Source organism: Ceratotherium simum, chromosome 13, assembly GCF_057802395.1.
Source record: "Ceratotherium simum simum isolate JZ-2026a chromosome 13, ASM5780239v1, whole genome shotgun sequence".
In the NCBI taxonomy this organism is placed as follows: domain Eukaryota; kingdom Metazoa; phylum Chordata; class Mammalia; order Perissodactyla; family Rhinocerotidae; genus Ceratotherium; species Ceratotherium simum.
Genome location: NC_141912.1, coordinates 38749033 through 38870928, shown reverse-complemented (window position 1 = coordinate 38870928; position 121896 = coordinate 38749033). Strand labels below are relative to the sequence as shown.

The 121896-nt window shown below is 51.8% G+C and overlaps 1 protein-coding gene and 1 long non-coding RNA gene across 3 annotated transcripts; one reads left to right on the top strand and one right to left on the bottom strand.

Annotated features, from left to right (window-relative positions):
- The first annotated feature begins 294 nt into the window (after positions 1 to 294).
- Positions 295 to 65218, top strand: MDGA1 (MAM domain containing glycosylphosphatidylinositol anchor 1). Of its 2 annotated transcripts, XR_015554123.1 has the most exons (18): positions 295 to 579; positions 30220 to 30359; positions 34983 to 35157; positions 36899 to 37095; positions 37903 to 38035; positions 38274 to 38543; positions 40739 to 41068; positions 43914 to 44210; positions 45059 to 45343; positions 46983 to 47134; positions 47997 to 48174; positions 48420 to 48443; positions 49456 to 49608; positions 50419 to 50553; positions 58886 to 59016; positions 59240 to 59348; positions 60103 to 60819; positions 64160 to 65218. XR_015554123.1 is itself a non-coding variant. In XM_004424188.3 (17 exons), the coding sequence occupies exons 1-17, from the start codon at positions 513 to 515 to the stop codon at positions 60192 to 60194; spliced, it is 2868 nt and encodes a 955-aa protein (XP_004424245.1). In that variant the 5' UTR covers positions 295 to 512; the 3' UTR covers positions 60195 to 61322. The 2 variants fall into 2 exon arrangements, 1 of the variants encoding a protein (XP_004424245.1); XM_004424188.3 differs by lacking the exon at positions 64160 to 65218 and having other exon boundaries at positions 60103 to 61322.
- LOC147915697 (uncharacterized) lies at positions 3257 to 9438 on the bottom strand. The gene is made up of 4 exons (XR_015554124.1): positions 9320 to 9438; positions 5856 to 6036; positions 4885 to 4957; positions 3257 to 4256 (listed from the first exon to the last, which is right to left on the bottom strand). It is a non-coding gene; the product is annotated as an uncharacterized LOC147915697 (long non-coding RNA).
- Positions 65219 to 121896: the final 56678 nt, after the last annotated feature.

Sequence of the window (121896 nt, the reverse complement as noted above, 5' to 3'; positions counted from 1 at the left end):
GTTGAGCCCCCAGCACCCTCCGCAGGACTGGAGACAGCGGATTAACTCGAGCGGAGCCCCGGCCTCCCCGGCCCTGCTCCGCGGAGGGGCGTCCCCAGGGTGGGGAAATAAGTTTGCCAGTCTTCGGTGGCCTGTTGGATCGAAGCGCCGCCCCTGCCGTAGACGGGTCCCTGGCGCCCAGCACCACGAGCGGACAGCCCTGGGGACCCGGGGCGGTTCGGCCCCCGGGCTCCTCGGGCCGGGGCGCTGGCTGCTGCACCGGGCACGCCGAGGCACCCGGGGCAGGGCCAGCGCCCCCTGCGTCCCCACGCGGGCAGCGGCCCCGCCGGAGGAGAAACCCGGGTCGCAGCCGCCGCCTCCTCAGTCTCCTGGTTTCCATCGCCGCCGCCGCCCCCTCTGTCGCCGCTCGGGGAAGGGGGAGACGCAAGGGGCATCGCGGGGCCCTGGCGGATGCGCCCCCCGCCGCCTCTCGGGCTGCGCCGCCTCGCGGGGATGAAGCACCGGCCGTGAAGATGGAGGTGACCTGCCTTCTACTTCTGGTGCTGCTCCCCTTCCACTGCCGGGGACAAGGAGTCTACGGTAAGAGCCCGCTCCGGCTCCACGCCGGCTTAGCCCCGCGCGGAAACTTTGCAAGAGGCGCAAAGTGCGCGCTGCCGGGGTTTGGCGGGGACCCTGGCTCGGACTCTGGAGTGGATGCCCGGGTCCCCGCCCTTTTCAGGGCGCGAGGAGATTGAGCTAGCTGCTTCGGAGCACGGAGACGGGTCGTAGGGTTTGGCGTGAAGCCCGGGATGCCAGGGGGAGGTAACCACTTTGCTAAACCCTGCCAGGGGCAGGAGTGACTCCGCGAACCCTTGAGAGCACCCAGTCGGCTCCGGAGACTGACAGCCCTCCGGATCGGGGGCTGAGGAAGCGCCTTGCACCGAAACCTCGTCCTACCCTGACTCGGCCTCCGAGCGATGCATGATCCGGAGTTGCGCGCGGCTTGCGGGCAAGGTGGCTGCCAGCACCGCGGCCGGGCAGCGAGCTCGCCTTCCCGGCTCTCGCTGCGGCTTCGCTTGTTTTACTCGCTTCTTGACAGCTGGAGCGGATGCCAGCATCCCCTGGATAGGGCACCTAAAACGCCGGCATCCCTTTTCGGACCTCTCCTGAGCCGGTTCTTCCTGTCCCCGGTTCCTAGCTACAAAACCCCAGCCCCACCTTCCTTCTCCCTGCGCTCACACACAGACACATTCAGCCACCGTCCTCGGGAAACGCAAACACGGCACGCACCCATCGGGCGACGTGTCCAAACTCTGCCTCCCGCCACGCAGCTTTGCTCCCGCGTCCCCACGCCTCGCGCTCCAGCGACCAGGGGACTCTGGTTACCCCTTCTCCCTTCTCTCCCGCGGGTTTTCCCGGGGAAGGGTCCCAAGAGCAGGCATTATCCGTTCACGATCGCCCGGGCTCACCCCTCTCAGGGACCCTCCCTCCGAGTTCTAGCAGCCAATGCCTTGACCCCACAACGCTAAAAGTCAGTCTCCTGGCCCAGTGGCCTTTACTTTGCCTTTTCCTGATTGCAGGGTGGTCTGTGTAGGTCACTTTTTAATGATGTGTATCTGGGGTCGGGAGGATTCTCTTTCCCTCTTTGTTTGGGATAGAGGGCCTAATTATTCCCCTTTACATTAGAGAAGAGTTTGTTCTGTTGGAGGGGGGGCAAAGGCATTGTCCCCCCTGGCTGCCAGCCTCAGGTGCAGATGCTAAATGCACCTTCTGGGGGTGCCTGGCCTGTCTCCCCATGCTTTGCAAGAGGGAGAGTTGTCTAGGAGGTGACATGCCCCTGGCCCTACACAGTTAGCTGGCTTGGGCTTAATTTCCTGGGGAGGCTGGCCCAGGCATCTGGCCAAACTCTGCTTCTTAATTAGTTTGTGTGTCTCTTACTGCCTGGCCCTTTCCATAGGCCAGAAAAGGAGAGAAGGAGGAAGAATGCAGCAGGGCTTGAGGGAGGCTGGGCTGTGGGCAGGAGGCCACTGAGTGGGTCCCAGAGGCCGTGGCCTCCTCAGCGCAGATGAAGACACCAGGGGTTTGAGCTCTTCCTTCTTTCTCCTCAAGGTTTCCCTACAGCTTCACTGCCTCCTTAAGCGGTGGCCTAAGGAGGGACACTGCTGAGGCCTTACCTCCTCTACCACACCCCAGGGCTCTGGAGAGTGATGGAGCGCCCTCCCTGTCTGCTGCTGTCCTCACCCTGCCCCTCCCACCGAGTGTCCTTGGGCAGATCTGGCAAGCCCATCTCCTGGTCATCCCTCTCCTCTGTCCTCTCCAGCTTCTCCAACCTTCTCCAGGGCTGCGCGGGGTCCATCATGGGGAAGATCCTCTGAGCCTAGGCTGGAAACCCTGGCAATGAGGGCAGGGGTGGGGGATTGTGGCAGTGGTCTCTGGGGACCCTGACTTCAGAGTACTTTGGAGCCAGTATTTAGTCACTGGCTTATCTGCCCCCTTTTCTTGGTATTTTCTCCCCTCCCTCATGTGAGTGGGTCCTAGCTGCTCTCAGAGCAAATCAAGGTGAGCTGGGTGCACTGGGGCCAACCCCAGGCTCTTGGGTGACATTTTCTCCACCTGCCCTTTGAGACTGAGGCTCCAGGGAAGGCTAGGTCCTCAGGGGAGTTGCGAGGTAAGAAGGTCTTTATCGAGGTGGATGGAGAGAGAGGAAGATCTGGTATGAGGAAGAGGACGGCAAGAGGCTGCCGAGTTCCTTGTGATGCTAGAATACAGCAGATATTTGGCCAGATACAGCAGAAGGGAGAACCATTGTAGGACGCGATCTGGGTTAAGAAGTAATATGGAGAGCTAGTGCTTCTGCCCCCCAGTTTTCCTCTATACCCGAAGGAGACAAAGCAGCTTGAGAAAGAGTAGAGTGTAGGTGTGAGGGATGGTCACTCATGCCCATCATTGTACGCCAGCACCCAGCATGGTGCCTGGCACCCAGCAGGCACTTGGCAAATATTTGTTGCACAAATAAAGGGCCATGGTTGGGGGGAGGTTGAGGAAAAGCTTCTTGAAATTCTTTCTCCCCAAGAAGTCTTCTAGAATGGTTTCCAGCAGGGTAGTGGGGCACTCTTTGAGGGTCTCTGCTGAGGGAGAGTCATGGAGTCCTAGGCTGGCAGCCATAGGGGACCTCAGGGAGGAGAAGAGAGGAGAGGCTGGAAGCCCAGTGCTGCCCTGGCGGGTAGGAGGGAGGCAGAAGTTTTCCTCAAGGCACAAAAGAAACAAGCGTGCCCTGGGGAGGGAACCCCAGCCCCTTCCACTCTGCCCCCAGGCCTCTGTGGCTGAGAGAGGGGCCGACTGACATGGAAGCTGAATTGAGGAGAGGGAAGAAGAGGAGGATGTGGAGGGCAAACCCGACTGGATCTGGCCTGGACTGTGAGTCTCTGCTGAGGCTGGAGGGAGGCAGGTGCCCGGAGCCCTATGCCCGGCTTCCCTCTGAGGGTCCTCGTGCCGGCTCTGAGGTCCACTGTCTGCGGTAGGACTAGGGAGGTGCTCTCAGTCTGGCCAGGTGGCTTCGCTCTTCTTTGGGGCACAGATGCTACAGCAGCCGAGTACTAGACCAGATGGCCCATTTGGAGCTGGGCCTCTCTTCCCTCCCCACCTCCCAATCTCCTGGCCCAGTTTGTTGTGCTCTGGGGTGGATCCTGTAATCTTCTTTCTGGCAGGGCAGGGGGCTGGGCTGGCCCCCAAAAGCCTACTTCTGGGGCATATGCAGTAGCCAGGTGATGGAAGAGGGGCATCCTGCATGTGGATAGCATCAGAGAATACCCCTTCCTCCATCCTAGCTTCTTTTCCTTCTCTTATAGCTGCAGGACTTCCAGCCAGGGGCAGGTGGGTGGGACTCCTCTCCCTTACAGAAACACAACAAACCCCTGGATTATTTAATATGCAGGAGTGGGAATTGACATTATCCTTAAGACAGGTTGTTTGCAACTTACTGGTGGAAGTCAAAATATTTCACTAAAGGTGTCATCAGAAACTACTATCCTATGCTAATTTTTGTGGGAACATGAAGACAGATGTTGAATAATTTGACAAGAGCAACATAGCTTACAGAATTATCACCAACTCAGGTTTTTTTCCCTCCTCTGAGGAGTGCGGAGAAGGAATTTCAGGAATCGTGTCTCCTGGTGCCGTCCTCTGGGTGTTGATCTGGGTAGTAGGTACTCTTGGGATTTTTCACTAGAGTTTATACCCCATGCCTTGACACTGCCTGTCCATAGCTGACTCTCCCCCTGGTGAAGGAAAGCATCACATCAGAAACTCTGGTTCCCCTAGGACAAACAGAGGCTCCGGGGTTTCTAAATGCCCTCAAGAAGGTCCCTGCCTCTGTCCCTTCTTCCGTCTCAGTTATGGAAACTGCATGAGGGAGAGAGACCACCTTGTGTCCACAAATCCAGGCTGTTTTGTTTACTTGGCCAGCATTGTCTGCCCCTCCTCCCCAAATTGATGTTGGCCCCTGAGCCAGCCTGAGGGCTCCCCATGCCCGGTGTCAGGCTGGAGAGCCCCCTTAGGGTCAAGATCTGCATGATATCCCCTCCTACACTGCAGGCTGGGAATTTGAGCTTCCTGGCTGGGTGGGGGCTCTGGGGTGGGGGGAGTGGGGGTGGTTAGAGAGGATTTTATTAGCCAGGAAAGCACCCTTGAGGGGGCGGGCTGGGGGCATGCCGAGGGCCCAGTTGTAATTGGCCAGGCCTGGCGGTGAGCTGCTGGGGCCGAGGTGGCAAAGCCTCATTTAGAGCCTGGTATTAGCTCTGCTTTGCTGGAACATGGAGGGACGGGCGGGGGGCTCCGTAGGGAGATTGGAGGGAGCTAATCACAGCCGCCAAAGCCCGGCAAATGAATGATGCAGGAAATCAATACCTGGGGGCGGGAGTAGAAATCCGGCAGTGGTAGCAGTCCGGCTTCTCTGGCTGCCCAGGAGGCATGGGCAGGCCTGGGAGGAGTGATACAGAGGCTGGAGTGTGGAGGACCCTCCTGTACCCCACATGTTCTCCTCTTTTCCTTTCCCCAAGTCTGCCCCCCCCCCCCCCGCCTTTCATCTCCTTGTGGCTGGGCTCAGGGAAGGGACCTAGGAGGTGGGACCTTGGGCCTCTCAGTCGGAGAAGAGGCCTGCCCCGCCCCTGCCTGCCTCTGGACACCTGAGCCTGAGTAGGCCCCAGGTGCCAGGGTGTGTGCCTGGGGACCCTGCCCTGTGCAGCTGGCACTGTCACTCCAGATGTGGCCAGCAGGGGGAGGGCTTGGCCACCACATTGCTTCTTGCCTTTCCTAGGCTTCCTTGGCCTCCTGCCTCCCGCCTCCTGGTGGGATGAGAATTATTTTAATTCCTCAGCCTGGGCCCACAAGAGCTCCTTAGCACCTTCTGAAGCTCCAGGCCTCCCTCCAGCTACCAAGTATTCACCCCAGTGTCCCAGGGCATTCGCCTGTGGCCAAAGCCACAGTTCCTGCACCCTACGCCAGAGGAGAGCTCTATGGTGGGGCTCAGCTTGGTGGGCTCCTGCTCAGGTAGGGCTGTGTGCAGAGCACAGGGCTCCTGCCCTGGCAGAGCTGCCTCTTTGTGAACCTGGGGTGTGGCCCCTCTTCTGCATCTTCCTCCCGGTCGTTAGAAGACCCCGCTTTGCAGGCATGCTTCTGCCGATGGCAGGTATAGGTACTAAGGGGCCCCTGTTGCATTGAAGTGCTGACACGGGAGCAAGAGCGATGCTTAACTCAAAGGAATGATTCTTTTTTTTAAACAATGGAATCTTCCTTTTCCTCAAGTCTATGAGTAACATGTGCCTTTTGCAAAACAATCAGAGAATATGTGAAAGTATAAGGAAGAAAGTAAAACTCACTTGACATCCTGCCGTGCATTCGGTGATGGTTCTTTCAGGCATCTTTTCGTGCAAAGAGGAATGAACCTTTTAGTGAGAATCGATGGTTATAACAAGAATCCCTTATAGGTGTGTCAGTGCCACGTGCCTTACCAAGAATTTCATGCCTCTACCTCCTTCGATTCCCAAAACGTTCTGAGATCTATGCAGAAATAGAAGTATAATGATGTACACCTGAAATTTATCCAATGTTATAAACCAATGTTACTGCAATAAACAAAAAATTAATAAAATTAAAAAAAAAATCTGTACCATAAAAAAAAAACATTCTCAGAGGTCAGCACAGCCAGTCCTATTGTCCCCATTTAACAGATGAGGAAACCGAGGTTCCAAAAATGTAAGTGACCTGCTCTAGGTCACACAGCTGGTAAGAAGTGGCTCTGAGTCTCCATCTCAGTGGATCTTCTGATTTGGGGGTAGGACAGCAGTGTGGTGTCCCTCTCACCATTCATTAGGTATTTACTGAGTACCGCCATTGAGCAAGGCCCAATTCTAAGCATTGACAGGGCTCCTGAGATGCATAAGACAGCGGTTCTACCCTCAAGGAGAAGGGAAGGGGCATCACATACAAGGTGGTGGTTCCTGGAAGATCTTGATAAATGCCATGTGGCAAGGGAGATGAAGGGCTATGGGAATTCAAAAGGGGAGGAAATTACTTCCAAGGCCTTGTGGAGGACGAGGCATTTGAACTGGCCTTGAAAAATGGAAGTAAGGACTGAGAAGGACAGCCCAGGTGGGGGGCTCATTGTGGCAAAGGCACGGAGGCTAAAGAACCTGGGTGTGTAGCGGCCAGTGGTGAGTCTCTCAGCTGGGCTGAAAGGGAATTGGGGTAGTTAGAGTGGACAGTAAAGCAGTCAGAATAAAAATCGCTAATGTTTGCTGCCCGGGCTGAGATACGAATGCGCACTGTCTTCTTTAATCCTCACCACACTCCTTGAGAGAGTCATTTATGAGCCTGTTTTACCGATGAGGAAACTGAAGGCTCAGAAGCATGAAGTGACTTGTCCAAGTGGCAGAGCTGGGCTTTAACCTAGATCTGCTGATTGCAAAGCCTGTGCTTGTGGGCAGTAGGCTGGAATCCTCGGTTTGGGAGAAGCTGTTGGGAGGGTCTGGAGCAGGGAAATGGGGTGATGTGAGCCATATTTCTGGCCAGGTAGCCGTGCAGCTGTGTGTTTGGGGAGGTTAGGCTCAGGAGGAGGGATACTGGTCAGGAGGTCCTGCAGTTGTCCGAGGAAGTCGTAGTAAGAACGTCCTGCAGGGTGGTGGCTGTGAGAATGGACAGGAGGGAGTGGGTACAAGAATTGCAGTCACTCAACAAACATGTGAGTGAAGGCTCTGTGTGGTGCACTTGAGATATCTGGGGGGAGAAACAAGCTCTTGCTCTCTGAGAGTTTACATTCAAATTGAGGGAGACAGGCAGTAAACAAGTCAATGAATAAGTACATAATGCATCCTATGGTGATATGTTCTATGAAAAAGGGTAAAGCAGCTAAGGGGACAAAGAGTGGTGGACTGTGGTTCAAGTTCATATACAGTGTTTGGGGGGCCTCCTTGAGTAGGTGCTACCGGAGCAGAGGGAGGAGAAAGGAAGCCCAGTGGATATCTGCAGGAAGTGTATTCCAGGCAAGAGAATAGCCAGTGCAAAGGCCCAGGGGTAGGAGCATGCCTGGCCTGTTTAGCAACAACGAGGAGTCCACTATGGCTGGAACAGAGTGAGCGATGGGGAGGGGAGTAGGAGTTGGGGTTAGATAGTTAGTGGGACCAGATTGTTTGCAACCTTGAAGGCTGGGTGTAAGGACTTTGCCTTTTATTCTGAGTGAGGTGGGGAGCCATGGGAGGATTTTGAGCAGAGGAGGGACATGAACAGACACTTTTTAAAATAAAATCCCTCTGGCTGCCATGTAGAGAAGAGACTGTAGGGGGTTGGGTGTGGGGGAAGGGATTCAGTTAGAGGCTGTTGCAAAAGGCGAGAAATGAGACCGTATCATCATTAGGTCCTAAAAGTGCTTCAGGAAGAGCTCAGGCAAGGGGCAGGAGCTGGAAACGGCTCTGAGATTTGGCATTGGAGGGCTTGGCACACAAGGGCACCGAGGTAGAATAATGGCCACCGGACGTCAGACTGGTTTGGGGCAGTGGAGTGAAGGAGTTAAGAGCCTGGACTTCTGGATAAGAAACCTGGATCTGAACTCCAGCTCTGCCCTGCACCAGCTGCGAGGGCCGGAGAAGTTACATCTGCTTTCTAGGGCGTGGCTTCTCCGCTGTCAGATGGCATAGTGGTACCCACCCACCATGTTGGTTTGTGATAAGCATGCACTGAGACAGTGCCTGGGAAGCCCTGAGCACTGTGCCCCGTGCTCAGCAAGGCCTCAGTAAATAGTTCTATTTTAATGACCATGCCAGAGCAGTTTTGAACCTCATGGGATTCTGGTTTGGGGATGTCTGGGAGAGATGTTGAGGAGCAGGTGGACATGAGTGTTGGTGCTCAGGAGAGAGATCCGTTCTGAAGAGCTAGATTTGCACATCTGAATTTATGTGCACGGAACGATGTGAGTTGAAACCGTGAGGTGGAATAAAATTGCCGGGGAAGAGAGTAGAGAGAGAGGAGACTGGGCTGAGACCAGTGCCCTGGGGGTGGGAGGAGAAAGAGGAGACAGAGCAGGAGGCATCAGGCAGGTAGGAGGAGACCGGAGAGGGGACAGGGACCGGAAAGCCAGGGGAAGGGACAGAGTCCGTGGGCGGAAGGGCCGTCTGAGGTGGGGGAGGAGACGGAGCACGGGCCATCTGGGGCCTGGGAGGTTGGCGGGGAGGCAGCTGGAGCACAGAGCCGGGCTCCTCGGGATCCAGCAGGAGTCCCCTGGGGACTCTGTGAAAACGCAGCGTCTGATTCAGCGGGTCTGGGCTAGGCCCAGGTTCCGCATTTCTGACAAGCTCCCAGGGGATGCCGATGCTGCTGGCCCACGGGCCACTCTTTGAATAGCAAGGACATTCCGGAAAGAGGATGGGACTCAAAGGGGCAGACTCAGGGTGGAGGGCCCGGTGGGCAGCTTGCTGGCCCAGGCGCCTCACCTATCGGAGCCTCAGTTTCCCTGTCTGGAAGGCTCGTTCGGGCATGCTCACCTCTTGGGGTTGCGGAGAAGCCCGGGAGTGATAGCACTTGGTAAACTCTCTGACAAACCGCGGGGACTTTGTTTCACTGGAGCAGAGGGGGTGGCAGGCAGATGGCAGGGAGCCCCGGGTGTGGGTGGCATGTGGAAGCAGGAGGTGCAGGCTGCGCTTTTGAGAAACGTGGCAGCCAGGCAGGGCCAGGACAGCAGTCCCCCCACCCCAGGCCGGCTTTCTGCCCGTGGGAAGCTGGGGCCGCGAGGGGGGGGGGTGACCTCGGTGTGGGGGGTGGTGACTCGGGCCGGCGTGAGGGCGCTGCTTACCCAGCTTTGGAGATGCCACCCCAGGCTCTTCTTGGTTCCTTTCCAGTCCCAGAAACTCGGCGAGATAGACTTTGATTGTCTGGAGGGTTGGAAGCTGTGCAGAGAAGTGGTTCTCAGCCCATGTGGCATGTCTGAACCACCTGGAGAGCTTTGTCAACAACAGATGCCTGGCTCCGCCCCGGACCTCCTGATTCAGAAACTCTGCAGGTGGTATCAAGGCGGCTGTGCTCGTGAGACCTCTCCAGTTGATTCTCCAGCACAGCTGGTGTAGACAGTGCATCCGAATGAGTCAGGCCCAAATAGATGTCTTCTTCCCTTGGGCTTTCTGAGGGCATTTCTGGGGTTTTCCAGGTCACTGCCCAAGCTTTGTTTCAACCAAGCTCATGGGGACCCTGGGGTCTTTTAAAAAACGCACACATTGTTTTTTAAATTATGAGCAGGGAGACTTTCTCTTTTAGTAGTGCTAACTGGAAGGTCCAGATCAGGAGCCTGGGAGACTGGCCCCTCTCTCAGCTGCTAACCAGGGAATTTCCAGTCCTGAACCTGGAGAGACTGAAAGAAATTGCCCCCAAAATGCTGTTTTCATTGATTTCCAGTAGGTAAAACCGTTGCGTTTTTGAAATATGGCCCTTTTGTTTTTTCTCTTACCTGTTTGGTTTAGAATCAAATGAAAATTTCAGAGCTGGACTGCATTGTAGCAATTCGGTGTAAACCAAGCAAATATTTAATGAGAACCTGCTAAGCATCTGGAAGGATGGTGGGTGCTGTGGCCGCAGAGGTGAAGGGCGCCTGCCTCCAGAGACCTCGCAGTGGAATGATAGAATGCAGTCTCTTCCAACGCCTTCATTTCCAGATAGAGGCTCAGCTGGAGCGACTTGCCCAAGGCCCTCCAGTTAGCAGGTAGTGGAGGCCTGATTTGAACTTAAGCCTGCCCAATGCCGAGTCTAGTGCCTGCCCACTGCCCCAAGTGTGAGGTTCCTGACGGCGAGATCTGGCCATTTTTGTTCCCCAGCCTGTGCTGTGGAGGATGGTTTGGCGAATGGGAGCAGCATGAGGACCCCCCATTAGGAGTGAAGAGACACAGACCTGTCTACAGAGGCTCCAACAAATTAAAGTTGACTTTCTTAAGTCTCGAGGTAGACTGTCCCAGCCTGGTATGGCAGCTCCTTGGTCATTAGAGAAAGGTCATTTCTCCTTTTATCTTGTTGCTCTTCTCTCCTTAGATGGTGCTTCTCAAACTTGGCTGCATGTTAGAATTACCTGGAGAGTGTTTAAAAATCTTGATGCCTAGGTCTTACCTCATACCAATGAAATCAGAATGTCTGGGAGTGAGAACCAGGCATCAGCATTTTTTTTTTTAAAGATGCCCAGGTGATTCCAATGGGCAGCAAAGTTTGGGAACTCCTGCCTTGGAGCATTTTGGCTCAAAGTCACCAAAGGGCTGCTGGGGCTCAGCCATCACGCTACATTCCAGGCAGGAAGAAGGGAGGAACATTTAAAAAAGGCAGGCCTACCAGCTGAGTCAGCTTCCTTTAAAGAACTTTTCCAGAAGTCCCCTCCCCCCCCAATGACTGCTGCTTACATCTCATTGGCCATTCTTAGCTGCAAGGGAGGCTGAGAAATATAGTCTTTTATTTATTTTTTTATTATTTTTTTGTGTGTGTGAGGAAGATCAGCCCTGAGCTAACATCTGATGCCAATCCTCCTCTTTTTTTTCCTGAGGAAGACTGGCCCTGAGCTAACATCTGTGCTCATCTTCCTCTACTTTATATGGGACGCTGCCACAGCATGGCCTGACAAGTGGTGTGTCGGTGTGCGCCCGGGATCCGAACCGGCGAACCCTGGGCCGCCACAGCGGAGCACACGCACTTAACCGCTTGTGCCACCGGGCCGGCCCCGAAATATAGTCTTTTAGATGGGCACATTCTCACCTAAGAGAGTATCGGGGTTAGAAAGGAGAGGGGAATGGATATTGGGTAGGTAATGAGCAGTCCTTCCCACAAATCCCCACCTTGGGGTCAGATGGCATTTCTGAAGTGAGAAAGGATTTAGATGGATGTGGACACTGCTCTCCTTCCATTCACCCCACCCTGCCAGCCTAGCTCGGGTGGGGGGGAAGCTCTGGCTGCTCTGAAGATGCCCAGAAGAACCTCAGAGAAGATGGAGACCCAGAGCAGGGAAGAGACTTGCTTGGAGTCACCCAGACATTCATGGGAGGGGCCAGCTTCCCTCTGCCCGTGTTCTCCTTCCCTCCTCCCACCCCCACACACCATGCATACTTCCATGAGGTGGTTGATTTCCGTTGGTTGGTACCTCTCTCCTCTAGCAAGTGGCTCCTTTCAGTCCCAGCCACAGGAGAGCTCTGTGGACCTTCCTGATTTCTGGGAACAGAAACTGAGGGGCTGTGCTGAGCCATGGGCCAGAGAGTACTGCCGAGGTGACCTAACTCATCTTCTGCCTCTCGGCAGGCCCGCACCCACTGAGACCAGGTGACTCCCACTGCTGTTTGCTCGGTGTCTCTGGTCCTTCGTTGTTGGGAAGTTCTTCTCATTGTCTGACCTTATTTCAACTTGCTGTAACATAACCTCTTATCAGAAAGATTCAGGAGCTGAGGCCTCTGAGCTGAACTTGAGTATCTCCTTGGCCCTGAGACCTTCCCTGTGTGATTCTTCAGAAACTCTTAATGAAGGCACTTTTTCCCCATCTCTGAGAGGGATATTGGGAAGGTAGAGGTGGGGAGGGAGCTGAATCCTGGTGGCCTCATCTACCTGGGTTTGGTTCTGGCGTTCCAGTAAAGTGCAGGGGGACCTCAGGGAGGTCACTTTACCTTCCGGCAAAATACATAAGCCCACAAGGCAAGCCGAAGTTCCTTGTTGTGGCAAGATCTGGCTTGACTCTCCTTTCTGGAATAAGGCCCCAGGGTAGACAGAGAAGGCCATGAGATGGGGTGCAAGGGTGTGGCAAGGAGTAAGTTCAGCTGCCAGCCAGTGGTCTTAAGTGACCCAGAGGCAGATCTTTGAGATTCAGTGTAGGAAAAGACTGAGACCAGAGAAGATAAATGGCTTGTCAAGGTCACACAGCAATTAGGTGCCAAGGCTGAAATTAAAAGCCATCTCAAGGGACTCTACAGCTGGATCTTTCTCATTCTTCTACAACGTCTTGTGGGCTCAGGAGAAGCCAGGACATGTCTGCATGGTATTTATAAGCTCATTTTATGCCCACATCTCTATAATCCTCTCCTCACCCCTGTGAACCCTATTTCTTATTCCTGGGCCTCATTGCCTCCGGACTACGGGATCTGGGTCTCGCTGTGGGTCCAGGACTCCCAGTCAGATGTTAGAAGCCCTTAATGGAAATGTCTGGGAGGCCCCCCCTTGCGGATGGAGGAGGTTGCCACCAGTCTTCACCAGGTCCAGCATCTCTGTCACATTGCCTAAGTTCTGCCCTAGAGTTATCAACAAGTTGGCCTGCAGAAACATGGCCACTGTTTCTGGAAGGTTGCTCTGGGAATACCCAGCAGCCCTCAAGCCTTTTCCCAGTGGCCCATGTTGGTTGATCATATGAGCTGGATCTTGAAGTGTTGGGATTCAGGCACGGAGGTTTCCAGGGGAGTAATGGGTAGAGGTAGGGGAGTGAAGTAGGGTATTTGATGTGTGTGTGTGTGATTGTCAGGCCATACAAGGGCCCTGGGTTGTGGCCGTGTGGGCGATTTAATAGTGGACATTGTGACGATCAGAATTGGCTTGGACTCCCAGTCTTAGTTTGGGTTCCCCAGAAGAAGACCCTGAGATAAGGAGCCGAGGGCTGGTAGTTTATTTGGGAGGTGAGCCTGGGAAGCTCTGGTAGGGGAGTGGGGACCTGAGACAGGAAAGCAAATGGAACCAAGAAAAGGTGCATTGTCAAGCCAGTCACCACCATGCCACTGGGGACCTCTGGGACACTGTATAAAGCACACACGTCCGAGTTCTCCCACGTGGTGAGGGAGCTGGGGCATGTGTACCCCGGCTCCTGTCTGTTGTTGGTGGAGGGCTGCTCCTGGGGGTGTTAATTTCCTGGTAGCCCACTGCGCACATAGGCAGTGTGAGCTCCATAGCCAGAGGCAGCCTCTGCCGGAGAGAAGCAGGTGCTGGCCCGCGTGCACTGAAGTGGTTAGGGGAGGGGATGCGGGTGGGGGGCACCGACAGCCTGTACTACATCCTGCCTAAGCCATCAGTCTTGCTTTTTCAGATCCAGCCTGTTTGGTGAGCTCTTTGTTCTTAGGTCTTCTGGGCTGCACGTATAAGCCCGGATTCCAGGCTGAAAACTCTCCCCTGTGGCTATCAGACCCGTGAGCTGCTCATTTACTTCCTTGATTCTGTGACCAGAACCCCAGCAAGTCGATTTTCCCAAGACCTTCTTGATAGAATCCAGATTCTCCCTGAAAGATTGAGGGGGCCTCACATCTGGGGAGGGTGGAGTTGGGGGATCACTGAGGACAAATTCAGAGTCTCCAAGGTCCTTTGGACATTGCCACGAGAGGCACGATCAGTAGCTCCCCACCCACTGAATTCAAAACTAAGAAAGAAGAGGGGACAATCTCTGAGACTTCAAGATTGCCCCTTTTCTCCGCAGGCAGGATTCTGTGTGGATAATAAGGTTGATTGAATTCTGTCCACTTCCCCCTCCAGGAACCAAACCTCTCCCATGGGCCATGACGGGGCTGGCCTGCACCCCCCAAAACCTGGGCCTTACGGCAGATCAGAGCAGCACCTCCATCCTGTTGTGAATTTTTCTGTCTCTTCACTACCAGCTGCGACCTGAGATTAATTAACTAATTAATCAAATATTTATCGAGCACCTTCTGTGTGCCAGACACTGTTCTAGGTGCTGAGGATACAGCAGAGAGCAAAACAAGGAGATGATCTGGAGTCACAGACTTGTAGAGTGACAGAGCCGGGAGGGATCTTAGGGCAAATCTAATCATTTGAAGGAAAAGAAACCTGAGGCTGAGAGAGGGCGAGGGTGAGACAAGTCCTCGGGCCACACAGCAAATAGCGAGCCCAGCTTGGAATCATCGAAGGTCAGAGGTGATGGGCTTAGAGGTTATGTAGCCCTAACCGCTCACTTGTTAGAGGCAGAAACCAGTAGCCAGAGGCAAAGGGTCTTGCCAAGGTAGTGGCACTGCTGCCTGCAGTGAATGCACCCTTCTCTCCCACATCTATCTCCCAAGCCAGACCGGGGCTCTAATTTACCGAGGGGAGAGTGTATGCGTGTGTGTGTGAGAGTGTGTGTGTGTGTGTGTGTGTGTGTGTGTGGTTTGGTGTGAGCTAGGGCAGCAGGCAGGAGACATGAGTGGCTGATCAAGCCATCCCACCTCCCTCTGGGGCGTTCAGAGACTGCAGCGAGCTCTCCCCTCCCCTCCTGCCTCCCTTGCTCCCCCATACAGCCATGGGCCCTGGCATTGCCTGCTGGCACAGTGGCCGCAGGCGATGCCGGGAGGAGCTCGGTGCTGAGGGATGCCCTGATGTGTCTGAAGCACCAACACCTCTGTCTGGCTCACCCTTTTCGCTGTCTGGGGAGCTGAGGGAGCAGGGGCTGTGAGGCTGTCCAGGACGAGGGTGGGCTGCATCCCCCGCAGTCTCCTCCCCCTCATTCTGTTGTAGCTGGGGCAGGTGTAGAGAGTGGCTCCTTCAGGCTCCCCTGCAGAATTTAGAGTCAGGCTGAGGGGTGAGAGGAGGTGACTGGGTGGGGAGCCCTGGCTGCTGGTGGTTAGTGTGTGTATGCTTCTGTGTACTGAGAACCATTGGCATGAGATAAAGTGCTCTCACTGGTTACCTCGACAGGAGCTGAAATACATTCCCCCTGTTCTCTCTACCCTGTGCATGTGCACTTTATCTGTATTTTTTGTGGGCTTGCATGTGCTGAAGGTGTGTGTATGTGTGTGTGATGATGTTGCACACAAGAACATGTATATATGTGCAGGGGGCCGTGTGTGAATGTGTAGGGGGACTGCAGACCTCTTTGGGGGCTTCTCTGGGTCCACCTGTATCCCCTCTAGGCAGCCCCTAGCCGCCTTTGCCGTGGTTCCCAGGCAGGGGGTGGGGGAACAGGCATCCAGCACTCTGGGCTGTCGGCCTGGTGCTTATGTCCAGCCTGGGGTGTGGCTGCCCCCCACCCCTTCTAGGAGTCCTCAAGGAGGGGGCCAGGGCAGGCCGAGTCTGGCCTGGAGCTCCTGGCTAATTTTCCCGGCCTCCATCGATCCAGCAGCTTCTCCTGAGTCTATTAGAAGTCGGCGAGTGAAAATATCCCCCATTGCGAGCCCTGACCTGAGACAGGGAGGAATCCATAGCAATTTGTTCAAACAGAGGAAAGCGGTTCCCTCTGATTTGTATTCCAATTTATTCCAGGCAGGAAGGGGGTCAGAGTGGGGGGGGCGAACCCTGGCACGGCCAGAGCTGGGCCCAGGCCCGCCCCCTGCAGCCCCCCATGCCAGCCAGGGTGGCAGCTGGTGCTCCCCGTGGTTCCTGGGGGGGCCGAGGCCGGGAGGGTGGGCCCCAGCAGGGGGATGGGAAGAGAGGCCTGCCAGCCTTCCCAGCAGGCCCTGCTTGGCTGGAGAGCTCAGTTGTGGATTTGGTTTTCACAAAATACAAAGCCGCCGGCTTGGAGCCTCTCTCCCAGGCGCTGGGGCCTGTGCCAGGCGTGCGCTCACCCGCTGTGCCCGCGCCAGGGTGGGGGCTGGGCTGGGTGCATGGACACAGTGGCCCCAGCTGGGCTGAGTGGCAGGGGGGCCTATTCTTCTCCACAAGCCCTGCCCCCGCCGCCCCCCAGCCAGCCTAGCGGGAACAGAGCTGCTGAGGCTGAGAGGGGGGCTGGCACCTCCGAAGAGCTCCTGTGCAGGGTGGGGAGCCCCTCACCACGGGAACCCCGAGCGCATCTCCCTGACACAGTGCTCATGCTTCGTGCCTGGTCTGAGCAAACTGGGACTCACTGGTGTCCTAACCAGGATGTCTCTTTGGAGCACCTACAATAGTGGCAGCTCTGGCTGACATTTATTAAGTACCTACTATCTGCCCGGCACTGGGCTAGTGCTGCCAAGTACCCAGTCCTGGCAGGGTCCAGTCTTCCTCTCGTGCCTCAGTTTCCTCACCAGTGCTTCCCCCACCCTTCTGCATACATGTCACTGCCCTCGCCCATCTCTACTCAGTCTTTCTCACTTCCTCCTGGGAATCACTTCTCCCTTCTGCCCAAGAGTGGCCCTGGTGACTGAGGGTCTCAGGACTGACACTCCGGTAGCCCCCCCTTTTCCAGAGGGACCCTACAAACAGGCTAACTCTCTTCCTGGTCACTTCCTTTGGCCCCGCCTCAACCTCCCCTCCCCACCAGGGCGGGGCCTCTGCCGAGGTGGTGCCATGGCAACGGGAGAGGAGGATTCTGGGAAGGGTCAGCCAAGTGGTGCTGCAGCCTCGGCCTCTTTCCTTCCCCCCAGGGAGGGCAGTAACCGGAGAAGTTCTTCACACCGAGGTGTCAGCGACTAGCAGCTCTGAGGTCAGCTGTCGCACATGACTTGCCAGGCTCCATGACACCACCAAAGTCTAATTTCAGACGCAAGCAACTAAATATATCAAAGTCGATGAATAATCATCTCTCACTCAGGTGGGAGTGTAGGGAGGCAGTGTGGCCTGAAGGAGCAGAGGCTTCTGAAACAGATCTGGGTTCAAGTTCTGCCTCAGCCACTCTGGCTGTGTGACCTGGGCACGTTATGCTCTGTGCCTCAGTTTCCCCACACACAAGATGGCGGTAATATAGCATCTTCCTCGGGGGGGGGGGGGGGGGGGCTGTGCTGAAGAGGAAATGGGGAACTCGTGAAAAGCCCTTCTTAGCCCAGTGCCCGGCACGTGGGCAGTAAATGACTGCAGCTGCTCAGAGGAGGCCCTGGTGAGTGACTGATTCCAGCACCTGGGCCTGGCTTAGGAAGCTGATGAGTCACAGAGGCTGCCACCAGGGAGGTGGCATGTGTGGCTCTGTGTTCATGTGACACATTACTGGGGGAGAAAGGGAGCGAACCCGAGACCCTGGCTCAGGAGAAAGCGTGACAGAATTCCAGCCCTCCTCCCGTTTTCCTCTTGCGGAAGTTAATAGCAAGTACATTCCCTTTGAGCTACTTTATAGATTGGGAGACAGGTGTGTTTGCACCTAGCCGGTTACTGCCACCCACATCACTGCCCGTTCCCCACCTCGCTTTCCTCTCAAGAGGCAGCCCCCCTCCTCCGCAATCCTCAGCCCCTAGGAGCCTCCTAATGGCAGTGACTTTTCTGTCCCCGGCTGTGACTGAACTCTGGTCTGATTGGCCTCCCCCATCCCCAAGTCCTTCACTTTTCTCCCCAGCCTACTGGGTTTCAAGTCATTTACAAGTCGTTCAGAGGCTCAGCGTTATAATCAGATCCTACGGTGCATGCCACTTATGTGGCTTCTAAAATTTTAGCCAGAAAAGGAGAGAACCCCTTCAATGATGGAGGAAAAAAATAATGAGACTACTTAAGCGGGGGGTGGGGGGGGCAGGTATTGCATTTCCCGATTTATAAATATGCCTGACGCTAAAGAAAATATGTTCCCAAACTTTATGCTTCCTGAATTGACTCTTGAAAAAAAAGATTGTTCATCCCTTTCAGAGATTTAATGTGCTTTCCCTCCCAGGGGTGTTCGCCTTTTGAAAGGGACAGAGAAGGAGAATGAACAAGTGACTGTTTAATATGCCGAGTGCTGATGAGTGTTATGAAGAACACACAGAGCAGGGAAAGGGATTGAGAGTGATGGGGGTGGGAGTGGGCAGCTGTCGTAGGGTGGTCGGGGAAGGCCTCTCTCGGAAGAGAGCTGAAGGAAGTGATGGAGTGAGCTCTGGAAATCTGGGGAAGAACAATCCAGCAGAGGGAGCTGCATGTGCAAAGGCCCTGAGGTGGGAATGGGCTTGGCCTGCTTGAAGAACAACAAAGAGAGCAGCGTGGCTGCAGTGGGGAGAAGGGCAGTAGACTATAAGGTGAGGATGGGAGCAGATGACAGAGGGCATGGCAGGCTATTGAAAAAGTGTTGGGAGGGAGCCATGATAGAGTTTTGAGCAGGGAAGGGATGGGATCTGACTTAGTGTTGTCAAGGGATCCCTCTGGCTTCTTGTGGAGAACAGATTGTACCAGGCAAGGGAGGAAGCAGGGTACACCTATCAGGAGGCTGTGGTAATAATCCAGGCAGGACACGGTAATGGTGGCTAAGACTAGGGTGGTATTGCAGGAGTTGGATTCAGGATCAGTTTCTAAGGTCAAGCTGAGAGGGCTCGCTGGTGGACTGGGTGTAGGGTGTGGGAGAAGGAGAGGAATCAGAGAGGACTCCCAGGTTTCCGGCTGACACTTAGTCAGCAGGGGACATCAGCAGGCTCTCAGGCCTTGGGGGCTGGGGGGCAGTAAGTGCTGTCCTTCTTGGGTCAATGGATGTGGAGAGAGGCATAAGCTAATCAGGCCCTTACGTCTCCCTGGTTTTTAAACCTCAGAGCTAATCCTGCGCCCTCCCCCTGAGCTGGGGTGAAGGACTGGCCTGGAGACACTAGGCAGAGGTGGCTTTAAGAGGTTTCAAGCGGTCAGGTTGTGGCACTCATAATTCCACCCCACAGCCGGGTGGGATGATGCCAGGACTGCACAGTGGCCTGGGGTAGGGGGACCGGAGTGCTGCCAGTGGTGGTAGGGTCTCTAGAAACACTGTCCTTCTCTCCCCTGCCCTTCTGTCCTGGGGTCTAAGGCCCTACCCGCTCTCAAGCTGCAAGATTGATTTTGCTCTCAGGGTTGTTATTGTTATTATTATCCACTTAAACAACTTCATAGGAAGAAAAAGGAACCCAATGACCATCAAACATTAACCATTCATTCTAAATTCCCTGCCCATACCTGTCAATATATTTTTACATAGGAGGAAACAGTGGTCCGTTCTGCTTTCTCGGCCGACTTTATCTCCTACACACGTCTCCCAGTATTGACTGAGCCCTCAGACCTGTCACTTTAATGGCCGCAGGCCACCCCCTGCATCGATGCACTGGAGTTTGGTTACCATTTCTCCATTGCGGGGCGTTTGGGCAGGCGCCAATTTCCCCTTCTTCTAAATGGCCCTGCCGTGAATATCCTATGTGAATTACTTTCTTCTTTTAAATTATTTCCTTGGGGCCTATTCCCCAAAGTGAGATTGCCTAATAGGTCATAGCATGGGAACAGTTTTATGGTTCTCATTTCGCACTGCCGGGTTGTGCCACAAAAAGTTGGAGCCAGCCTTGCGTGTAGCCCAGCTACAATGGCTTTTATCATTTTAATTTATTTTTACTGGTTTAATAGGTGCGTATGGCCTGCTTCTTAGCTTCCAATTTTCACTTCCTGAAGCCATATTTGGGTCTTTCAGCACCTAATAGGAACTGATCTGTGCAGAACTTTACAGTTTACGCTTTCTAAGTCATCTCATTTAATAAGACACGATGAGCCTAATCTCATTGGCGTCTGTTTTATATGGTGAAATGGGGGTTAGTCAAGTTCAGTGCTGTAGTGGAGCTTCCAACCAGTTCTTGCAGGTTTGCTTGGAAAGGACACCCCTCACCTGCCACCATCCTGTTCTTTCTGAGGGCCCAGGTCCCCAGATGCCCATTTCAGCCCATATGCAGTGCCTCAGCCCTGTTGTCTCCCCTCAGCTCCCACAGCCAGCCTGGGCCAGGCCCCAAGCTGTGCCCTCTGCTCCCGGTTGGGTCTTAGCTCTGTGGGGCTTGGAGGAAGCCACTGGGCTTTTGGGTCAGGTGGGGCCTTGGGGGTTCTTTGCTTTAGCAAAGCCTCTGCCCCCTCCATTCCGTGGCCCAGGACTGGCCCAGACTCCACGTTCTGGGTTGGGGGCCTGCACCTGGCAGTGTATCTCTGGTTCCACCCAGGATGTGTCCCATCCCTAGTGTTAGTCACTGGAGCCTCAGGCTCCTAGGGACAGGGTCACTCAGGGGGCTGTCAGGCTCCACATTGGAAGCTGCAACTCTCAGCCTAGGGGGACTTTTTCATGGTGAACACACCCTGCGGTATGAGTTTGGTTTTATTCCACGCCTTTCTAACCATACTTCTAGAGTATCTACTAGGCAGCATGCGCTAGTGGTGGATTGGTGGATCCCATTCCATTCTTATTGTATTTAACATTCACAATAGGGAGCACTCTCATGCCCACTTTACAGTCAGGAAACTGAGACTCTATTCTAAAGGGTTAAATAATTTGTCCCGGGCCACACAGAGTTACTGCAACAGCCTGGACGAGAACCCCATGCCCAGGGCTGTGTCTACTCCAGCCCTGCTCCTCCCCTGGGCTTGGGTTGATAGGTATGCTTTGGCAGGTGGGGGCCTGGTCATATCTAGTCTGGGCTGCTGAAGCAGCCCAGGACCAAGTGAACTGCAGTGATGGGGTCCCCAGGACTGGCAGAGCTTAGTGGGGCTGGATAGCTGGGACCCAGGCAGGAGAATTTTATGTGAGTAAACCCGTGTCCGTGGGACAGGCAGGCTCAGGTCCTGGATTCCAGAAGCTGTTCTCTGCCCTGGTGAGTGGCAGCCTCTCTCTCCTATCATCATCCTGTATGTTCTCTTGGGGAGATCTTTCCTTCCAGTGATTACCTCCTTCAGCCCGCCTTGATGTTCTGGTCTCTCGGGATTACAGCTCTTGGCATCTCCCCAAAGTGGACCTCCTCATTCACTTTCACATTTCCCTCCTGTGAGCCCTCGGAAGAGGTTCCCAAAGGGTCCTGGGCTGTATTATCAAGTGGAAAAGGAACTGAAATTTATTGGGCACCTACTAGATACTAGTCATTGTGCTGTGTACCCAATGTGCATGATCCCATTTAATCCTCACAACCCAGAAGTTATTTCCACTGGCCTGAGATGTAATATGATCCCCATTTTGCAGATGAAGAAACTGAGGCTTCAAGAGGTTAAAAGACTTGCCCAAGGTCACATAGTCATAAGGTGCGAGAGCCCTACCTCCTGCGCCTCATACCACACCCTCTGGGCAGCCCCCAATCTTGCGTTTACAGCTTCCGATCAAGCAGTGCCTGACTCGAGGCAGGTGCCTTTCTGCTCTCTTCCCTGAGTGTCCTGCCTACACTGGTTAGAGCTGCCCCAAGTCCCCTTGTTGTTGAGAGTTTTGATCCTGGTGTTCTGGGGCCTGCCAGGGAGAAAGGCCCTTTATAGTTTCCCCCAGGGGACCTTAGTCCTCATTTAGAGGGCTTTCCCAGTGGCCTGGCCCAACATCCCGGAGTTCCACAAGCAGTGTGCAGATTAAACTTCCATTGATACACAGACAGTGAAGATTCTAAGAACATAACCTGGTACTCCCAGAACCTGAGTGCCTTCTGATGAGGCCAGGATGTGGATGCAGTGGTGCCAAACATTCCAGGGACGGGGGCACGGAAGATCTGGCCACCTCTTTCAGCAGAGGAGAGTTGTCAAGAGTGCCAGGCTCTGCCAGAAGTGTCAGGCTCTGCAAACAGTACCAGATCCTGCAAACAGTATCAGCTCCTGCAGACGGTACCAGGCCTTGCACTCAGGAGCAGGCTCTCAAGCAGTATCGGGCCCCGCATCTGACTGTGTGAGCAGAACCTGTTTTTATGCCCAGTTGTGGTGATAGGGTGGCAGGCTGTGCCCTGATCCTTTCAGCTGTGGCAGCTCGCCATATTCAGTGACAGCACCTTGTCCTTGGAGGTCAGAGATACATACACTGGGGTTGCGGAGAGGTTTTGCAGCCAAAGGAGAGGTTGGCTGAATATAGGTTTGGTTTTGATGAGCAAACATGACCTTGCGGTGGAGAGCAGACTCTAATGTGGTCTGTAGCAAGGCCAGGGCAGAGGTTCTTTGTTGAGGAGGGCTATGCCTTATTTGGCTGTGTGTCTCAGTGCTGAGGGTGGGCCTTTTACACAGTAGGTGCTCAGGAAATGTTACAGAACAAATCAATGAATCAATGGCACATTAACAGGCGATTGTGTGTGCCCTCTGAAGGGCTGGGAGGCCAGGGAGCGAGAGGGAGGATGGGAAGGGAATCAGCTTGGACGGGAGGTCTGATGACCTGACAGAATGACCAGAGGGGGACAGGGCAGAGTGTGTGGTGCTAACCCTCGAGACGACCAGCATGAAGGCGAGGCCAGAGGAGGTGGTGCGGGGTGGGTGGGACTGTTTCCCAGCACAGAATTGGAGCCTCCTCCAGACTCGGAGCCCTCCTGAGAAGGCACCTGGCCCACCCTCTGCTGGTGGGGAACAGAGGACAGGCTGCAGCCAGCTCCACAGGCAGCCCGGGCTGCAGGAGGGCAGGGCAAGCCCTGCTGCCGAGAGCACAGAGAGCAGGGGTAATTTCCCCGAGAGGTCCATGTTCAAATGGCCCATGGTCTGCAGGAGACTCGCAGCATCCCTGGCAGGAGGAGGCCCAGGCGGAGCCGGCCAGGCGCCTGCCCCGAGAGCCTCCTCCCAGATCCCGGACGCTATTCACTGAGCAGCTAATTAAAAGAGAAAAGCCTGTTAATATTTCAGCACTGTTAACTCCGGTAAATTATTAAGTGTCCATTTGCATTACGTGCATACAAGGATCAATAAACACGTGCATACCAGGAGCTGGGACGGGGAGGGAGGGATAGTTTCTCAGGATGCAGCACGGGACTGGCCCAACCAGCGACTTGGAAACTTATGTCCTGCACCCTGAGCCCCGAGTCCTCAGCACTGTGCCAGGCACTCAGGAACTGGAAATGCATGGGGCTCAGCACAAAACCCAGAGAGTCAGACGGACTCCAAACCAGCAGGGCGTCCTTGGGGAACTTACTAACCTTGCTAAGCCTCGGCTTCCTCATCTGACAAATGGGAACAATAATAGGCGTGTTATGAGCAATAATAATAGAGATAAAGCACTCAATACATGCTGGCACAGAGTAAATTGTTACTGTTATATTATGTATATATTTTTATGTTATTATATTATGTGGGTAGGAGGGAGACCTGAGACATAACTCTAGCTCATGGCAATCCCTCCCTGCTTCCTTTCTGCCTCTCAGCAGGCCTTTATAGGCATCATTCTTAACCCAGCTTTTGTAGACTGTATACTTCCCTAGTGCAGGACCTGGGTGCCGTAGCTCCCCGCACCCCCAACACCAAGCTCAGCACCTCACACTCATAAGGTTTGTTGAATGACTGTTCTGATGGAAGTCGGGACCAGGACACAGATCCAGATTCCATAGTGCCCGGCCCAGAACACTCAGTGATGCTTGTGGGAGGGGGTTAGGGTGGTGGGACTTGCTCTGCCCTCTGGTAACTGGGCAGATAGACCAACTTCAGGTGGGGAAGTCTGCAGCCCCCCTTCTCCTTTGCTCTCCTTGCCCTCCCCCACTCTGCTCTGTTTGGAAGTTCCCGCAGCCTGCAGACACATATGCTTTCCCTGAAGGAGTCAGAAACAAGAGGCAGGACAACAGCTCCCACTTGACTAGGACCTTTTTAAATGTGGAGTGGAAAGGAAAACTGATGGGGCTTTGAATTAAGCTTTTCCCTTCATTTTGCTGTCTGCCTGCGTTATTTGGCTCTGCGTCCTACTGTGGCATCTTTGTGCGTTTGACAGCACCCCCTACCCCTTGACTAGCAACTGGGGAGGAAATTCTCTTATGGGGAATGGGGGTCCTTGATGGAATTCCCCTTCTGGGTTCCAGTGGGAATTCTCTCCGGAAGCCCATTGGGTAAGTTGGAATTTGCCTTCACATGAGTCCTTGCGAGTTTGTGGCTTCCTCACTGGGCCTGCGGGGTGCTGGCAGTCCCCACCTCTACCTACAATTTGGGGTGTTCACTTTGTGGGGAAGAAGGGAGTGAGCTGCTAGGCCAGAAGCATTCTGCTGGGGACTCGCTATTTCTGCCTTAGCTGTCCTTATGATGCTGCCCTGTGGGGGACATCTCTCATGCCACTTGGCTATTCTCAGCCAAAGGGCTGGAGAGGGGCATGTCACCTGACTCCACAGCCGTTAGTTTTGTATTGAGCTTCAGATCAGCATTTCTGCACTTGTTTCACGCAGCACTTCTATCTCTCAAGATGTTAAGAAAGGGCTTCAGGGCCAAATACGTTTGAAAAACACTGGATTAAACCAAGTTACATGGGTATGTTGACTGCAGGACTTTTCCGAGCATTTGACAACATACTCTTGTGTGCAGAGACTCTCTGAGAAGGGGAGGAAGATGCAGCATCTTTGTTTTGCAGTGGACTATCGATCAACACTTTATGGCACACGGATTGGGAGACGCTGTTTTCCATGGGGGTTTGTTGATGGAGCTCGGGAGAGTGAAATAGGGAAAGTCTCATAGAACAGAGGCAGGGAAACATACTAGGTTCCCAAATCCTGTTCTCTTTTCTGTCCACCCGTGTGGTGTCAGCAGAGATGATCAGATCCAGTGGTGCCTCTTAAATTCCCAGGGAGCTTGTTACAAATACAGGCTCTGAGGCCCGCCCCCCGAGGAGTCAGGGCTGCTGGTTCCGCATGGGCCTGGGAATCTGCATTGCAGCAGGCTCCTCTGATGACACAAGGCAGAGGTGGAGGACTGGGACAGTGAACTGAGTTCTAAGCTAGCAGGTGGCAGGCCTGGGTTCGAGTCCCGGCTCTGCTACTGCCCTGTGTCAGTGAGTGACTTAGATGGGGCTTTTCCTCCTCCAGGCTTCAGGGTCCATCTCTGCCAAAGGAGGCTAACTAGGACTTGCCCTTTCTGCCTCTCAGAACTGAGGCGAGGAGCTTGGAAATACACAGTGGAACCCAGGAATGTATCGCCCTCACCATCTGTGGCAGGTGATGCTGGGGCCTTTCATGCAAAGGGCTCGCAGCCCCCGGGGAGGTGGGTTCCTGAGAGGAGTGCAGGATCATTTATAGAATCATACTGCCGGCTAACATGTTTAGGTTGCTTCCTGTGTACCAGACACTGTCTTAAACACTGTTCGTGAGTTTACTTATTTATTCCTCACAACAACCCCATTTTACCAATGAGAAAACTAAGCCTTAGGTAACTTGCCAAAAGTCACCACGTGACTTGCTGAGAGCTAAGTGTGCTGGTCTGGTAAGAGGGATGCTCAGAAAAGGGCCCCATCCTCTCCCCTGTTTTCCAGCTCCTCTGAAGCCCTGCACAGCCCTCAACATAAATTTTGAACATATTCATGAAACATCCCTATCAGTTTAATGCCTGGGATATAGAGGGGGCCACAGAGGGTGGTCTCCTGTCCCCATCTCTTGCTCCTATTTAATCATCTCAGGAGCTGTCGTTTATTGAGAGAGCACATACTATTTGGCCAGATGTTTTACATATATTGTATTAAACCCTCACACCAGTCCTGGGAGAAGGCAGTATCGTTCCCATTTTACAGATGAAGAGGCTGAGGCTCAGAGAGGTTAAGTAACTTGCCCAATGTCACCCAGCTAGTGGGTAGCAGAGCCAAGGATTAGTCCCAGATTGTCTGCTCTTTCCATCTCTCTAAAGCAGACCTCTCCTCTGCCCACTGTTCCTGGTCACGGCCCCTGCTTAGAGTCGTCTTAGCTCTTACCACACTCTGGAACTATCCCGTCCATGTCTGTTTCCTTGTTTGCTATCCGTGTCCCCACCAATGCTCTTTCAGAGCTGGCCCTTGTTTGCTTTTCACGGCAGCCTCTCCAGCACCCAGCACGGCGGCCAGCTCGAAGCATTTGTTGTTTGACAGACTGAATGAAGGGATTATGTCGTGGTGCCTCTTGACACAGGCCCCGGCTGGGTTGCCTCTGGAGTGAGAAGATGCTGCTGCTGGCAGTGCCTTCCTGGCGTGTGTGGAGTGGGCGGCTGAGGTTAGGAGGGACAGAGCCCTTTGGAGGCCTGTGACTTGCTGGGGTCTCTGTTGGTTCAGGGTCAGAAACACGGTTCCAGCCACTGCAGGAGTGAGCAGAGCAGGGGAGGCTGATCATGTTAACGAAACTCAAGGGAGGGTGATGGGGGAATTGAAATGCCACGGCCAAGGGGGCCTGGGGACTTTGCTACTAGCCAGCACTTGCTCCAGAAGGAAAATCTACATCTGGAAGAAGTCAGCCATGGGAAGCATCTCATCAAGTAGGAGTCAGAGTGAAGGGAGTGGGTAGTTGTAATGGTTACTGTCGTCACAGGAAACTGGATAACCCATGGGCAAGGTCATCAAAGAGGGGTGGATGATCTTTTTTTTAATTGAAGTGTAACTTAGATATGGTCAAATCTTTTTTTTTCTTTTTCGTGAGGAAGATCAGCCCTGAGCTAACATCCGTTGCCAATCCTCCTCTTTTTTGCTGAGGAAGATTGGCCCTAACATCCATGCTTATCTTCCTCTACTTTATATGGGACACTGCCACAGCATGGCTTGACAAGTGGTGTGTCAGTGCACGCCCGGGATCCGAACCTGCGAACCCCGGGGTCAGGGAAGGAGAGCGTGCGCATACTTAACCGCTACCCCACCGGGCCGGCCCCCAATGTGGTAAAATCTTAAGCAAATAACTAGATGCATTTTTACATGTATATCCACCCATATAACCACCACTCAGATTACTCCCCAGAAACTTCTCTTGTGCCCTCCACAGTAAACAATCCCCACCCCCACCCAACGGCAACCACTGTCTAGATCTCTGTTACTATAAGATTGGTTTTTCTAGTTTTGAATTTCAAATATATGAAATCATACCCTATTTACTCTTTTCTCTCTGAGTTCCTTGGCTCAAATTGTGCCTGTGAGATTCAGCAGTGTCGCTGTGTCTATCAGTAGTTCATTTTATTTATTTATTTTTTACTTCTGTGTAATATTCTGTTGTATGAATATACCAGAATTTATTTACCCGGGCTGCTCTTGGTGGACATGTGGGTTGTTTCTTGTTTTTAGCTATAACGAATAAAGCTGCTATGAATATTCTTGGACCTATTGTTTGGTTGTTATAGGCACCCATTTCTATTGGGTACATACCCAGGAGTGGAATTGCTGCGTCATGGGGTATACATGAGTAGGTGCTGCCAAAATGTCTTCCAAAGTGGTTCTATCATTTTAGAGTTGGATAGTCTTAATAGTTAATGTTATCAAAAGGAGTTGGATAATCTTAATGATGTCATCATCCATGACGCCCACTCACAGCCCCATCTCCATCAAGGAAATGCACCCGGCAGATGGCCAAAGGCCTTGTGTCTGCTGGCTGGGCCCCATCTTTTCTGGCCTCTGCTGGCTGGGTTCTCCAGCCAGCAGAACTCCAGAGTTCTCCAGCTCTTTTTCAATATTCCTTATCGGTCACCAAAGCTTCTGTCATTACAACACTGCCTAGCTACGGGCAAGCCACAGTGTCCAAGATTACAGCTTATCTTCCACTGGAGCCTGTTAAATCAACGTCTTCCTTGTTGAGAGGCACCCTAGGTCTCTTGCAGACATTCATGCGGCCTCTTGGTCTTATCAGCAACTGGCATGTACATCATGCATTGGTGGGTTGTTTCCTGATGAGATTTCCTGAGGACCTTGGCCACAGATAGCTATCTCTTTCACGTTATGGTGCTGTTCATGCATTTTCATCGCAGGGGTTGACAGTTTCAGACCTATTCCCCAGATTCCAGGGTGCGTCTTATATAGGGACTATGCGCTGATTACAAAATTCATAGAAAGTGTGAGTTGCAAAAGACCTCAGAGGTCATCTAATTCATTCCCCTCTTATAGGTGGGGAAACTGAGGCCCATGAGGTCTGACTTGCCCAAAGTCGCACAGCTTGTCTCCTGACAACTAGCCTAGGTTCATTCCTCCGTGGAAGCTACACAGGCAGGATGGACACTCAGACTCTGGGTTGGTGGCAGCTGCCACTGTTTGCAGAACCTGCTGCTGTTTGCAGAGACTCTCAGGGTTAAAAGCGGCCCATATCATTCCTAATTGCTGCCTCACCAGCTTCCTGACCTGCAGCCGGGCTGCCTCTGTGGACGAATCTCTGTCATTAGTTCATGACTGCCCCGTCAGTGTTGTCTGGAGAGACTCAGTTAAGGGGCTACCTGTGGCAACTGGGAACCTCGTTACAGTTCTACTAAGCACTTCTCATTGATCCGGGGTTATCGTCACATCCACCCTTGGGAGTTCTCACAGTTGGCAGCGTTCTCTCCATTTTAGACATGAGAAAATGAAGGTCCAAAGATCACTAGTGGTTTACCCCGGGTGATATACAATATAGGACTCTGCCCTGTCAACCTGCACGAAGCCTGCTTCAAATGCTGCATCTTTCATAGAGCCTTCTGTGATTCTTCCTCCAGCAGACAGAGCTGTCTCTCTCTTCTGACCTCCTAGGGCCTTCTATACCTCTCCTATGATACCCAGCAACTTCAACATGGGATATTCTTGTGAATTCATTCATTCGGCATTCACTGAGTGCCCGCTATATTCAAGGCCTTGTGCTGGGGATACCAAGATGGAGCTCGCGATCTGGTGGGCAGAAAGACAAGAATCTGAATTTGGTAGACACACAGATTGACGCTTTGTTGTTGCACCGGGGGAGCGATGGATACAGAAGGAGGGAGGGCACAGGTCAATCATGGGATGCTTCCTGGAGGAAGTTACACATTTTATGTACAGCTTTTATCCCACCTCCGTGCGTCTCTTTAGGGCAAAGACTCTATGTTTTCACCCCCTTGTGTCCCTCACGCCCTGGATTAGTTCTCCCATCTCTACTCTCTCCGCCCTCAGCTGTGAGCAGACAAGTGTGAACTTGGGGGCCTTGCCTTCCTCCCCAGAGCCTGAGCGTTGGTTGGCTGGAAGCTAGTTTGCCTTTAGGACAATGAGGCTAGACACTGAGGGAGGGGCTGTGAACTTTTCAAGTTCAGTCATTTTCCCTTTGGGTCCCCCAGCCATGTCCTAGCTCTGGTCCCCCAGCCTGGCCAGAGCCCAGCCCCGGGTACTCGGAGAGAGGTCAGTGGGGAGCCACAGTCTTTTGAGAGCTTCCAGGCCCCTGGTGAGAAATTTTGTCCGTCGGAGAAGAGGATGGCACAGGCTCAGGGAGCAATGAGGGACAAGTAACAGGCCTTTGGGTGAGGGGAATGTGCAGTCTGTGGGGTGGGGAGATATCTCAGTTAGGCTCTCTAAAAGCAGAGCCTGGGATGGTTGCAGGGGTGGGTGGGCTGCAGCTCAGACAAGTGAGAAAGTGCTTGCAGGAGAAACTGTAAGGGGCAGCAGCCGGGCAAAATGTGGTTCAGTTGACTTAGCCTCAGCCTGTTCCCAGGGGGCCTCTGGATCATGAACAGCAGCACAGTCATCCCTCCTTGGGGCAACGGGGCTGGGCGCTTGCACGATGTCCAGCAGTCACTGGGGTGTGTGTGTATTGGAAAGAGGGTGACCTTCTAGGCATTTCTGGCCCAGGAGGCTCCCACTGGCTAAGGGCACTTTCCTGGGAAGGTGAGCTCTGTGCACCTAGCAGCTAACACCCACAGCAGCTGGGGGATGGATGCACCTGCCAGACACGGGGAGCTAAGGTGGAGGCCCAGAGGTGGAGGACCAGCAGCCTCCACGACAGGGGACTGCTAAGACAATGATGCTCGCTGAGTGAGCTGCTAAGACAATGATGCTCGCTGAGTGATAACCAGTCTGTACAGATTACAAAGCCCCTCACACTCATCAGCTGATTGAAGAGCACAGATCTCTCACCAGGGGGGTGGGATGGGGAGAAACTGCCCCTTTCCTGGGTCCCTGACCCTTCCGCTCTGGCGTGGGGCCCTGGGATGATTCTTTCCTGAGCTCAAGGGGTCAGCCTCTGAGGAATGGCCTGCGCAGCCATTCCAGGGGTCTGGCTGACCCCTGCCCCACACACTCAGGAGGGAGCCTGCGGCCCGCTCTGGCCTTGATGCTTCTTGTCTAAATCTCCCCCTCTCCCGCAGCTCCAGCCCAGGCTCAGATCGTACATGCAGGCCAGGCGTGCGTTGTGAAGGAGGACAACATCAGCGAACGTGTCTACACCATCCGGGAGGGGGACATCCTCGTGCTGCAGTGCCTTGTCACCGGGCACCCTCGGCCCCAGGTAAGCCCCACCTGGCCTTGCGTGGGCCCCTCCTGCCTTTCCCCCTCACTCCCTGTCCTACTCTGGGATTGGAGCTTGAGAAGAGGCAGCAGGAGCTGGGACAAGGGGTGGACAGCGGCAAGTAAACAGAAGACAGGAGACCCGGGCTGGGGGAAGAGCTGGAAAATGAACTCGGTGGGGAAGGGCTGGAGGCTGTGGGCTTATTCACCTGAAAACATTGGCGGCTGAGGGGAAAAACTGAACATCGGTTGTTCAATTCCACTCCATTCCATGTATCTGTTGAGCAGACACTCCCTCAGATGCACCTTCGACCACCGTCTGAGGGTGGACCGTGTGCCATGCACTATGCTGGGTATTTTCTCCAATGTTTTCTCTTTGGATCCTCACAGCCCTGCTGGGAGGAAGGCATTAGGGCCTCCATTTTACAGCTGAGGAAATTGAGGCTCAGGAAGGTTGGGTGAACTCCCAAGGTCACACAGCTCTGAGGGTGGAAGCAGAATTTGAATGCAGGACCAGTGTTCTCTGTAGCTCAGCACGCTTCCTCCCAGTGTATCCGTCTTTGGTTGGGGCTCCAGGAGTTACCAAGAAAATCTAGTACAATCTCTACCTCAGGAGGCTTCAGGTAGGCAAGCCCCACACTCCCGAGGTTAAAAGACTCAAAGCAATTAGAAAGCAACAGAAGATGAGTCTCTGGAAGGGCCAGGTGACTTTGGTCCCAGACCAAGTGTATGGTTCAGGCAGGAAATCTTGGCGGTTATCACTGAGAGCTGAGGGGACGAGGCAGGAGGAGGTGGGCCACAGGGGTGGCTGGAATTTGCTGGTGAGCTGCTGTGACCTTTAAGAACAGCAGAAAAGGTTTCGATTGGTTCCTAGGAAAGACAGTGAAATGTGAAATCTCTTTTCCGGGGATAATTTTGGGAACAGGGACAGCTTTAATAGGTTTGGCCGTGAGACAAGCAGATGGACAAGGAAACCTCTAAAGACTCTTTCAACCTGAAACTATTATCACCACTTGCTGCTTCTCAAAGGCTTGTTTAGAAGGGAAAACAATGCTGCCAGTCTTCAGGTTGGCGTTTGTATCAGATGTGACTATTAGAATGGTCCTCCCTAACGCCAGGGAGGCAGCTGGGCCATCTCTCCCTAAGGCTGCACTGGCCAAGTGTGTGTCCCCTTGAGCATCGCATGTATGAGTCATTTGGGGCTGTGGCTATGTGTACACGCACCCATTTTTCTATTTCCATCCGTGGTTCCATTGTTCTTCCTGCTACCCAAGCTCAAACCTTTGGGCTCCTATTTGACTATGTCCCATCTCTTCCCCACTTCTAGCCAGCCTCTGAGGCCTTTCTTTTATGTCTCTTGCATGGATCTTCTCTTTCTATTCCTCATTACCCGTCTAGGTCAGACCTTCAGTCCTACCTCTGGGACCACTGCAGTAGATCTAACTGGCCTCCCATTCTCCCACATCTCCCCCTCCGATCCATTCCTGTACCCTGCTCCCGGAATCATCATCCTCAAACCGGCTACATCATATCACTCCCCCGCTCAGAAACTTTCGATGGTTCCCCATTACCTACCAGACCCAGTTCAAGCTCCTAGGGGTGGAACTGAAGATCTCCTGGCCCCATCTACCTTTCCCACCTGATCTCCCACTGCCGTCCTCCTCACATGCTGTACTTCAGTGGAATTTGCCCAGGTATACCCTGTTCATTCCTGCTTCAGCCACTGCTGCTCACCTCTCCTGAAGTGCCGTCTACCTCCTTTTTTGCTCATTTCATTACAACAAATATTTATTGAGCATTTGCTGTGTGCCAAGCACTGTGATGGGTCCTGAACATACAGCTACAGTTCCCGTTGTCATGGAGCATCCAGTCTAGTTGGGGAGCAGGGAAGTAGCATCTCATGGCCTACTTTGTGGTCGGGACAGAGGGCTGCGTGGGCATGGACTTCCCCTCTCCAAACAAATAGCAAGAGAAAGGGAATCTCGAGGGTCAAAATGAAGATGGCATCTCTAGTGATGGCCGTGAGCAGAAGTAGAAGAATCTGGTTCTTGGAGAGACGTGGACTGTACACTCATGTCAGGGTTAGTAGTATTAATACTCATACATAGGGGGTATGAGTTGAGGCCCCAAGTCCATGTATGGCTGGGAGCTGGAACTGGACTCTACCTAGAGCTGGATGCTTGACAAGGGTGGCACCATCCCTTAATGGGGACCAGAAGGTCCCACAGCCCAGAGTCACAGCAGAGAGCTGACTCTGCTTCATAGTGTGGGTACAAACAGAGTCACCTGAGTGAGCATAACCCTAAGCCTGTCTGTGTTTTGCACTATCCAAGTGGTGAGGAAACCCTAAGCCGAGAAACTAATGTAAAAACTGGTTGGAACCTGTGAACCCATGCATCTTGGGCATAGGCAACCATAAAGCTACACCACAGATAGGCTTGTTAGGGCCAAGCAGGACTTCTATGGAAGATAATTCCCACTGAATACAGGCCTGTGGAGTAGAATTTTAAAACACATTTAAAAATACAGTGCCAGGAGAGCCAGTCCATAGACCCAAATAATTGAAATTTTACGTCTGAGGAAACAGACATAATAGAGCAATCCTGAAAGGATCTTTAAAATAAATATATTTAAAATGTTAAAAACGTAATGGAAGGAATAGAATCCACAAGACAGGAGATTATACAACCTGATCAGTCAGGTATGGAAAAAAGCAAATACAAATCTTAGAAATAAAAATAATATAGTCTTTCGAAAAATTTGGCCTCAATACGCTAGAGATAGCTAAAGAGAAAATTAGTGAATTGGATGATAGGTCTGAGGAAATCAGCCACAATACAGTCTGGAGAAGATAGAGATGGAAAATGTGGAAAGAAAGTTGGGAGATGTGGAGGATAGAATGAGAAGCTACAACATAAACTCAGGCATTCTAGAAGGACAGACTAGAGAAAACTGAGAGGAGGCAATATTTAAAGAGATAAAGGCTGAGAATTTTGTAGAATTGAAGAAAGGTACGAACCCTTAGATGGATAAAACAAACCAAGTCCTAAGCAGTTTGTAAATAAACCCCATCTAGATAAATCATGGTAAAACTGCAAAATGTCAAGTACAAAATGAGAAAATATTTCCTTGGCCTTGTTCTCTGTCCAGAGCACCCTCTGATTTAAGTATGAATTGCCTGAAACTGCCTGTAGCCTTCCCCAAGTTTTGTAATCTCTAACTTCATGAGGGTAGAGTTGAGGGTGGGGAGGGGATGAAAATGAGTAACAGTAAGGCCTGCAGTGGCCCCTCCCTGCATGAGAAGGTTGCCCTTTCACCCCCTTCTCGCCAGCCTTGTTGTCTCTATGGCCTATGGCCTGACCTAGCCACCAGGATCAGGGGCCTTGTCCTGTCTCAGTAATAAGCAATCCTCCCCAACAGTAAGATGGAAGCTTCCCTACCCCATCCTCCAAAATTTTTGACTTAAAAATCTGGAGCTGATCTGTTTTTCTTAAACCTCTGGTACTTTGAGCAGTAGCGCCAGTTTCTGGTGTGATCCTTGATAGCTTCCCATAATCTAAGGCAATGTTAATAATAATAGAAGTTTGCTGAGTGACTAACATATCCCAGGAGCCACACTTAGGTGCTTTGCATACTTTGTTACCAAACCTCACGGTGACTCTGCAAAGTGGGTATTATGCTGTATAATAGTTAGAGTTATCTAGTGCTGCATATCAAATGCCCCAAAACTTAGAGGCTTAAAACAGTGAACGCTTATTGTCTCACAGTTCTGGTGGGTCAGGAATCTGGGAGCAGCTGGCGGGTTCTGACTCAGGGTCTCTCATCAGACTGCAGTCATTTAGAACTGACTGGGTATGGAGGATCCACTTCCAAGCTAACTCCTGTGGCTGTGGACCTGAGGCTTCCCTTCCTCCTCTGTGGGCCTCTCCATAGGGCTGCTCGTGACATGACAGCTGGCTTTCTTCAGAGCGAGCGATACAAGAAAGTAACCAAGATGGAAATCACAGTCTTTTATAACTTGATGTTGAAAGTGACAAACCATCACTCCCACCATACTGCATTGGTTACAGACCATCCCTGGTACAAAGTGGAAGGGGACTACAGAAAGGTGTGAATACCAGGAGGCTGGCTACCATGTAGACCTCTTTTACAGATGAGAAATCTGAAGCTGAGAGATGAGTAACCCACCCAGGGCCACTAAGCTAGTAAGTGGAATAACAGAACAATGTTCTCAAATTCATAATCTTCCAGGCACTAAGTATATACGCATTTAATCCTCCCAGTAGCCTTAGGAGGGGGGTAATATCTAGTTTACGGAGGAGGAAAGGAAGGCAGGAGAGGCTGGGTAACTCGACTGCAAATCCATGCTCCTAACCATTGCACTATACTGCCTTATTTAAAGCCGCCATCTGACCCCAGATTCCCCAGGCTCTTTCATTGAGGTGTCCTACCCCATCCATGCATTCCCACGAGTCTGTTTGGGTTAGTTTCCTAGGCCTGTGTATGCCCCACGTGCGCTCGCGAAAAACTATGGGGGCAGGAGGGGAGGGGCAGTTGCAGGGCCTTCAGCCCTGAGGCCCCTACCCTCTGCCGTGTCTGACTCCGACCCGCCCGGCCGGCCCAGGTGCGGTGGACCAAGACAGCAGGCAGCGCGTCTGACAAGTTCCAGGAGACGTCGGTGTTCAACGAGACGCTGCGCATCGAGCGCATCGCGCGCACGCAGGGCGGCCGCTACTACTGCAAGGCCGAGAACGGCGTGGGCGTGCCCGCCATCAAGTCCATCCGCGTGGACGTGCAGTGTGAGTCGGTGCTCTCCCGGGGCGGCCCCCGTGGGGGCTCGGGATGGGAAGAAGAGTGTGTGTGTGTGTGGGGGGGGGGTGGTGGAAAAGCAACACCTCTTTGGGGGAAAACAGTAGAGACCTCTCTTCGGAACTAGACAGGCAAGTCTGATGTTCCTCCGGTGTGTACCACCCGATGCCATTCACACATTCCCATCTGTAATCCCGCATGGACCTGGCAACATCCCTGTAAGGTGGTCAGGGAGGGCAGGACGGGTTGGGTTATACCCATTCCACAGATGAAGAAACCGAGGTACCCAGCGCTGTGACTTGCTCACCCATATAGGTCTCTTGGCTCTGGTCCAGCGCTCTTCCCACAGTTCCTCATGTCTCTGCTTTTGTCGCAGGGGCAGCTCTGAAACGTCCCTTCCCTACCACCTGCAGGACCAAGCACCCTCAGTCCTTGCTGCTGGTTGAGTGGGAAGCCCCCAGTCCCTACCTGCCCTCCATGACTATGCCCTGAACCCCAAGAGGTTATTTCCCTGCTTGCCACCCTGCTCTGTGCCCATCTAGGCTGACCTAGGTACCCAGAAGCTGTGGGGCCAGGCCCAGGGGCCTGTCTGGCGCCACCTTAATATCTACAATGAACTGTTAAATATGCTGCATGCCCCCTACGTGAGACCCGATAGAATGGTGAGCGATGGAACCCAGACCCTCTCTTCTGTCCACCATCAGCCACCCAGGGCCTGCCAAACTCTGGGGCTGAGGGTCATTTTAGAGTTATTGGTGCTGGAAGGGGCTGGCGGGCATGGCCTGAGCTTCACCAATGCCCCACCTGTACCCATGGTCTTGGATTGACTTCTATCCGAGTGAGCTTTGGAAGGACAGAATAATGGGATGTTGGAACGTCCGTTGTAGGATGTTAGAATGTGCATTGTTGGTGCCTTTGGTTCACAACCCTGGCTGCACATTGGAATGTCTAGGGGATCTTTAAAAAAGAATACTGATGCCTGGGTCGCACCTCCAGAGATTCTGATGTAATTGATTGGAAGTTGGCCCCCGACATGGGGATTTTTTTCTTAAACTTTTTTTATTGAGGATTAACCTACATCCAACAGAGTGTACTAATCTTAAATGTACACTCAGTGACTTCTTGCATATGTATGTGCACGTGTAAACACCATCCAGTTCAAGGGCATTTCCGGGACCCCAGAAAGTGCCCTCATGCCCCCTCCCAGTCAATAACCTCCTTGGAGGCGATCACTCTTCTGACACCGTCAGTGAGCTCTACCAGGCATCAGTATTAAAAAGAAAATCTCCATGTGATTCTGTTGTGCAAACAGGGGCGGGAACCACCAATCTATTCCAATTTACCAGTGATGAAACAGCCCCAGAGAGAGAAGGGACTTAGGCGGGTCACACCACAAATTCACAGCTAACCTGGGATTTGAGCCAGGGTTTCCTGACTGCCAGTCTGCAGTTGTTTCCTCTGTCCCATGAAAGGAGGGTGAAGATAGACACCCCCCATGCGGGTCCCTGGGGAGGGACAGCTGGGAAGCCATCAAGTCCAGTCCCCTGCTTCAAGCCTTCAAGCCCAGTCCCCTGCCTCTAATGGGTTGGTCAAACTTCAGGGCTGGGAGAGCATCTGGCTCTCTGGAAGCATCCCTCAGGGTGGCTTAACTTTCCCTGGGGGCTGCCGGGAGCCCAGGCCCCCCACCTTGGGGTCACTCAGCCCTGATCCATTGGGGCTGTGCCCTTGCAGACCTGGACGAGCCGGTGCTGACGGTGCACCAGACGGTGAGCGATGTCCGAGGCAACTTCTACCAGGAGAAGACGGTGTTCCTGCGCTGTACTGTCAACTCCAACCCGCCAGCCCGCTTCATCTGGAAGAGGGGCTCTGACACCCTGTCCCACAGCCAGGACAATGGGGTGGACATCTATGAACCCCTCTACACCCAGGTCAGGATGGGCAGCAGCTGGCCTGGCCACCTCATGGCTGCACTCTTCCTCCTGCACCCAACAAGGGAGGGGGGCGTGGGGACAGAGGCCTCACAACCTGGGGTTCCAGGGACTGCCCTGACTCCAACAATTCCGTTCTGACTTCAGAAATGTGTGTTCTAATTGCACACCTGGGGAAGGTGAAGTCGGGACAGAAAGGTCAGGGAGCAATGGTGAGGACAGGAGAGTCCCCAAGACAGCACGTCCTCCAGGAACATTGCTAGTTAGGAAAGGCACCCCCTAGGGGCAGGCACGTTATCCCTGCCCGCTGCTGGCTGGCAGAGTATTGGGAACCCAGGGGGAGGCATGGCAGGAGTTGGGGGCAGAGAGATGACTCTACTTCCCCTGGGTGCCCTATAGTCCCAGGACACGGTGATGAAGCCATCCTGCCAGGGAGGGCTTTCAGAGGTGGCTATCCTAGGTGGCTGTCAGAGCTCCACATGTGGCCATGGCCTGTGGGCCAGCCCCATGTTTGTCTGGGTTGTAAGACAGCAGGATTCTCTCCTTACCCTCCATTTCCCAGAGTGGGGAAACTGAGGCCTGGTCCTGGCCAGTGTGCACCAGGACAGCCTCAGACCCAGAGAAGCCTAGGGGATGGAGAGTACAGCATCCACCCCAGACTCAGGGTCCCTGGGGATAAGTGGTATGGAGGTGGGGAGAGATAGGAATTAAAATAGGAATTTGCTTTAGCCTGGTGCTGGGTGAGTGTGTGTGGGTCCCCTGGAGACCCAAGCAGGCCCCTCACTCCAGTGGTCCACTGCTGCCTAGGGGGAGACCAAGGTCCTGAAGCTGAAGAACCTGCGGCCCCAGGACTATGCCAGCTACACCTGCCAGGTGTCTGTACGCAATGTGTGTGGCATCCCGGACAAGGCTATCACCTTCCGGCTCACCAACACCACGGGTACAGGCACTTCCCCGCCCACACCCCTTGCCCGCCTGGGCTGACTCCCCGACCAGGCGGCACTACCCCACCCCACACAGGACTCTAGGCACATCACCGATAGTGCGTCCCCTCCTCCCCTCCGCCTGCTCCCTGCCTTGTCCCCTCCCTTCTCCCCCTAGTCCTTCCCGGACCCCATTTCCCCTACATCCAGCCCTGCCTCACAGTCCCCTAAGACCCCACCTCCTTGTCCTCTTAGCACCACCAGCCCTGAAGCTGTCTGTGAACGAAACTTTGGTGGTGAACCCTGGGGAGAATGTGACGGTGCAGTGTCTGCTGACAGGCGGTGATCCCCTACCCCAGCTGCAGTGGTCCCATGGGCCAGGCCCACTGCCCCTGGGTGCTCTGGCCCAGGGTGGCACCCTCAGCATCCCTTCAGTGCAGGCCCGCGACTCTGGCTACTACAACTGCACAGCCACCAACAATGTGGGCAACCCTGCCAAGAAGACCGTCAACCTGCTGGTGCGATGTATGTGCCTCCAGAGGGGTGGGAGGGAACTTGGAAGGCAGACAGGGTCCCTGTCCTCCAGGAACTACCAATGAAATGGGAAAAGGGCACTGGGCTTCCTTTTGGTAGGTGAGACATGCTGACGAGGCATGTTCAGGTACTTTGATTTCCCTGCAATTCAGGTGTCTGCCAGCAGATGGCGGAACTAAAATTTGTATAAAGTTATTTCCAATTTATAACCTACATTTCCAGATATAACCTCAACAATCCAAGAAGTAGGAAGGGCTGGTGTTGATTACCTACATTTTTTTTTTTTTTTAGATTAGGAAACTGAGGTTGCAAAAAGCTAAATGTGTTACATTCCAGTCTTCAAGAGACATTTCCTGGCTTTCTTCCTGTACAATGATTTCTAAGTGATTAACGGAATTAAAGTGAAAATAACACACATTTCCATGTACCTCATAAGTAAATCTTTATTAGCAAAGCATTTCAGGGAGTCTGAAGATAATTACTAAGTGTAAAAATGATAGAAAACTTGGAATCCGATTAAAGAAGTACAAACACTTTCCTTTTTCCTTACTAAACCTCAGCCTCACTTGTTACCATTAGCTGCTCAGTATGATCTTGACTTTGCTCCTCTGCTTTAAAGAGGAAACTTTAAATTCTTCTGCTTGTGCAGCTTTCGGTTGTTTGTTTATTTATTTATTTGTATATTTTTTTGGTGAGGAACATTGGCGCTAAGCTAACATCCATTGTCAATCTTCCTCTTTTCGCTGAGGAAAATTAGCCCTGAGCCAACATCTGTGCCCATCCTCCTCTGTTTTGCGTATGGGATGCTGCCACAGCATGGCTTAATGAGCAGTACATAGGTCAGCGCCTGGGATCCGAACCAGCGAACCCTAGGCCGCCGAAGTGGAGTGCACAAACTAACCACTACGCCACCGGGCTGGCCCCTGTTTGTTTATTTTTTAAAGATCCAGGCTTGTTTCCAGCTCTTTAGCACTTGAAAGTAAAGTACAGCTTCTGTCAAATTCAATTGAGAGTCTTCTGATGAAATGGACTCTCTTTTTTGTTCATTTCTCACCGACCATCTCTCTCTGGCTCTTCTCACAAAGGAAGCTAGGTCTCTATGACTTTTTACTTAATCAGAGCCAGAAAGACAGCAGCCAGATTGTTGTATCTGATGACTACTTTTTCCTTTGATGGTACTTTTCCCATCAGAAGGTGATTCTTCTCCACTTGATTTCATTTGGCCTGTAAAACCTGGGTTGATGAGATCGCAATTTACATCAAATACTTATGGTCACCTCTTAGGGTGACATACAGCCTGCTTTGCTCAGCCCAGTCCTGGTTTATGGCTGTGGTACTAGGGTCCTGTCCAATTAGTACAAAATATTAAGAATTCTATCTAAGTCTTGGCTTACGTCAGACAATATTCAGACTTTTAAAGAGGCCAGACCCTTTTCTTTCTAAACTCTTGTGTTTTTATGTAATTGGATGTAAAATGATTGTATTCGGCTTTTATTATAAAAATTGCACAAACTTGTTGCAAAGAGCCAAACAGCACAAAAGGGTAAAATGTGCAAATTAAAATTTTCCCCTAATTACCCTCAGCCCCATTCTCTAGATAGAAGCACTATTACATTCTGGTGCATCCTTCCGAAATTTGTATTTTGCAAATTCAAAGTTTAAAACAAGAATAAAGATAAAGCAGTGTAGTGGTTAAGAGTGTGGGCTCTGAGTCTGAATTCGAGGTTGGCTACTCCTTTGGGCAAGTTACTTAAACTGTCTGAGCCTCAGTTCCCTCCTTTGTAAAATGGGAACGATAAAGTGCCCACTCAAAGCTGTGGGATGGGTTAAATGAGTGACCTGTGTAAATTAGAACAGTGCCTCTCACAGAGTGTATCTTCAGTCAACAGTGGCTATAAGGATTACTAAACCCACTTTTCTACAGCAAGCTTCTTTGAACTTTTAAAAAAACATCTGTATGTCAATTATTTCTCAATAAAACTGAAAAAAAAAAAAAAAGGCATCTGAGCAAGCAGAACAATTTCCAAGCAAAGTCATGGTTTTCCTGGGGGTGGGGTGGGGAGTTGTAGCCCCCAACCTCCAGGAGGGCCAGTTCGAGGGGAGAAGCTGGATCTGGATGGGAGTGAGACATAGGCCCCTGGCTTTGGGCCAGCCCCAGCCACCCTTCCCTCCCCATCCACCCATAGCCATGAAGAACGCCACGTTCCAGATCACCCCAGATGTGATCAAAGAGAGTGAGAACATACAGCTGGGCCAGGACCTGAAGCTGTCGTGCCATGTGGATGCAGTGCCCCAGGAGAAGGTGACCTACCAGTGGTTCAAGAATGGCAAGCCAGCACGCATGTCCAAGAGGCTGCTGGTGACCAGAAACGACCCTGAGTTGCCCGCCGTCACGAGCAGCCTAGAGCTCATTGACCTGCATTTCAGCGACTATGGCACCTACCTGTGTGTGGCGTCCTTCCCAGGGGCACCAGTGCCTGACCTGAGCGTCGAGGTCAACATCTCCTCTGAGACAGGTGGGCAGCTGGAGGGGGATTGGGGAGGTGTGAGGGAGCTGGAGAGGCCCACAGAGGGGAGGTGCGGGCAGCAGCTAGGGAAAGGGAAGCCAGAGTGAGGACAACACCATTTGTTCATGCCATACACATTTATTGAGCACCTGTTATATACCAGGCACTGTGCTAGGCACTGGAGTAGAGTGGTGGGCAAAATAGGCTCTGCCCTCATTGAACCAAGTAGGAAGGCAAACATTTTCCAGAGAGTTTCACAAATAAATATATCACTGCAATCTGTGATACATGAGAGTCGGGATAGAGTTTCCTAAGATAGAACGTTGGATCTGCAATCAGACGGAGGGGCAGGATTTTACTAGGCAAAGGAGAGCAAGGGAGGGTGGAAGAGAAAGGCAGGCCAAGGAATCAGCATGCACAAAGGCACTGAGGCAGGAAAGTGCAGGGCCATTTGGAGAACTGAAGGAAGGAGAGTGTGGTTGGGAGGATGGAGTGAGATGAGAGTGGAGAGGTCACAGGGGCCAGATTATGCAGGGGATTTGGGTCTTTATTCCAATAACAATAAGTAACAATAATGAAATAATAATGGCTAACATTTATTGAGTGTTTACTATGTGTTCTGATGGTTTTTTGTTTATCTCATTTGCCTTCATGATTTACCTTATGGGGTAGATGGTTTATCTTCAGTTTTTAGAGATGAAGAAACTTAGGCTCAGAGTTTAGCTTACGGTTTAAGAAACTTACCTAAAGTAACACACGAATAAGTGGGGGAGCTGGGATTCGAACCCAGGCAGTCTGACTTCAGAGCTTGCTCTCAGCCACCACTGAAGGGTTTATACTTGGAGAATGGCAGGAGATTGGGGCGGATGACTTTGGAGAGGGTCCCTAGAATCTCATCTCCAGCCCCACCCCTTGCACTGAGGAGTTGGCTGACTTTGGCTAAGCCTCTTCAACCCTCCAGGCCTCAGTTTCCCCTCTGTGAGAGATTGAACCAGATGGCCTTGGAGGCCCCTCCCATCCTGACGTCTGCACAGGGAGAGACCAGGTGAAGCTGGAGGGGTCAGGAAAGCCTTCCAGAAGGAGACCGACCTGAGCTGAGCTTTGGGCGTGGACCAGGCCTCCAGACTCCACAAATCCGTTTTGCAAATCGCTGTGTGCCAGGCCCTGGGCGAGGAGCTGGGGACCTAGACACGAACGCCACAGCCCCATGCTCAGAGCTCCCTGCCTACACAGACCTGTTGGGGAAGGGGTGGGATACGGCAGGAAATGGAAGGGCAGACCTTAGAAGTAGGACACAGGAGCTAAAGGCGGGGTCTGCAGAGCATCCTGGGGACACGAGAGAAGGAGCAGCAGGCTGCGTGGGGACGCCAGGGAAGGCTCCTCAGAGGAGCCGTGCTCCGTGTGAGCATTTGCTAGGTGGGGGGAGACAGAAGGAGAGAAGAGACGGCGAGCCTACAAGGTGTATGAGACTTGGTGTGTCCAGGGAGTGTGTTCCTTACAAGTGAATCCCACAGTTGGGACACAGGATGGGAGAGGGAAGATGAGGCTGGGTGTGGCAGAGGCTGGAGCACGAGGGCCTTGTCTGCAGAGCCAAGGAGTTTGAGCTTTAACCTGAGGGCAGTGCAGCCTCAAAACAGGGGACACTTTAGCAGTGCAGGTGCAGAAGGGTTGGGAGCTGGGATGTTTCAGAAACAGGGAAATCAATGGGGCACAGGGCCATTTCCTACATTTGGCTCGTAGCCTTGAATGCCTAGGGAATGGAAGCTTTTTACGGGCCTCTGGAAATGGTTTAGACCTGGAAAAATAAGTTAATTGGCTCCAAAATACAAAGAGAAGACTGCAAAATGAAAGCCAATAAATGTGTAAGTGTCTACAGAGTATAAATTATGGTAACTAGATAACTGGACCTCAGCATGCCTCGTAGAGTTATTGACAATTTATATTTAATGTAGGACATTTTAATTTCTTTGATGTGATGTGGGATGGGACCCATGGAAATCTTTAAAAGACCCTCCATTTGGACGATGTGTTGAGTTGGATTAAGTCTGGCTGTGAATAACAGAAAATCCCTACATACTAGTGGCTTAAACAAGCTAGATGTGTATTTCTTCGTCATGTGAGTGAGCAGTCCAGGCGGGAATGGTGGCTCTGCTCTACCAAGTCCTCAGGGCCCCAGGCTCCATCTTGTCTTGCTAGTCCAGTAACTCCATCCTCGGCATGAGACCTACGCCCACCCTGGTGGTTCCAACTGCAGCCTGCAGGAAGGAGGAAGAGGGGCACACCTCTCCTTTTAAAAACCCTTGTTTCCCCACACATCCCATTGGCCAGAATTTAGTCATATGGCCACAGCTAGCCATAAGGCACCCTGGGAGACATAGTCTTTGTTCTGGCTGTGTGCCCGGCTAAAACCCAGATATTCTATTACTTTGGAAGAAAGGGTAAGGATGTTGGGGGACAGACTGGTGGTCTGTGATAACACTCCAGGAAACAGAAGATGGAGGCTTTAACTAGAGCAGGGCCAGTGGGCAGGAGAGAGGGGATTGAGAGAGGAGATACTTTGCCAAACTGTTTCAAAGGTGGAATCCCCAATACTTAATAAAGTGGGGCTAAGAGGAAAGAAGGAATAGGCCAGCACGACTTCGGCTCTCTGTCTGAGTTGGGAGACCCTGAAGTAGAGACCCAGGAGAGGATTGGGTGAGTTCTGCTTTGGAGGTACTGAGGGGTCTGCAGGATGTCTGGGATGGGGAAGGGAGGCTTGCACTAGGGGGAGAGAGACAGAAGCCCCAGAGCAGAGGTGGAGAGGGGGGGAGCTCTAACCCCGCTTCTCCCTCCCTTTTCTCTCCTCCCCCTGCAGTGCCGCCCACCATCAGCGTGCCCAAGGGCAGGGCCGTGGTGACCGTGCGCGAGGGCTCGCCCGCCGAGCTGCAGTGCGAGGTGCGCGGCAAGCCGCGGCCGCCGGTGCTCTGGTCCCGCGTGGACAAGGAGGCTGCGCTGCTGCCCTCGGGGCTGCCCCTGGAGGAGACCCCAGACGGCAAGCTGCGGCTGGAGCGCGTGAGCCGCGACATGAGTGGGACCTACCGCTGCCAGACGGCTCGCTATAATGGCTTTAACGTGCGCCCCCGCGAGGCCCAGGTGCAGCTGAACGTGCAGTGTGAGTCCCACCGCCCCACCCGGACTACCTTCCCAGCTGCCCCTCCCGGTTCCCAGGCTGGCCTGCCCCTCTTAACCGCTTTATTTACCCCAGTCCAACAAAACGCCTCCACCTACTGCTGATACCCCTAAATCCTCCTTGACACCCCCGTGCTCTAAGACACGGAGGTCTGTGACTCTTGTCGTACTTCCACCATCAAGTGTCCTCCCATCTTCATTCCCAGGGACCCAGTGAGCCAAGAAATAACTGGTTTTGACAGGTGGGAATGGGGATTTGAGGGAGGAAGGACGTTCAAGGGAACACACCGTGTCTGACAGTATAATGATAAGAGTTAACTCACCACGTGCCAAGCACTGTTCTAAAACATTTCAATGCACTAACTCATTTAACCCTCCACAGCGCTGTGAATAGTGTCTATTATTCCCCCGTTTTTACAAATAGGAAAACCGAGTCACAGAGAGGTTAAGTAACATGCGTCAGGTTTCACAGCTGGTTAGAGGCAGGGCTGGGATTTGAACCTAAGCCATCTAGCTCCAGGGATCATGCTCTAAACCCGACATTATGCTGCCTTTCATTACATGGGGGATGTAGGAACCATTTAAGTCGTGAGTGGAGGCCCAGTCTGGGAAGCATGGCTGGAGGGAGTGGCTGGAGGGGGTAGGTATCTACAGGTCCGAGAGAGATAAGCGTAGCTGTTGTAAGAGTGTGTTGCGAGTGTGTATCTGCCCTGAGACCCTTCCACGCTGGGGGGCGCGGGAGTAGGGACGAGTGCGTCGCCCCCCATGGGGCCGCTCCTCAGACCCCACTGAGTGAGGAGAGGCCCTGCTGACTGCCGCCCCCACCCCCAGTCCCGCCGGAGGTGGAGCCCAGCTCCCAGGATGTGCGCCAGGCGTTGGGTCGGCCCGTGCTCCTGCGCTGCTCGCTGCTCCGAGGCAGCCCCCAGCGCATCGCCTCTGCCGTGTGGCGCTTCAAAGGGCAGCTGCTGCCTCCGCCGCCCGCAGTCCCCGTCCCCGCCGAGGCCCCTGACCACTCCGAGCTGCGCCTCGACGCCGTTACCCGCGACAGCAGTGGCAGCTACGAGTGCAGCGTCTCCAACGACGTGGGCTCGGCGGCCTGCCTCTTCCAGGTCTCGGGTGAGCGTCCCCTCAGTCCAGCCCCACCCAACCACGCCCACCTGGGGCCAGGCTCCGCCCCAACTCCGGCCCTGCCCACTCCCGGCCTGGGCCCCGCCCCTTTCAAGCCCGCTTACACCAGTGTAGGCTCCTACCTCTCCAAGACCCGCCCATGCCTCCCGGGTCCAACTGTGACCTCCTCCTACAGCCGTGTCCCCTCCACTCAAGCCCACTCCAGGTCTAGGCCTTCCCCTTTCAAGGCCCGCCCACACCTGTCCTAAGCCCCGCCCCTTTTAGCTCAGCCCCCTTCCTGGCCTCTTGCAGCCCCGCCCCTTTCAAGCTCCTCCTTCACCAGGCCAGGCTTCTCCCCTCCAGTCCCGCGAGCACCAAGTGTGGGGCGTTCCCTTTAAGAGCCCACCCATACCACGCCTGTGCCCCGCCTACATTAGGCATTGGCTCCACCCCTTTCAGCCTCGTCCAATCCCAGATCTCCGCTTGCAGCTGGTCCCTTGGCAGGAATTGCTTCGCCCCCTCCGGCCCCGCCCATGCCAGGTTTAGACCCGCCCGCTCAAGCCCTGGGCACCGCCCCATCTCAGCCCCAGAGGCTGCAGATGGGGAATCCCCTCGTCTCGTGGCGGCGTGTCCAATGTGAGGGGCCTGAGCTGTAGCTTAGGCGAGAGAACACGCCCCTCGCCAGCTTCTCTGGAACGTCGTGGGTGATGCTGGGCCAGCCAGCACACATTTCCGGAGCTGTCACACTAGAGGTTCAGGCCCCTCCGTGCCCCATCTCTTCATGTCATTCTGGGTGGGCTCTTGGGGTTGCAGATGGGCATGGGTGGGTCAGAAAGGGGTGTAGGTCGGGATGAGGGCCGAGGGGAAGCGAGAGGGGCTGATGGATTGCCAAACCCCCCTCTCTCTTCCTGCCTTCGGGGAGAGTGAGTTCCCTGTCAAAGCTGGTGGCAGTGCCCCAGAGGAGAGCCCCAGGCTTGCTAGTCCCCCACTCCACCGTACCCCCAGCTCTCCCCACAGCGCCTGCCTGACTGGGGCACCTTTAGCTCTGGTTTGGATCTCCTGACTCAGCAGCAGGGGGCTAGGACCACAGGTCACTGGCCACCTCCTCAGCCCCTCCCCACCCCACCCAGCCCTACCAGCCAGAGGCCCCTGTGACATTTCCCACCTCCTTCCCCTCTTCCCTGTTCTCCCACACTTTCCCTGTCTACCCACCTTTTTGCCTCTCTCTATCCCTCTCTTCTCTCTTCTCTTCCTTCTACCTCAATATCCTGACCCTTTTCATGCCTTTTCCCCAATCCTCTTTCCCTGTGTCTTCTCTAATTTCCCTTCTCTGTGTCTTCCCAAATGTCCCTTTTCTCTTTCTTGTCCTTGTCCTTCCCTCTCCATTCTCACCAATGCCACCTCCTGGAATTCCCGATCTCCCTTTTCTCCATCTCCCATCTTCCCTCCTACCCTCCCATCATCCTCCCCATCTCCTCTTCTCCCACCATCTCCACTCCTCACAATATGCCCTTTCTCCTTGTCTCCCCATACCCTCTTTCTGTTCCACTCCATCCTCTTCTGCCTCCCTCTCCCGTGCCTCCTCTCTCTGTGTCTCTCCCCGTCCCCCACCCTCCACGGCCCCATGCTCCCCTCCCCACCCTCTCAGCCAAAGCCTACAGCCCGGAGTTTTACTTCGACACCCCCAACCCCACCCGCAGCCACAAGCTGTCCAAGAACTACTCCTACGTGCTGCAGTGGACCCAGAGGGAGCCTGATGCCGTCGACCCCGTGCTCAACTACAGACTCAGTGTCCGCCAGGTGGGCCAAGAGGGACAGGGGCCTGGGTGCAGGCTGACCCTGGGAATGCTTCTCAAGCCAGGGGAAGGAGTTGGGGACAGGGCTTGAACACATTGACTCTCTTATAAATAACTCTTCAGAGCCAGGGAGAAGGTGTTCTGGGACAGCAGCAGGAGCTAGGAGGCGCTAGGGACTTGTCCCTTCTGGACCCATGCTCTGGGCACAGCCCAAGGGTCTGCTGGGTTCATACAGGGAGATGGGGGCAGAGCCACTTATAAAGCATAGAATCTAATCTTGGGTCAGGAGCTGAAGGCCAGGGGTCAGTCTCATCCAACAGAGTTTCTAGAATGCAAGGCCAGAGCTGCTATGCTAGTCTCGTGTCCAGTCTGATTTTGTGGGGTTCTGCCCAGCCTAAGGGGCAGTTGGTGTGGAGGGTAAGAGTGTGCCTACGCCAGAATCCAGCTTTGTATGAGCTTGGACAAGCTACATCTGTTTGGCCTCAGTTTCCTTATTTGTAAAATGGGAGTAATTATACTCTATAGAGTATACCCCATAGAGTAATTATAAACCACCACTCATAGGGTGGTTATTCTGAGGCTTAAATGAGTTAATAATGGCAAGTCGCTTTAAACGGTGCCCAGCACACGTTACTTGTTCAGTATGTGCTGCTATCACTTACTATTGACAGCCCTGGGAGGGAGGCATGGAAGGGGTGATTGTCCAGTCTCACAGATGAGGAAACCGATGGCCAGGCTTCCTAGTCCTTTGCTCTTTCCGCTGCCCGATACTGACCACCCCCACCCCCAAGTCACACCAGGGTCTGGGCTGGTGCTCTGGTGGGGGCGTGGCCTGCTGGGCATCTGGGAACTCCCTATGTCTGCAGTTGAATCAGCACAACGCCGTGGTGAAGGCCATCCCAGTGCGGCGCGTGGAGAAGGGACAGCTGCTGGAGTACATCCTGACGGACCTCCGCGTGCCCCACAGCTACGAGGTCCGCCTCACGCCCTACACCACCTTCGGGGCTGGTGACATGGCCTCCCGCATCATCCACTACATGGAGCGTAGGTGGTGGTGGCAGTGGGAAGGGTGGGTCCCTCTCATGCCCAGGGAACCCCCTCCACCCTCCCCATGTGGTTCCTGAGCTTGGGGCTCCCCACTGTGCAGTGTCCTACCCTGTCACTGCAGCTCAGGCCCCTCTGGCTCCCAGTCCTGGCTCTGGGGACCCTGTCCCCTGGTCCCAAGGCTGGGCACCCTCTGCATAGTCCCATACCTTAGTTCTGACTGGTTTTCCTGCTTGCTTTCTCAGCCATCAACTCTCCCAACTTGTCAGGTGAGACACCCCCCGCCCCCAACTCCCCTTCCCTTTAGGGACACAAGGGCTCCTCTGGTGGGAGGAAGGGACCCCAAGAGATACCCAGAGAGAAAATGGGGTGGAGACCAGCAACTGGAAGGAGAAGCAGAAAGGAGCAGGGCTGGACTTGGAGATGTTTGCATCCAGGATTTATTTTGGGGCTTAAAGGCAGGGGACAGGGGTGGAGTAGGAGGGACATCTCTAACTCAGGGCCTTTCATCCTCACTCAGCACCATTCACTGTCCCCACAAGAAAAATGGAGGGGCCAGGCTAATCCACATCCCCTGTTCCCTGGGGCAGGGATCCTCAATCTGAGATCCATGGACCCCCCCCAAAGGATCTGTGTGTAGAATTCAGGGTCATGAACCTGGAACCTAGAAGGGCGTACAATTACTTCTTTATTTTCCCTAACTTCTAGTGGAAATTTAACATCTCCTTCAGTAATGAATGTCGGCAACTAACCACAGTAGTGTAATTGCTGCCCATGACTTTGTCATCAGGAGAAATCCGATGTTCTCATGTCACTTGAAGTTGTTGCAGCATCTCTAAATACCATTTACAGTCATTAGTATTTCAAAACTGTGGTAGTTGTTAGACCTAATACTAGATCTTGCGATTTTATTAGATAATAAAGAAGCCCACATTATTATATCACACATTTAAAAAAATATTTTGACAACTGTGTTTCAATATAATTGATTTCCTTTGTAACCCTGTGTATTTCATTTTATGCATCGAAAATCATTATTCTGAGAGGAGGTCCTTAACTTCACTAGATGCCAGAAGGGTCTGTGGCACAAAAATGGTTAAGTCCTGTTACAGGAACAGATTTGTCAGGGGCTCCACTGCCTGGTGTCTCAAACCCTGGAATCCTGGGCCCACTGCTTGGATGCTGGGGAGCTGCCTCAGGGGGAGCCAGGAGGGTGAAACAGAACTGGAGGGCCTGAGGAGGCTGACCTCTTTCTCACCCACACCCCCCACCCCAATGCAGACAACACCTGCCACTTTGAGGATGAGAAGATCTGTGGCTACACCCAGGATCTGACAGACAACTTTGACTGGACACGGCAGAATGCCCTTACCCAGAACCCCAAACGTTCTCCCAACACCGGTCCCCCCACTGACATCAGTGGCACCCCAGAGGGTGAGGACATGGCCTGCTGCTAGGAATGGAGGACTGCTTCAGGGAGGGGTCTAGCCCCAGGGAGCCCCAGTCTGAGGGGGAGACACAGCCCTGCCCTCAGGGAGCCCCAGTCTGAGGGGAGACACAGCCCTGCCCTCAGGGAGCCCCAGTCTGAGGGGAGACACAGCCCTGCCCTCAGGGAGCCCCAGTCTGAGGGGAGACACAGCCCTGCCCTCAGGCAGCCCCAGTCTGAGGGGAGACACAGCCCTGCCCTCAGGGAGCCCCAGTCTGAGGGGGAGACACAGCCCTGCCCTCAGGGAGCCCCAGTCTGAGGGGGAGACACAGCCCTGTCCTCAGGGGTCCCCAGTCAGAGGGGTAGACGGCCCTGCCCTCAGGGAGCCCCAGTCTGAGGGGAGACACAGCCCTGCCCTCAGGGGGCCACAGTCTGAGGGGAGACAGCCCCGCCCTCAGGGGACCCCAGTCTGAGGGGAGACACAGCCCTGCCCTCAGGGGGCCCCTGAGGGGAGACACAGCCCTGCCCTCAGGGAGCCCCAGTCTGAGGGGGAGATACAGCCCTGCCCTCAGGGAGCCCCAGTCTGAGGGGAGACAGCTCTGTCCTGAGAGGATCAGGAAGAAGAGGAACTGCAGTGGAGCTAAGGACTCATGCACACGGCCCGGACTCCTGTGCTGTGCGGCAGGGAGAACAGGGTGGGATGGGGTGAGGCGCCTGGGATTCAGACAGCTGAGGCTAAGGTAGAGAAGGAATCGGGTGGAAAGAGGCCTGGGTGGGGTGAAGAGGAGCCTGTTGGCACATCTCCCCCTTCCCTGCAGGCTACTACATGTTCATTGAGACGTCAAGGCCCCGGGAGCTGGGGGACCGTGCGCGGCTGGTGAGTCCCCTCTACAACGCCAGCGCCAAGTTCTACTGCGTCTCCTTCTTCTACCACATGTACGGGAAGCACATCGGTGAGTCGGGGGACCAGGTAGTCTGCCTGAGTGTGTGCTGGGGCTGGGAGGAGAGGGGTCTACAGGAGGCCGGGGGCTGGCACACGTGAGGCCTGGGCTTCCCAACTTGGCTGAGTCACAGATCCTTGTGGGGGGTGTGAACAGAATCTGGGCAAGGGGGGACGTCCCGAGGCAGCTTGTCTGTGGTTTTGGGATGATCAAAGCTTCCTGAGTCTGCAAAGAAAACAGCTCCAGCAGGATGAGATGGAAGTCTTTGGAGGGGATAAAGAAGATGGCTAAGAGGTTGCATGTATTGAGTGCCTGCCAGGTGCCAGGTGACATCCTGAGTGCTCTACATCTGTGGTCTCATTAACCCTCACAACCACCAGGTGAAGGATGTTACCATATAAATCAGAGAGGTTAAGCATTTGGCCAAGACCACACAGCAACCCAAGTCTGTCTGACTCTCCCAAGCCCTAAACACAGGGTTGGAAGGGTGCTGCTTTGTGAGCAGTGAGAGGAAGTCCTGCTTCCTGTGTGTGGGCATGACCCTAAGGAATGCCCTTTGGGAAGAGATGGCACTGGTAGGAGTGTTGCATGAATCAGTGAACTCATCAGGTCAGCCATCACTTCCAGAGCCCCTGCTCAGTGCCAGGCATGAGCTGCTGCAGTGAACAGGATGGACAAGTTCCCCGTCCTCGTGGCACCTACAGTCAAGTGGGAGAGACAGACATTCAGTAACTAATTGCAGCAAATAGGATTTAGTGACCACCGTGACACATGTCTGCAGCAGCAGGACAGGGCCGAGACAGCTGGTAACAGGGACCTGTTACCAGGGGTCAGCCCCCAGACCTGACCGACTCTGGGGGCCTGGTTATGGAAGACTCCAGTGAGGAAGTGACAATATTTTAAATTTTTATTTATTTATTTGTTTGTTTACATATTTATGGGAAAGGTAATGTGTTTTGCTAGGTCGACAGGTACAAAAGGTGCATAATGCAAGTCCCCCTCCATCCCAGTCCTGCTGCCACCTAGAGCCCCTCCACAGAGGCAAATTTCCAGAAAAACTTTATGCATATAGAAACCACTACATATATATTTTTTTTCTTTTTTTATTGTGAAATTTTTGTTGTACATTATTGTTTATCAGTCACCGTATAAGTGCATCCCTCCACCCCTTGTGCCCACCCCCACTCCCCTAGTTAGCCCCTGGTAACCGCTAAACAGTTCTATCTGTCCGTGTGTTGGTTTATCTTCCACATGTGAGTGAAAGCATGCACTGTTTGTCTTTCTCTTTCTGGCTTATTTCACTTAACATAATACCCTTCAGGTCCATCCATGTTGTTGCAAATGGGACAATTTTGTCTTTTTTTATGGCTGAGTAGTATTCCGTGGTATATATATACCACATCTTCTTTATCCAATCATCAGTCGAGGGACACTTGGGTTGCTTCCACATCTTGGCTATAGTGAATAATGCTGCGACGAACATAGGGGTGCATAAGCCTCTTTGGATTGTTGATTTCAGGTTTGTTGGGTAGATACCCACTAGTGGGATAGCTGGATCATGGGGTATTTCTATTTTTAATTTTTTGAGGAATCTCCATACTGTTTTCTGTAGAGGCTGCACCAGTTTGCATTCCCACCAGCAGTGGATTAAGGTTCCGATTTCTCCACAGCCTCTCCAGCATTTGTTGTTTTTTGTCTTGGTGATTATAGCTATTCTAACGGGTGTAAGATGATATCTTAGTGTGGTTTTGATTTGCATTTCCCTGATGATTAGTGATGTTGAGCATCTTTTCATGTGCCTATTGGCCATCTGTATATCTTCTTTGGAGAAGTGTCTGTTCATTTCCTCTGCCCATTTTTTGATTGGGTTGTTTGTTTTTTTGTTATTCAGTTGTGTGAGTTCTTTATATATTATGGAGATTAATCCCTTGTCAGATATATGGTTTGCAAATATTTTTTTCCACCTGGTGGGTTCCCTATTCATTTTGATCCTGGTTTCATTTGCCTTGTAGAAGTTCTTTAATCTGATGAAGTCCCACTTGTTTATTTTTTCTTTTGTTTCCCTTGTCTGAGTAGACATGGAATTCAAAAAGATCCCTTTATGGCTGATGACGAGTAGTGTACTACCTATATTTTCTTCCAGGAGTTTTATAGTTTCAGGTTTCACCTTCAGGTCTTTGATCCATTTTGAGTTAATTTTTGTGTATGGCAAAAGAAGATGGTCTACTTTCATTCTTTTGCAAGTGGCTGTCCAGTGTTCCCAGCACCATTTATTGAAGAGACTTTCCTTTCTCTACTGTATGTCCTTAGCTCCTTTGTCAAAGATTAGCTGCCCATAGATATGACGTTTTATTTCTGGGCTTTCAATTCTGTTCCATTGATCTGTGTGTCTGTTTTTGTACCAGTACCATGCTGTTTTTATTACTATCGCTTTGTAGTATGTTTTGAAGTCAGGGATTGTGATGCCTCCAGCCTTGTTCTTCTTTTTCAGGATTGCTTTAGCTATATGGGGTCTTTTGTTGCCCCATAGGAATGTTGGTATTCTTTGTTCTCTTTCTGTGAAGAATGTCCTTGGGATTCTGATTGGGATTGCATTGAATCTGTCGATTGCTTTAGGTAGTATGGACATTTTAACTATGTTTATTCTTCCAATCCAAGTGCATGGAATATTTTTCCATTTCTTTATGTCATCATTGATTTCACTCAATAATGTCTTATAGTTTTCATTGTATAGGTCTTTCACTTCCTGGGTTAAATTTACTCCTAGATAGTTTATTCTTTTTGTTGCAGTTGTAAATGGGATTGTCTTCTTGAGTTCTCTTTCTGTTAGTTCGTCATTGGTATATAGAAATGCAACTGATTTCTGTAAGTTGATTTTGTATCCTGCCATTTGGCTGTCGTTGTGGATTATTTCTAATAGTTTTCCAATGGATTCGTTAGGATTTTCTATATATAAGATCACGTCATCTGCAAACGGCAAGAGTTTCACTTCTTTGTTGCCTATTTCGATTCCTTTTATTCCTTTTTCTTGCCTAATTGCTCTGGCCAGAACCTCCAGTACTGTGTTGAATAAGAGTGGCGAGAGTGGGCACCCTTGTCTTGTCCCTATTTTCAGAGGATGGCTTTCAGTTTTTCCCCACTGAGTATGATGTTGGCTGTGGGTTTGTCATATATGGCCTTTATTATGTTAAGGTACTTTCCTTCTATACCCATTTTGTTGAGAGTTTTTATCATAAATGGATGTTGGATCTTGTCAAGTGCCTTCTCTGCATCTATTGAGATGATCATATGGGTTTTATTCCTCATTTTGTTAATGTGATGTATCACATTGATTGATTTGTGGATGTTGAACCATCCCTGTGTCCTGGTATAAATCCCACTTGGTCATGGTGTATGATCTTTTTAATGTGTTTCTGTATTCGGTTTGCCGATATTTTGTTGAGGATTTTTGCACCTATGTTCATCAGGGATATTGGTCTGTAGTTTTCCTTCTTAGAATTGTCTTTGCCTGGCTTTGGTATCAAGGTGATGTTGGCCTCGTAGAATGTGTTGGGAAGTGTTCCATCTTCCTCTATTTTTTGGAATAGTTTGAGAAGGATAGGTATTAAGTCTTCTTTGAATGTTTGGTAAAATTCTCCAGAGAAGCCATCTGGTCCTGGACTTTTATTTTTTGGGAGGTTTTTGATTACTGTTTCAATCTCTTTACTTGTGATTGGTCTATTCAGGTTCTCTATTTCTTCTTGATTCAGTTTTGGGAGGTTGTATGAGTCTAGAAATTTATCCATTTCTTCTAGATTGTCCAATTTGTTTGCATATAGTTTTTCATGGTATTCTCTTATAATCTTTTGTATTTCTGTGGTATCTGTTGTAATTTCTCCTTTTTCATTTCTAATTTTATTTATTTGAGCCTTCTCTCTTTTTTTCTTGGTGAGTTTGGCTAAGGGTTTGTCAATTTTGATTATCTTCTCAAAGAATCAGCTCTTTGTTTCATTGATCCTTTCTACTGTTTTTTTTTACTTCAATTTCATTTATTTCTGCTCTGATTTTTATTATTTCCCTCCTTCTGCTGACTTTAGGCTTTTTTTGTTCTTCTTTTTATCATTCTGTTAGGCGTAGTTTGAGATTGATTATTTGGGCTTTTTCTTGTTTGTTAAGGTGGGCCTGTATTGCTATGAGTTTCCCTCTCAGGACCGCTTTTGCTGCATCCCATATGAGTTGGTACGGTGTATTTTCATTTTCGTTTGTCTCCAGATATGCTTTGATTTATCCTTTAATTTCATCAATGATCCATTGGTTGTTTAGTAGCATGTTGTTGAGTCTCCACGGCTTTGTCACTTTCCTGGTTTTTTCCCTTGTACTTGATTTCTAACTTCATGGCGTTATGGTCTGAAAAGATGCTTGTTGTGATTTCAATCTTCTTAAATTTATATAAGCATGTATTGTTTCCCAACATATGGTCTATTCTTGAGAAGGTTCCACGCATGCTTGAGAAGAATGTGTAATCTGCTATGTTTGGATGGAGTGCTCTGTATATGTCTATTAAGTCCATCTCATCTAGTTTTTCGTTTAGGTCCATTATTTCCTTATTTATTTTCTGTCTGGATGATCTGTCCATTGATGAGAGTGGGGTGTTAAGATCCCCTCCTATTATTGTGTTGTTGTTAATATCTCCTTTTAGGTTTGTTAATAGTTGCTTTATGTACCTTGGTGCTCCTGTATTGGGTGCATATATATTTAAAAGTGATATGTCTTCTTGGTGGAGTGTCCCTTTTATCATTATATATTGCCCCTCCACTACATATATATTTTATTCCCCCCCATTTTACACACGCTGGTCTGTGCCTGGCTTTTCCCTCTGAATCGAATGTTTCGGTAATCATGCCTTATCAGGCCCCAGAGGCTTCATTGTTTTCCTCAGCTGCACAGCAGAGGAAGGGACTTTAAGCAAGAGTAGACCTAAAGGCCCATTATGGAGAGATCTCTGCAGCTTGAGTGATGGGTCAAGCTGAACTGACGAACTAGAATGGGGTGGGATGGAAGGTTCTGCATCCATTGGGGCCCCCCAGGCTATCCACACAGACCAGTTCGCCTGTGGCTGGGTCTGGACTTCATGAGAAGCTTCATGCCTGTGGGATAGGTGGGGTGGGTGACTAGGACTGCCTTGCCCAGCCCTCTCATTTCCATCAGGCTTCTCCAGCTGGAGTAACCAATTCAGACGGATTCTGGTTTACCCCAGCTTTTCCCACTATTAACACCAAAAGTCCCACATCCCAGGCAAACCAGGACAGTTGGTCACTTTATCCTCAGCTTAGGAGGGGCTCTGGGGACCCAGCTGGGTCCAGCAGAACCCTGGGAGATTAGGCCTTATGAGCTGGGATGCAGAGAAAGCCCTGAGGGAGCAGTCTGTGCTACAGAGTTTGCTCAATGTCCCCAGCGGGTAGAACAAACACCACTCAGTGAAAGCTTCCTGGAGGAGGCGGATTTGAATTCTACCTGAGGAAGACCCTGTTGGCATCAGATCTGCCCAGCACAGGAGTGGGCTATTCTGTCCCTGGACAAGAGGACTGTCTGGCAGGGATGCTGTGGGGGGGACCCCTGTCCCAGGTCATGTTACTCACCTGCTCTGTCCCCTTCCATCACCATCTTCTCCAGGCCTCGCATACCTGCCCCAGCCCTGCCTACTTCTCTGACCTCATTCTCTGCCACTCCCCCGCACCCCCTCCACTCCGCTTAGCTGGAGCACACTCTTTTCCTTAAAGACTGAGGCAGCTTCCTGCTTTAGAGGCCTTTGCTCATGATGTTCCCGTGGCCTGGAACGTTCTTCTCCTCCCCTCTTTCAGGTGTCCTCAGAGAGGCCCCTGACAGCCCCATCTAAAATACGCCTCTGTCTCTTGCCCTGCATTATTTTCTTTATAATGCTCATCACCAAGAGAGTCTAAGCTCCAGGCGGGCAGGGGTCTTTGTCTTATTCACGGATGTATCTCTAGTGCCTAGAACAGTCCCTGGCACCTAGCGGTGCTCAATTAGTTGAATGAATAATGAATGAATGATAGGGCGGTCTGGGCTTGATGAACCCTGAGGTAACTTCTCACCCCGAGATTCTATGAAAGTCCTTCTTCACTCCTGATGACAGTCATGGAAAGTTCTTTATTCAGCATTTAAATATTGAGAAGGGATAGGAATTTGACGGAGACTTTCCCTCAAGGAGTCAAATAGGGAGGGAAGATATGAATTCCTATAACTGCCACACTACAGAGCAGGGTGGTCTGGTCATGGGGAGCTGCAGTTTAAGGACTTGGAGTTCACAGTAAGGACAGAGGGGTCCCAGCACAAGCCTGGGAAGACTTCTTGGAGGAGGTGATGTTTCAGAGAGGCCTCGAAGCATGAAAAGGATTTGGCCAGGGGAGCATCTCAAGCAGGGGGAACAGCCTGAGCAAAAGCCCAGAGGCTGGAAAGCTGGAGTATGTCCAGGTTGGCTTTGGAGGTGGCGAGGAAGGTAGAGAAGAATGTAGTGAGCAGGCCCTCCCTTAAGGGAGGTTGAAGGTTCTGACCTTGGTGAAAGGCTGTCAGGAAGCAGGGGACATCTTGGAGCTGATGGGGGCAGAAATTCAATTTTTGTTTGAGCGGTGAAAGGTGGGGTTCCCTCATTAGAGTCCTTGGGGCAGGGTGGGAGAGGAGGAAGAAAAGCTATGGGGATTGAGGCTGGACCCCAGGGGGATCAGAACGGGGGAGGATTTCCAAGAGGAGGAAGAGAGAGAGAGGTCCCTTTGGGGTTGGTGGGGAGCCCGAAAGACATTGGGGCTTGGGCCCTGCCTAAGCCAATGTGGCACCTCCTGGCCCCCTGGGCATGGGTTGCAGCCCTCTCATGGCCCCATTGGCTGGTGAGGGTCCCCCACGTGCCTTTAACCTTTGGTGAGCGCCTCACCCAGGCCTGGGTCTACTGCTGGGGAGAGGGGTGTTTCTTGCTGTCTTGGTCCCTCCTCTCCCCTCCCCCCCGACTCCACCAGCTCTGGGCACCAGCTGTCCCCAGACTCTGTGTCTCGCTGACTCTCCTTGGTCCAAGCCAACTCCTTTCGTCTCAGGCAGGTAACATTTGGTGGCTCTCCCCCACCAGGGGTCTGTCTATCTGGTGTCACAGATGGTGTGGCTTTGTCTGTGGGCAGTGCCATGGGAATGCCAGCCACAAGGCGCAATCTAAGATTGATTCCCCTTCCCTCCAAGTCAGGTCTTTCACATCACCAGGGGCTCGAGGTGGGCTGGAAACACCGGGAGGGGGCATTGACATTGCCTGCGCCCTCCTAGCCAAGCCTGGATCCCCTCCTTCTCTCCCAGTACCCCTCAGCACCTCCCGAATTCCAGGCCCCTGTGGCTGTGGGCAGACAGGCTCAGCACCCACAGGCTAATACCTCCAGAATTTCACTTTTGCTACTTTTACCACAGCTATGTAGCACATATGCTGATATCCTTCTTTAAATTAACTCACTCTTTTTTTTTTCTTAGCTTTGTCCTAAGCATCAACATTAGAGAAATCGTGGGTTTGAAGGGCTAGTTTACTCACCTCTTAAAACATACATATAAATATTAACATTTTTTTATTGAGGTGTAATTGACATGCAACCTTATATTAGGTTCAAGTGTACAACATAATGGTTCGATATTTGTATATATTGCAAAATGATCACCACGATAAATTTAGTTAACATCCGTTACCATACATAGTTACAGAATTTTGTTTCTTGTGATGAAAACTCTCTTAGCAAATAACAGTATTATTAACTATAATCACCATGCTGTACATTACATCCCCAGGACTTATTTCTTTTATAACTGGAAGTTTGTACCTTTTGACTCCCGTCACTCATTTCGCTCACCCCCCACACCCTGAGTATTAAAAATTTAAAGTCTGTTCCTGTACCTCCAGAAATCACGTTCCAGGTACCACCAGGGGTATGCATTGTGCACTTTGGGAATCCTGCTCTGTGCTCAGACATAGGCCTCACTGCCCTGGGACAACTCCCTTGTTGTCCCTTCCCAGAGGGGGAAGGGTGGTGTGTGTGTGTGTTTGTGTGTGTGTCAGGGATAGGGGGATTAGCTGATTAGGAAGGAAGGGAAGAAATGAAAGAAAATTTGCAAATTGTCCTGATGAACTGAAGCCCTGCTGCTGTCCTCTCTCTTTCCCACGTTGAGGTCCCCCCTGGGATAATGGGACAATGAACCAGTCAGCGATGGGAGAAGGTCCCATCCAACGGGGACAGTGCTGTGGAGAGGGGGTGTTGGTGAATGTGGAAGGGTAAGGTGCCCTCGTCCAGACCTCACTGCCCCCCTGTCTTCACACTCACCACAGGCTCCCTCAACCTCCTGGTGCGGTCCCGGAACAAAGGGGCCCTGGACACACACGCCTGGTCCCTCAGTGGCAATAAGGGCAATGTGTGGCAGCAGGCCCATGTGCCCATCAACCCCGGCGGGCCCTTCCAGGTGAGTCCACTGGGCCCAGAGGCCCCTCCCAGGCTCCCCCAGCCCTTGGGCCGTCGCTCTGGCCAGGAGGCACTTAGGAAGACCCTGTGCTTGTTCCTGGGAGCCAAGGAGGAAAGCAGGCAGGGTATAGGGGTGCTTCCAGGAAGACTGAGGGGAAGGAGTAGGGGGCCTCTGGTGCAGAACCTCCCTAACCTCCGCTCCCTGCTCTCTGACTCCACCCCAGATTATTTTTGAGGGGGTTCGAGGCTCAGGCTACCTGGGGGATATCGCCATAGACGACGTCACACTGAAGAAGGGAGAGTGTCCCCGGAAGCAGATGGATCCCAATAAAGGTGCAAGACAGGAAGGGGGTGGGGAGCCGAATCTGGGGGGCCCTGTGGGTGGGCACCTGTCTGGGTCGGAGGAGGGCGTTTGTATCTGAATGGAGGTTCAGAGTGGCTGGGTGAGGTGATGCACGTGTTGGTGCCTTTGTGAACACTTGGACCCCACCCTGGCTCAGGCTGTGGGGCATGTGTAGGACAGTGAGAAGACCAGACCCTGCCCTCCTGAGAGCTTGCTGAGCTATTTACAGTACCAGAGCGCCCCCTGTGGCTGTGTCTGGGTAGGTCTCTGTGTGTTTGGGTCCAGAGGTGAATGTGTGCCCCACCCCGGGGCCAGGTGTTTGCAATAATAACAGCTTGAGTTTACTGGGCAATTATTATGTACCGGGCAAGGTACAAAACCCCATGTATGCGTGATCTCATTTAATCCTCACAGCAGTCTTCTGGGGCAGCTCTTACCATTAGACTCATTTTACAGATGAGGAAACCGAGGCCCACTGAGGTTAAATAAGTTGCTCCATGTCTTAGCTGCAGAGCCAGAATTTGGATCCTGGCAGGCTGAGTGAACCCCAACACCACACCACCTCACATCTGTGCTTATGAACATGTCTGTGTGCACTGAGGGCAGTGTCCACCTTCAGATGTCTGGGGAGGGGGCGGGTGCGGTAGAGTAGCAGGCCCTCCCACAGCCTGCCTGCCTGCTGTGCCCTGGCCCTGCTGGGCTGACCAGAGCCCTGGCCTGTCTCCCTTCTCTCTCCCTTCGCAGTGGTGGTGATGCCGGGCAGTGGAGCCCCCCGCCGGCCCTGCCCGCAGCTCTGGGGGCCCATGGCCATCTTCATCTTGGCGTTGCAGAGATGATGAGAGCTGCGTGGCCCCCCCACCCCGCCCCCGGCACACCAAAGTGTCCACATCGTACCAAAGACTGACCCCCGCCAGCCGGGGTGCCCAGGGGCAGGGCTGGCCCGCCAGGGAGGGGGCCTGCGTTGGCTGCGAGGATGAGCAGAGAACAAGGACAGAGGCCCGGCGCTGAGGCTCTGGAGACGGTTGTTCAACACATGCACACACTCACACACCCACACTCACACACACAGAGATATGCTAAAGCACAAGTTTCTATCCGACCTGCCAGCACCTTCTTTACTGCGGAGACAGGGGACTCGTCTGAATGGCATCCGCTACCCCAGGGACCTCGGCACCACGTAGGCCTTGTCCTGGCTGCACCTGTGGTGTGTTGCTGCCCTTCCCCGTCCCTAACTCAAGGCTCAGCTCTAGCCAGTGGCTTTACTTGAAGAAGCCAGAAGGGGAGCAGCCGTGGGAGCCCCACCCTTGGCCGGACTCTGGGACTCCCTGGGATAGGGGAGGCCAGAGTCAGAGGGGGCCAGATGGGACTTTGTGAGCTCTGTGAATGTCCCCGTGCAGGGGACGACGAGGGAGGTGAGCCACCTGCTGCATGCAACTCTGCTCCCAAGGCGAGGGCTGGAAGGTGAGACCCCAGGTCACCCAGACCTCTTCCTGGGATGTCATATTCCCCCCTCACTGTGCCCCTTCCGAGGGACCCAGCACAAGGTCTTGGGCCTGGGCAGTCTGAAGACTGCCACCTCCCCCCACCCCATCCCACCCCACTCCACCCCGCAAGCAGCTGGATTTCTGAGAGCACAGTCCCTGCCCTAGTCGGCTGGCCTCACCTCAGCCCTGGCTGCATCTCCGAGGAGCAGGGGAGTAGGGGCCGGGCGATGTTCTGGAGTGAGGCTTGACTTTGAGAGGGGCAGAGGAGAAGGCCTGCTTTCTGGATTTCACACCCCCATATCGGACACTGAATTTGGCAGTAGAGAGGAGCCTCCATTTCTTATATACTTGGCAGGAGGGGATGCCCTGGGTAGGAGGGGGTGTGTAAGGGGTGCCCTCCCCCCTCCACTGCACTCTCTAGTTGTCTGTTCCCTTCCCGCCCAGGGTCAGTGAAGGAGGAGGGGTTTGTAGAGCTGCGGGTGGGGGTGGGGCAGTTGCTGGTGCCCATGTGCCCTGGGAGCTGAGCCTCATGCCCGGAGCTGTGAAAGGGCTCCCTGTCCTTGGGTCCTGGGCTGGAGCCTGAGAGGGGCATGATGGGGTCTAGACCTCTCCTCCTCAACATCACCTCTGAGCCCCGCACCCAGCGGTCCATGGGAGAGAGAAGGCCCAGCCCCTCCCAGGATGAGTCTTCACGCATGTGTGCATGTGGCCGTGTGTCTGTGTGTGTGCATGCACATGTGTGCATGTGTGTGGGCTCGACTGTGTGTGTGTAGCACTATGGGTACATCTCTGGGCAGGAGTGTGTGCAAATATGAGTTTGCGTGTGCAATGATCCATACCTATCTGTGAGGCTGCTCTACACTTCCTCTCTGTGAGTACCTGTGTATGTCAACATGCGTGTCCGTCTTCATGAGTGACGTGAATGTGGGGTGCTGGCCAAATGTACCACTTCCAGCCCTATCCTGTAGTTCCAGGCTGCCTGCCACCGCCTGGATTTCCACCTTTTGTCCCCTATGGATGACAAGGAGCTCACAGATGACCCTATTGAAATGCAAGCACCTTTGGTGGGGGGTGTCACAGGGGTCCTCCTGGAGCATTTGGTGGGACAGCTGCAGAGAATAGGCAGCACTGCGATGCCAGGAGGCAGGCAGGGAACCAAAGCAAACGCCACCCATCTCAGCGCTCTGCCAGGCCTGCGTGATCATCACCACCAACAGCTGGTGGGCAGCCGGGCCAGGGCTGGAGCCGGGCCTCTGACACCCAACCAGCCTGGCTGCCTTCCTGGCCCAGCTAAGGCCTCTGTCCCAAATGAGTGGCTCCAGGTTCCCAGAGTATGCGTCCATCACGTCTGCCAGGCATTGTTCCTTAATTGTCCCATCTGTGCAGGGTCTGTTGCCCCAACTAGACTGTGAGCTCCTCCTCTGAGCCTTCCAACCCTCTCTCCTCCCCCTCCCCCGCCCCCACGCCCAGCACAGGTGGGCCTGTTATGGAAATGGCTCGGCGGGTTTTGCCCAGTGGAATGGATTATATAGTTAAGTGGTTCCCAGCCCTGGCTGCAGAGTAGGACCACAGAGGTTCCCTTAGAAAGCACTGATGCTTGGGTACCACCCCAGAGCTCCTGATTTAATTGGACTAGAGTGCAGCCTGGCAGGAGAAATGTTTAAAAGCGCCTCAGGAGAACCTGAGAGTGGGAACCACTGGCCTGTCGCCTGCTGGATGCTTCCTCTGTCCCCTCGCTGGGGTGGGTGCCTGAGATCCAGAGATGAGTAGCCCGGAGTGCTTCCTCCTTGGGGCTCCATGGCACCCTATGCCTACTGCCCTCAGATGACCTTTGAATACGTCTGTCCCCCACCCTGGCTGCTCCGTGATGGGGACCCCGTCTCTCCTGTTCACCTCCATATCTGCAGAGCCAGACAGAAAGGCGCTCAGCATATGTCCGCTGAGCTGAGCTGAACCGCACACACGCAGCCCCTGAGCTCCTGGTCTGTTTGGAGAGAGGCGACATGGTCACATGGACAAAGAGTGACAGGGAGCACTGCCGGGGAGAGGTCACAGTGGGCCAGGGGCAGCCCCAGTTTGAAGGAGGCTTGAGCTGGGCTAACACGGTGTGCCTGAGTGAGACGCTGAGGTCCTTGGTCCTCGTGTGCAGATGGGTGAGGTTGGTGCGCGTGCCTGTGTGTGCTGGCAGGTCTGCAGGGGATGTGGGTGTCAGTGTGTGCTAACACTAGCAGTGTGTGGTGTGAGCGCCTAGGGCTGTGCCAGTCTGTGTGTTTGTGTGTGTGTCAGGGGGTCTGTGAGGAATGAGTGTCTTTGTGTGTCCCTGGGTGATTTATGTGACAGTGTTTGTCTGTGTGTGCCTGTGAGTCAGCACCTCTGTGTCAGTGTCACCTGTGCCGTGTGTGTCTTTCTGTGCCAGTGGGTGTCAGCGTCTGTGTGTTGGTAGGTGGCCCACGAAGACCCCCAGCCCTGGGGAGACCAGGCTGGCTGGATCCAGTGCATCTCCCCAGTGGCAGTCTTGCCCTCTGGGTCAGGGTGGCTGAGGCATTTTGTGGCCTTAAAATGGGGAGTCTAGCCCTCAGGGTGTTGGGGTCCCTCCACCCCTGTCCCCTCCAGGTTGGTGTCTAGGGGAGAAAGGGACTCTGAGGGCCAGTGCTGTACAGGTAGGAGAGGGGGAATCTCAGCCTGGCTGTCCTTCCCCTGGGACCACAGCCAGTCACCCGGGGGGCGGAGCTAAGTCTGCAGAGCAAGCCCCTCCTCCCAGGATGCTCCTCCATCTTCACCCTCTCTGGGGTGGCCCTGACACCTCTGTCCCGTTCGTTCTGCTTTCTCCCTGTGCTCCGTGAACACCCCTGGCTTGGCTGTCAGTCCTGGGAAGGGCCTCAGAGGTCTGAACCCGTCACAGCATAAATGAGGAAGGTGAAGCCCCGGGGTGGGGGTGGGGACTGGCCTGAGGTCACACAGCCAGTGGGGTGGAGCCGGCCTTGGAAGCCAGGTACTACAGCCCTGGGGGTGTCACACTGCTGGTCACTGCCCCTGGGGTCTCCTGCCAGGCAGCAACGAGGAGCTGGATCAAACTGCCCTGCCTGTGGGTGCTGGTACAGATGTGACAGATGTTACTGGGGGCCCTGTACTGGGAGAGATACCATGTCCCTGCCCCCAAATTCTGGCCTCATCCCGGGCCATCACCCCTCCCACCCCAGATCAGGCCTGGCTGCCACGTGGAGGCTGCCTCTCTCTGCCCACACTGGCTGTAGCTGCTGTCCAGGCTCCCTGATAGAAGGGACTCTATTTTCCCCTTCCCTCCCCTGTCTTCACAGGAGCCTGGGCTGGGAATGGAGGTCGATGTGTCCTGATGTCCTCATCCTGTTGACTTCCCAGGACCCGGAGGGCCAGAGGGGGTGTGCAAATCCTTGTGTTTTCCTCTCCCTGGAAAGACAGCTCAAGGGACATATGGGGTATTTCAGGGTCTGTCCCCAGGAATGGGGTGGGGGAACCTGCTCTGGAGAGACCCTGTAGGGCCACTGGTTGAGGTTCTGGGTTCAGGGGAGCCCTCCTTGCTTCCAAAGGCAGGGTAGCACCCCCCTCTCTGTTGAGTCAGTGCTGTGTGTGTGTGTGTGAGGGGTGTGGTGTGAGAGTGTGTGTGTGAGGGTGTATGTGAGGGATGTGTGTGAAGGTGTAAGGGTGTGGTGTGTGAGGGTGTATATGTATGAGGGCGTGTGTGTGAGGTGTGTGCTGGGGCAGAAGGGCCACTCTTTCGTGGGGACCCCTGACCCTTAGAGCTGGAAGGGACCTGAGAGACCATCCAATGCAGTGCCCCCACAGTACAGGTGAGAAAGCTGAGGTCCAGAGAGATGGCACCTGCCAACGGCCCCCTCCTCCCCCTCATCTTGCCTGCGTTAATTTCCTGGGGGCCCTACTGGGAACGCCCTCCCTCCTGGCGCCTCCCCCCACTCCCAGCCGCCCACATAATCACCATCTCAGCCCAACTCTGCTGCCCCTCTGTCCCAGCAGTCTCCAGGCATCCTTCCTGCCCCAGGGTGGCCAGCTCACCGAGGCCTTTATCCCCAACCCAGGAGAGGGGCAGGGAAGGAGGGGACTGCTCCAGCCCGAGGCCTCAAAGACTTGGGAAAAAAGCCAACCCCCCATGCCCAGGCCCCCCCCCCCAAGGTAAAAGCACAACAGGAGACCCTCATTAACGGGTGAAAGGTATTGGGGTTGTTTTAGTCACATAACCCCGTCCTCACCCCTTTGCCTTGCTCTCTGTCTCCACCCCAGCCTCTGTCCCCACTTTGTCCCCTTCTCACCCCAAGCCCCCTAAATGTAACCTCTAGTCGCGGACACGGTTGTTTCAATCAATAAAGCTGCAGTGTTCTAGCGCTCTGGCTCTCGTGTGTGTCGGCGGTAGGTGGGCAGGCAGGCAGGCAGTGTGGGTGAGAGGCTGGGGGCTCCTCCCAGGTCCGTAGGGGAAGCCCTTCTTCTCTTCGGCACCTGCTGTCATGGATCCTGCTCTGCTGCCCAGACAGTGGGGAACCTATGACTTGGCCTCCAACCCAGTGAACTTGGGTGTCTTCATTCATTTGTTCCTTCAACAAATACTGGCCAAATACTGCCTTCGTGGAAGCTCCTGTTTGGTGGGGGAGATGGCCATGAAGCCAATAATGACGCTGGGAAATGTATCATTACAGATACAAGTAGGACCGCGAAGGAAAATTGGTGCTGTGAAAGAAGGTAAGAGGAGGTTCTTATTTGGGTTGGGGCTTCAGAGAAGATTCCTCTAAAGAAGAGATGTTTATGAGAGAGCTAAAGGATGATTGGAGTTAGGCTACTGGGGCCGAGGGAGTCTTCCAAGCAGAGGGAACAAAAAATGAAAAGTCTAGAGAGGTAAAAACAAAAACAAACTTAGAAGACTCAAGGATAAATAAGGACAAAGAAGAAGGAATAAAGTTGGTCAATCGCCCCTACCAACTTTGCCCTTTTCCTTCTTGGACCCAACCCCACCATCCCTCCTACATGCTCTTACTCTCCCCATGATCTGTGTTCCTATCCTGGCCCCACAAACCCCACTCTGCGCTCTGCTTGGGGCTGCCTCCCTTGTTCACCACCAGTTAGCTGCCCACTCACCCCAAAATCATTTTGTGCCAAATGTTCCCTTTTTTCCAGACCTCTCAGAGTCCTAGAATTTCAGAGCTGGGAGGTCCTTAAAGGTCACTCATTTCAACCATCTACTCCTATGTTTTCTTTAGGACAAATAGCTTGCCAAGATCATGGGGGCAGGCAGTGATGAGGAAAATTCACTCTCCCGTGAACGTTCTCGAAGTGACCCCAAATCAAGGGCATGGGTGTCACTGATATGAACTTCAGGAAGACCAGGCAAATGACAGGAAGAGAGTCTTTCATGTTACTTGGTTATGATGACTCTGGTAGTTAGAGCAGATAGTTTCAGTTCCGTGTTCGGGGGGGAAACTGAGGCTCAGAAAGGTGACAAGACCTCACTTTTTTTTTTTTTTTGTGAGGAAGATCAGCCCTGAGCTAACATCCACACCAATCCTCCTCTTTTTGCTGAGGAAGATTGGCCCTGGGCTAACATCTGTGCCCATCTTCCTCCACTTTATATGGGACGCCGCCACAGCATGGCTTGACAAGCGGTGAATCGGTGCGCGCCCGGGATCTGAATCCAGGCTGCCAGCAGTGGAGCGTGCGCACTTAACCGCCACGCCACGGGGCCGGCCCCAAGACCCCACTTGTATCAACTCACACCTTGGGTAACTTCTTGCTGCCACATGCAGGATTTCTATTCTAAGAGCTCGAGACCCGCCACTGCTTTGGGTTGGCTCACTGGGTACAAGGAAGAGAGACCCACTCAAGCTCACTCCAGTACAGGAGCATTGTTGTGAGGGAGACAGACACTCAGAAAGTTGAACACAGGAGCTGCAACAGGGATGGGTTTCTTGAGCCAAATAGGCATTCTGGATTCAGGTAGCTTTAGGAGTTGATGGCTGTTCACCTTGGCAGAGTAAAGATGGCCGCAAATCCTTTGTTATCCTGCCGATAGAGAGGGAGAATCTAATTCCCTTCCCCTTGAATCTGGATTGGTCTTAGTGACTTGTTTGGACAATCGAATGTGACATTCTGTGTTGAAGATGCCTTTCAGCTTCAGCTCAGGCCTCTTGGAACATTGTCTCTGGGCGCCCTGAACCACCATGTAGGATGCCCAACTCCACCGAGACTGACATGCTGGAGAGGCCGCGTGAGGAGCTGCAGTTGACTGTCCTAGCTGAGCCCAGCCTTCCAGCCATTCCCTCCAAAGCACCATACATGGGAGTGAAGCCACCTTGGACCTTCCAGACCAGCCCATCCACCAGCTGAATACCTCTGTCGATGCCACATGGAACTGAAGAATCGCCCAGCCAAGCTCTGCCCAAATTCCTGACCCACAAAATCATGGGATATAATAAAATAATTGTTTTGAGTCCCTGGGGTTGGGGGTAGTTTGTTACAATGGCAGTAGATAACCACCCCAGCATGATTCAGCCACTTTCCAGCATCTGCTTCTTTTTGCCCACGGGGTTCCTCTCCTGACTCATGGTGTCTGCTCCTTCATGACTTCAGCCTTCCAGGCTTATGACCACTCCAGCTCCCTCACAACCTTCCAGTGGCAGCTCCCAGCATTCACTGACTCAGCCTCTCTAGAGAAAGGGCCCATTGGACTGGTCCACCATTTTGTGCCCAGTCACACATACATCACTGGGCAACCTGTTGATTGGCTACCCTTGGGTCAGATGCCACGCCTGATCCAATCAGCTGGGTTGGAGGAAGGGGTCATGGATATAAAGCATGGCTGCCTGGGCCCACTTCAGAGGGGCAGGGGGCTGGCAGTCACCATAAACCTACCTCCTTGGCCTCCTCTAATGACCATCTATTCCCAGGGGCACAGTTGTGCAGTGTCTGCACCACGAAAGTGTCCCCCTCTAAGGGCAGGTCCCAATGTAAACCATACAAGTAGGTTAGGTAACCTACAGGAGCACAGTCTTATGTCACTCACCTATGATGACTCAGATATTTTTATTTTCATGTTTACAGATGAGGAAACCGAGGCTCAGAAAGGTGTTTGGTTACCCAAGCTCATAAAATTAGCAGGGGGAAGAAGCTGGAGGCAAATCTAGATGTTTGCTTTCTGGTGCAGTGTTTGTTCACGTCAGCCAGATCCTCTTCTCTTCTTCTCTTGTGGGATCATTCTGCTTTTCTCACCAGCTCACCCACAGGGGCTGGGACACGCAGGGCCCTTCCATGTGTGCGGCCCTCCACGTCAGATGGAAATTGTCCCTGATTCTGACTTTCTATTTCTAGCTGCCTGACCTTTTTGCATATGTCCTTTGTGGAAAGCTACTATAACACCTTTTTAGAAAGAGGTTGGGTATAAATAAATCCAAGAAAAAAGTCGAAACTCTTCTTGAAGTCACCCCAACCCCGGTGGAGGTATCATACCCTCCACACTGCTTCTCGAATCCCGGACTCCCAAATTCATCTTTCCCAGGGGTGCGGCCCCATCAGCGCCCAGCACGTCTCCTGCTCTAAGATCAACCTGGCAGGCCCCCGAATGCAAATCCTACCACTGAATCCATCACCCCATCTCTTTAGCAGTTTTGGTCTTTAAAAATGTTTTGAGCTTCCCATTTCTCTCAGGCCCCCTGAGGCCAGCCAAAGCTCAGTCAAGTGGACTTAGCACTTTGCAAGGCCTACACAGCATCTGCCTACACATGCTGCCCTAAGTAGAACCACACTCTCGGTGCCCCCAAACTCCCAGAACCATCCACCAATTCCCTCTCATCTGCGAGGCAGTGAGAAGTAGAGTAAAAAACATGAGTCAGAGAGGCTGAGTGCCAAATGTCCACACAGTGGGAGTCGGCTGCCATTTAGAGATGTCCACAATATATTGTTGCGAGAGAAAGGCAGATTAGAAAAGAGCATGCCCATTACTATCCCGTCTTTTTATATAAAAATATCCATGTGTATATGCGAGTGTGTGTATTTTTTTTAAGTCTAGAAGAATATTCACGGGGAGGTGAACAGGAGTTATCTCAGTGGTGAAATTTCAGAAGCTTCTGACTCACATCTTTAGACTTTTCTGTATTGTCTGAATATTTTTACATGAACATGTATTATTTTTAATAACCAGGAAAAAAAATCTATTTTCTTGAGAAAAGAAAAGCCAGAAGTCATCAAGGACTACAGATTAGAAATAAAGGTCACTTTCTGTTCTTAGCATTATTTTGATAACTATACATCACAAAGATTGGGAAAGGGCTTTGAACTTAGGCCTTGAAATCTTTTCCTGCTGATTTATTCAAATACAACTACTCAGACAATTGGGAGGAGAGGGAAAAGAATTGGGTTGTGTTGGCCACGGATGAGTAAGTGGGGGTGTCAAGCCAAGGTTGGAATGAGAGAATCCCTGGGGAAGAACACTACTTCCAGCAACAAACACTGACATTTGAGATACGCCCAAGACCTGTGCCTGTGTGAGTGTGTGCTAGTGTGCATGGGTGCTTGCACACGTGTGAGTGCGTGTGCGCACTCCCTTTGGGACACTGTGGCACTGGCAGCCCCTGTGCAGTGCTGGCGTCTCCCTTCCTCTTGTGTATGTAGGGCCATCTAAGGGGGCCTCACTCTGGCTAAGGTGAGTGTGTGAGCAGACACAGCCCTCGGTGAGGGGAGCGAGAGGGCAGGGCTGGCCTGTGCAGCCTCGGGAGGGCCTGGAGGGGAGGGGGCCAGAACTGCGGTTGGGCCCTTCCCAGACCCTCCTCCACCCAGCAAGCACAAAGCAACCTTGGAAACTCTTGGACCCTTGACTAGAAGCATCCAGACCTCTGCTGATCTCTGCTTCAAGATTAGGACAGAGAAAGCGTCCTGATTCCACTGGAGAGAGGGAGAGAGGGGTTAAGGGAGGTGGATAGAGACAGAGACAGAGCCCAGAGAGTGGAAAGAGCACTGTGAGGAGGGGCAGGGACACCTGGACCCAAATCCTGGCTCGTGACCTCAAATAAGCCAGCCCCATCCTGGCCTCAGTTTCCCTGTAAATCGGGGGAGGCGTGGGGAAGTTTGAACTTAAGGGTTCTTCCAGCTCTAGGATTGAATGAAATGAGGGCATGGGGTATCGCTAAGCAATGCAGAGAAAGGGGGCCCCACAGAAGGGTAAATGGAAATCCCTGACATAGCCCTGTTTCTGTTTGTGGGACTGAGTGTCTGTCTGTCTCTGTCCCCCTTCCCAACACTGGGGACCCCGTTACCCAGGCCTAGGTGGAAGCTAGTCAACCTGCTCCCCCTGCACACTCTCAGTCCCTGAACTGAGCCCCACCCCTGCCAAGAGGTGGGCAGGTGACAGGAACAGCAGCGAGATGGAGTCTTGGCGGGGTGCCTCACGGGGCGTGGGCACAGAGCAGGACCGCAGCGGCTGACCCCTGCAGACGAGGGGGCGGCGGGCGCAAGGCTCCCGGCTCCGTGCCCGGGGGCGGGCAGCGGGCTGCGCACCAGCAGCACTGGCTGGGGAGCTGAGGATGAGCGGGACCCGCAGGGGTCTGGCTGAGTCCGGAGGCAGAGGGTGGGGTGGATGTGAGGGTCACCGGAGGCTGAGCCAGAGACAGAGGAGGAAAGACAGACAGTCCGCAGGGAGGATGTCTGCAGGGTTGGGGGAGGCTGCAGGTAGACCTGGGTGTGGGGGCTGGCAGCTACTAGGATGGGGGAAAGTCCTGCACTCCATGGCTCCCCAGCGGCATCAGAAAAGCCCAGTCGAGCCTGGCTTTTCTACCCTGGTGGTGGGGGTGGCCCAATAAATGCAGAAGCTTCCCTGGAGATCACTGGCTAGCTCTGGACACCCTCTCTTGGAGTGAGGGGGGAGGTGGTGGAAGGTAGGGGCTACACCAGGCCTCAGAATTGTCCCTTCACCCTGGGTCCAGAGGTAGGGACAGGATGGGGTGCAGTGGGGTTGGAAAGTCCTCATTTGCCCTCCCCCTAAGCTGGGAATTTGAGGCCCTTTTCTTTGTCTGAAACTTGAGGAGTAGAGAAGATTCTGGATGGATCAGTCTCCCATCCCCCTACTCCCCACAGGACCCTACTCCCCTGGGGACTCTGGAGGGAGGCGTGTGCAGCATCCTGGTGACTTCTGGCTTGTGAAGTGGTGATAGTAGGGGTGGGGGATGGGAGTCCAGGTCTTGTCCCTCAGTCCACATCCTGAACCTCTGGTGAGCAGGCCTGGCTCTGAGGAAGTGGTGTCCCCTCCTCTGCTGGCCTTGGCGGCACCCTGCCTGCCCCAGGGCCTGCCTGGCACAGGGCCACACCTTTAGAGGCCTCCATACCTCTGTCTTCTTGCCTCTCTCACCTATCCGTCACCACGGGAACAGCCTCCAGGGCTGGCAGAGGTGTCTGTTGCCTCCAGACCTGAGCAGGGCCTGGCCCCTCCTGGCTGGTGAGAACTGAGTCAGGCTGGAGATGTTGCCAAGGGTTTCAAAGTTGAAGGGACCCTCTGGCCACCCCCTCCAATGGCCAGCCAGAGTCCTCCCTACACTATCCCCCCAGACCCACTTGAACTGTGCCAGTGACCAGGAGCTCAGCACTTTGCAGGCAGGTCACTCCCCACTGGCCAGCTATTGTCCCCTCCCAACCCTCTGCATCCTGTGTGATGGTTGGGAGAAGGCCGTGGCAGAACAGGGATGGGGGCCTTGTTCTCTCCCCAACATTCCAGCATGGGCTGGGGAACCCCAGGCTGCCCCGCGTGAGTCACTCCATAGAGGCCATGGCTCTGCCTTGAAAAACAGTGTAATGCCCAGTGGGATGGGCAGACACTGGGGTCCCGAAGTCTGGGTTCTGGCCCAGGCTCTGCCCTGGACTTTCTTTTGTTCCTGTGCCTGGGCTTCTATCTTCCCACCTGCAAGATGGAAGGAGTTTGGATTGAATGATTTCCTTAGGGCCCCAAAGCTCCGACTTCCGGTGTTCTGTGTTTTATTTGCTATTAGGGTGAAGGATTGGGCATAAGGAATCATCACTAGTAGCCAAAATTGCTTTTTGGGGGGGCCGCCCGGTAGCGCAAGTGGTTAAGTGCGCGCGCTCCACTGCGGCGGCCCGGGGTTCGCTGGTTCGGATCCCGGCTGCGCACCGACGCACCGCTTGTCAAGCCATGCTGTGGCAGTGTCCCATACAAAGTAGAGGAAGGCGGGCATGGATGTTAGCCCAGGGCCAGTCTTCCTCAGCAAAAAGAGGAGGATTGGCAGATGTTAGCTCAGGGCTGATCTTCCTCACAAAACAAACAAACAAACAAAACAAACAAACAAAAAAACCAAACAAAATTGCTTTTTGTTTGTATCTCTGGGCTAGCAGAGGACGGATTCCCTCAACACTCATTTAATCCGAGGGCCACTGCCCGCGTCTGGGACCCGGCACCCTTACCCGTCCCCACAGGCCCTGTCCAGGTTCTTAAGCTCGACTGAGCCCTGTTCTCTTTTCCAGGAATCGCATCCTCTCAGGCCAGGGTGGATTTCTCTTTCTTCTCTATTGCCGCGCCGCTCACCCCCGCCCAGCCTCTGGGTGCCCTATCCATCCTGGATCCATCCAGTCGGTTCTAAGCCGACTTTCCTCACCACTCACCCTCACTCCAGGAACTCTGACCTTCTTGCCTCTAAACCCCAGGAGAATCTCCATCCCTTTCCCTCCATTGTCTGCTTCTCCCTTCCTGGAACTTGACCCCGGGAGTTCCCCCAACTACTAAGGCTGGGGAGGACATAGTTGCCTTTTCACTATACAGTGTTTGTTCTTTCATTCACTCATCCATTCATTCACCCACTTAGTCACTGTGGCAGACGCTGTTGGTTACTGACGCTGTTGGTTACTAACACCACAGTCACTCTCTTCTTTTTGCCTTCTTCCCAGTACAGAGCTTGAAAAACTGAGGCACTCATTTCTCAGCCTCCCTTGCAGCTAGAGCTGGCCCACGTGACCTAGTTATGACCAATAAGATATAAGAGGAAATCTGCTGGGGGCTTTTGGGAAAGTTTTTCCTCCCTGTTGAAAGAAGGAAACTCAGGAGAATAATCCTATCTCACCTCCCTGGCCCTCGCCCTGCTTCCTACCCACGGGTATGATTGTGTGAGGCTGTGATGCCTGGAACAGTCGTAGCCATCTTATGACCATGAGGCACCAAGCCCAAGGATAAAAACCAACACCCGGAAGATGGTGGAGCAAAAAGGTAGAATGATGGGGCCACCCTGGTGGCGTAAGTGGTTAAGTGCACGTGATCCGCTGCAGTGGCCCAGGGTTTTCCAGTTCAGATCCCGGGCGTGCATCCATGCACTACTTGGCAAGCCATGCTGTGGCAGCGTCCCATATAAAGTGGAGGAAGATGGGCACAGATGTTAGCCCAGGGCCAGTCTTCCTCAGCAAAAAAAAAAAAAAAAAGAGGAGGATTGGCAGATGTTAGCACAGGGCTGATCTTCCTCACACACACACACACAAAAAGGTGGAATGAGCCTGGGGTCCTTGATAACTGTTGAGCTGTTGAATCATCCCTGAAATCACCCCCTCTAGATTTCTCATTAGGTAAATAAATGTCATAACAGTTAATGCTTTATAAATGAGGTATTTTTTTTGCTGTCACCATAACAGCGATAATTTAGACATCCACTCAATCGACCATTCACTTACTCATGATTTCAGTCATACATATTCCCCTTCTTGCTGTATTGATTAGGATAGAGGTTCAGATGCTCTAACAAAGACCCCTCATAACAGTGGCTAAATTAAATAGGAATTTATTTTTCTCTCACCTAACAGTCTGAGTGTAAGTAGTTAAGTGCTGGGATGGCAGCTCCAAGATATCAGGGACACAGGATCCTTCTAGCTTGTTGCTTCACCACCCCTGGGGTGTTCTCTTGTCCACATGCTCCAGGATGTCCCCACCACATCACATTTCAGCTGGAGGAAAGGGGGAAGGGCAAGAGAGGGCCTGGTTCTTTCTTGCTCTTTTTTGTTTGTTTGTTTTTTGGTGAGGAAGATTGGCCCTGAGCTACTGTCTGTGCCAATCTTCCTCTATTTTGTATGTGGGATGTCGCCACAGCATGGCTTGATGAGCGGTTTGTAGGCCAGCGCCTGGGATCCAAACCTGTGAACCCCGGGCCGCTAAAGTGGAATGCGCGAACTTAACCATTACACCACTGGGCCAGCCCCCTGATTCTCTCTTTTAAAGGTGTGATCTGGAAGTTACATATGTCACACTTTTGTTCACAGCTCATTGGCCAGAACTCAGTTATATGGCCACTCCCAGCTACAAAGGAGGCTGGGAAAGGCATTCTTAATTCTAGGTTGTTACTTGTTCAGCTATAAATTACAATTTTTTTGTTTACTATAAAAGAGAGTGAAGACAGACATGGGGTACAATCGGCAGTCTTACTGATTTTCTTCACTCATCAAACATGTATAAATACATACTTTGCAGAAAGCACTGTGCCAAGTGCCAAGGCCCCAGACTTTAGGCTGCTCATGGTCTAGTGGGAGAATAAGGCAAATCTAGACATTCAAATCCAAGAAGCCTTTGTGAGCACCTGCTTTGCCCAGACATGTATCCAAACGGAAAAGCAAAGAACTGCAGTGACATTCCATTTGGTGGGCCACGCGTCGGCCCACCCATCCCCTCATGTCCTCTACCTCTACTAAGCCCAGGGATGGGAAGAAGGGAGAACAGTGACAACGGCAAGAGAGAGCATGTCCCTCAGAACAAATCTTTGCTTAGAAAAATCCTTCTTAGGTTCTAAAGAGGATCTTGCCTGCTGAAACGTACAGTCTCTTTTTGTTCTTGGGTGTGATGGGCGCCAGTACCCGCATCTCCCCCGGGCCCCCTTCTGATGCCTCTGAAGAAAGGCTGTCAGTCTCCCACCCTCCGGGTAGCGAGGTGGCTCACTTCCTTTGGGAAGCAGAGAACCTGTGTGATGGTTCTCACCCCATGCCTGGCACACAGCGAGTATGCCACAGGAGTTTGATAGATGGATGAATGCGGAATCAAGGAGTGTGTGGTAGATTGTGTTTTCCAAAACAGCAATACTTCTGGTCCTGTGTTAGCTCTTCCAGGACCTAGCCACTCCTCATCAAAAGGTGTATCTATTTTCTCTCTTCTTGAAATCGGGCAGGTTTGTGACTGCATCTGCCAATAGAATGAGATACAGCTCTGCCTGGGTCTCTGTCTCTCTCTTTCCGGTTGCTCACCTTGGGCACCCATCTCCATGCTGGGCCACATGGACGGACCACATGTAGGTGTTCTGGAAGGCAGCCTTAGATGAGGTCTCAGCTGATAGCCAACACCAGCCCCCAGACACGTGAGTGAAGGAGCTTCAGATCTTTCAGCCCCCATCCTTCGAGCCACCCCAGCTGGTGCTGGGTGGAGTAGAGATGACCTATCCCCCCAAACCCTGCCTAAATTGAAGATTTGTGAGTAAAACAAATGCACTCACTGTTTTAAGCCACTCAGCTTTGAGGTGGTTTTCTATGCAGCAATAGATAACAGAACAGCATGGTAGAGTCTCAATGGCCGCAACTGCTTTGTATCTCCTCCCATCAAGAGATGGAGTCGATTGCCCAGCCCTGGAACCTGGGCTTTGCCCAGCACGACACAGCAGAGGGGATGTTGTGCAACTGCCAAGCCCAGGACTCCAGGGCCTTGCAACTTTCATCCTCCCTTCCTTGCTGCCCTGAGACTGCCGTGTGAAGGAGACGAGCTATCCTGCTGGACGCTGGAGACACGAGGTCCAGCTGACCCAGCACCGACCTCCAGACGTGAATGAGTTCATTTTAAACCATCCTGCCCCAGTCCAGCCCCTGATGCAGCCCCGGGAGGGAACCCAGCAAGAACCCAGCCCAAACTGCTGACCCCCAGGATTGGAAGTAAATAAAATGGTTCTTGTTTTAAGCCACTAAGTTTGTTGCTTGTTGATAGATAACTGATAATATCAGCTTCCTGTTTCTGAATCAACGTATTAACCCAGAGGTATTTGAGTGCCCAGTGCTGTGCCAGGTGTGGAGACAGGTATAGGGGACGAGATTCTTGGCCCCCAGGAGCTAACTGCCTAGGTGAATCTCAGGGAAAATCAGGTCTCACACCGGAAGAGATTGCTAGCTGACAACCCAAGTCCGTTCTCCCCTCTTCGTGGTGATGGGGTTGTAGCCTATAGCAGCACGTGGCAGCACAGCTGCCCTTGTTCTCAGCCTCCCTCGCATCAAGGTGTACCATGGGACTAAGTTCTCCCCAACGGGATGTGGCAGGAAGCGATGGAGGCCACTCCAGGCCCGAGTCTTGCAGGGCAGGGGGGCGCTAGGGGGATGGGAGGAGCCAGGGTCTCTGCACCGCCTTTCAGAGGAGAGCTGCTCACCGCCCTAGAACTCAGACTGTATGAGGAAGTTATAATCCTCTCATGTGCATTCTGGGTTCTCGCTTATGGGAGTTCAGTTTTTCCCTATTCAGCACAGCCGGCCTCTCCGGTGAGGCAGCCCACAGTGGCCCACATCGCGTCTCCGGACAGGAAGCTTGGGGCTGGGCTGGGAGTGGGGGGAGACAGCTAGTGTTCCTTCCTGCTAGAATGTAAGCTCCATGAGAGGAGGGACTTGTGTCCCTTGTTCTTTGTGTCCACACCTATGTCTGATCCAGTGCTGAAAACAGAGCATGACAGATAGAAGATGCTCATTAGTATGTATTTGTTGAATGGGTGAGTGATCCGGGGAAGAAGTAGTATTTCCTCATAATTCTGGGGGCTCCCTGAGGGCAGGGCTGTGTCTCCTCTCAGACTGGGGCTCCCTGAGGGTGGGGCTGTGTCTCCCCCTCAGACTGGGGCTCCCTGAGGGCAGGGCTGTGTCTCCCCCCTCAGACTGGGGCTCCCTGAGGGCAGGGCTGTGTCTCCCCCCCTCAGACTGGGGCTCCCTGAGGGCAGGGCTGTGTCTCCCCTCAGACTGGGGCTCCCTGAGGGTGGGGCTGTGTCTCCCCCTCAGATTGGGGCTCCCTGAGGGCAGGGCTGTGTCTCCCCTCAGACTGGGGCTCCCTGAGGGCAGGGCTGTGTCTCCCCCCTCAGACTGGGGCTCCCTGAGGGCAGGGCTGTGTCTCCCCTCAGACTGGGGCTCCTGAGGCAGGGCTCCCTGTTCTCTGTACTTTCTCAGGCCTAGAGCAGCTGAGACCAATGAGGGAAAAACTCTGGGGTCTCCCTCCCTGCCTCCCGGGCCCCTGTGATGAGGGCACTGACTGTGGCGGGGCACAGATGGCATCCTGTGATGGCAGAGGGTGCTCAAGCACCCTTGGAATGAAGTTTAGCCTCATTACAGCTCGTTTGAGAGAAGAGCCAATTAAGGAGGCAATTTTCCTTGAGCAGTCTGAAGAATGGAGTAAAACGATACCCAATCAGACAGGAAGCCAGCAGCCGTTCCCACCTCGGCTGGCTCCATGGAGGCCCCTGCCTGCCCCCTCCCTCCCAGAAGTCCCCCCAGCCACCTGGATGTGGCCAGTGGGTAGAAAGGGACAATCGCGTCCCTGAGGCCTCAGGGCTCCAGAGGTCTTCACACCCAGCACCTCCCCCATGCAACCCTCCACTAACTTCACACATGGTGGAGAAAACGCTCCCCGCTTCTAAGAGCCTCATGCTCATGGCATTGGGAAGTTCTTCTTGATCACTAATTGCCCTCTTCGAGGCTGCAGCTTCTTTCCACTATATCCTTTGTGACGAAGGAAAACAGGAAGCACCTTAGGAGAGTCTCAGAGGCCCCCTCACCTCCCCTTCTCTGTCTAGGAAGTCCTGTGCCTTCTGTCACCGGCAGACGGAGGAAGGATGGTTTCTTGGGAGTGCTGTGTTGGCCAAGACTGGATGGGGAGCAAACGACAGAAACTGCGCTTAAAGGGTTGGACCAAGGCAAAAAAAAAAAAAAAAAAAGGAAGGAGATATCTCTCATAATCACAGGAAGGGAGGGACAAGCAGTGGGAGATCCTTCGGGACGACTGGAACCCAGGACTCAAATGCTGCCACAACTTTCTCATGTTTTCCCTCTGGTCTCTATTCCTCTGCCTATTGACCGGAGTCTCTCAGACCCCCTCCTCCACACGTCAGGCACTATGGCTCGCTCCCGCCTGTCTCATAGCTTTTCCATCAGGAAGGAGCTGAACTTCTCCCAGCTCCAATTTGAAAAATCCCAGGGAAGAATTCTGATTGGTCCAGCTTTGAGCACAGGCTCACTCCTCAACTGATCATCTATGGCCAATGGGGGGTGGGGCGTGATGAATGCCCTCTACTAGGATCACAGACCTGGCAGGTGGGGTCAGTCCCCCAGAAGAAGGGAGATGCCAGTCCTGGGAGGAGGACAGGGGCCGGGAAGACCATATAATAGTTATTAATTATAGGGCACCACTGTTTCCCTCCCTCACTGTGTACCTGGCATCTTGTCAAATAGCTTATCTATCTCATCTCCTTTATTCCTTGAAACAAACATAAGATAAGTTTCTATTATCATCCATGATATACAGATGACGAAACTGAGGCTCAGAGAAGTTAAATAACTTGCCCCAGGTCACACAGCTGTTAAATGAGAGAGCCAGGACTTGAACTCAAAACTTTTGGTGGCACAAGTAGGGGAGAGAGGGAGATACAATCCAGATGATGAGCTAAAGCTTGGACACGTGTAATGGACCTCCTAATACCAGGTGGTCTGTGCCAAGTGTCCAAAGCAGAGTTTACACAGAGCTGAAGGGAGCCAGATCCAGGGGGCAGAGTTGAGCAGCCTCCAGCAATCAGGGTAGGCTTCCTAGAGGAGGTGGCATTTGTGAGCATAGCAGGATGTTTGAGCTGCTCCAGGGGGCTCGCAGGCAAAGAGGTGCAGGTGCTGGCAGCTGGAAGCTGGGCTGGTACATTGCAGTGCATAAGGGGGAGGGGGGACATGGCAGCTTCACAGCATCTGCTTCAGCGGCCAAGTCAGAGGGGTATGTGGCCCAGGTCGGAAAGGTGGGCTGCAGAGACCCTGTGAGCAGGGCTGGACTTCACCCTGATGGCACTAGGACATTGTGGATTTTTAAATAGAGGTGCTGGGGCCAGCCCGGTGGCGTAGTGGTTCAGTTCACGCGCTCCGATTTGACAGCCTGGGGTTCACAGGCCCGGATCCTGGGCACCGACACGTGCACCACTTATCAAGCCATGCTGTGGCAGACGTCCCACATGTTAAGAAAAAGTAGAGGAAGATGAGCATGGATGTTAGCTCAGGGCTAATTTTCCTCACCAGAAGAAAAAAAAAAAAAATAGAGGTGCTGACAGGAGGGAAACAGCATTTCTGGAAGGTGGGTCTCAAATATTTATTGACAACAGCAACCCACAGCTTGAGCTAAAGCGAGGAACAAAGCAGTGGGAGTTGGGGTCTCTGCCTGCCCTGCACCCGGCCTGAGGCAGCGTGGGGCTCAGACTTGGACGAGAGCCCTCTCTCTAGCTGAGTCACCCTGGAGAAGCAGCGCCCGGCACAGCGCCAGGCATACAGTAGGTGCTCAATAAGGAGGAGTAACTATTACCAGCCTAGGTGGTGACCACACTGCCAGGCCTCCTGTCAGCCTGGAATGTGCGACGCAGTCTGTGGGAGAGAACACTCTCGACTACCCAGCGCCAGCTGTATGCCCCAGCCTTACTGCGGCCCTCCTGCAGAGGTGAGTCCTGAGAGCAGAGATTTGTCTGTTTGGGTCACGCCTCCATCCCCAGCCTAGAACAGTGCCCTGCACAGAGGAGGGGGCTCTCCACATATGTAGTGAATCTGCAGGGTAGGCCTCACAGTCCCCATTTTACAAATGAGGAAACTGAGGCTCAGAGAATTAAAGGGACTTGTCCAAGGTCACATAGCTAGAAAGCGAGGGAATCAGGCTTTGCTGATTTCCCAAAGCCATTTTTTCAACGAGCAACCCCAGCTGCCTCCCCCGGATTGGGTGGTAGCCAGGCAGGGGAGGGGCGGGGCTCTGCCTCCCCCATCAGACTCCCTGATGAGAGGTCGCTTTCGCTCCCCCTCCACCCTTACTCGGCTCAGCTCAAGGTTTGAGCTCTTCAGACTCGGGTGGGGGCCAGAGGAGAGAGGGGACCTGCAGAGGCCTCGATGGCCTGGGCCCGTGCCCGGTACCAGCCGCTTCCTGGGGAGTCTGAGGGAGGCGGCCTCAGCAGCAGGGGCAGCCTGCTAATTAGGACACGGTCTTTATGACTCACTATTCCGAGATGTCATTTTCTAGACGTGGGGCTGGGGGTGGGAGTGGAGACACACACAGAGTTGTTTTTAATTACATTTGGTTTGCTAATTTCTGATAGAAAATAAATATTTACCGGGAGCCATATTTCTTCATTTCACGCCGGCTGACTCCCGAGTTTATCTATCGGGAGCCCAAACAGGCGCCTCCTGCGCACCTCCCGGCCCGGGAGTCCCCACCCCCGCGCCGGAGTCACACACCCGAGCTGAGCCGGAAGAGGTGGGGGAAGGGAGAGAGATGGGGGGAGATGGAGAGGCGGAGGGAGGCCTGGCCTGGCTTCTGTGGGCGGCAGGTCCACTCTCAGGTGGACGGAGGACGTGGGGGAGCCCTCCCTCCTGATGCTCAGGGGCTGGGGCGCGGGCTGGGAGGCTGCAGGCTGGAGCCCAGCTCTGTGCCAACCAGGCGTGAGCACGCCCTCCCTGGGCCTGTTTCTACCTGTCAAGATGATCTCTAATGACACTGCTGGCTTCCACGCCCTAACGTGGTGATGGGTCTCTCCAAGGACTGGGCTGGGAGGCCTTTTTGGGGTGATGGGGATGGCAAGGAGCATTGAAAGGTCATCCTCTCCACTCCTTGGCCTCCAGATGGAGAAGAGGAAGGAGAGAGGGAAAAGCTCTGGGAAAGAGAGGCAGGAAGCGAGGGTGAATTCCCTGGCAGCTAATAGGTGGCCCCCAAGAAGTAAGGTCATCTGCCCTTCTCTCTACTGAGAGTTGGGGTCTTGGGCTTTACAGGGGACACATAAAAAGGGGGTGAATCCCTGATGCTGGAGAGGGGAGTGGGAACTAGAGGCCCCTTAGGTGAGGGCTGGGGACCGCAGCAGAGCGGAGAGTTGGAGCAGGGCAGAGTTTCTCAACCTCAGCACTGTTGACAGTTTGGGACAATTCTTTGCTGCGAGGGGCTGTCCTGTGCATTGTATGCCTGGTCTCTACTCACTAGGTGCCAGTAGCACCCACCCCCCAGTTGTGACAACCAAAAATGTCTCCAGATATTGTCAAATGTCCCTTGGAGTGTGTGTGTGTGCGTGCGTATGCGTGCATGTGTGCAAAATTGCCCCTGATTGAGAAGCACTGTCTAGGATAACTTGGGGGATAGCGGGAAAGGAGGAGCCTCAGGATGATAGAGAGGAACTTGGGGGGACTTTTGGACTCTGGAGTCTGGTGATGGGGCCCCCCGAGGAATGGGGAAGAGATAAGGAGATTTGGAGGCTGCAGAATGGAGCAGCCCCTGCCCCCAGTCTGATTTCTAAATCCATGTTAAGCCATGATTTTTTTTTTTCCAATTACATTTCAATTTAGCTCAATTACTTTTCCATTATTGTTCAAGCGACTCGGTTTTAATTGAAGCTGCTGGTTCTTATCTCTCTCATACCCCCACATAGAAGAGGGGAGGGAGGAGGAGGGCAGGGGTTAGAGGAAGCCCAGGTTGGTGGAGTTCTGGGGCAGTGGGCATCTTCAGCCAAAGGGCCAAGGCCTTGAGGGGTGGGGCACACCCAGGAGCTCTCTGAGGTACCCCAAAGTGGCCAAACAAATATGCAGGGGGTAAGGGAGAGCTACAATGAAGGAAAGCTATGATAGTGACCTTACCAAGTACTGGACATTGTTGTAGCTAAGACCAGTAAGTATGTACTATTATGGTACCCACCTTACAGATGCGAAAACTAAGGCACAGGGAAGCCAAGGAACTCGCCCTGAGTCATACATCTGGTAAGTAGTGGAACTGGGAGGCAATCCAGCCCTCTGGCTCTTGAGTTTGAGTGCTTAACCCCAGGCTATACTCTTTCCCTCACAATTATACCCAGTGGCCCTCTCCCAGCCCCAGCCCCAGCCCCATCTCCCTGACATTCCCTCCCTCCCAAGCTCTGAGGCTTGACTCAGTTCCCTCTAGGGTGTTTGACTTTCCATTCATCTCTAATTCCTCTCCAGCTTTCAAGGCCTGGCCTTCCCCACCTCTTCCAGGAAGTCTCCCCTGATTGCCCCTGCCCTCATGTACTCCCACAGCCCTGAGCTGCCTGTCTACCTGCCTGTATTACTAGCTGCTATAAGGCTGGAGGTGGAGGCAGGGAATGGGGGAAAGGTGGGGGGTTGGAAAAGGCAATGATCTGGAGTTGGGCAGATCTGAGTTAAGTGAATTAAGTCACCTACAAGCTGTGTGATTTGGGCAAGTCACTGAAGCTCAGGGAGCCTCCATTTCCTTGTCTGTAAACTGGGTGTTACTAACACACCCCTCCTGAGGGTGGGTGTTCTGAGGATTAAACGGAAGGAGACGAAGTCTGTAAAGCACCAGCAAGGGGTAAGGCGTTTTCTCAGCCAACCCTTATGTTGACCCTGAGACACAGGTGCAGCAGCGATGGATCTCCCCACTTCACAGAGCAGCAGATGAGCCCCAGAGATGTGCTCAAATCCTGCAGACAGGTGGAGCAGAGACTTGGCCTGAGGTCCCCCTCTTAACCCTGAGTGTCACCAACCCTGTGACAGAGGAAGTGAGGGACGAGTATAAACAGCTGTGAACTTTCCGAGCCCATGGGGTGAGGAGCTTGGGTCTTCACTCTTCCCCCACCTTCCTCGTTCTGCCTGGGAGCCCAGTGAATTCACAGAGGGGCTGTCCCTGTGCCTCTGAGGGTGGGTGAGTGATAGAGGTGAGAGTAGGCAAGCCCCCTGCCATGCAATTGTGGTGTGTACATGGTTTTCTCAGTTAAGAGAGATGCCTTCCACTAGAAGGAATAGAATATTAGGCCCTGAGTGGCTTGAAATAGTTTTTCTCAAATAGCAAAAAGTCTGGAAGTGGGTGGTTCCAGGGTTAGTCAGTGACCCAGGCTCTTTACAGATCCCTCTGCTCTGCCACCTTCAGCATGTCCACAGTGCCACCTCATGGTCACAAGATGGCTGCCAGAGCACAGAACACTACATCACAGCTTCCCAAGACAGCATCTGGAGCTGAAAGGAAGGAGAGAGAAGAAGGGAGCCTTCCTAATGCCCTCTCTCATTTCGCCAGGGAGAAGGGTCCTTCCCAGAAACTGCCCAGCAGATTTCCCCTATGTCTCATTGGCCAGAGCTGAGTCATACAGTTGCCCCTAGCTGCAAGGGATTTGGAGAATGCCAGTCTCCGGTGCCCTTTGGGGCCCCAGCTTGATGTGGGGAGGGTCTCCTGGAAGATCCCCCTGGTTGGGCCTTGGTGGACCCTGACTTCTTTGTCCCTCATCTGGAGCGTCCCTTGAACTGACGCCCAAGTGCGTGGTGTCTGCAAATAACCTCAGGATAAGCAGTTTTGGTGCTTACCTCTCTGGTTATAAGCTTTTATCCCAAAATTAGCTTGGTATTCCCTGCTGCCTTTTCATCCTTTTTGAAGCTTTTAAGTTTATTTCTTAAAATATATTTTGTTCAGTGCTTTTTGTTGTTTTTAGAAGGAGGGTTGATCTGAAAGACCCAGCGCATCATTACCTGGCATGGGAACAGCAGTGTCTGGCAAAGCAGAGTAGGGTGTCATACTTGGCTTAGACAGTGACTCATTCCCCGAGGCTGGGCACAGTGCTGAACTCCAACAAAATCGGGGTGCTCTGAGAGAAGGGGGAGGGGAAATGGCTGCAACGTGGCTGGCGCCACAGCAGTGATAATTATTGCTGAAGCCACTGGGTCAGGGCATGGGGGACAACTGAGGAGGCTTGCCTGCGAAATGTGCCTTTTTGTCTGGACTTAGAGGTTTATTGATGTTTTGCTCCAAAAAGCATTTTATTTTTTATTTTGAGACAATGACAAACTCGTGGAAGAGTTGGAATTATGGTACAAAGAACATTTATTTTCTGAATCATTTGAGAAATAGTTTGCAGGCTTGATGTCCTATCACCTCCAAATACTTGAGTAAGTATTTCCTAGACACAAGGGCATTCTCCTGCGTTGCCACAATACAACCATCAAAATCAGGAAATTAAAATGGATGCATTACTACCATCTGGGAATATGAGGGGAATGGATTCAAGTTTTGACAGCTGTCCCTATAATGTCTTTTATAGCAAAAAGATTCAGTCCAGAATCACGTGTTGTCATGTCTCTGTCATGTGAGGCTTCCTTCAGTGCAAAACAGTTCTTTGGTCTTTCCTTGATTTTTATAACTTCAACATGTTTAAAGATTACAGGCCAGTTATTTTGTACAATGTCCCTCAATTTCAATTTGTCTGGTTCCTCATAATCGTATTCACTTATGAATCTTTGGCAAGAATATCAAAGAAGTGATGCTGTGTTCTTCTCATTGTGTCCTTTGATTTCTCAGTGTCCCACAGCTTCTGTCCAGACCTGCATACATAAACCAAACTGAGGCCAAGGCAAGCCTGTGCTAAATTGCGTGTTTTGGGCAATTCCAGGGTTTATTCATTCAGGGGAGAGAGCAATCAGGGAGGGCTTCAAGGAAGAGGTTGAGCATGGCTTCCAAGAATGGGGAGGATTTGGCAGGGACTGAAGTGAAGCATTCCAAGGTAGGAGGGAGATTATATGTAAAAGCTTAGAGCTGAGAAGGGTTGGGCATGTGTGACAGAGACAATGTTATGTATTCAACAAAGCTATGTCATTTCTCCCTTAGGTACACAGAAAGACTGTTTCCCAGACTCACTTGCAGTTCAGTTGGGCCATGGGACTGAGCTCTGGACAACAAAATATGGATGAAAGTAATGAGCACTGCTTCTAGGCTTCCCTTCTGCACGATCCTCCACGCTCTCTCCTCCCCTTGCATGGTCACCTTGGAGACTGCAATTTGAAGATGGTGGCGGCAATAGATGGAGAGAGCCTGGGTCCCTTAATGACTGTGTGGGACAGAACTCTACCCCTCCCCCACTGCCAACCACATCAGATTGTGACGTGAGTGGGCAATTAACCTTGGTTGTGATAAGCCGCTGAGATTTTGAGGTTATTTATTACAGCAGCTGGCATACCCTAACTAAGATAGTATGTGATGGAGACATCAAGAAAACCAGCCTGGTTAGCACAGAATCACAGGGAGACATGTGAGACAAGATAAATCCAGGTTACAGCGGAGTTTTAAACGTCAGGCTAATGAATTCGGAATTATTTTCAGTAGGAAATAGGGAGCCACTTACGGTTTACGAGTCAGGGAAAGACATAAAAAAGTAGTGTTTAAAGGGGAGGTAGCTTTTAGGATACCTTAGGGTTTGCAAGGAAAGAAGCAGAGAGGTCATGTAGAGGCTCTTGTAGTCATCCAGGTAAGGGGTGATATTAAATACGGGTAAATGCAGATTGATCGAAAACCCCAAACAACAGTGGATTAATCAAGATGAACATTTGTTTCTCTCACATAAGTGAAGTCTGAGGGTGTCAGTCCAGAGCTGATGCCCAGGCCTCTTCCGCCTTGTTGCTCTGTCATCCTCAGTAAATGGCTTCTGTGTCATGGTCCAAGATAACTGCTTGAATGCCAGCAATGGGTCACACCCACTTTCTACCAGCAGGAAGAAGGAAGGGGCAAGGAAGTCAGTGCCACTCCCTTTAAGGACATTCCACAGTAGTTGCATGTACCAATTCTACCTACATCTTCATCACATATAGCTGCAAAGGAGGCTGGAAACATTTATCTTTATTCTAGATGACCCTAAGGGCCCAACTAAAATTGGGAATAAGAGGAGAATGGATTTAGGGGGATAATTAACAATTTCTGCCGTGGGGGTGGTGGGGATTAGGTTTCGGGGGTGGTGCTGAGTTTAGAGAAGCAAAGATCCAATAATGATGAACAACTGGAACAAATAGTCCTGGGTTCAAATCCTGGGTTCCTCATTTTACTAGTTATGTGATTTAGTCAAATTTCTTAACCTCAGTTTTTAATTAGTTAAAGAGGAATGATGCTACTTCCTCCATTGGGGGAGTAAATGAGATATTAAATGTTAAATATCTGGCACACGGAGGAAGCCCAATAAATGGTAAACTAATTTAGCCTCTGAAAGACAAGAAAGGAGTGGGGGAAGAGGGGCCACAGGGAAAGAATTAGATCTTAATATCATTCGAATATTCGTTCACGCATCCACTCATCATCCCTTCATTGATGTGCCAGGTACAGTACTGGGCTCTGCAGATAAGTAGGGAACAAGGCTCTGGTCCCTTAGAAGAAGTTCCCCAGATAGAGACAGACAAGTAAACAGGCAATTAAATCACGACCAGTGGAAAGCCTGCCCCACAGAGGTTTACGGCTCTCCGTCCTCCACAGAAGGGCAGTGGGAGCTCTCCAAGGTCCTGAGTTGGGTCCGCCACTCCATCGCCCGGGCCCCTGCCAGCCGTCGCCGAGGACGATGGAGTGTCATCAGCGGGAGAGAGTTCCTCCCTTCCGTCTCAGGGTGCGGTAGAGGAGGGGTGGAACTTTCCCTTTGAATACAAGAGGGTTATGAAGGGGCTGAGTGGGGAAGGGGGGGAACCCGGTTGTTTGTGTCAGTGTATGTTTGTGGCAGCTTGTGACTTGGGGTGGTTGTTGGGTGAGTTTATAGGCAACGTGGTCCCTAGAAGTAGACTGACAAGATGACTGCCATTGTGATGGGGCTCCCTAATCGTGTAATTTCAGACATCAGCAAAAAGAGTTGAGTTTTTCCTTTTTTATAAGAATTTAGGTTTTGGTCCTGAGGAGACAGAGTAAGCAGGCCCCTACCTTGTCTCTCCCGCAGCATGAAACTGCAAATCCTGAATTCATGGGGAAGCTATCAGAGGATTCTGAGAAATAAATGGTGGCAAGTGGGTTAAGGAAGAATTAGAAGTTTCACCTCTCTGGCATTGCCCATCCTGGACTCAAAGACAGCCTGAAGCTCAGAAATGCACTTTGGGTGTGGACAGAAAGAGCTCCATGAGGAGCTATTTCTGGACTAAGGACTGAGAAAGGGGACTCCCATGGGTTATCCACAGGAGAGGAAATCCCTTGGTGTTTTTATTTTTTTCCCCTTTTTTTCAGGCCCTAGCTCCCAGGCAATACTGTGGTGGCAATGGTGGTGGTCGCACAGTGATGGTAGATTTCGTCAGCAGGCCAGATACCTAAATCTCTGAAAGAAGGGAACTCTTATCTTTACCAGACTAGCTGTGATCCTGAGAGCATAGGGTGAAACTCCATTACTTTTTTCTTTCTCTTTGTCCTCCCACTATTTGTTCTTGGACACAGAGGCAGTAGTGGAAAGAACGTAGCAGAGTGGGGAAAATAAATCCCCAGATTTCTGGCTGGAGGTCTGGGAAGGGAGGCTCCAGGGATCTGGAAAGTGTCAGGTGGATCATGGAGAAGAGGGAGCTCAAGAGAGTAATCTCATAAAGTTGTGTGTGAGTTGCAGGCCTCACCTCTGAGCTGTGTATGCCTGGATCTGATACTAAACAGCTGATTACAGGTTTTAAGAACTGATCTACAGCACAGATCACCAGCCAGGTCCCAGACTGGCCACTGGGTGGCACATACATGGGACTGTCCCTCAAAGCACTGCGAAAACGTTGAAAACTAAACTGACATTGGAACCATAGCCCACGGGAGGAAGGTCAGAACTTGCAGCCTGAGTCGTGAAACCTTGGTTGATTACTTGCTAACAACATCTACAACACAAACAAAAGAAAACCAAAACACTCCCAAGGATTTAAACAAGACCCCAAATGTGTAGGATAAAATCCAAAATTACTTGGCATGTGAAGAACCAGGAATATCTTAACCCACAAGGGAAAGAAAAGCAACAGATGCCAACCCCAAGATGACACAGATGTTGAATTATCAGACAAAGACTTTAAAGAGGCTATTATAATCACGCTTCAAGAAATTGGGGTGAGTACTCTTGAAAAGAATGGAAAGGCAGAAAGTGTCAGCAAAGAAATAGAAGACATAAAGCAGAAGAACCAAATAGAAATTTTAGAACTGAAAAATACAATAACTGAGTTAAAAATTCACTGAGTGGGCTCAATGGCAGAGTGAAAGCAGAGGGAAGAGTGAATGAATTTGGATGATTAATAGTTATTTGATTTGAAAAACAGACAGAAAAAAGATTTTAAAAAATGAACAGAGATTCAGGGATCTGTGGAACAACACCAAAAGTTGAACATTTGTCTTAACAAATTTTTAAAAATTGAAATCAAAGTATGTATTCTGGCCATAGTGAATTAAACTAGAAACGAATAACAGAAAGATAACTGGAAAATCTCCAAACACTTGGAAATTAAACAACACACTCCTAAGTAATTCCTGGATCAAAGAGGAAATCTTAAAGGGAACATATTTTGAACTAAATAAAAATGAAAATAAAACATCAAAATGTGTGGTACACAGTTAAAGCACTGCTTAGAGGAAAAATTATGATATTAAATGCTGATATTAAAAAAGAAGAAAGGTCTCAAATCAACAGTCTGATGTTCCACCTTAAGAAACGAGAAAAGAAGTGAAAAATAAAGTCAAAGTAAGCAAAAGGAGTCAATAATAAAGATCAGAGCAGAAATCAATGAAATTGAAACCAGAAAACAATAGAGAAGAATCAATTAAACTAAAATCTAGTCCTTTGAAAAGATCAATAAAATTGAAAACCTATAACTAGATTGACATAGAAAAAAAGAGAATAGGCACAAATTACCAACAGCAAGAATGAAAGAGGAAATGTTACTACTGACCCCACAGACATGAAAATGATAAGAGAATACTACAAACAACTCTATGTGCACAAATTTAGCAACTTAGATCAATGGTCAGCATATTACGGCCCATGGACAAAATCGAGCCCAACACCTGTTTTAGTCAATACAGTTTTACTGGAACACAACTGTACTGGTTTGAGTCGTGCCCCCCAAAATCCATGTTCAACCAGAACCTCAGAATGTGACCTTATTTGAAAATAGGGTGTTTGCAAGAGTAATTAGAAAAGATGAGGTCATACTGGATTGTGATGAGCCCTAAATCAAATGTGACTCATGTCCTTATGAGAAGAGAAGTGGAAGATTCGGATGCAGAGACACACAGAGGGAAGAAGGCCATGTGAAGACTGAAGTAGAGATGGGAGTTATGCTGCCACCAGCCAAGGAATGCCTGGGGCTGGAAGAAGCAAGGAAAGATTCTTCCCTAGAGCCTTCAGAGGGAGCATGGCCTTGCTGACACCTTGATTTTGGACTTCTGGCCTCCTGAACTGTGAGAGAATAAATTTCTGTTGGTTTAAGCCACCCAGTTTCTAGTAATTTGTCACGGCAGCCCCAGGAAACGAATACAACAGCCATGCTCATACATTTATGTATTGTGTGTGGCTGCTTTCACACTACAAAGACAAAGCTGAATAGCTGTAACAGAAACCGTATGACCCAGAAAGCCTGCAATATTTCCCATCTGTCCTTTTATAGAAAAAGTTTGATGACCCTTGACTTAGGTGAAATAGACCAAGTCTTTAAAAGCCACAAACTACCAAAATGCACTCAAGAAAAATAAATAACCAGAATGATCCTGTATCTATTAAAGAAATTAAATTCATAGTTTAAAAACTTCCAAAAAAGAAATCTCCTGGCCTGGATGATTTCTTTAATGAATTCTAACAGACATTTAAAGAAGAAATAACGCCAATTCTACACAATCTCTTCCAGAAAACAGAAGAGAAGGGAAAACTTCCCAACGCATTTAATGAGGCTACCATTAGCCTAATGCCAAACCAGAGGAAGACAGTAGAAGAAAAGAAAACTACAGACCAATATCCCTCACGATCATAAAAACAAAAATCTCAGACTAGATACTAGAAAATTAAATACTGCAATATATATGAAAAAGAGGAACACAGCATGACCAAGTGGAGATTATCCCAGGAATGCCAGACTGGTTCAATATTCAAAAATCAATCAGTGTAATCCATCGTATTAACAGACCAAAGAAGAAAATCCACATGATCATATCAAACTGAGATAATAAATGTATGCAGTTTTAAGCTGCTGAGTTTTGTGATAACTTGATACTTAGCAATCGATAATTAATACTAGCAACACACTGGATGCCCCTTCTATTCCTCCCGTATTTCTTCCCCCACCATCTCACATCCCAGAGAAAATATTTTGGTAACCACTAGGTAACCACTAATCTGAACGTATTGTTTATCTTTCCCATGCGTTTCTTTATATGTTTACTCTAAATGCATACACCCCCAAACCATACATGGTATATTTTACACATTTTTAAAGTTTATATAAATGATATCACATTGTATGCAATTCTTTTGTACTTATTCTTCTCTTAATATTGTACTGGGAGATTCATCCATGTTATGTGTGTAGATATTGTTCATCCATCCTTACTGCTGTATAGGATTCCACTGTAGAATTATGGTACAATTTATTTATCTGTTCTGCTATTCATGAACATTTAATTTGCTTCCAATATGTTGCTTTTCCAGTGTTTCTGGAACCTTCTTGTACATGTCTCTGTAAATGTGTGGGAATTTCTCTAGAGAGGGGAAACGCTTGGTCTAATCCTTGGGTGTTAAGGCTTCTTTTCTCCCAGAGTCCATGAAGAAGTGTTCGCAGTTTGAACTGAGTGGGATGTGTGTGTGTGTGTTTATGAGGTTGGGGAGGAAGAGTCATAATAACATAACATCAAATGACACTGACCACGAGTCACTGAGCCCTGTGTATGTACTTGAACTAAGCACTTGAAGTACTTATCACAGAACGTCTCCATTGGAAGGGGATTTAAATGCTATTTGTCAGCTTTCTGGGAATCTCCGTCTCTCTTTCTACTCCCGCCTTGCCCGTGAGGCTTCTTTCTCACTCACTCTCCCTTTCCAAATCCTGCAACTTTGTCAAGGGCTCAAGAAAAGATTAGGGAGCAGGAGGGGAGAGGAGAGAGAACCATTCCCTACCAATCTCTGCCATGAGGTTGGGGCTGCTAATGAGACGGGCTGAAGAAAGAGTGTCAGGACACTGAGAGAGAAAAGAAGAGGCAGAAACAGACGGAAAGGGGCATTCAAGCCGGGAAAAATGTCCTCTTCCTCCACAAAGCTCACGAGCACCTCTATCTGGACTGGCATTACCCAAAGTGTATGTGGATGTCACAGGTCCCCTGAGATGCCACAACACACTCACTCGCAACACACACACACCCTTATAAGCAAGCACACACAGCATGCACACAGACACACATGTATATAAACACACGCACACACTTGTACACAGCAAAACACCTGTGCACACAGCGATACACATACAACACATACACATCCCACATGTGCACATGCACACACACTGTCACACACCTTCTTTGTCAAATAAGATTGAGGAATGTTTTATCCCCTGATCTTCCTTTGTATATTCCTGGTGCACATCAGAATATCAAAAACAAAGACTTCGAGAAGTTCCCATGAAAGAAATCTCCTTCCTTCTGTTTAGGACCCTTCACTTGTTTCACATCATTTACTTCCTAATTGTGTCCTTTGTGTTGTCATTTGTTTTTCAACATAGAAATAGTTCATATTTTTTTAATTAGGAAAATAATGCATGCCTATTGCAAAAAAAAAAAAAAACCCACAATGTATTAAAGCACAAAAACAAAGTAAAAAAAACAGAGGGGAAAACCCTCTGTTAGCATTTCAGAGTTTATCCTTCATTTTTTCTCATAACTATGCACATGCATTGCTCTTTTTCATTAATGTTTCACAACTTGTTTTTTGATTTGGTAATATACATTAAAAATCTCATAACGATGGCATGATTTCCCATATTATACATGGTGGCAAGTTGTATTTTCCAAAGATGGCTGCAACGGTATCTCACATCTCACAAGCTCTTCCAAAACCTTGCCACTCCCCCATCAATAAGTTTCCCTCCCCTGGAACCTGGATGACCTCTGTGACTGCCTTGGCCACTAAACGCTATAGGATTAGTCATGAAAGTTCTGCCTTGTCCTCCTGGGATGCTGGCTCTTGGGACCCAGCCACCATGCTGTGAGGAAGCCCAGGCGGTCATGAAGAGGCTCATACGGAGAGGAGCAGAGGCCCTGGGGCTGCAGCCCCAGCTGAGCTCCCAGCCGACAGCCAGTACCAGCTTGCCAGCCGTGTGAGGGAGTCACTTTTAAGTGACTCGTCCAGCCTGAATGGAGCTCTGCCAACTGGTGCCACATAGAGCACATAGCGGCCTTGCTGAGCCCTGCCCAAATTGCAGATATGTGCGAGAAATAAATGATTGCTGTTGTCTTAAGCCACTACATTTAGGGTGGTTTATTACACAGCAACAGACAACTGAAACGTGGATATATCATACTTTATGTAAGCATCATACTATTTATGCATATTTAGGTTGTTTCTGATCCTCTAGCATTGGTGTCTGGCTTTCTTCTTCAATCTGTCCTGTCTCCTGGGTGGCTGCAGCCCCATCACATATGTCTGAGATGCCCAGTGCTAGGTTGGGTGCATACAGTAGGAACTCAGTATGTGCTTATTGCAGAGGCTGGCGAAGGGAATGGAGGATCTCCTGGGGACCTGGGAGGGGACCTGCCTTCCCACCCCTCTACTCCTGGGACATAGCCTTTTGTCTGCTCCTGCGAGGGCACCTCTCTCAGTGCACATGTCACTGGCTCCCATGGGTCCCTGGGAAAGGCAGGCAAACATAACAGAGGTACGGACAAAGGTGGCCTTAGGGATGATGGAGAGCATGAATGAATGCGCCCCAGTCTTCCCCCAGGGGAGCAGAAACAAACCTCTGAGCCCACGGAATCCTTCTGGAGCCTGGCCTCCTGGAGTGAGCTAAGGGCAGAGTGGTGCAGAACTAGGTTGGTGGTTCAGAGAGAGGCTGCAGTTGCTGGCAATGGTGCCCACAGTCCTGCTGAGGGGTAGGGATCATGGCCTCTCTGGCAGGAGGCAGTCATCCCCCTACACACACACCACACACACACACACACACACACACACACACACACACAGAGCCTCCTGCTGCCACGAGGAGGCTAGGACACTCTGAACTGGCCTGAGGGGTGGGCAACATCTCTGGCCATCTGAGTCACCGTTCCCCTGGGTCTCCTTATGGCCAGGAGAAGGGCCCTTCTCTGCCTGTCTGCCTTGTGCTGGGCTGCTGAAGCAGCAGCTGGGTCAGGACTGGGTGGTGGGGAAGCTGGCCTCAGAGAGGGGCAGGCAGTCGGTGAGCATCTGGGAGGGAGGGCACTGCAGGATCCTGGAAACACAGCTACTCCCTGGCAGACCACCTGCCTCTGGAATTTTATGGGTTGGGGGATCTCCCTGCCACTCCAGAACCAGGCCCCCACCCCTGGACTCAGACTGCTGCTCCTTCCCAGTTTAGGGCCCTTCCCTGCCCCGGATAAGAGTTCTCTGTTGCTAGATGGAGAAATCCGGGAGCTTTCTTCATCACAATCTCTGAAGCCAGCTTCCAGAAAATTCTATTAGCAGAGTTGGGAGGGACCTCAAGTCTATGGAATCCAGGACTTTACCTATTTGAATGTGCACACGAATCACCCAGGATCTTGTTACAATGCAGATTCTGATCCAGTGAGTCTAAGGTGAGGCCCGAGATTCTGCATCTCTAACAAGCCCCAGGTGATGCTGAGGTTGCTGTCGGTGAGCCCCTCTTTGAAGAACAAAGCTCTAATCCACTGCTGAGAGCTCAGGGGCCCAGGGAGGCAAATGGATGGGCCCGAGGCCACAGAGAGTCAGAACGTGGGCCCCCTCTGACGCCCACTCTGCACAGCGCAGGCCGGGTACCACACTCCTCTCCAGCTGCCCACACCAAGGAAGAGATGCTGGGAGCTCTCGCAGGTGGCCCAGCTGAGAACACAGGCAAGCACTTACTGGGAGCGGTGGGGCAGGCCCATGGTGGGAGACCCGCTGGGGCTGGGGAGCCCTTTCCCATTCCCAGAACAGGAGAGGCAGGTCTCTCTGCACACAGGATGCCATGTCTGGGGCACCTGGCCTGGAGCAAAGAGGGGATGAAATAGCCTAGAGGTGGCTTCTCAGCTCCCGAAACCCCTGTCCCATCCCAGTCTCAGCCCACCTGCACACACACACATACCCCTCCATGGTGAAATCACTCGGCAGCCCCCTTGTTAACGAGCAGCAGTCTCCCACTGTTCAGTCTTGGCCCAGCCACCCCATCACAGTCTAAATGCTTAGACAGGAAAAAACCAAGAAGCCCAGGCCCCAGGGCCGAGGGACAGCACCGAGACAGTGTCCTGCTCCAGGTGCATTCAGGGTCTACCCAGCCCCTGTGGCCTGGATGGAGGAAACAATGCTGGGGAGCCCCCAGTCTGAGGGAGGGAGCCCCCAGTCTGAGAGAGATGCACTATCCCTGCTCTCAGGGAGTCCCTGGTTTGAGGGGGGAGGCAGAGTCCCTACTCTCAGAGAGCCCCCAGTCAGAGGGAGGAGGCACAGCTCCTGCTCTCAGCCACTCCTAGTCTGAGGGGAGCTCCCAGTTTGGTTGGCTGTCAGTTCTGCACAAGGTAGGGAACTGAAGATGCTGGGATACGAAAGATCTCTGATTCTAGACCTAGGGTCTATGGAGACAATTGTGGCAGGTGAGAAACCACTGATTTCTGCTTCTGCTGGGAATGGACTGACATGGCAGAGAACTGGAGGCAGACAACAGGAAGGCCTTCCCACCCATGAGAAATGAAGACACTAGGATGGTGGGTTTTGGTGCAGAGAGGGATCTGCCCAAGTGGTAGAATCTCTCCCCTGGTTGAACATTTACCCCTTGGGCTCAGGTGCCATCCAGCATGGAGGCAGTGGGAGGGCCCAGCCACCTTTCAAAGCTTCTTTACTCTGAGGAAGCACTGTCCTTGAAAACTAACAGGACCTAGCAAGAACCCCTGCTCAGATGTTCAGGAAAAACAGAACTTCCCCCACTCCCAGTAGCACAAGGGCCGGAACTCTGGCTGCCACCAGGAGGCCTGGGTTCAAGTCCTAGCCCTGCTTCTGGTTTGCTGTGTGACCCTTGGCAAGTCAGTGAACCTCTCTGAGTCTCATCCAGCACAGATGATTGTTGTGGGGTTAAATGCCATGCTGTTGGTGAAAGCAGCTAGTAGGCCGTAAATTGTCACGTAAGCACTACAGGCCCTTACTAAAGTTCAATTGTTATCATGTGCCTCACCGTGGCCTCAGCATCCTGGGTCCCCTGTCAGGGTGACGTGACAGCTGCCTGCTCTCTGCAGTTGCGGAGTCTCAGGCAGGGACACGGGCGTTAATGCTTGGATTCCTCTCAATAGCCAAGGCCCATCTTCAGGAAGCCAGTTAGGACCCGCTGGGCCCCGCACCCACAAAATTCGTGCATCCCCTCCAGGTGGATGCTGGGGCTGTGGAAGCCGTGTCAATCTGCCTGTTCAGCCCCTTCCCTCAGGCCCCAGGAGCTGACAGCCCGGAACACTGAGCATTAGCTAGTCACTGTTCCTCTTTCTAAAAAAACACAACTCTATTAAAATAACAGCGTGATTTAGTTAATTATTCTCCATAGTAAGTGGGTAACTGTAGGAATACAATTCATCCAGCTCCCTGCTGCCTGATTGAGTTTCCTAAAATCCCACTTTGCACTTGTCACTGCAGCCCCTCCCCCAAGAGCTTTCAATGGCTCCCAAGATTGCATAGGATAAAGCCCCAAACCCTAGGTCTGTGATTTCGAGACCTCCACCATCTGGGCCCTCCCTACATCCCTGCCTCACTGACAGGACTCTGCACTCTGGACAAACTAGGCTGTCTGTTCCCTGTCCTTGTCTCTGCCTCCTTCAACTCAGCCACTATATGACTCAGGTCAAATCCAGCTTCCTCCATGAAGCCTTCTTTGATTGCTGTAGCCCAGAGTTTCTTGAAGTGGAATCACCATTGCATAGAATCGCGTGAAATGCACGGAAGGCAGGGGGTTTAAAATGCTGATTCATGGGCCCCACCTTGGATCTATTGGACCAGGCTCCCTGCGGGGAAGAGATGTCTGGGACTTTGCTCATTTAACAACCTCCACCCCCACCCATCATGCTCCACTGCCCCAGCCCTCGGTAACTAGCTGTCCTGCCCCGAAACCTCTTGGACATGGACCTGTCCTCTTGTCTAGACATGGACCTCTTGTCTAGACACATCACATGCAGGTACATGATGGACTAGACATTCCAAATGGCCCTGTTTATAAAACACTCAAATCCTTAATAAATTATACGTAATGACATGGGGCCTGGGAGAAGTCAGGGGAATCTTCAAGACTGCCCTGCAGGAACATGCTGATATCTGCTCTATAGTACGATACAGTAGGATAACTGCAAGGAAGGCAGACCTGACACTCCTGCTTTAACCAGTGACTCAGGTGACCAGTGTCCCCTGGCTTCCAGCAAAAGTTATTGCAAAACCTGTCAGGAGGAAAACATTCCAACTTAGTCCCCCAGGATTCCCACAGATTAGGGTTAAGCCAAAAAAAAATCTCACGATCCAAGTTCACCAAACACTTATGAAAATGAGCCACCATGAGTGAGAGCCAGCAGAAACTATAAGCAGCATATGTGAATTCCCAAGGAGATCAGATCAGGATAATTAGACACAGGTTACAAAATAATTATGCATAAAATATTTTTTAAATTAAAAATAGAATGGCAGAGACAATCATGCAACAAAAGTCTGAAAAATGACAAGGAAGATTTTTTTAAAGGACTGAATACACCTCATAATAAAACAACCCCAATAGATGGGTCAAACAGGTGATTAGATGTAGCTGAAGAAAGAATTAGTGAAGTGAGGACTAGAGCTGAAACCACACTTTGATGTTTTTTGTTTTTGCTGAGGAAGATTTGCCCTGAGCTAACATCCGTGTCAATCTTCCTCTGTTTTTCAGTATATGAGCCACCAGCACAGCATGGCCCCTAACAGAGTGGTGTAGGTCTGTGCCCGGGAACTGAACCCAGGCTGCCAAAGCAGAGCATGCTGAACTTAACCACTAGGCCACCAGGGCTGGCCCAAGACCGCAGCACAGCAAGTCAAGGAAATGAAATATGAGGACGGATGAGGAAGAATTAGTGCAGTCTCAGAAGAAGAGAGGAAATGGAGAAGAGAAAATATTTAAAACAATAATGGCTGGAAATTTCCCCTTTTGATTAAAAATGTGGATTCATAGAGACAGGAGGCACAATGAAAAGCAGGATAAACACAACAGACCTCATCTGGACCACCTGGCCAGGCTGCCTGAATTTTGTGGGTTTGGGCCCAGTGGGTCCTAATTGGCTTCCTAAAGATGACCCTTGGCTGTTAAGAGAAACTCATTGTGCAGAACGTCAAACAGAAAGGGAAAATCCTAAAAGCAGCCAGAGAGAAAAGAGATCTTGTCTCATGCCTCCTTAGAATGTGAGTTCATTAAGCAGATGAGCGTGTCCAGTCTCTCCAGCCAGATCAAAGTCCCTTCAGGCCCAAGCCTCTATCATCTGTGAGCCCTCGGGTACATCATGAACCACTGAGTCTCGGGTTTTCCATGGGTAGAAAGGTGGAGGGGCATGTTGCAGTATGGCGGGAAGATCAGGCAGGCCTGGGATAAACTCCAGCTCTGCTACTCACTGCCTGTGGTCATTTTTGTTTTCCTGGGGCCAATGCTCACACGTTGTCATTAGCTTGTGCGTTGTCGTTGAAGTTAAAAAGAATGAAGAGCCAGACAACAAAACACTCACGTGAGGATTCCAATTTTTAAAAGATTGACTTAAGTACCCCTCTGTGCTCAGACATTCCTCATACATTCTCCTTTACAGGGAGCCCTCGCGACATCCCTGTGAAGTGGTCATCATTTGGGGAGGGGACCTCAGGGCCCAAGGCACAAGAACATCACCCCCCTGGGCTCATGTGTACTTTCGCTGGGCTGTGCCAGACCCCTCTCTCTTCATTTTCTCTCCTCTCCTCCATCCCTGACCCCTGCTGTCATTCTCTCCCTGATACCAGCACACATTCTGATACACTTGATATATGTTCTTGAATATGTGTGTCTATTCTCATTAATATGTAGTGTTGATTTGCCTGAGAACATGTTTCTAATTTCCATAAATGATATTGTGCTATGGACTTTAATTCTGTTTCTTTCTTTCCCACCCAACACTATATTTCTAACATCTATCCCTGTGTCTGTCTGCATATCTAGTGTGCTGTTTTTCATTGCAGCTTGGCATTCTGCAGTATCCCCACTTCACAGGTGAGGTCCCTGAGGCTCAGAGAGCCTAGACGACCTTGCCCAAGGTCACATGGCCAGTAAGTGGCTGGCCTTGGTCAGAATGTTCACAGTAGGCCTCTCTCCCTTTGTAGATTCAGAAAAATATGTTACACAAAGGTATGTTTACATGATGTTCCCATCCCTCCATTTTTATGCAAATACTAGCATACTCTATACTGTTCTACAGGTCACTTTTGTCATTTCAGACTGTATCTTGGGGATTGTTCCACATCAGTACTCTAAAAGCTCTGCTTTCTTTATGGCTGCATAGTATTCCACTGTGTGGATGTACCATCATTTATTCAACTAGGTCCCTACTGATGGACATTGTCCAATTTTTTGCTAAATAAGTTGCTGCAATGATCATCCCTGTGCATGTGTCATTCCTCATGTGGGGAGTGGAGTGGATATTTTGATGCCCTGCTCAGACTCCTTTAGGACTGGGCGCTCATTCCCCCAGCTGCTGGGAGTGCTGGCTGCTAACAGCTCACAGCTGCAAACCTCTTCAGGCACTGCCCTCCACTGACCCTCACCCAGGGCTATGCCCCTCCCTGGGGCGAAAACATCCACTAACTGGTCCACAAGGGCCCATTTGTCTCACTTTGGGACATCCCTGCAGGGCCCTCTCATCCCAGAGCTCCCCGGGGGGCTCTGCATGGCAGTTCAACTCCTCCCTCTGCCCATGCTGCCTCCCTCCCTCCCCTACAGGTGTCGTTCCCAAGAACGCTCCCCAGTTAGCCTCCTATGTGCAGATCTCGGCCTCAGAGACTGTTTCCAGGGAGTCCATCCAAGACAGCAAGTCTGTTTGTAGGATAAACGCCTAGGGAGGGAATTGAAGGACCAATGCGCTTGTAATTTAGGTAGATCTCAACGTGTTTTCCAAGGACGGAACAAAAGAACATGTACACGGCTGGTGTGCAATAACTGGCCTGAACGGAGCCCTGCCTCCTGGCCCAGGTTAGAAGGCGCTTTTGTGCGGATGGTCACATAGGATTTTCTAGCTTCCCTGTGCGGCAAGCAGGACAGACAATCTGATACTTTGCAGCTGCGGAAGCTAGGTGGGGAGGGGGTTGCCTGCTCAAGATGGCACAGCTGACACACCTGGCATAGCAGAGGCATAGTCATCCTGGTTTACACCAGACGCGGGGATGCTGAGATACTCGTCTCCTCCGGGGACTGAAGGCAAAATACACATAATAGAGGGTGCAGCTGGGGGGTGGGAAGGCAGTTTGCAGGACCTCCTAGTTAGGGCCCTGCCCTTCTCTGGTGCCCCCAAACCGCCGAGTGGCCCAGCCCTCCCTCTTCTCGCCTGACCTTCCCCTGCCCCTCACACTGTCAGATGCCCGGGAGAAACTAATTCAGACTAACGTGAGAGCCATGTGCAACCTCTCTCAAAGCTACTCGAATATCTGCCTGATTTTTAGACTGTACAAAAATAAGCTTATGCACTAAAATCACATTCTAACCATTTATAACAGCCCAACTTACTGCTCGACCCTGACAGCCATATTCGATATGTGCCGTCAGCCGGGAACGGCCTTCCCATCTTCCTGCTCTTCACCTTCATCCTCCGACCCTCACCCAGGCGCTGCCTCCTTTAGGAAGCCCTCCCCCATCTTCCCAGGAGTGTGCTCTCCCTCCCACAGACCCCAATAACTGCTGCTGACACTCGGTGTTATGGGCTGAATTGTGTCTCCCAAAATCATACATGTTGAAGTCATAAGCCCCAGTACCTCAGAATGCGACCTTCTTTGGAAATGGGGTCGTTGCAGATATAACAAACTAAGATGAGGTCATACCGGAGGCGGGTGAGCCCCTAAGCCAGCATGACTGGTGTCCTTATTAAAAATGCCACACGAAGAGAAAGAGCCACGTGCAGAGGGAAGATGATGTGAAAATACCAGCTACAAGGAAAGCCAAACGTGGCCAGCAACCCCCAGAAGCTGTAGAGAGGCCTGGAGCGGATTCTCCCTCACGGCCCTCGGAGGGCACCCACTGCTGACACCTTGATCTTGAACTTCCAGCCTCCAGAACCATAGGGGACTAAACTTCTGTTGTTTAAGCCGCCCCGTTGGTGGTACTTTGTCACGGCAGCCCTGGGACACTGATGCACTTGCTGGGCTCTGGGTGCGCACATGCCTGTACTCAGCTCCCCCCAGGATGAGCTAAGGCATCCTGGGGTGCTGGGTGCTATCACTCTCATTTACACTTCGGGAAACTGAGGCTTAGAGCTGGCTAAGTGGTAGAGCCAAGACATGGACTCGGGCCATCTGACTCCAGAGTCTGTGTGTTTATCTGCTCGCCTATACGTCCTCGTAGTAGGAATTAGTGGTAGTCCTATTGAAGGAAGACTCACAGTGTAACTCCAGGCTCTGGACTGAGTGCTGATGACTCCCACAGCACCAGAAGAGAGGAAGAAATCTTCCAGCAGCCTCAGGGGCTTGCCCAGGCTCCTTGCCAGTAAGAGGCAGACCCAGGATTTGATCTACAGGGCCCTCTGTCTCCGATAGACAGACACTGCATTGCAGCTCCGAGCTGGTGTGCATGTCTGTGTCCCGGCCTAGCTGTGTGTGCCGTGACAGGGCCAGAGCTGGGCATCCCAGCCTCGGGGCCCCAGGGCCCAGCAGGGTGCAGAGCACACAGCAGGTGCTCCATGATGTGGTGGGAAGAGTGAACCCGGGCGTGCCTCCGACGCGGCGGCTTCCTTGGGTCTCATAACAACATTTCATACACAGCTCTGAGTATCGACAGATTTTCATCTCAGCCTGCTAAATGCCTGCCTAATTTTCCACTCTATTGACAGACTCCATTTTACTTAACTAGCCCCTATTGTGTAGCAATTGGATGGTTTCTCATCCCCTCCTAAACGAGGGGGAGGCGCCAGGGACGCCCAAGCTGTGGTGGTGGCGCCTTCTGAGGGAGCCAGCCTGGGAAGAACATTTCTGTGCCAGCTGGAGAGAGGCTGGGGGACAAGCCTGGACCATTCTGGGGGCATCACCCTGTCCCCAGTCACCCTCGAGTCCTGTCCTCAGTCCCTACTCACCTTTGCTGACCCTTTGAGGGAACAAAGGACAGAGCTCCCACGTGGCCTACCCTCTGCCCCCTCTCATCCCGCTTGACCCCTACTCTCTCGTCTTCTCCGTGTTTTACATCTTCCAACTCTTCTCTGAAACAGAATTCTGGAATTCTTCTGGTAGTATTCGCTGAGTGCCTTACCTGGGGCCCAGCGCTGACCCAGGTGGTGGGGATTCAGCTGTGAACAAGAGAGACAGTGTCCCTCCTCACGGAGGTGACATTTCAGAGCAGAGAGAGGGATAAAAGGCAGAGAGAGAAGTGGTCTGTCAGGTGGTGATAAGTGCTGTGTAACTGGGGAGAGGGATTGCTCATTGAAATGGGGTGGTCCAGGAAGGCCTCTCTCAGATGAGCAGAGAGGGAGTCAACCATGTGGACATGTGGAGGAAGAACATTCCAGGCAAAGAGAACAGCGAGTGCAAAGGTCCTGAGGCCGGAGATGCTGGCGTGTTCCAGAAACAGCAGGGAGGCCAGTGTGGCTGAAGTGAGTGAGGCCACAGCGGCCATATGGTGTCAGGCTTCTGGACCTTCCTCGCAGCTTTGGCTTTTTTTTTTTTTTTTGTGAGACAGACTGGCTCTAAGCTAACGTCTGTTGCCAATCCTCCTCCTTTTGCTGAGGAATATTGGTTCTGTGCTAACACCTGTGCCCATCTTCCTCTATTTTGTATATGGGAAGCTGCCTCAGCATGGCTTGATGAGTGCTGCACAGGTGCGCGCCGGGGCTCTGAACCTGAGAACCCCGGGCCACTGAAGCAGAGTGTACAAACTTAACCACTACGCCACCGGGCCAGCCCTGCAGTTTTGGATTTTACGCTGGGTGAGATGAGGTTTGTGCAGACGCAGGGCTTGAACCAGCTTGTTTTAAAAGACCCCTCTGGCTGTGTGGAGAGTAGACTGTAGGGAGGACAGGGGTAGAAGACGATGCAATAATCCAGGCAAGAGATGGTGGTGGCCTGGACCAGGGTGGTGACAATGGAGCATATGTACACACACACACACACACACACACACGCAATCATTCTGGGTCTACTTTGAAATTAGGACTGACAGCATTGCCAGATCCAGAAGGATCTTCAGAGATCATTTCTAGCCCCATTTGATAGACAACAAAACTGAGGCCCAGAGAGGGGAAGTGACCTATCTGGGCCATGCACGCTGTTGGGACCATAGACCTGGAATCAGGGCTTGGCACCCGGCTCCTATGCCCTTGCCCTGACATCTCTCTCTCTGCCTCTTGGGAGTTTCATGGTGTGTTTCTTCCCTCTTTATCTCTCTGTTCCCAGCCCCTGTCTCTCTGTCTCTGCAGATGCCCCCGCATTTATTTCTCCTCCTGTCAGGCTCAATTTGGAACATTAATTAGTGGTGAATTAGCAACGTAAGTCCCAGCAATTGCCGTCGCCTGGTGCCCAAGGGCTCTTGGAAGGGACCTTGCAAATCTGATCTTAATACCTCTCGCCTCCTCTCCTAGGGCAATTACTTCTCACATCATTTGTCTGCGGAGGCTGTGGCCACCCCCCACTCTCCCGCCCGGCTGAGGACAACAAGTTCATCTTCGTCAATTAATTATTGAACGGTTTATTTCGCACTGGGAGGTGATAAGAGAAGAGAAAGCCACTTGTGAAATCATCACCGTAATTATGCAGACGCTGCCGCGGTGCCCAGCATCCCAGCGCCGCAGGTGCCAGTGGGCGCAGGGAGAGAATAAAGGACAGAGGCCCGTCGGTGGGCAGGAGGCCTGGCTGTGTGGCCTTGGGATAGCTGCTGGGTCTCTCTGGATTGCGATCGACACACCCATATTGAGCTTTCAGAGTCTAATTCCACATGCGGAGGGGGACACAGGGAATTAAGCAGGGTCACAACCATGGGCGTTGGCCCCTGCTTCCCCATATGGGGTGATCAGAATATGGGACGGCTGAGACCATCCTTATTAAGTCCTTCCCATCTGAGCTGAGGAACCCCACAGCATGCACAAAACACAGTTGCGTGGTAGAGGGTCTTTAAGACTCTAGCAAAAAAACCTTACAGTGGCCCGCCCAGAGCATCTGTCCCCCACCACCCCATTACCTCTCACTTTGTCTCTGACTGCTATCCCCTTTGCTCACTCCACTCCAGCCACACTGGCCTCCTTGCTACTCCTTGCGAACAGCAGGCACACCTCCACCCCAGGGCCTTTGCATGTGCTGTTCCTTCTGCTTGGAGAGCTCTTTCCTCAGAAATCTGTATGACTCACTCTCACCTTCTGCAGGTTGTTATCAAGCATCACCTTTCAGTAAGACCCTCCGTGAGCACCTTATTTAAAGTTGCAACCCACCTCCTCCCTGACACAAACATTCTCTCTCTCTCTTCCTGCTTTATTTTTTTCCAAAGCATTTCATCACATTTGACATATGATGTGTTTTACTTATTTACTTGTTTATTCTCTCTCTCCAAAGTGTGAGCTCTACAGGGGCTGGGATTTGGGTCTGTTTCCTCCTGGTTCCCTCCCCTCGTCTCCCATCTGTGTCTGCAGCACTAGAAGAGGGCCTGGCACAAGATAAACGCAGAGTTAATCACTGTTGAATGAATGAATGAACGAATGAATGAGTGAATGACTATTTGTGTGGGATGGGGCCTGGATGTGGAAAAACACAGGAGTGAGTTTCTTTTCACCAAACAGGCTGGCAAGGTCCTCTACAGCACCAGGAATTTAGGAAGATTCTTGGCAGAGACGCAGGACCCTGGCCAGGGAGGAAAATTGCCGGAAAAGTCATTTTAAAAGCGAGTGTTCAGTTGATTTCATGTCTGTGCACGCCTCCAGGCTGGCAGGTTTGACGCCGCCCCTCCACCGGTCACACGCAAGATGGTCCCTACCCCCCTCCAAACTCTCCCCGGGGAGGGGACAGGAACATGAGAAGCTGCGGACACTTTGATTAACTCTCCAGCAAGAGTCCTCACGCCTGTCTTCTTCTCTCCCTCGGGCTGTATGGGTGGCAGTGCGCTGGGAGCTGGGGGGGCATCTGCACAATGTGTGAGGAGGGGGAGCTGGGGCGTGCAAGAGGAGGAGTCGCAAAGGAGCAGAGTGGGACAAGGGATAGGGCTCTGCCCCACCAGGAGGAGGCGGAGGGGGAATGGGCGGAGAGAGAACGGGATGTGGTGTGAGGCAGCGCCGGCGATGGGTAGGAAGGAGGCAGGCCTCTCTCCACTGATGGGGGCGGGCGTGGGCCCCAGGGGCACCAGCTCTTCTTCCAGGACCCTCTCGCCCTGAAGCTCAGTTCCTCTCCTCTCTGCAGAGCTATGCCGCCCTCCCCCCAGAAACGAAGATGGTGATTTTTTAGAGCCAGTTTTCCCCCAAATCTCTGGAGATGCCAGAGCTGCTGTTTCCATGGAAACCTTCCCCCGCCAACCTCAGGAAGGAGGAGCTGGGCAGCCGCCCCTGCCCCCACCACCCCCACACCGCCCCTGCTCCAGCCTGCAGGGGGGCCCCAAGTTGAAAATAATCCCCCTCCCCCAGATTTTCCCAGCAGGGGCTCTGCTTCTTCACTGAGGGGAAGGCAGCTGGTTCTGTCTGTGGTGCTCAGGCTGAGATGTGGGGACACTCAGACCCAAGCAAGAGAGAAATGGGGCAGCTGGGTGGGGTGTGATGGCTAGGGCAAGCTCTTTCTTTGGTCATCACCCCCCTGAAATGACTGGCCAAGGGGCCAGTCCTCAGGGAAGGGCCCAGAGACAGGATATCTCTTTCTCAGGGAATCCCAAAGATCCCATTTCTCTCTGACTCTGCGCATCCCTGGGGAGTTTCCTTCCCCAGACCCCAGTCCCACCGGAACTCATCAGGGATCTCATTGCAAAAACAAAACAAAACAAAACTCTGTCCAGCTCAAATAGGAAAGAACTGTACTGGGAGGACACATCAGGTAGCTCCTTGAATAGATGAGACAGCTGGAGAAGCAGGCTCGGAAAACTGGCCAGAAGCAAGAAAGACTGGTGATGAGGGGGACACTGCTGACTCTGAACACTGGCCACCTATGGCCACTAGGATGTCTGGATACTGGCACGTCGTGAACAATTTGTAGTGGTCCCCGCTTCTCCGTGTCACTCCCTGCAGGTCGTGATCCTGGGCAAAGGGCTGGTGTGAGGGAGTTTTTTGGGTGACGGCATTGTTCAGTCTCCTGATTGTGGTGGTGGTTACATGAATCTCTATGTGCGTTAGGATCTGTAGAACTGTACACACACACACACACACACATCAATTTTACTGTATGTTAATGTAAAAAATAAAATCCTGGGCAAAAACATCCTCTGGCCAAGACAGCTTGTGTGCCCATAGCCCAGCTGCTGGGGCAAGGGGAGGGGGCTTGTCTGTACCCCTTTGGCTTCTAGACTGAGTCAGGGCTCTGCCTCCCAGCCAGACTCACACACTGGGAGATTCCATGAAGAGGAAGGGAGCTTGGGTGCTGGGCGGCCAGCAGATGGGTGATGTCCACTTCACCAGGCACTTGGGAGCTTCTAAGGAAATTCACCCACCACAAAGGCCCCGCTTCAGTCAGACCAGCAGCCCCTGAAGGAGGGGCGAGAGCAGGTTTCTGACCCAACCAGCACAAGAGAAGCCGGTCCGCATTCAAACAAGCACACACACAGTGCATGCAAACGCCAGAGCGAGTACACACACTCAGGCTCCTATACCTGTTTATAAAGCCCCCTAATCACTAGTCTGATCAGCAGGAGACTTTGGTCCTAGCTTACTGCGTGATCTTGGATAAATCCCTCTCCCCTCTGGGCTAAGTCCTCTCCTCTGTAGAGCGCGGAGCTTCTTGGCGGCGCTGTCCAGCTCTGGCACGCTGAGTAAGAAGGCCGGAGAATGAACGGAACTGCACTTGGGAAGCCTGGGTTTCTGGTGTGACCCTGTTTTGCCACTGTCCTGGACTCCATCAGTGGGGTAGAGAGAATGATCCCATGTCCCCGGGAAACCCCTTGAGATCCCACCTGAGAAGGAGCACTCTTATGCCACAGGAAGAGGCTCTGGTGACAGGGAGGACCCTCCCCCCTCCAGCCAATTGGAATGCAGTGCTGGGCTGGGCCGTGCCTCTATATGAGCCAGTGCTCCGTGCTTCTCTGGGAGCCTGGGGCGGGGGGTGTGCAGTGCCTTCCCCAGGCCTGGGCCCAAGGGAGGCTGTGTGCCCTGAGACCCAGCCCTTGAGGGTAGTGGAGAGTCTTTATTAAGGAGCTTACGACAGCCCAGCACTGGGCTTCACCCACTCCAACTCTAGTATCTCAGGAGATCAGGGAGGGAAGGCCCCCCCAGCCCTCCCCCAGCAGTGGTCCCTGGCCCCCACTAACCCCGACCAATTCTACCCGGGTCTGGGGTGGAGCCTACTCTGGTTTCCAATCAGGAGCTTCCTGAAGGCTTGGAGATGATGCCCTCCCTGGAAAAATGCAATTCCTGCCTCCTTAAGGTGTGCGTGGAGCAGCAGGGAGGGAGAGGTTCTGGAACGAGGACACCCTGAGTGTGCGTCCCAGCTCCTCGCCCCTCCTTATGCCCCTCTCCAGCCCTGGAGCTGTCTGAGGGACTTGATCCCCCTGCTGGCATCACGAAGGAGGGGGCTGCTCCCCCCAACTGCTCTGGGGGGAAGTGTCTAGGGAGGTTGAAGGCAGGGGGAACAGCTATGGAGTGGCTTCCTGCACCGTCCCAGAGGCTGGACCAGATGACTTCAGCCAGATGGCCCAGAATCCTGAAAAAGCAGTCAGGGGAGAGGGTTGAGAGGGCGGTGGGGGTGCAGGGAGACACATAACCCATCTGATGCCCTGTCTCCTACCTTCACATGGCCCTGGGCCCTGTTCCCTCCCTGCTCCTCTGCCCCCGCCTGGAGCCCTGCTACCTGGGACAGGACCCCAGACAGGGAGGTGGGGAGGGAAAGCAGCAAGGGTTCTCCAAGGGGGCCTGTCCTTTATGGCAGGAGTGGGGGTGGGAACGTGCCATGGGGCAATGGAGGGCTTCCCCTGTGCTCATGCACCAAAAACAGCAGAGCCTTTTCCACAATTTTAAAGGTCACACATCGACTTGTCATGTTGTTAAGACTGCATGTGAAAGCTGAGTGACAATAAGACCGAGAGACACCAAGCTGACTGCAGAAGGGGGTGCCTTTTTCTGGCCTGCTCCCCCAGCAACCACAGGGCACAGCCGCCAGGCTCCACCAGCTCCGGGAGGGGGTGTGGAGATGGGGAGTCTGAAACTGTGGACACCAGGGGAATGGAGAAAGGACAGGGGCAAAACGCCACTGGGAGCCAGCACTTGCTGAGGCCTTTGTGGCATCTCTGGCAATAGAGATAAAAGGTACATCCCAGTTCCTCAGATGCTCTGGCTCATGGGAAGCACACAGAGCAGCAATTAGGATTCAGAAAGTGCAGTTAGGGAAGGTAAGCACAGGAGATGGGGGCTTCCAGGAGGGAGCCCACTCCACCGAGGGAGGACAGGAGACAGAGATGTGAGCCTGGGAAGATGTAGGCGAGACAGGCAGGAGGGGGGAGTGAGGGGCACCTGGGAGGCAAGGAGGGGGGAGGGCCTCATAATCAGACCTGCTCAGCATGAAGCCGCTGGTGTTGGCACAACACCTTCCACTTGCTTTACATTAGCTGATTCTTGACACAAAGTTAGCATGACTGGAATGTTCTGTATCTGCCCCGTCCAGTCTGGTAGCCACTAGCTACACGTGGCTCCTGAGCACTGGAAATGTGGCTAGTGCAGGTGAGGAGCTGGGCCTTAATTAATATGAATGGAAATTTAAATAGCCGCCTGGGCCTCCTGGCTACTGTATTGGACAGCGCAGTATAGAGACACCAGGATATGTTGGCGATATTATGTTCCCATGGGGAGACAGACATTAAACGAATATCTCTGTGGTCTAGTGTCAGTTGTAAAAACCGCTATGGGGAAAAAATCAAGTCACAGAATGATGTAGCGGGCTGCTATTCTAGAAAGGGTGGTCAAGGAATGTCCCTCTGTGGAAGGAATAAGGGAGAGAGCCAGGGGTCACCTGGGGAAGGGCATATCAGGCAGAGGGAAGTACAGCTGCAAAGGCCATGAGGTGGGGATGTGCTTGCGGCCTTGGTGAGGCCAGAGCACCAGAGCCCTGAGGGCGGGGCAGGGGTGGGGATAGGACATGAGGTCTGAGCAGACCCAGGGGCCAAAGCGAGTCAGGCCTTGTGGGCCACGGAAAGGAGCACAGCTTTTATGCTGTGATGTGGAGCGCTTGCTGCTGTCAGCCGATTGGACCAGGAATTGGTGCCTGAGCCCACCCTGGTAAACTGGCTGTCCACTTACTCTCTGCCCACACAGGCCGCTGTTTCTGTTGTGGATAAAGGAAACAGACACACTGGCTGTCACTGTGTATCTAAGCCGCCTAGCTCCTTCTCCTGCTCACTCCTGCCCCTGCTCTCGCTCTCTTGTCTCTGCCCTCGCCTATTCCCATCTCCCTTGCTCCCTGCCTCTGCCCGCCTCTCCAGCTGGTGTCAGACAGGTCTCTCTGTCGCTCTGTCCCTCTGGCTGTCACATCCTCCCCTTCCCCTGGTGGCTCAGCAGAGACAATGAGGGCCTGGCCCCTGGGGTGGGGCAAGGCATCCGTCCTGGGGAGTGACGGGGAGCCCAGCCTGGGTGCAGAAGAAAGGCGATTCCAGCAGGTGGGGAAGGGTGGTGGTGAAGGCTGTGGGTGGGGAGTGCTGTTCTAGTGACAGAGCCAGGATTTGCCCAGGACCCCGGAACAGGGGAGGCAATACAGGTCATGACCCAAGGTAACTGAAATGGGACAACTCTTCTCATCTCTTTCCTAGCTCTCAGCCTCCATCCCACAGAGACATGGGGGGCTGGGGTGAGGGGGCGTGAAGGAGTTCCTGGGTCTGTGAAGAGAGAAATGCAGATGTGGGGGGTATTGGTTTTCTTGTTGCAGCTGTAAAAAATTACCACCTTAGTGGCTTACAACAACACACATTTATTCTTACAGTTCTGGAGGTCAAGAGTCCAAAATGAGTCTTAACGGAGCTAAAATCAAGGTGTCAGCAGGGCTGCTTCCTTCCAGAGGCTCCAGGGGAGAGTCTGTTCCTTGCCTCCTGCAGCTTCTAGAGGCTGCCAGCTTTCTTTGGCTTGTGGCCACATCACTCCAGTCTCTGTTTCCACCATCTCATCTCTGACTCTCCTATGTCTCTCTTTCACTTATAAGGACCCTTGTGATTACATTGGGCCCACCTGGATAATCCAGGATACTCTCCCTACCTCAAGAGCCTTAATTTAATCACAGCTGCAAAATCTCTTCTGCCAAATAAGGTAGCAGTCACAGATTCCAGGCCGTGGAATTCGGGATTAGGACGTGGACGTCTTTGGGGGCCATCATTCTGCCTGTCACAGGGGCTCCACAGAGGGTATCCTGCCGCAGGCACCTGACTATGAGGCCCTTGAGTTGGGAGGCCTATCTTTTCCCGCTGCCATTCCTGCCCTCCAGAGTTTGCACAGGATCACAAGATCACACAGGATCTGAGCCACCTGGATTCATTCCTGCTCTGCCTCTTCCTGGTGGTGATCCCTGGCAAGTCACTTAAACTTCCTGTGCCTCGGTGTCTTTATCTGTGAAATGGGGATAATAACATTCCCGGCCTCAAAGATTTTTTTGTGAGGATTCGATGCATTAATCCATATGGTGCAGGAGCCTGCCCTGGCGTGTTAATAAGTGCTGTGATTAGATGTCCAGTGCCCAGCACACGGTGAGCATGTCAGCTGCCATCATTATGATGATAATTCCCATTCTCATGCCTCCGATGGGTCCAACCCTGTGATAGGTATATGGGAGTTACTGAAGAAGGAAGGCAGGGGCCGCCGGGTTGCATAGTGGTTAGGTTCAAGCACTCTGCTTCGGCAGCCCGGGGTTGGCTAGTTCAGATCCCGGGCACGGACCAATGCACCGCTTATCAAGCCATGCTGTGGTGGCGTCCCATATAAAGTAGAGGAAGATGGGCACGGATGTTTGCCCAGGGCCAATCTTCCTCAGGAAAAAAGAGGAGGATTGGCAACAGATGTTGGCTCAGAGCTAATCTTCCTCACAAAAACAAAAAAAAAAGAAGAAGAAAGAAGGCGCACTCTTGTCTTCAAGAAATTTACAAGGTGATCGGGAATACAAAGGCTTGTAGAAACATACAACTTGTTTTTCTGGAAGGACAGTGTCTAAAAATTATCTCACAAATGTTTATGCTATTAAAGTTCCTTCTTTATGCGTCTGTGATAGTCAATAGTGCTATTAGCCAAGTTTTTCCAGCTCTCTGCCTTCTGGGCACATGGTTGAGTTGCACGTGCAGGCCTCGTTGTGGGTGGGTGGGTCCTGGGGTTGGTTCTGGCCAATGAATTGTGAGCAGAAATGAAAGTGGCACTTTCAGGCCTAAGCATTGAATTGCTGGTGCAAGACCCTCCTGGGTTCTCTCTTTCATACCTTCTCTTTCAGCCTGATTCCCCGAGTGACTAGGAAGAACATGAAGAGTGAGAATTCAATTTGGTTGCTTTAAGCCCTTGCGATTTAGGAGTTACTCGTCACCTCAGCATGACTCAGCCTCTCCTGACTGATTCAGCACCTAAGCTGGTTGACAGAAAAAAAATCCATCCAACACCATCACACTATCGTTGATGATTCCCCAGTCAGTCGTGAGCTCTGCACCAACACAGAGTTTACATAGTTGTAATCCATGAAGAACATCCACTCCTATGTTCCACTTTTCCACTTACTATTTTGTTCCTACGTGTACATATTTCAGTGAGAATTCAGGTTGGCTGTTAATGACAGAAAACTCAAATTAACAATGACTTTTTCCAGAAGTAACACTCAAGGTTACTTAAGTGCCTCAAGTAAAAACTCTAGAGGTAGGGAGTCTAGGGCTGATATGGAGACCTCATGATAATCTAGGCTCCTTCTTATGTGTCACTTTGCCATTCTCAACAGATGGCTTCTCCCAAATGGCTAAAATGGCTGCCGAAATTCACACTCTCACATCTGCATTCCAGCCCTCGGGAAGGAGGAAGGCACGGGGTTGGGGGAGGGGGATGCTCCCTCTCTGTATTGACGTGTGACATATGACAGTCCTGTTTGTACTCAAGGAAGGACAAGTCCTGTTTGGACTCAAGCCCCGGTTCCCTCAACCGGACAGGTGGACTGGAGCGCTGACAAAGAAATGCCAGCCTAGGGATATGTGTGAATGTGTGTGTCTGTAGTGTGTGAATATGTGTGTGTGTGTGCATATGAATACGTGAGTGTGAAGGTGAGTGTGTATGGGCGAGTGTGTTTTGTTGAGCAGGTCCTAAGGGTTGAGGAGGTGGAGGATGAGACCTAAGTGGTTGGGGAGGAAAAAAAAATCAGTGGCAGGACCAAACACTTCCAGACTCACAGGCCATGCTCCTTCTGCCCGTCTAGGTTTGGTAAACTGAAGGTGGCAGACGCCGGTGGGGCCCCACGAGATCTCCTCGGACCCCTGTAAGTGGTCTGTGTGTTCGTCTGCAGCTTCCACGTGCTTTGCAGCTAATGTCTGCCACTGACCTTTTCCAGCGCTTTCCCTGGGGCTGTTGGAGCCACCTCATCTGTGAGGAGAGCTGGAAGTGTCTGGAAGTTTGCCTCCCTTCCCCTCCACACACATCCAGGCAGCCTGTAGCCAGTGACAGGTGCGAGAGTGAGAGGACCCGCAACCTGGCCTTGAAGCTGAACAGACCCTGCGGTGCGATTACGCTCCAGAGTTCCAGCAGGACCTCAGGAAAAAGTCCTGGGCTCTCTGAGCCCAATTTCTCCCCCTGGAGAAGGGCTATGAATGGTGTCTTTCTATGGAGCTGCTGGGAGGATTAAACAAGATAAAATAGGAGAAGCACCTTGTGCAGAGGGCAGCATATAGTAGTTGTACAATAAACATGAGTTCTTCTCAGTCTCCCATTTGTCGTCTGTTTGTGACCCCACCTGCCTGTCTGCATGCAGTTTGGGCCCCAAGATTCTTCCCCAGCAGCTGAGCAGACACTGCACAGCTTTGAGTGCGATGAATTAGAAACTTGTGGCTTCTTCAGGGAGTACTGGGGACATAAAGGAGGGGCACCCCGAGGCCGTTGGGGCATCTCCCAAAGGGCAATAGGGTGAGGTCCAGGGTGAATAAGACTGTCTGGGAGGGAGCAAAACACGCACACACGCACACACACACACCATGGGTTCCCACACCTTACCACCAGGAAAGGAAACATTGGCAACCAATTCCAGATGGTAAAAACCGGTCCTTAGCTGGGTAGGCAGCCTGCCTTTGGTGACGTAATGGCACCAACAGCGGATGGTGGTGGGACCCAGGAGCCCTGGAAGTCGTGGAGGAGCTGAGGTCAAGGAGACCTGGGTGACTGTGGGATCCTAGGAGGTTCCTCCACTAGCGTCCACCTCCCTCCCACGTGCCGGATTGCTCCCAGTCTGACCCCTGTGCCCTGTTTATCGCTTGCCTTCTGGCACTGTGTCTGCAGCCTGTCCCCACAACCCCACTGCTGCCCTGTATCCGTGTCCAGGCTTTCTTCTAAGCCCAACTGCTCCCCAGAAGCAAGGGTCAAGTTCATCTTTCTTTCTTTTGGAGTATAAGTACAATGGATTATATTTTAGAGCTATAATTTTATCACTCATCAGATCCAACCCTCCTCTGTATTTTGAAAACATGACAACAGAAGCACAGACAGGAAAAGTGGCTTTCTCAGGATCCCCCAGTGAGTCGGTGGCAGAGCCAGAAGGAAGTCCCTGATGCCATTCTATTTTATTTTGCCACCACAGGCACATCGTTATAAGCTGGGGAGATGAGGGCTATGCCAGAGACACGCCCAACAAAGCCTCTCAGGAGGTCCTGCTGCTGGGATGGGCGGGAGTGTGGGCCACACGGAGCCGTCCTCCATCCTACTTCCAGGTTTTATCAGTGGCTGGAGGAAACCCTAGGGAAGAGAAAAGACCACTATAAAGTGCCCGCCATGTGTTGGGCACTGCACACATACCGAGATACTAAAACTGAGTTTTCAGTGGAGTTGCCAACATACAACAGAGGGGAAATTCCAAAGTCAGATCTTACATACAGAATTTGCCAAGGAAATGTTCAAAAACCAGTTTCATAATTTGTAGCACCCTCAGCCAAGCCCAGGACATATAAAGAGGACAGTTAGAAGAAAAGAGGATTTGGTGAAGAGATTACTTTGGAGGGAGCCGTTGCTATGCTGTAGACCCATCTCACACCCACTAGGACGGCTGTAATCAAAAAGACAGAAAGTAAGTGCTGGCGAGGATGTGGAGAAATTGGAACCTTCGTACACTGCTGGTGCAAATGTAAAATGGTGCAGCTGCTGTGGAAAACAGTCTGGAAGCTCCTCAAAATGTTAGTTACCATTTGACTCAACAATCCTACTCCTAGGTATAATTCCAAGAGAAATGAAAACATATGTCCACACAAAAACCTGTATATGAATATTCATAGCCTCATTATTTATAATAGCCAAAAAGTGGAAACAATCCAAATGTCTATCACTGATGAATGGATAAAAAATGTGGTATAGCCTTACAATGGAATATTATTGAGCCATAAAAAGAAATGAGATACTGACCCATGCTACAACATGGAGAAAACTTGTAAACATTATACTAAGTGAAAGCAGCCAGTCTCAAAAGTCAACATATCATATGATTCCATTTGTATGAAACACCCAGAGTAGGCAGATCCATAGAGACAGAAAGTAGATTAATAGTTGCCTAGGGCGGGGGATGGGGTGTGGGAAAAGCAATGGGAAGTGACCACTAATGGGTAGAGGGTTTCTTTTTGGGATGATGAAAGTGTTCTAAAGTTGATTGTGAGGATGGTTGCACAACTCTTTGAATATACTAAAAACCATTGAATTGTACACTTTAAAAGGGTGAATTTTATGATGTGTGAATTATATCTCAATAAAGCTGTCATTTTAAAAAAAAGTGACAGCAGAACCATCACTTACCCAAGAGAGAGCAGAAAAATCACGGGCCTGTCGGTATTTTCATTTGTGTCTGGGGAAGATAGCCTCACTGAATAAATTAGAAAGAGACCGTGGGACACGGTAACAAGAAGTCGCTGTGTTGGTTTGTCACACCGCTTAGATACACACCATCTTGTTTAAGGTGCTTGTCCAACCTGCCTGGGACTGAGAGCTGCCAGAATCCAGTTTTTAAAAGACCTTGACAGGGTGAAATACAGAAAAATGAAAAAGATTGGGGAAAAAAAGTAATCTCATGTTTAATATCTGAGTGAATTCAGAAGAGGGTAGGGATGTTAAGTTCAGCAGAAGCTTGTGTGAGAAAGACCTGGTTTTAGTTGACCATAAGTTCAACAGTTGCTAACCATTTGATGTGACAGCCATAAAAGCTTGCTCCATCTTAGGTTACATTAAAAGAAATAAAACCACTGGGTCGAAGGAGGTCATAATCCCAGTATGGGGAGAACCTAGCTCACCTGTTGTGCTCTGTTCTGAGTGTCATGTAAGAACACTGGAAAACATTAACCAGTCCAAAAGAAAGTGGCCAGAAATGTCAAAGCCTGGAAACCATGTCAGATGAGAACAGCAAAAATATCTGAAAGTAGTTAACCGGAACATATGAGATATAGCTGGGAGCCATATACCCGTCGCTTGGAAGGTTGAGTAGACTGAACGCTACGCCATTCTTTAGGGATGAGCAAGGGTCATGCATGTAAGTTATACAAGGTAGGTCTGGGTTGAACATAAGGAACTAAACTAGTTATCAAAATAGGCTACCTCAAAAAGAAATTATACTAGCTACAGTTTATTGAAAAATAAATGAAAGGCACTTACTTTATTTGCTTATATTGCATAGGTAATACATTCACATGGCTCAGAAAGCAAAACAAGACAGAAAGGTTTACAGTGAAATGTCGTGTTCCTACCCCAAGTTGAACTCTCCACCTCCATCCTGAAAGCTTCCATGCGCAAATAAAAACACATATTCTTATCCCTTCACACAACAGGTCACCTATGATACACACAGCTGTGTCTTTGCTCCAGTCTGGATATTTCCTATTGTCATGTTACAGTCCTCTTTCCTGCTGTGTCTAATCTGATGTTAAACCCATATATTGAGTTCTTAATTTCAGTTATTTCTCAGTTCTATAATATCCATTTGATTCTTTTTCATAGAGTCTATTATCTGATGAAACAGTCCATTTTTAAATGTTTTTTCATCTCTTCTTCTGGTTTCTTGAACATATTCATCATAGCTATGTTCAAGTCCTTAATATCTAGATCAGTTGTGGGCTTGTTTCTACTGTATACTTTTTCCCCTTAATTTACGTGATCTGGTAATTTTTTACCAAATGCCAGACATTCTAATTTTAAAACTTCACAGTATAGCCTAAAGATCTTTCCATTGATATACTGAAATTTGAAATTTTCCTTTTTTTTGCTAGATAGGCATTTTATAAACAGTGTCTTCAAACCATACAGCAATTCTGTAAGGTGTGTATCTTGCCTGGAGAGAGTCTCACAACTAAAACCAGCAAGGATGGGATTCATGCTCAAGTGTGTCCAACTCCAGAGTGGATGCTCCCCCTGTAACACCTGTGAACGGCCATCGAAGGTGGGGTCCGGTGGATCCTAGAGGGCCAGCTATTGTAGAGACGGTTCAGCCAGGCTCTGCTGGATATGAGACCCACTCAAATTAGCTCAAGAATAAAGGGTCATATCAGTTAAGAATTCTCGTGGCTACAAGAACTGTGTGTTGGTCAAGATCTTAATGGGAAATAAGTGGCACACTCAAGTTAGGATCATTTGAGGAGGGCTTATTTACAAAGGGATTAATTACAAAGGTGTGGGGGGGATATAGGTAGACCACTGGGGAAGGTGAAGAAACCCAGGGTTGGCAGCAATGGAGCTGTCACCACCCCAAAGCTCAAAGGCATGAGGGGTGGGAGAGGTTACCTGAACCTAGAGAAGAGAGAGCCATGGAGAACAGCCCACCTTGAGAGGAGCAGTGACCTTCAGCCAGCCCGAGATGACCTTGCAGGTAGAGAGCCAGGGGAATAAATAACTCCAATGTCACTTTTCTCCTTTCTGGTCTTTTGCCTCCATAGGGCTCCCTGTTCAGAAGGAATACGGCTCAATAGGCCTCCCCAATCAGAAGCCTCCTGAGGCAAAGAGGAGGATGGAGAAGAATCTAAGTGGATCTGGACAGGCAGGAAAATATCTGGCATAGACAAAACACACACACACATACACCAGGGGCCTGAGTAATAAAGACATTTAATTGTGTCACATGTAAGTCTATGGGTAGGCAGTTCCAGCATCATTCAGTGGCTCAGTGATGTCACTGAGGACCAGGCTCTCTGTATCTTTTCACCTCACCATCCTCAGGATGGTTAACTTTTTATCCTTAGGCTTGTTGCCTCACGGTCACAAGATGGCTTCCACAGCTCCAGGCATTACACCCTTACTCAAGTGCATTCAAGACAAGAAGAAAGGGCATGCTTCCTTACCTGTTTCCTTTGATCAGGGAGTAGAATCATTCACAAAAGCTTCCTTGTCCCCAGCAGCCTTCGCCTTGCATCTCCTTGTCCAGAACTGGGTCACATGCCCATCTGTGAACCAATCACTGGTAAAGGTGGATGGGAGTACCTTGGTTGGCTTAAGTCAACCATGTTTCATCTCCTGGGGCCAAAGATTGGGTTCACTTCCTTGAGCATGTTGCTCCCCGACAAAATCAGGGTTCTACAGTCTAAGAAAGAAGGAAGGATGGTGTCAGGTAGGTAATCAGCCATATCGGCCACAGGTTTTTTACTTTCCCTCAGGAAGCTCCAGGCATCTCAGAGATGCTCAGGGAACTAGAACCCACTGAGGTTCTGGATGGGCCACAGCTCCTGCAGCCAGTCTCTCTGCACTGTGTGGTCTCCTCTCTCGAGCTGGCCACTGCTTCTCTCCGTGTGCCCTCCTCTCTCCAAAAGATTCCTCTGCCTACTCGTGGCTTCCTCTCCCCAAGACCTGAGCCTCTTCAGCCCCTCTCGGCCTGTTTCAGGGCAAAGCCCTCTTGTAGCTGAGGCTTGGGGGTGGGATCATGGGTGCAGACAGCACAAGGGCAGCAGGGGCTTGGGGTAGGGAGACAGCGTCCCCTGTGAGGGTCCGTGCAGAGGTCAGGTGAGGGCAAAGCAATGGGATAGAACTGACGCCGATGTGAGTAAATGCGTAATGAAATCAGGGTGTGTTCATGCATTTGAAAGAGGGTAATTCAGTGCAAAATTGAAATAAAAACTCCTGACTGGTACCTTTGTGATACCCTCCTAGGCTGACAGCTGGGGACAAGTGTCCCTTCTGTCCTCCCTTCTCCATGCCTCTGGGACAGGCTCAGAGCCACGCCTAGTTTGAGGGGCATTCCGGGGGGATAAGTGGATGCAGCTGGCACCTGCCCAGATCCCCTTTATCAGGCCCGTACATCCAGCCCCCGCAGCTAAGGGCTCACAGCGGCCCCTTTTCTGGAGAATTACTCTCAGCCAATACTGCCGCCTGGCCTAGATGTCTGGGAGGTCCCCCTCGCCCCCTGGCTCCTCACTGCCAGTGACTGCCTGATGGAGGGGTAATAAAAAGCTGGTCTCTTACCCCCAGGGGCCAGCTCTGCAGTCTGCTCATGTTCCAGAGTCTCCTGTGGGTCAGGCCTCACCCTGGCCTGGCTTTTTCCCCTGGCCCAGCCTGCCCCTCCCCTCTTACTCCCACAGGAAGCCACCTGCAAAGAATTCCCATCTCAGATTCCACTTGGAGGGAGAACTTGGAGGAGATATCTAAGGCCGGTCTACTCTGAGATTCGGGGGCCTGGGGTTCTCTATCTCACGGATCTCCCCAGGGGCCAGAACCGGAACTCCATCCCTCCATCTTCCTCCTCCTTCGATAGCTGCACAGAAATTCTTAGAGCGCCCACTATGTGCTGCGCACGCTGCTGGGCTCTGTAAGAAGCCCAAGACATGGCCTCTGATTTCAAAGGGTTTAAATTCTAGTTAGTGAGGCAGGACATGCCCGTGAAAAGGGAAACAGTCATAGCGAACAGCGTATGCCGAGGGCCAATGGTTGGCCCAGGCAGACAAGAGTCCAGCAGGTGTGCAGAGAAAGGAGATGGCACTGCAGTCAGGAAGGGCTCCCTGGAGGAGGTGCCAGTTGGTTAAAACTTCCATAAGCGGGAAGGATGCCGGAGGAATGAGCTACGGCTCGGGTGGCCCAATGCATGTGCCATTTGGCAAAGTGGAACTCTCTGCAGGGAAGCCAGAGAGATAAGATGGGAGAGGCAGGTGGCTGCCTGGGGGTAGCAAGGGGACAGGATGGAGGATGAGACCAAGCTGGAGTGATTGGGGGAGGCTCAAATGGGGAAGTCTAGTTCAATGTCATCCCCACTTCCTCCCCATGAAGGCTAGCACAGTGCTGGGCACTAAGCAGATGGGTTGTAAGTGTTTGCTGAACATGGGAGCCCCTCCTCCTCACCCTCTTCTCCGGATCCAGGCTCCTCCGAGCAGGAGCAGGGCTGTGGGATGGGAATGGGGCTAGCGAGCAGACCTTCCAGGTCAGTGTGACCTGGTCCCCAGAGAATCGGGGAAAGAGGAGGCTGTCCCTTCCATCCCAGTAGGAATTTAATTAGGAGAGCTAATTAGTGGACCGGGAGTAAGAGATGGAGCACCGGCACCTGCGTGCATACATGAGCGTGCGAGCAGAGGATAATTTCAGGCTTATCTTCCGCAGGGAATGAAGCTGCCGGGAGCGGGGCTGCTGTGGTCCGACAACAGCCTGGGCCTGCGCTGGGCTGGCTCCATCCGCCAAACAGGAACACGCAGACTGGGCCCCAGGGGTGTACATGCACACACATGCATGCACACACATGCTCACAAACACACACGTTACACACACTCATAATGTATATCACACACTTACACACCCTTGCATGTACTCACACTCACTTTCACACACTCATACACTCGTGCAATTCATACACTGACACACGTACACATCCACATGTATATTTGCAGACAACCACATTATACACTTACACACTCATGCACGTGCTCACACAGTCGCATACACGCACATTCACACACTCTCACAATACACTCACATACACACTCATACACTTCACACACACACGCACACATTTCCCATGCACTCATACACACACCCATACACTCACACACACACGTATGCATTCACGCAGGAGGAGCAGTTTTGACTTCCACAGCTCCACACCCAACCCAGATCCCTCTTAACTGTGCTAGAATATTCTCAGTTGTGCCCCCAGGCCATTGTCAGAGCTGGCACCCTGCACCATACAAATACCAGCCATCTGCCCTCACACCTAGGCCCTCAACAGGGTTCTCCCCTACCCCTTGGCTTTTTCAAAAGGAAAAGAAATTTCTCAAAGCAGATGCCACAGTCTTTCTTGCTCCCAGAGCCTGCACGTCCCAGTGTGAGGAAGTTCTTCCTCCCAGCTACCATCCATCCTCTGCAGAATCAGGCCAGCCCAATTCTCATGGACAGAGAAACTTCTCGCCTGACAGCACAGTGCAGGTCCCAGGAGAGCCTGAGCCACACTCCAGGGCCGAATTCCATGATAAGGGCAAGGGCTTGGGTCTGGGCTCCAAGGTTCTAACCCAGCTCTGAGCGATCTTGGGCAAGTTACTAAACCTCTCTGAACCTCAGTCCCCTTGTCTGTAAACGAGAGCAACCACGGTTCCAGTTGTGTGAGGAGTGAGTGAAATTATACATGCAACGTGCCTAGCACAGAGAGTGGTGCGTAGTATATGCTTGATAAGTTTAACACATCATCGTGGGGGCCAAACCTAGCACTCCAGGGCTTCCCAGCAGGGCTCACTCTTGCCCTCTGAGCCCACCTCCCTCTTGCCTACCTTTCCTGTCTCAGAATAAGAAGACAGGTTATTAGTACAAATTTGATCAAAATGACACATGGATTAGCATGTATGCTGCAAAGTCTAATTCTGTTTACCGTTCTAGGGGAGCATGCAATTATTACAGGAGCTGGGACAGAGTGTTTTTAATAACATTTCTTGTTAAGATTTAATTACAGGAAATTGTATTTTCTTAATCACTGAAAACTCAACTGGCTAGGAAAAGAATCGTGATAATTTTGTTTGCAGTTTATTAAATCCTTAGGATATTCTTTCTCTTACATTTGCTTTTATTATCTGCTGCTGCTAAGTGCTGTTTAACCCTTGGAGCTGTGAGGAGGGAGGCCGTGGGAGGCCAGCCCCTGCCTCTCCCACCCCAGGCCCTCCACTGCTGGCAAACACAGATGCCAATAACCCTATAAACCAAAGCAACTTAGGAAGCTGAGCTGTTTGGTTTCCTGTCCAGTAAAAAGAACAGGTATGTGGGGCCAGCCCAGTGGAATAACGGTTAAGTTCCCACACTCTGCTTCGGCAGCCCGAGATTCACAGTTTCTGATCCCAGGTGTGGACCTACACACCGCTCATCAAACCACGCTGTGGCAGGCGTCCCAAATACAAAATAGAGGAAGTTGGGCACAGATGTTAGCCCAGGGTCAATTTTCCTCACCAAAAAAAAAAAAAAGAACAGGTGTGTTCCTGTCTGAATTTGGTGGGCTCAGAAACCATCCTCAGACTATCTGGCCCTCACACCAGCCTCTCCTGGAAACCCAGCCCTGGGGTACCTCTCTGCCAGGAACCCTCGAGGAAGATTGCAAAAGTGACACTGTCACCCGCCTGCATTCAGAGGGTGTTCCTGACCACTCAGGAGGCCCAGAGCCTAGAAAAATGCTCTGAGGGTAAGATGGCTGCTGGAGAACTGTGGACGAAGTTTCATTCCTGTAACTGGCCTTGTATGAGACCCCTGTCCTGCCAGATGTTACAGAAATGGGGATGACAGAGTCCTGCCCACGGTGTCCAGAGGACCCTCCTGCTTCCCTTTCTGCAGCTTCCGTGTGTGCGTGAGGGGGCGCAGGGAGGCAAGGGGGTGGCGGGCAGAGGTTTGCACTGAGGAAACAGGGTGTGTGAAAACCAGAGACACAAAGGAGCTGCAGTCTACCAGTTCCTCCAGGAAACCATGCTCAGGGGAAAAGATGCACTATCATCAAAAACATGAAGAGTGATGCTTATAAAACCAACAAGAGACGCCGGCCCCACAGGGATTTGTGCTGCCATGGTAGAGTAAGAATTCCTCAGCCAAAGGAAAGCATCTCCAACTGAGAAATCCTGTGATCCTAGAGTGTGTGTGTGTGTGTGTGTGTGTGTGTGTTAGTGGGGGTCCTCTTGGCCTCAGTCACAGCTCTATCTCCATATCTCCCCAACCCCAAGACTCACCAAGCCTGGATCATCTTCATATAGATGCTGCATTCACAGGCATCCTTTCCTCCAGAGAACTCCACCCTTTCAGCCAGTAAGTCCCTCTTGTGTCTAGCCTAGAGCTCTCCTGCTGCAAATCAAACCCATGTCTTCTTGATCTTTTGAGAGGTGGGAGAGAGGGACAATGAGACAATGAGTGTCATCTGACACATCTCCAGGTCTTTCCAATCCCCTCTAAATTCTGAGCCCCCAGCTCTCTTAACCACCG

What these genes read in the sequence shown, in the direction of transcription:
- MDGA1 (XM_004424188.3), top strand. Translation starts at nt 513, where the DNA reads ATGGAGGTGACCTGCCTTCTACTTCTGGTGCTGCTCCCCTTCCACTGC. An exon ending in GGTGCAGCTGAACGTGCAGT is followed by an intron (nt 44,211 to 45,058) that starts GTGAGTCCCACC and finishes CCCCACCCCCAG; the next exon opens with TCCCGCCGGAGGTGGAGCCC. An exon ending in CAACTCTCCCAACTTGTCAG is followed by an intron (nt 48,444 to 49,455) that starts GTGAGACACCCC and finishes ACCCCAATGCAG; the next exon opens with ACAACACCTGCCACTTTGAG.